Here is a 144,179-nt window from a genome sequence, read left to right as displayed (position 1 = left end):
ATCTAAAAAGATGCAATAATATGTAAATACAAATCTTCATTTTTAAACTCTTCAGTATCAAATTACCCACAGTTTTCATTGTAATAGCATACATTTTATTTCCCCCCACATTGTTGTTTTTAAACATCAGCAGTCTTAAGATAGAGATTCCATATTTATTTGCAAGGAATACATTACTGCAACAACTTCAAGTTTTCCCGATTCCAAATGAGTTAAGTATTCCTTTGTTGAAAGGTTTAAGATTACTCTCCACTTTGCAGACCTCACACATTTAGCAACTCTCCCTCCCCCATTATAGTCCCTGAACCTCCTTTGCAGCTACTCATCCTGCTGTCCAGGCCTTCTCATGCCTCTTTACAGAATCTTACTAACTCGTCTCAGTGATTGAATTTTCCAAGGTATTGTGAGGGCTCTTATGAGTGAATATACCTACCATCTCCATGTATTTTGAGTATGGTCACCATCACTTCAAATTTTAACTGAAATTGTACTGACCCACTTCTATTCTGCCATTAGGAATGGCATGGCAACATCTGAAATTCTACACACTTTTTTTAGGGATTGAATTATGTGACCTTTCTGTTTAACATTAGATGCTGTTGATGTTAAAAAAAAACAATCATATCAGAAGCATTCAACATTAAGTTAACAGCAAATAGCTGCAGAAAACCAATGTTACCCCTTGGGAATGAGACCTTTTTTGATAGAACTTATAATTTCTTCCCTGACTCCTGAGGCACAGTGTTACTGTCACTCCTCGAGTCCAAAAGAGCTGAGCTTAAGTCTCACCTGGAAATGTCAAATATTTCTGACCAGGTTGATTAAAAATAGTTATGATGTCTTCCTCCTGAACTCTTGTGATGTAATGGTAAGATCCCTATCTCTGGGCTAGATGGTCTGGGTTCAATTTCTATCTACCCTAGAGTTGTGTCATAACCTGTTTGAATATGTTGATTAAAATAATCTCAATTTCCTCCTGGCTGTGGGTGTGTTTTTAATATAAATTACTTATCCAGGGCTGAGCATAATTTGCTGTCCAGACTGTGATGCTGAAGTCTGATTTTGAATGGTAGGAAGTATTTTTTGTTCAATCTGTTAAAAGCATTCCAGCAGATGCTATGGTGAGATTAGAACCCCTGTCCTCTCAACACCAACCTCAGCCTATGGATTATGAGTTGAGTGACGTTACCACTCCACCAGCCCTTTCACATAAAATAGAATGCAATCAAAACAAATTGTTAAAGGTAAGCTATGTAATTGAGTCGATAATGATGCAAGATGTCTAGAGTAATGTTGATGTTACTTCAAATGTGCATTAAAGCTGTTATAGATTGTCAGAGAAAACAGTTTCAACATAATATTTGAAACTATGCTCTAACTTTTGTCAGGAATGCAAGTGAATATGGAACTAAAACAAAGCTGCTGGAAAAGCTCAGCAGATCTGGCAGCATCTGTGGAGGAGAAAACAGAGTTAACGTTTCAGGTCTGGCCTTCCTCAGAAGTTCTGCAAAGCCAATGAACATTTTCTCAAATTCTGACTGTGACATGTGACAAGTGTTCTGATGTTGTTGTAGGCTATTTTACGATGTCACACAGCACAGGAATTTGCTATCAACTAAAACTTTATCTGACTATCGACTTAGAATTTTCATATCACAGGAAGACTATTTGCACTGTTTGTGTGGTCGATGGCCATTTTTTTTTCTCAGAAGTCACACCATTCCAGGTTATAGTCCTAGAGGTTTATTTGAAATCACAAGCTTTTGGAGCACTGCTCCTTCATCAGGTGAACATCACTTGACATCACTTACAAAGGAGCAATGCTTCAAAAGCTTGTGATTTCAAATAAACCTGTTTGACCATAACCTTGTGTCATGTGACTTCTGACCGTGTCCACCCCAGTCCAACATCGGCACCTCCATATCATTTTTTTTCTCTCAAGTGATAGTACAAGGGAGAGGGTTTAAGATTCCTGTGTCATTGGAGCTAATTCTCAGAGTGGTGGGACCAATATAAACTGGGTCGATTACACCTGGGCAGGACAAGGACTGAAATCCTAGGGGGAGTCCGTGATTGTGCGATTGTAAGGGTTTAAACTAAAGTGGCAGGGAGAAGGCAGTTTTTATAGGGAGATAGAAGAGAGGGAAACAAGGACAAAAACAAAAGACAGAATAGGAAATATTGAAAGTGATAGGCAGAGGACTCAAAGGGCAGATATTAAACAGAGCCACAATGTAAAATAATGTGAATGGGATGAAGAAAAGTTAAAAGGAAAAGCCCAAAGGCCTTGTGTCTGAGTGCACAGAGTATGGTGTTCCTCAAATTACAAATTTCAACTTACGAAGGCAATGACACAGGTGGCGATAATTTTAAAGATGCAACATATGAAGATTTTTCCTCCTTATGAACAGCAACTCTCCATCGTCCTGCATTGTGTTCCGACTTGGATGTAATTCGACATGAGAACAGATTGCCAAATGGAACCCATTCACAACTCAGGAACTGCCTGCATTCAGGATAAAGGGGATGAATTAGTCAGGCATATAAATGGATATATTATTGTCGGGATCAGAGCGACATGGCTGAAAAGGTGACCAGGGAAAAGAACTGAACATCTAGGGTTGTTCCTGTTTTTTTGAATGCCTACAGTGTGGAAACAGGCCCTTCAGCCCAACAGGTCAACACCAACCCTCACAGCATCCTGCCCAGACCCATTCCCCCTATAACCCAGCTAATCTGCAAATCCCTGAACTCTACAGGAAACTGGCCAGTCCACCTAACTTGAAAATTTATGAACTGTGGGAGGAAACCAGAGCACCCGGAGGGAACCCATGCAGACACGGGGAGAATGTGCAAACTCCACACAAACAGTCGCCCGAAGCGGGGGTCAAATCCCGGTCCCTGGAGCTGTGAGGCAGCACTGCTAACCATCATTTTTAAGAGGGACAGATAAAGAGGAAAAGGAGGTGGGGTAATATTCCAGATTGAAGAGGAAATTATCATAGGGTTAGGGTAAACACAAGAAAAGCATTCCTGTTGATTGGGAAGTCCAGAAACTGGGATCACAAGATATGGTAGGCCTGAGATGAGGCTAAATTTGTTCAGCCAGAGAATGGTCAGCCTGTACAATTTTCTGCTTTGGAAAATGGTTGAGACAAAATCATTGACTGTTTTCTGGAAGGAGTTGGGTATGATTCTTTGGGCTGAAGGGATCAAAGGGCATCAGGAAAAAAGTGTGGAACAGGAATTGAGTGGATGGTCAGTCATGATCATATTGAATGGAGGAACAGGCTTAAAGGGCCAAATGACCTATTACCTGCAATGGCAACTCTCATGTTTTAAATCTAGATCCACACAGTTCTTCCCTCCCACATCCTCATCACCCAATCAGCTGTATACAACACATTGTTGCAATGAAGAGAATAATGGTGCAAGAGCATGATCAAAGAACAAGCAGTCAATTGGCTTAACCTTAACCAGGACGAACCATCACAATTCAAGATTTTTATATCAACGTATGGGTTCATGGGAAGATACTAATTTGTTGTGTCCAGCCTAGGCCATTTGATGAACTGAGCAATGGTCAAGTCCAGCGTAGAAATAGACAACATTTCTAAATTGAACATCAGCAACCATCATAGACATTGATGACTAAGAAACTGAAGGTCTTATGCAGGACAACAACTCGACATCCATGATAACTGATGCACATTCAACTGCAACGATAGATAGCATATTGTAGAGTGAAGTTACATTGCCAAGTCATCATACTGTCTAAGGACTATATCTGAATACTTTCTATTTCCACCAAGGCATTATCTGAATATATAGAAAACATTCCCATACAGGTTCTTGTAGATGATATCAGAAAAGTGGTCCCATTCTTTAAAGGGAAAAGAGGAAAACCAGGGATGTTGTATTATGACATAGATTCCAGATCAGACGAACCTGTTACATGATATCATGACATGACATTCTGTTCTCAAGGTATCATCTCATCTTCAGTGTCTCAGCAAAATGAAGTCAGTATAGTATGTTCATCCATTTAGCTGTCCATATGTAATGTACTGCGGCATCGTTAATCACAGAATTCAGATCGTATATGGTGAGCCTGTGACTTTGGAGCCATGTATATAGTGTAGTTTTGTTAATATACTTCAAGGCATCTGTTTCAAATAGAACATAAATTTCTGTGGTACTTATGATGAAAACTATCATATGGAAAAACAAAAACAAAATCAAATCTCAGCAAGAAAAGGATAATCGTTAACTGGCTATTTTACGCCTTCAATTGGTGGCAAGATGGCTCGATCGACCATAAGCACTCCTGCTCAGAACTGTATTCTCATGGAGGCAGGAAGGCAGCTGGCTTAATTATATGCCCTTCCCACCTCTAACCTATCACCAACAAAAGCAAAACATTCTGCTCTTTGTGCCAACCTGAATCTATGATATGTGATTACATTTCACTTTGCTTTTGCATGTTTTAAATGAAGAAACATACAGCAGAGATGTTCAGTATGGGTCACTACAAATAAGCTAAAATGAACGACACCAATGTTTTAAATCTTTAGAGATATGTCTGTTAGGAGTTTAAGCTGTCTTCAATATCCAGGACTCAAAATATTCAGATTCATTCCAAATTTCCAACCATTTCGTGAGGCTTATGATTAGATTCTAGCATTAGGGTCATGGACTGTCAGCCCCAGGAAACGTATTATGCTTACCAAGTCGCTTATTAACTCTCTTCAGAACAAGATAATCGGTAACTCAGACCAGTGCCTGTCTATTTGCTGATTCTCAGAAATGCAAAGAGGATTGTGTGGAGGGAGGGGATGGAAGCTGAAAGAAATCTCAAGCAGAGTCTTGTCATCCTGTAGGTATTGAAAACTTGCATAGACATCAGGACAAGTGTGAACACTGCCAAGCACATGAAAAATCATGGTTCACTAAAGACAGTCTGAGACATGGGCCAATAATATATTTAGGATAATGAGATTGCAAAGATCCAAAGGCCTAACAATCCAAGCTGACTCTTTATATAAAAATAAAGTAAAGCAAAGAATTTTCAAAGTATTTTTAAATTGATAAATATTTCCAAATAACATTTGTATACACAAGACACATACAGGCCACCTAGCATCTTCAATACTGAAGGTAGTGTGTTCCGTAAGGTTGTACGGGCAATATCAATTTGCATGAGTTTGTTAATTGGACACTATTCATCCTGCAGAAAATGATGAGTCCTGCTTCCAATCATTTGTGTATTAAAGGTTAATAGCCACTAGGTGGGGAAGTTCATAACAAAACCTTACACCAAAACACTGGCACACGGCCAGGTTTCTTTCTAATGGCAAATGCATGGCTTTCATACCTCAGTTCAGTAACATTGCAGAGTTATTCACACTGCCAGGGGAACACAAAGTAACAGGTGCCTAACTTTATAGGCTACAGAATGAAGGAGGATGTCTGACTGGTGCTGCCAGGAGTTACTGCTGACTGCACAAAGCTTTGCTGAGAAACACAAGACAATGAGTTAATCGATAATGAGTAAGCGTACAATTTCCATAGGAAATGCTGACTTCAGTGTGCTTCTTATGAATTCTGTTTCATTCAAAGGAACTAAAATGACATCAGCAGCAATGATTTTGATCTTTTGTGATAGTAATTCATGAATGATTTTCAGTAACGTCCATCTTTATTTATTTTTTAACTATGTTACAGTATGTTAGTGTTTTCACATCCTTTTTGACATGGAGAGAAATGCAGAATTGTAATTAGAATTTTGAGCCAGTTTCATTTCTCTTCACAAAGTAAAGTTTAAGCTTATTAATGCAATTATTTAAAGACTACCTCTACTGCCCAAAACAATTCAGTAACCCACATTATTTAAGTAAGCTAAATCCCGATTACAGATTGTCTGGTCATCGTCTCATTCTTTTTTTTAATAAAGCATTGTGTATTTAGTTTATTGCTATCTTCCATAAAGTATAAGACTGGCTTTGATAGCCACAGTAAAATCTATTTCAGATTTGCCATGCCATTGTTGGATAAGCATTGTTGTCAATTTCCACCACAAATTGGTTCCTGAGCTATCAACACCATCTCTCTCGTTTGGCTACTAACTGATGCTGGACCTCACCCTTGCCTTTGTATTCGACCCATGGCTGAGCTTTGTCTATACCCATACTTTTTTCAATGCCAAGACTGCCTATTGCTACTTCTGTAACAGCATCTGTCTTGATCCTTCTCGGCTAATTTGTTACGTCAAGACTTAACTATTTTAATATGCTAACACCAGAGCTAACGTGTTTAAGCTGACAAAGTGTGGAGCTGGATGAACACAGCAGGCCAAGCAGCATCTCAGGAGCACAAAAGCTGATGTTTCGGGCCTAGACCCTTCATCAGAGAGGGGGATGGGGAGAGGGTTCTGGAATAAATAGGGACAGAGGGGGAGGCGGACCGAAGATGGAGAGAAAAGAAGATAGGTGGAGAGGAGAGTATAGGTGGGGAGGTAGGGAGGGGATAGGTCAGTCCAGGGAAGATGGACAGGTCAAGGAGGTGGGATGAGGTTAGTAGGTAGGAAATGGAGGTGCAGCTTGGGGTGGGACGAAGGGATGGGTGAGAGGAAGAACAGGTTAGGGAGGCAGAGACAGGCTAACCTGGTTTTGGGATGCAGTGGGGGGAGGGGATGAGCTGGGCTGGTTGTGTGATGCCGTGGGGGGAGGGGCGAACTGGGCTGGTTGTGGGATGCAGTGGGGGAAGGGGAGATTTTGAAGCTTGTGAAGTGCACATTGATACCATTGGGCTGCAGGGTTCCCAAGCGGAATATGAGTTGCTGTTCCTGCAACCTTCGGGTGGCATCATTGTGGCACTGCAGGAGGCCCATGATGAACATGTTATCTAAAGAATGGGAGGGGGGAGTTAAAATGGTTCGCGACTGGGAGGTGCAGTTGTTTATTGCGAACCGAGCGGAAGTGTTCTTCAAAGCAGTCCCCAAGCATCCACTTGGTTTCCCCAAATAAGCTGATTTTTGCTTTGACTACACTATACAAAATATTTCTGATCAATCATTCAGACATCTAGTTAGTAGGGTGAATTTGAACCTGAACCTCAGGGTCAGAGGGAAGAAGATACCGCTGCTCCATAAGGGTTCTCAAAGTAAGGCTTAAATCCCAAACCTGAAATTAAGAGTTCCATGCTTGACTGACTGAGCTAGCCAAACATTTGAGTACACTGTATCATCCTTCCTGGGCATGAATATCTAAACATACAATCTTTAAAGTGGTCCCCTTTTGACTAGGCTGCCACTCTTCTTAGTCTCTGGCATCCCTAATTCACCCCTTATCCTAGAGTCAGGCTGTCTCACTCTTTTCAGTACTGTAACACAATTTACACTTGTTGATGAATGTATTGAATGTAGCTGTCTAGTGTAGTGTCTTAGTTCTGTTTTATTACAGTTTTCTCTCCGAGCTTTTCTTCTATTTACTGCTCTGCTGATACCAGTGTAAGGTCATCTGTAACATCATCCTAGTCCTAGTCATACCCCATTTTACTCCATCTCCTATTGGCACTCTCATAAAGTTGACTTTATTCGCAATTCTGCTGCCTGTATCCTTACTCACACCTGTCCCACTCAGTCCTGACAAAGCCCCAAATTAAAAGTGCTCATTTTAGTTTAACAAATCCCTCCATGATTCAGTTCTCCCCGTCTCTTTCACCTCTCTGAGATTCTGGCACCTCTCTGGCATTCAGCTCTCTGAGATCTCTGCACTGCTCCAATAATTTTCTTCATTCGATCAGTTGTGGCCATGTCTTCAACTGTTTAGGCTCTATGCTGTATAGTCCTCTTCCTAAAACACTCTGCCTCAGCACTTCTCTTTAAAGATGCCCCTTAAAACATACCCCAGAAATCCAAATATCTTTTTTAAGTGGATTAGTGTGAAATGTTGTTTGCCAATCACTCCTAAGGGTACCTTGGAATACCAAATGAAAATTGGGGAACAGACTCCTCTCTCCACTCCCCTCCCTTAACGGTTAAACAGAGGTTGAATTCAAAGGCAAAATGACATTGACAATTTATTAAATATATACTTAACTGGATATAGATTGTTGTAAAATATAAGCCAGCCAGGTTCCTGAAGATAACAAATAGAAACTTCTTTTTTTTCTAAGAAACATTCAGGTGATGATTTAAAAATCATTGATGAATAGTTACAAGTGCATAAAACTACTCACTAATGTAAAAATAAACACATATATTCCCCACAAGCATTACAAAAAAAGATAATGGGGAAATGAATAGGTGAAAACTGGTTGGCTGTCCTGAAAGCTGCCTTGTGATGACAGAGCCTGAGGTGTCATGGTGGGTATAAAGGACTTGGAAGAAGGTGCTCATGCCCTAAAATCATTGCACTCAATTTCGAGTCCTGAAGGGTGGAAGGGTCCCCAAGCAGAAAACAAGATGCTGATATTCCAGTATGCGCTAAGACTTACTAGAGAACTGCAACATGTCTGAGACAGAAAAATTAGCCATGAAACATGGGGGTGTGTTGAACTGACAGGAAACTGGAAGCTCATGGTCATTTTTGTGGATAGAACACAGGTATTCTGCAAAGTTCTTACCCAATCTGTACTTCATCTCCCCAGTGTTGAGAAGACCAAATAAATGTGTGTTGTTTCTTTTATAAAAGGATAGATAATATTCTGAGGTTTTGAAGGGATGACATGAATGCTGGTCTTTTTCACTCTTGGCAAATTGTGAAGTATTTGGTTGTACTTCTCTTTATCTCATTCCTGAGTCACCGATGTAATCTGACAAAAATGTCAACATCTCTCCTGCCCAATTTCATTGGCTGGTTTCTTTTAGTCTGCCCCTCTTCCTTCATCAGCATAAAGTACGCACAAGGTTGAGGGGTGACCTTATAGTGGTTTGTAAAATCATGAGGCATAGATAAGGTGAATGGCAAGGGTCTTGTCCAGGAGGTGGGTAAGTTCAAAACTATGGAGCGTATTTTTAAGGTGAAAGGAGAAAGATTTAAAAAGGATATGCGGGGCAATTTTTTTTTCACAGGGAGAGTGGTTCATGTGCAGAATGAACTGCCAAAGGAAGCGATGAATGCAGGTAGAGTTACAATGTTTAAAAGATATTTAGATAAGCACATGAATATGAAAAGTTTGGAGGGATATGGGCCAAATGCATGCAAGTGCGACTAGTTTGTTTTGAACATTGTCAGTACGGGCTGGTTGGACCGAAGGGTCTGTTTCCATGTTGTATGAGTCTATAAGGTCTTACAAACCTTTCTCTGAATCATCCTTGAGCCTTATTGCTTCCTCAAACATTAATTTAGGTTTCTTTTTTTCTCATTTTCAGCTCTCAACCTTTGAGCTCTTTCTTTTCCTGCTGCCTACAAAAAAAACTGACAAATCGAAATGCTTGAAATATATCTCAACGTTTTCCCTAAAAATATTATTTCTTCAAGACATTCAAGTTGCAGTTTTACATTGATGATTTGAACTTTTACAATGAATTTACATTGAAGCAACAAGCCAGAATTTATTTGACTGTCATGAAGACATTGTGATTTTTGTAAAAGCATGTTAATCAGTTCTAAGCAAGTGAATTGTTGATCGTTAAGATGGATGCAAGTTTCTGGAAATTTCTAAATGTGGATGACAACATACGTGTCAAGAGATCATTCTTGTGGAATTTCATACTTGCCATTGTCAGGATTTATTTGAAAACAAGGACAACAGGGCCCAAGCTTTCTGACTCCAGATCTCCCCAGTAACAGAAGGAAACTAACAAAATTGCTTATGTCCAAAAGAATTTCCTATCTGCCTCTACAGTGTCTCAATGGTTTTTGACCATGGGAGGTGGAAATTTCTGTTAACATGAATCAGCTATAAATTATTTTTTCATTGTGTGTCAATGGCCAACTATCACATGATCAAAACTCATTGATTTCTGATGTCACTGCTATAATATCCAATGTTTTATCCAGCCACAAGGCTTTATGATTAAAGTTTCCTTGAAAACTGTTTCTGAACAATCCTGAATTCACTTTGGAAAAAAACATTTGTCAGTTGACATCAGAATTTATCAAGCCTGTCTGTACTATTTACTGCACATCTCTAATTCGGAGGAAACTCCACAGAGTTCTGTCTTCATCCATCTGGCTATGATTGATTGTTTTTTAAAACTGATTTTTTGAGAAAGCTCACCACTCTCAATAGAATCTTACAATGATAAATGTTAAAATGTTAACTATTTATTCTGGTTTTAAAATTTTGAAGAAGTGAAGCTGCCTTTCTTTCCCTGTATCTTACTTTTGTGTATGTGTGGCTTGTTTCTGAAGTAGCAATAACCATTCTGGGAACAGTGGACATGAATAAATAATGTTCTTTGTTTAAAAATCCATGAGTGCGTGCCAATGAGATTTGGGAAAACAGGCAGCATTCTCAAAATTAAACAATCCTGGTTTTGGACTAAAAGGAGGAGGGAAGAGGCTTTCAATCTGAATTATACCTATCCACATCATTACATATAACCTTCTACCACCTTATTTATTCCAATCATACGAGCATATCCTTCTGAGATAACACAGTGTGAAGCTGGATGAACACCACGGGCCAAGCAGCATCAGAGGAGCAGGAAAGCTTGACATTTCTGTTCGGGGCCCTTCTTCAGAAATGGGGGAGGGGAAGGGGATTCTGAAATAAACAGGGAGACAGGGGGAGATGGATAGAAGATGGATAAAGGAGAAGATAGAGTGCAAGAAGACAGACAGGTCAAAGAGGCGGGGTTAGAGCCAGTGAAGGTGAATGTAGGTGGGGAGTTATGGGAGGTAGGTCAGTCCAGGGAGGATGGACACGTCAGGGGGGGTGGGATGAGGTTAGTGAGTAGGGGATGAGGGTGGGGCTTGAGGTGGGAGGAATGGTTAGGGAGGGGAGATTTTGAACCTTGTGAAGTCCACATTGATACCCTTGGGCTGCAGGGTTCCCAAGCAAATCTTTTGGGTGTCATCATTGTGGCAATGCAGGAGGCCCAGGATGGACATGTCATCCAAGGAGTGGGGGGTCGGCCAGGGGGTGGGGGGGGGTGGGGGGGAGTTGAAATGGTTCGCAACTGGGAGGTGTAGTTGTTTGTAGCGAACAGAGCATAGGTGTTCTGCAAAGCGGTCCCCAAGCCTCCGTTTGGTTTCCCCAGTGTAGCGGAGGCCACAACAGGAACAGCGGATACAGTATATAGCATTGACAGATGTGCAGGTGAACATCTGTTTGATGTGAAGTCTTCCTAGGGCCTGGGATGGGGGTGAGGGGGTATCGGGGCAGGTGTAGCACTTGCTTCAGTTGCAGGGAAAAGTGCCAGGGGTGGTGGGGCTGGAGGGGAGTGTGGAGTGGACAAGGGAGTCATGGAGAGAGTGGTCCCTCCGGAAAGCACGTAAGGGTGGGGAGGGAAAAATGCCTTTGGTGCAAGTATCAGATTGCAGATGGCAGAAACGTCGGAGGATGACGCGTCGGATTTGGAGGTTGGTCAGGTGGTACATGAGGACCGGGGGGGGGGGGGATTCTGTTTTGGTTATTATTGCGAATGGGGGTTTGAGGGATGAGCTGCGGGAAATGCGGGAGACACGGTCATGGGCATTTTTGATCACTGTGGAGTGGAATTTGCGGTTTTTGAAAAAAGAGGACATCTGGGATGTATGGGAGTGGAATGCCTCATCTCGGGAGCAGATGCGGCGAAGGCAAAGGAATTGGGAATACGGGATGGCATTTTTACAGAAGGTGGGTGACAGGAGGAATATTCCAGGTAGTTGTGGGAGTTGGTATGTTTAAAATGGATATCGGTTTCCAGGTGGATGCCAGAGATGGTGACAGAGAGGTCCAGAAAGGAGAGAGAGGTGTCAGAGATGGTCCAGGTAAACTTAAGGTTGGGGTGGAAGGTGTTAGCATATCCTTCTTTTCCTTTCTCCTTCAGTGTCATATCCAGTTTCCCATTAGGTCATCTATCCCATTCTCCCCAATTATATATTGACCACCTCAGACCCACAATACTGTGGTTCACCTCACTCTTCCAATTACCCACCAAACCCACTTCCTGTAAGTACCATGAGGTGAACTCAACTAAAGTTCAAACTAACGCCTGCAGGTCTGATGGATACATACCAGAGTAAGCTCATGTGTTGAATATTCATCTCGTATCTTCTTCCCAAGTCCACAGTTATACTCACTCCTCCCAACTTCCACTAACGCTTGCTGACAGCAGTCACCCTCCACTCTCCCAGCTTCGGAGCTACCATCCCTTTCCTGCCTACAATCTTGTTCTTATTCCCATCCACCACATTCTTGTTTTTCCCCACTCTCATAATGTGTCTCTTCCCACCTCCTTTGGATCTCTCAGAGATGGGGGAGGCAATGGAAAATGTGAGGGGAAGAACAGTGAGGGGGGGAAAATAGAGAGTGTGTGAACTAGGGAGCATAGAGAAGGCAGGAGAGCTGGGGAAAGGATTTTGAAATTATAATAACCTGTAACAATAAAAATACATTCTCACATTGCAGTGACTATTTATAGCAATTACATCAACCAAAATAATGAATGCCAATGACACTACAGTTGTCACTGTAGTAATTTATCCTTGTCAAAAAAAAGTCATAGCTTGCAGCTGGGACTCCTAAGAATTCAGATTTCTGAGGATTTCACACTCCTACTTCTAGGCTGATAAGCTTTTATTTCACCTTATTTTCTGTTCTGTTGATTTCCAGTCATTTCAGTTGATTACTTGAGTGCTTCAATGAAAAGTAACTGTACATGACATGCTTGGAACACCAGAGATTTCATTTCAGTCATGGACTCTCGTAAGTCATTAGAGGATGTCAAGCAATGAGTGAGCCAATGAATGCTTTGGAATCCTATAATCTCTAATGAGTGATTATTTTGTGCACAGAATTCTGTCAAACATTCTGGTAGGAGACTGTGCAAAAGTGGCAACTTCATGAAAATCATGGGGAGAGTATGCTTAAGATCATTTTTACGAAGTTAATGGCATTACTTTTCCAGCAAATTCTGGGATAACAAGTTTCTGTTAAAACATCTAAAGCAACTTTAATAGAAAAATTTATGTTTATATTCAGACAATCTTTGCAGGCCATGCAGCTCAATCAAATATATTAATTCGACAGATTCTGAGGCTCCGTTACAAATTCTGTTGCACTGTCATTGATTTGGAAGATAATTCTATTTTGTTGCAATGTTGACAAGGGCTACAAAAAGAAAATAATGAAAATGAGGAAAAATACATAGCAGACTAGTCTGCAATTGAAACAGAACGTTATTTTGTGCAAATTAAGCAGGTAATGCGTTCTGAAAAAAAAGGAAGCAATATGCTTTGTGATGCATTTCAACAGCCTTAATATGTGCAAGTTAAGCAACTCAATAAGTTCTTGTATTACAACAGGTACAGGAAGCAAGGTAGACAATTTCCTCCCTACCCTTTCCCGACAATATTATTCTTCAATCTGCAGTTGCTGATTGTTGTGCTCTGGGAATATTGTCCATTCTTTGAGCTTTAGTTTCAAATGACCAACATTTATATTTTTGTGCTTTATCACTGCTTACAAAATCTTTGTCACATCTCCAGTGTAAGTATAACTCAGCAGTATCTCAACGCAAAGTGTATGGAGAATGCTAGGAAATGGGCAACATTTTACAGGAAAGGTTAGAAAGTTTAATTGACTGGAGATGAACCCAAACAGGTTCTGGTCAGATCCTGATCTCTAAGCTACCATGGTAACTTCGTTCAATGAACACAAATTAATCACAGGTGATTCACGAAGTCAGGATAAGGCACTGGTCATTGAGAATGGTAGTTTGTCCTGGGGCGACATGTATTTCAAAGCCAAAAAATCCAAAGAGTCTGTTTCATTCCACCATAGTTTATGAGGAAGATAAGGGTATATACACAAACATCAATTACACTTTTGTAAGACTCTCATACATAGACAATGAGGGGATTACATGCTATATCGATGGAAGAACAGGACATCTTAATGATACAGGAGAAGGAGACAAAGTTGCTGCATATGGGGATAACAAGGTGTAGAGCTGGATGAACACAGCAGGCCAAGCAGCATCAGAGGAGCAGGAAAGCTGACGTTTTGGGTGCATATGGGGATAGATTGGTCTCTCCTCTGTGCAGTGACAAGCCATAAAGTATTATTGTTTCTGAGCACAAACTTCCACATCAGATGGAGGAACATCAAGTGGGTCTTACGTCTGGTCATTTGGATGCTCCTTCAAATGTGAGAAACATTTGTCAGAAGGATAAAAGCAACATACTGAGGATGCTAGAAATCTGAAAGAAACACAAAGAATGCTGGAAGAACTCAGCAGATCCGGCAGCACCTATGGACAGAGAAACTGAGTTAACCTTTTGAGTTCAATATAATCCTCTTGAGAACTTTATCAGAAGGGCGGGATCAGAGAGTAATGCCTCATGTAACACTGACTACAATGATTTGTTTGTGACCATAAAATTATGCAGACAAGTCCGGTAGGTAAAAGCTCAAACAGGGAATACACAATCATTCAGAAAAACAAATTTGTAACTCACTTTTTATTCATATTGAGCAGGAACACTTTATCCAGCCCAATTTGAGCCAAGGCAAATACCTAGCATTTTCACTTTCACTATTTTATTCAGAACTTTAAGTAAATTCAGACTGAAGAAAGAGCAGACGTCAGTGGCTGACCCATGAGCCTTCAACCCAATAAAATTTTCATAAGCAGATGTTGTGTAACATCTGTCAGTGCAATGACCTTTTGACTTGCAGTGGGAGCCTCCAGCATGGCCATACAGCATCATTAAGACAGGCAACAAACACAATGTCATTCTTTCAGCCTTCAAATGGGGTGCCAAATAGATAACAGACTTCACAGGCTTGTCAACAATAAGTAACCTCTGACTTGGTGTTCTACAGTTTCTTAATAAGGTTCGGCTTTGCAGCATTTGAAATATAACTATGATGCACAATGTAGGACGGCAGTATCCTGGTGTACACCAGATCACACACGAGCAAATTAATTTCTACCTGACCAGTCTCACTTGAAACCCCGCACTGCCTCTGATTCATCACACATCTTACCTTACATCCAATTTTAGATGAACAGAAAATGTTACTAATTAAATATTGGGAAGGCTGAAGCCTGCATGCCCCAACATGCCTTTGTTACTCAGACCATTGAGTATAGGATTTGGGATGTAGTGTTGCATTGGTGAGGTCACTTTTGGAGTGCTATGTACAGTTCTGGTTGCCCTGCCATATAAAGGACATTATTAAATTGGAGAGGATACAGAAAGATTTGAGGATGTTACCAGGACTGGAGAGTTTAGGATATCGGGACAGGCTGGAAACTTTTTCACTGGAACATAGGATGTTCATAAAATCACGAAGGGCACAGGTAAAATGAATAGCAAAGGTTTTTTTCCCCTGGATAGGGAAGCTCAAAACTAGAGACCATATTTTTTAAGGTGAGAGGACGAAGATTCAAAAGGGGCCTGAGGGGCAATATTTTCCACACAGAGGGTGGTTCATATTTGGAAAGAACTGCTGGCGGAAATGGCAGATGCAGGTACAGTTACAACATTTAAAAGATATTTGGACAGTCACACAAGTAGGAAAGGTTTAGAGAGATATGGGCCAAATGTATGTAAATGGGGTTAGTTTAGTTTGGGAAACCTGGTTGGCAAGGATGAGTTGAACCAAAAAGTCTGTTTCTATACCGTTAGACTCTATGACTCTATCAAGCTTATATCTTGATGAAAAACACATCCTGCATACTAGTCCAGATAGTTTACATCCATAATATCCTCATATATGCCTTTGTTACATCAGACTTTATTATTTCAATCCCATCTAGAGACCAACAATTCAAAGGCCCAATGCCTGGAAATCAAATAAGAATATTCCTTAAAGTAAGCATTTAATTTAAATCTGGTAATTCTCCTTCAGTTGCAGCTCTGCCTCTTCAGACAGGATAGGAAAGGAAAGAGGCCCAGTACAAGGTCACAACCAGCTTCTCGAGATGACATAATGTCCACATAGTGCTTTGCTAGGAGGTTAGGAATGAACTCTCATCCCATGAATACGCATATGTTGTGCCAAGGCCTTTTGCAACTCAACGTAACCTCTTTACCTATCCCCAGGAAGTGCAAAAAGACAGCCAGAGACCTGACAAAATGGATCTACAGGCTCTTGTATGATACTATGCCTCAGAAACAAGGGTTTCCACAGAGGTACAAAGTTAGGATGATTAGCCCTTACAGCACTAAATGACACTGAATCGCGCACACACACACACACACACACACACACACACACACACACACACACACACACACACACACACACAATCAGAAACAACAATAGCTATTGCTGGAAAAGCTTAGCAGGTATGACAGTATCTGTGGAAAGAAATTAGAGTTAATATTTCAGGTCTCAGAACATTCTCTTGAGGCTGTTTTTCCTCTTCAGCCTCAATCAATTAGATATAGCTGCCCAGAAAATTGTTGCCCTAAAGTAGCACTTCTGCTGTGGTTTATTTTTAATTCATTCATGAGGCATGCACATTGCTGGCTAGGCCAGCATTTAATGTCTATCTCTAAATACCCTGGAGAAGGTGGTGGTGAACTGCTTTCTTAAACTGCTGCAGCCTTTAGGATGTACGTATACCCACAGTGCTGTTGGGGAGTTCCAAGATGTTAACCTAGAGACAGTGAAGGAACATTAATTTATTTCCGAGTTGTGATGGCATGTAGCTTGGAGCAGAACTTGCTGGTGGCCATGTACCATAGTACCTGCTGCCATTGTCCTTCTGGAAAGCAGAATTTACAGATTTGGAAGGTGTTATTGAAGAGCATTGGTGAGGCAGTATATTCTATAGATGACATATGCTGTTGTCACTGTGCAGTGGTGGTGAAGGGAGTGAATGCTGAAGATGGTGAATGTGGTACCAAATTAGCGAGCTGTTTTGGCAGGGTCTACTGGGTATATAGGTGCACAAACCATTCACAGTGGCAGGACAGGTGAAAAGATCAGTTAATAAAGCATTCAGTACCATCAGTTTTTGTAGTAGAAGCATACAGCACAAAAAACAGATTCATAGAAACTAGGACCAGGAATAGCCTGCTCCATCATTCAATATGATCACACCTGATCCTTGATATCAATGCTTTATTCCTACTTTCTCCTCATACCCTCTTTCTTGAATATATTCAGTAACTTGGCAGCCAAAGCCTTCTATGGTAAAAAAAACAAAATGCACAGGTTCCTTATCCTTTCAGTGAAGAAATAGAGACATGGAGTCATATAGCATGGAAACAGACCCTTCAGTCTAACTCATCCACATCGACCAGACATCCCATTCTGGCCTGGTTCACTCCTTTGGTTAGGTGGAACTGTCTGCTTTTTCCCACTCAGGCCTCTGGCTACAAGTTCCAGTCAGGTTGCAACGACATTATTGGGACCTGACTCGAATGCGATTAAAAAAAAAAGTGACTCCACTAACTCTACCCGGATGTCCTTGATGCTTGCACAGAAGAGCAAGTTCATATAAAAACTCTAGGGTAGCTAAATCATTCAATTTAGACAGTCCTGTTTCCAGTGGACGCACAAGGTTAGAAACACCCCTCAACGAAACCTGTAAATTACAAAGCATGGATCAAGAAAAGAAAATATTGAACTTCTGAAACTTGTTCCAACCACAGAATGCAGACAATTTGGTCAGATGTCAGCCTTCACTCAGAGATAACACTCCTGCCTGTGAGTTGTAAGTTCCTGTATTCAAGAGTGTTGAACACACAATCCAGGTGGCATATCATTGCCATACTGTGTATATTCTTTAAGAGAAACTGCCTGTCAGATGGTATATTAAATCTGCCAACTGTCCTTTCCAATAAGATGAAACTATCCTACTGGTCTGCCCAATACTGTTCTGTAAGGTTTTCAGGACCCTAGAGAAACCTTTTGATTATGTCACAAAACTGAACATCACTGAGTCTAAATAACACAGTGTGAGTGGTGTCAGAATAATCCAGAATAAGGGAGACCATTGAGAGCACATGGACACGAAGAGATTGATTAGTCCTTAGTAAATGTGACGATACGTCAGAGCCTGATTTATTAATGATTACCAGAAAGCACTATTTATAAATTGTGTTTCTTTGAAATCTGAGACTGAACACAGTTCTTGACTTTGGCTTGAACCCAAACATACAGACTGGCGTAAAAGAAATCCTGGTCTCTCAACAAATACCTAAAACAAATGTAGGAGCAAATTACTGCAGATGCTGGAATCTGTGCTCAAAACAAAAAGTGCTAGAAATCACAGCAGATCAGGCAACATCCATGGAGTGAGAGCAAGCTAATGTTTCAGGTCTAGATGGCTCTGCTTCAGGAGCTGATGTGAAGTGTGGAGGGGATGGCATTTATGCAATGGAGGAGTGCTAGTGGGAGAAAGAGTCTGAATAGTTTATAGTAAAGTGATTGGAATGTGAGAATGGTATAACAATAGTGTGTCTAACTGCCAAAATGAAAAGAACAGTCCCACGGGAGTGTAGGGGTGGGGGAGGAGGGAGAGATGACATGGTAATTGAGAATGTAACAAGTAAAGCTGAAAGAAAGGAAGTGGGTTTACAATCTGAAGGCTGTAAAGTGTCTAGTTTGAAGTTGAGATGTTGCACCATGATTCTGTGGAGCATTGCAGCATGCCATGGACAGAAAAGTGGGCATGCGGGCAGGATGTTACATTAAAATGACTAGCTACAGGAAGGTCAGGGTCATGCTTATGCATGAACTGAAGGTGTTCTGCAAAGTGGTCACCCAGTCAGCCTTTGGTTTCTCCATGTGGAGTAGGTCACATTTGGTGCAGCAAATGCAATACACAAGATTGGAGGAAGTACAGGTGAAGTGCTGCTTTACCTAGAAACACTGTTTAGGCCCTTGATGGTGAGCAGGAGGGAGGTGAAGGAACAGCTAACTGCAGAAGGTGCAACACATGGGAAGGTGCTGGGGCTTCACCTAAAACTAATGATCTGGTTGTTTATTCCATCGCAAATCAACAATTGCATTCTATGAGAATGTTTGCACTTCCAAGTACTACACAATGTCCTGAAATTGTGAAAGGGCCATATAAATACAAATGCTTCAATGCTTTGTTCAAATGAACGTCATAAGGTTTACTTATCACCTACAGAAAGGTTCTGCAGTTTTCTCCTTGATCCATGCAGAAAAGTCATGGAAAACTGCAGAACATGATTGACTGCATGCCGTCCCTTTTTATCCTTTAACATTTCAGTGGCATCAAAACGTCAACAACAGGGAGATTCCCCTGTAGTTATCACAGTCTGACTTGTTTCCTCTTTTTTTGAAAATGCTCGCAACTGTGGCATCTCAGTGCTCTCACAGGATGCTCTCCTCCTTCTAGATAAGGCAGACAAGGGCATGTAGCTGCAGCAAGAATTGTAGTGTGGCTTTTGGCCATGGACGGGCACACAGTCAAAGTTTTCCACGTTTGAAAGCTGTGGCAGAAATACAAACAAAAGAACTTAGTCTTGTACATGGTGTTCTTTGACCTTACAAAGGCCTTTAAGGCCGCCAATCGGGAAGCATTATGGCGTGCCCTTCTCCACTTTGACTGTACCATGAAGTTTGTCACCACCCTTCGCCAGCTCCACAACAACATGAAAGTTGTGGTAATGACAAATGGCCCCGCCACCAATCCATTCACAGTTCAGACCAGAGTCAAACGGGGCTGCATCATCACCCCAACACTGTTCTCGATCTACCTTGTTGCAAAGCTTCACCTCACTGCCGACAAGCTCCCTGGGAGGAGTACGGCTAACTTACAGAACCAGGGGGAAACTATTCAAACTCCGCCCCCTTCAAGCTAAAAATTAGCCACCCCAATCAGTGTCAGCGAGCTGCATATGCAGATGATGCTTGTAGATGTGCAATCTCAGGGGACATACTCCAGAACATTGTCAACACCTTTATGGCGACATGAGCGCAGCGGTCTCACCTTGAACATCCAAAGGTCCTCCATCAACCACAACATGACCTGGTAATGTGGGTTGAACCCCAACCATCAAAAAGTCCATGTGGAGTCTTTCCAGAATGTAGACTGTTTCCAATACCTTGGGAATATCCTATCACTGAAAGCAGCTATTGATGACAAGATCCAGAACTGCCCCCACATGATAGTGCAGCATTTGGTTGCTTGAGGAAAAGGATGTTCAAGGATAACAACATCAGATCTAACACCAAGATGGTAGTTTACAGAGCTGTGGTGATTCCCACTCTCCTATATGGCTCTGAGGCATGGACTGTCCACAGCAGACACCTCAAGGCTCTGGAGCAGCATCACCAATTTCTGCCTGTGCAAGATCCTGTGAATCCACTGGAATGAAAGGCCCAGCAACACCAGCATCCTGGACCAGGCCAACATATCCAGCATTGAGTCACTGACCACCCTTAATCGGCTGTAATGGGCTGGGCACATCATCTGCATGACCTACACAAGACTCCCCAAGCAGATGCTCTACTTATAGCCACAGGTGGCCAGAGGAAACGCTTCAGTGAAACCTTCAAGGCCTCACTTGTGAAGTGCAGCATTCTCACAGACACCTGGGAATCACTGGCTCAAGGCTGTCCAAAGTGGAGGTGGATCATCAAGCACCTTGAGACTTGCCATTGGGAAAAAGCAAAACCCAAGCAAAAATAGCATAAGGCACTCACTGCCGCCCTAATACCCCCTACCACCCCAACCCATCACCAGCTTCTACCCCAAGTGCAATAAAGCCTGCGGAAGCTGCATCAGTCTGTACAGCCACCAATGGAATCACCCTGGGAGTGTAACAGAGTCATCCTCATTTAAGAGGGACTGCCAATGATGAGGAAGGCATTAAAAAGGTTCTCACAAACCACCTGGTAAAATGCTCTGAAACATCTCTTCTTGTATGAAAGTCATTAGCTCTGGTGGACTTGACTAAAACCAAGAATAGAGAATTTTGCAGTTAGTTCAAATTACAATACTCAGGTCACAAAGCACTTGGCAATAGCAGTTATATATAGCTTTGTAGGAAATGCTTTCTCCTGTGGGGTTTAAGTAACTAGGCAGGTCTCCAGTTCATTAGACAATGAGCAATGTAGTCCATAGTCTCCTAGGATAGAATGTTTTGCAAGAAGAGTTACATGCAGCTTGTAAGTAGCATATAAAAGAACAAACCATCACAATGCACAATGAGAATAATTTCTTAGCAAATGCTATGAACTCAATGCATCTAAGAGGAGACAGTGTCATGCTGGTAATTTCATTGGACAACTAATCCATAAACCCAAATTAATATTATGGAATCATGGGTTTGATTCTCACTGTGGCAGATGGTGAAATCTGAATTCAATAAAATCTGGAATTAATAAAGCTAGGCTAATGGCAACCAATTAATTTTCCGGGTTGTTAAATAAAACCCATCTGGTTCAATAATTTATTAACTAAATCAAAGTATAATCAAACAATTATTTCAAATTTTTGACATCAGTTTAACTGAGGGCATTAGCAGACACCTTGAAGGTAGAGCAGAAACCAGGAATTTGTATGGATGAGATATTAAAATTTAAAAGGGGCAATCCTGTATCTGATGAGTAATTGCCAGAAGGAGGCAAAATTGAGTTAAAAATGAAAAACCTTGTTTAGAAAGAAAAATGAAACAACTTGAATTGAAAGAGATAAAACAAAAATACAATTTAAAAAAGGTTGATCTTCAAAGTGAGACAGAGAATTCAGGCAATATAATCTAAAGTGAAAATGCTTAGAATAAAGGAAGAATTAAGAGGTAGCAGTTCAGAGATTTATTCCAATTATAGTAAAGGATTTGATTTAATTGGGAATCTATGTTCTGTGATTAAATTTACAGAGGATGGAGTCAAAGAAATGTTTCACTTCATTTTGAAAAGATATCTGGGAGGAAGAATTGATCAAAAGATCTTTGGGCACTAATATTACAATGTGTTGGACAGCTGCAGCTCCAAATGTATGACAGTTTATCAGAAAAACACATGTAGAGAATACAAATGTAAAAAGAACAACAGTTACAGCCTATGAGCTCATCATTGAAGTTTATGAATTAAAGTTTATAATTATAATAAAAAGATATCATTGGGTATTTGTCAATTTGCAAGAGAAAAAGAAATGTAATGGAGTCAGAGTTTCAATCCCTGAAATTACAGAAAAAAAAGCATACATCACAATAATGGTAGAGTTCTAAAATAGCATTCCAGTAAACTGAGATTTATATAGATGAGCATCAAGAATCAAATATTTGAGAAGCTGCAGTTCTGGCAAAATACTGTGATATCTCACAGAGATAGTTAAATGTGGGGAAATGGTCACATGGAAACCATCAAGGAAATTACAGGATCAGAAAATCTACTCTGTCAAGACCCCTCAACATTCAATGGTTCAACCAAGTCACCTCTTTTCCTTCTAAACATTAGTGGATACAAGCCTAGCCTATTTGACCATACTTCATAAGACAATCTGTCTCTTCCAACTATTAGTCTAATAAAGCTTCTCTGAACTGCCTCCAATGCATAGACATCCTTCCTTAAAAAAGCTGACCAATACCATGTACAGTACTCCAGAGGTGGCCTCATCTATGGTCTATATATAACTGAGGGATAAGCTCCTTTTTTTTTGTTCAATTCTGAACATGAAGAATGATAACATTCTATTTGCTTTCCTAAACAGCTGCTCCACCTGCACACTAACCTCCTGTGATTCATGCACGAGCTTATCTAGATCCATCTGCAGCTCAGAGTTCTGCAATTTCTCTCATTTAGCTTTCTTTGTTTATTCTTTCTGCTATAATGGGTCATTTCACTTTTTGCCACAGTTTATTTGCCATATGAATATATTTTTGTAAACTCTGTCTCTTCTTCACAACTAAGTTCTCTGCCTATTTTTGTGTCATCACCAAATTTAGCTAACATACCTTTCATCCTATCATTTAAATAATTTATATAATTGTAAATCATTGCAGTTACAGCATTCAGCCCCATGGCACACCACTCAATATGCTTTGCCAGCCCGAAAAGACACAGTTACTACCTGTTAACGAGCAAATTTTCTAACACTGGCAATATGCTACCTCTTATATTATTAGCAAAGGCAAAGGGAACACCTTAGAGGATCCGTTAGAACTGACAACAGCGGGGTTCGTTGTGGTATGCGTGAAAAACATCAAGGAGGAAGGCAGTCTAGTCCATTTAACAGAATGGGAGAAAGGAATCAGAGATAATGGGAACTGCAGATGCTGGAGAATTCCAAGATAATAAAATGTGAGGCTGGATGAACACAGCAGGCCAAGCAGCATCTCAGGAGCACAAATGCTGACATTTCGGGCCTAGACCCTTCATCAGAGAGGGGGATGGGGTGAGGGTTCTGGAATAAATAGGGAGAGAGGGGGAGGCGGACCGAAGATGGAGAGTAAAGAAGATAGGTGGAGAGAGTATAGGTGGGGAGGTAGGGAGGGGATAGGTCAGTCCAGGGAAGACGGACAGGTCAAGGAGGTGGGATGAGGTTAGTAGGTAGATGGGGGTGCGGCTTGGGGTGGGAGGAAGGGATGGGTGAGAGGAAGAACCGGTTAGGGAAGCAGAGACAGGTTGGACTGGTTTTGGGATGCAGTGGGTGGGGGGGAAGAGCTGGGCTGGTTGTGTGGTACAGTGGGGGGAGGGGACGAACTGGGCTGGTTTAGGGATGCAGTAGGGGAAGGGGAGATTTTGAAACTGGTGAAGTCCACATTGATACCAATAGGCTGCAGGGTTCCCAGGCGGAATATGAGTTGCTGTTCCTGCAACCTTCGGGTGGCATCATTGTGGCACTGCAGGAGGCCCATGATGGACATGTCATCTAGAGAATGGGAGGGGGAGTGGAAATGGTTTGCGACTGGGAGGTGCAGTTGTTTGTTGTGAACTGAGCGGAGGTGTTCTGCAAAGCAGTCTCCAAGCCTCCGCTTGGTTTCCCCAATGTAGAGGAAGCCACACCGGGTACAGTGGATGCAGTGTACCACATTGGCAGATGTGCAGGTGAACCTCTGCTTAATGTGGAATGTCATCTTGGGGCCTGGGATAGGGGTGAGGGAGGAGGTGTGGGGGCAAGTGTAGCATTTCCTGCGGTTGCAGGGGAAGGTGCCGGGTGTGGTGGGGTTGGAGGGCAGTGTGGAGCGAACAAGGGAGTCACGGAGAGAGTGGTTTCTCCGGAAAGCAGACAGGGGTGGGGATGGAAAAATGTCTTGGGTGGTGGGGTCGGATTGTAAATGGCGGAAGTGTCGGAGGATGATGCGTTGTATCCGGAGGTTGGTAGGGTGGTGTGAGAGAACGAGGGGGATCCTCTTTGGGCGGTTGTGGCGGGGGCGGGGTGTGAGGGATGTGTTGCGGGAAATACGGGAGATGCGGTCAAGGGCGTTCTCGATCACTGTGGGGGGAAAGTTGCGGTCCTTGAAGAACTTGGACATCTGGGATGTGCGGGAGTGGAAAGTCTTATCGTGGGAGCAGATGCGGCGGAGGCGGAGAAATTGGGAATAGGGGATGGAATTTTTGCAGGAGGGTGGGTGGGAGGTGGTGTATTCTAGGTAGCTGTGGGAGTCGGTGGGTTTGAAATGGACATCAATTACAAGCTGGTTGCCTGAGATGGAGACTGAGAGGTCAGGGTAGTGTGGTTAAAACTGGAGACAGTTAGTTACAGTAGTAGGCACAGGAAAGCCCAGAGCCCAGAGCTTGGACAGATAGCAAACATTACAAATGCCCAAGGAGTAAGTGTTGTCAGCACAAGGGAACGTTCTGAATGGACGTTTGTCGCAGCAATGCATCTCTGCTGATATTACATTAACTGATTGATATAGAGCACTTCTCCATTTTGACATGGACCCACAAACAAGCAGATCCATAGGCTTCTAGCAGTGAGGGATTAGGGGTGAACGCTAAAGCCTTCTTTCAATTTTTCATAAACTTAGACTTCAAAAACTGTGTGTAGCTTTGTACCTGCAATCTGAGTAGCAAATTACAAGGTCAGCATTTTTCAATGTGCAGGCCTCGTTAACTTGTCTTTTGATCTCCACTCGGTTAGCTGCACAGTGAAGACAAAAAAAACTGCAACTCACTTCTTTGTGATATTTTTGAGTTTATAGGGAAGCCTACAATCTGATCTAAAAATTACTTCCTAGGCCCCCTACAAAAACTCAAGAGCACAAGCAGATTTTATAAATTTTACATGATAACTTTGCGTACACATTTAGGGCCAGGAAATGTATTCACACTATTACTAAGGTCTCAGATTCAATCCCTACTCTGTGCTGAGCTAATTGCTGTTTACCAAGATAGGATAAGAGGTATTCCAACCACCCTCCATTCTCACAGAGTGGAGAGCTTGGGCAATGGGAAAAAAACTAGGCACCATTCTCACTTTACAACTATTCAGCAACTGCACATTCAAGTGGACTTGTGTATAATTTGGAACGAACACATGATTACATTTAAAAGAGAATTCTATAAATATTTGCAGGAAAGAAAGGTCTACAGAACCCTGTCAAATGAGCAGTGGAGTCGACTATAGTAACTTTATAGAACATGTGAAAGAGCAGGAGTAGGTCATTCAGACTTTCAAAACTGTTTCTTCATTCAACGAGATGTTGAACTCTACCAAAGAACTGGCACAGATGCAATGACATTGAATGAGGCTTTCTTCTGTGCACTGTTGTTCTACAATACATACATAATAATATATAGTAATACATAATAGTACAGTAATAATAAAATTGTCCCATCTGTATTTATCAATTATGAATACATAATGAAATCTCAATCATTTAGTGGCCTATTTACATTATGTGAAAGGTGGTAAAGCTAATGGAGTAGATACAGATCACAGAACATATGTTCAGAGATAATCTAACATTGTTACCTCCAAGAGTTACCTCAAAGAGTAACCTTTTTGCTTGACTCTTATTTCTTTACATCTAGCAACATGTGTAATCATTGCTGCAGCCAACTTTCCTGATTATATTCAATTTGTTTTATTATTAACACATGTACCAAGGCACAGTGAAAAGTACTGTTTTACATGTTAACCAGACAAATCATACCTTTACATAAATACATCAGGGTTATAGAACAGAACAGCAACCGAGAAGGTGCAGAGAACGATCAACTCCAATATATACAAGGTCCATTCACAAGTCTGACAACGGCCGGGAAAAAAACTGTTCTTAAATCAGTTGGTACATGTTTTCAAACTTTTCAAATTTCTGATCTAAAATAATCAAAACTAGAATAATTCAATAGGTAAATACTGTCCCGAGAACACATTAATAATATTAGCACATTGTTTTAAATGGTCCTGTTAAAAAACAGAAATAATGGAAATAAAATAAATTTCAAACTTATGCAGTGGTGGAGTCAAAAGTTTATAAAATTAAATTTATGCATCGCCAATTGGTAGACGAGAGATATTGTTTGGCTGTAGTATTTGGTTCTCTTTGATGAGGAGCTTGCTGGCAAGTAATGGCCAAAGGTTCTAACAGTCACTCGACCCAAAACATCAACTCTGCTTTCTCTCCACAAATGTTGTCAGACCTGCTGAGTTTTCCTTGGAATTTCTGTTTTTGATTCCAAAAGTTCTAAAGTTCAGTGCAATGAAGATGCAGGAGATGGGCGGCACGGTTGCTCAGCGGTTAGCACTGCTGCTTCACAGCACCAGGGACCCGGACTGGATTCCAGCCTTGGGCAACTGTCTCTGTGGAGTTTGCACATTCTCCCTATGTTTGTGTGGGTTTCCTCCGGGTGGTCTGTTTTCCTCACACAATCCAAAGAGGTGCAGGTTAGGTGGATTGGCCATGCTAAATTGCCCATAGTGTGCAGGGATGTGTAGATTAGATGGGTTATAGGAGGATGGGGTCTGCGTGGGATACTCTGAGGTTCGGAGTGGACTTGTTGGGCTGAAGTGCCTGTTTCCACACTGTAGGAGTTTTATGATCTATGATCGTAACTTGAGAGATTAGGGTTGGTCCCCTTAGAACAGTGCAAATTGAAGGGAGATTTAATGGAAGTATTTCACATATGCAAGGTTCACTTAAAGTAGATATAAACAGAAACTATTCCAAGTCACAAAAGGGCCAATAGCCAGAAGGTACAGACTTGAGACAATTGTCCAAAACTACTGAGGGGGTGTTCAAATTTTCTTTTAACTAATGAATTATTTTATCAAAATTGCACTACCTGAAAGGCTATTGGAAGCAGGTCTAAATTTCAAACCTTGAAAATGAGTTCGGAGCAGGGAAATGATCAGGTTGACAGGGATTAATTTGTTAGCTGTGTTAAAGAGCTGGCACAGGCACGACAGACCAAGCAGCCACCTTCTGTTCTATCTAACCTGATGATCAAATGGTCTCACAAGCACAATGGTTTGAAAGCAGCTGGGGCTACAAACAAATCTTGTCATAAAAAAACAAATTGTCCAAGGAGAATAATGTGGATAGTAAGATAATAATTTAAGAAAGGGGAGAAGCAAGTTGAAAGAGTGCAAGATTTTCTCAAAACAAAGTGAGATATATAAATTACACAGTCAGACTAATTACATGTGCTCTGCAGTAGACAAGAACGTGATGAGCTATTCTTCTCTCCTTCCATTTCTTTTTGTTTTGCATCAGAAATCCAGTTATAATACATTGGGCTGGATAATGAACATGCAGCTGTTGGCCTTGGAAGCTCAAGAGTTCAGATAATCACAGAAACAAAACCTGAAAGTAATAACAGCAAGCCAACTCTCAATTCTCTTGAGAGCTTCAAGAAAACACAAAAACAATTCTCTGCACCCCGCACCCTCGCACAGAGTTCCTTGACAGGCCACCAGCAGTTTTAACAGAAGTGACAACATGTTTTTCAATAAAAGTAGGGGTTGCCAGAGCAACAGAAGCAGAGGCGTAATGTGAGATTTAAACAGAAAGTGTACCACACAAAGTATTGCATTTGGTTTTGGTTAAGACATTATCATAGAAACACAGAAACCATGAACAGGAGTAGGTCATTCAGCTCTTTCAGCCTATTCTCCTAAGGCTCAAAGGCTACCAAAAGATATTAAGATGGTTGACCAAATGCAAAAAAAATTCCAGCAAATGTTAACAAAATTAAGGGGATATGACTAAATTCTATATGAAAAACATCGGCACACAATTCAGGCTAGTCAATCAATGCACTAATGTAATAACTAAGCTGCCAAGTTCAGTCACTGGCCTGTGCTGAGCTAGCTGCTGTTTACTTAAATAGTTTGACAGATATTCCATGGTGTCAGTTTCCAAGGACTGGAGAGTGTGGGCACTAGGTGTAAACTAGCCAGCATTCCAGCTTGATAACTATCCAGCACCTGGACTGTATATAATTCATAGTCAACTGTACACATGCAGGATACAAGGGTAAGTGGAAATTGGCTGGTGCAAGAGGCAGATACCAACTAAGTGTTTTACAAAAATGAACGTTAAGTGTCATGAAGTATATTGGAGAAAAGCAGGTGAGGTGAAGACGCTGGACAGGCAATTATCACCAAGAGGAAGAAGCACAATGAAGATCCTCAGAGAAGCAGTTAACATCAGAGAAGGAAGGCTGAGGGGTGATCTCATAGAGACTTATAAAATTCTAACAGAACTGGACAGGGTAAATGCAGGGAGGATGTTCCTGATGGGGAGTGCGTCCAGAATCAGGGGTCACAGTATGAGGATTCAGGGTAGACAACTTAGGATGGAGACAAGGAGACAATTTTTCACCCAAAGGGTGGTGAGCCTGTGGAATTCATTACCACAGGCAGTAGTTGTTGTCAAAAATCGAATATTTTCAAGAGGCGACTGGATATAACACTAGGGGTGAATGGGATCAAAATTCATGGAGAGAAAGCAGGATTAGGCTATTTTGAGTTGGATGATCAGCCATAATACTGAAGAATGGTGCAGCAGGCTCAAAGGGCTGAATGGCTCTGCCTGCTCCTATCTTCTATTTTTCTACGTTTAAGACACTGAGGTGAGCCAACAGAATCACTGAGGGGAATGGGTAAGGTGATGACTCCTGAGACAGACGGTCATGTCACTGAGACCAGCGAAGAAGTAAGGAACTCTAACAGATAGTGATCATCATCCATACAATTAAGTGAAGTGAAGACCCTGAGACAGGGGCAGCCAGCATCACTGAGAAGAGCAGACAAGAAAAGGGCTTTTGTGACAGGTAATGATCATCTCCCGAAGGAACAGGCAAGGTGGGAAGGCCTGAGACAGACAAACAGTCATCATTACAAAGAAACAGGCAACGAAAAAAATCACCAATACGGGAAGTCATCATTATCACCCAGAAATTTGCCCGACTCCAGAAGATATCATTCTTATGGCTCTATTTTGTTTTGCTGAAGTTCAAAATGAGAATCAATCTGAAAATTAAAACTGATCACATGAGCAAAATCTTGCTATGATATTGGGGTTGTGTCAGAGAGCAGCTGAGACATATGAGCTACCCTGTTTCTTAAAGGGCCACAAAATCATGTGGAACTCAGGCAGTGTCAAAGTGACCAGTAGCAATCCATCCACAGGAATCATAATTCATAGGACTAGAAGTCTCATTTCATGGGAGGTGCCAGCCTGAGGTCAGCAGCTGTTGTGTCCAGCAGATCCATCGGCAAGGCCACTGCTGCAGGCATTCACTCCCTCCACCTCTTGTGTGCCACAATAGCAGACTGTACCTTCTACAAGACATGTTGCAGCATCTACCAAAGCTCATTCAACAACCTTCCATATCCACTTCATCTATCGCCATGAAGTACATGAGTAGCATGGAAACACCACCACCAGCAAGTGCCCCGCTAAGCCACTCACCCTCCAGGCTTGGAAATCGCTACTCCTTCAGTGTCACTGGGTCAAAATCCCGGAGGTCTCTTGTAAATACTATACATTGTTGCTACTCAGCATAAGTGGTGGAGGGAGTGGTTGTTGTCGATATGGTGCTAATCAAGTGGGCTGCTTTGTCCTGGATGTACCAAGCTTCTTCAATGTTGTTGAAGCTGGGTACCGTTGGATACATCGGGGTGGGGAACCTGCGGCCTTTTGGGATACTGGTTGTGGCCATCTGCCCATTTGTCATCAAACACTGAATCCGCCTTTTCAAATCTGTGTACCATTTTTTAAAATATTTACTGGCAACCCAGTCATGTCAAAAACTAAGGAAAGAACATTAAACGAAGAGAATGGAGTATTCAATGAAGAATGGGAATTGCAGTATTATGGAGTCACTGTGAAAGATAAGATAATGAGTTCACTCTGCAACACCATAATTGCAGTGGGGAAGAAATACAATACATATCAACATCATGTAACTCATAAGGACCACAAATATGCTAAACTGGAAGGAGAACCCCAAAAGTCTGCACTTAAGAAAATGAAAGATCAAAGGCGGCAGCAGCCCCAACTATTTAAAAGGATGTCAGGACAAGGGTCTGACATCACTGAAGCAAATTACTTGGAAAAAGAGGTAAGCCGTTTAGCAATGTGGAAATCATAAAAGAATGTATTGTTAAGTTTGTAGGATGTTTAGATTCAGATAAGGTTAATAAGTACAAACAACTACCTCTTTCAAGAAGCACCATAACTGTTCGACAACATGAATTAGCCCTCAATGTAACAGAACAAATTCATACAATATGCCAAAGCAAAAACATTTATTATTCAATTGCTTTGGCTGAATCTATTGACATTACTGACACAGCACAGGTGTTATTTTTCAGTCATGTTTGAACTGCAGATTTTCATTGCCATGAGGAGTTACTGTCTTTGGGCACCCTAAAGGCGAGGACACGTGGAATTGACATCTTCCTTACCTTCAAAGAAAAATGCTTTGAAGCGAAACTGAATTTACGCAATTTAGTAAGTGTATGCACACTCGGTGCACATTCTATGAGAGGAAAATGAGAAGGATATTTTGCATTACTATAAAAGGAATTGCCAGATCCAGATACTTTGATTTCCTTTTACTGTCTTTTACATCAACAGAATCTCTGTGCCAAATCTACTGTTTTAAGTGACACATTAAATAAAGTTATAAGTATTGTAAATTACATTCCAGCAAATGCATCACGGCATTGCCAATTTCACAATATGCTTCAGCTCAATGATGAAACATTCCGTGTGGATCTGCCATATTATTCCAAAGTGCACTGGTTGTCACAAGGACTAATACTTATAAAACATTTATCTTTGTGAAAACAAACGACAAGATTTTAAGGATCTCAATGAACCACGTGAATTGTCAAAAGATGATTTCTGCAGACATGTTGCATTTTTGTGCTATATACTGTCAAAGCAAAATGATCTGAATACTTTTTTGCAAGGTAAAACTAAATCTATATAAGATGGGTAGCTAAAAATCCAGGCATTTTGGAAAAAGCTAACCTTCGTCAAAACTCTCCTCACCTGATCAAAACTTTCAGTTGAACATTTTCCTGAACTGGCATTGGTAATTAACAAACAGGATACAAGCAAATTGTTAAGGAAATGTGACATGAAAGAATACACTGCTGTTCTAGATTCCCTATTTGAAGAATATAATGAAAGGTTTCCAGATTTTGAGAAACACAATCTCACACTGTAACTGACCTTTCAACCACACCTAGGTGATGTCTCCAAAGCTCCTGATGACTTACAGATGGAATTGTTTGAGTTCTCAGAAGGCTAAGAAGGAGCCCATTGAAATATGGAAAAACACTGTTGAATTCCCATGTCTACATCAACATGCTCATCAAATGCTGTCTTGTTTGGGCATAACCTACTGTTGCAAATTGGCATTTCATATATGACACCAATGAAAATATGCTTGAGATCTCAAATGAAAAATATTCACCTGGGGGACCAATTAATTCTATGGTCAACGATGTTGGAACCAAATATCCGATTCCTATCTCATGATAAGCAATCACAAAAAGTCATTACATGATTTGTTGTCTAAAGTTTTTCAATTATTATTAGTTTGATTGTCAACTTTGCCAAACGAATAAATGTGTCTTTGCTAAATTTTAATTTTGTTGAAAGTCCTCATCTCATAGCGGGCTTTAATTAAAATTAGTAAATATGTCAACAAAAAGATGCGCATTAAATTCTCAGTATGCAGCCTAATAGGAACTCTGTTAAATAAAATTTGGCCTTCCAATGTAAAAACGTTCCCCACCCGTGGGCTAAGTATTTACTAAATATGAAACTCCATAGTTGTTTTCTGTTGGACTATGAATAATTGAAGGGGAACTTGCAAGTAATGGTATTCACATGTATTTACTTTACCTGTCCATTCAAAATGATATAGTTTGTGGGTTTAGAAGGCTATATTTAAGGAGACTTGGTGAATTTCTGCAGTGCATCTTGCAGATGAAACACACTGCCACTAATGAGGTCAGTGGTAGATGCAGTGAATGCTTCTGGATGTGGTGCTAATCAAACATACGGGTCTTGTCCTGGATGGTGTCAAGCTTCTTGACTGTTGTTGGAGCTGCATTCAGTACGGGGCATTCCATCATACTGCAGTCTTGTATCTAGTGTGCTGTAAATAGGTTTTCGGGATTCAAGAAGTCAGTTACTCACTCTAGAATTCCCAGTCTTGAAGGTGGCCTTTTGGTGTTGGTTGGCACAAATCATAATTGGCACTTTTCAACCCAGGTATGATAGTTGTGCAAATCTTGTTGAACATAGACAGTCTACTTCAGTGTGGGAGGGACTGTAAGTTGTATTGAAAACTGCCCAGTTAGCAGTGAATATTCCTACCATTACCTTCTATGGAAAGATGGAACAACCCTGGCCTCGGGCCATCTGTTTCTGTCATTACACTTGGTGTTCAAAAACTAGTGCCAATATTAATGGCGAAGTACAGTAAAACTAGTAACGTGGAGTGAGTGTATAGGAAACCTGAGTTCACTATCTTAACCTGCCTTGGGATCCAGTAGTGCTTTCTGTCACTGGATTAGCACCAGTTTTCCAACACCTAGTTCAGTCATAAAGCATGGAGCAAATTTTGCTGCAAAGCAGTGTTGGATTCTGCAAACTGTAACAGTTGTGTGTGAGTCAGAGGGGTGCCACATACTATAGGTGTGGTCACTCATTAATAAAACCGTCACTTGTTAGGAGAACAAACATAGCAACACATTTTGGAACCAGTACATGAGTGACAAATTTTGGAATCAGAGTGCGAGTGGAAGCATACCAAAGCTTTTTATAATACAGACCCAAGTAGGTGGATCTGAATGATGTTGTCAGTCTGTGATCATGTAAATCTTGTGAAGTGGAATATGACACAAGACTGTCTGCTAAAGAAGAAAATTAAACATCATTTGTCTCCATCTGGTCCTACACAAGCAACCTTATACTGAAGTAAGGAAACTGAATACTAATTCATTCTTGAAATCAAAGTAGCTAAAAAGAAAAACTAAGAAAATGCTAGATTCTTGGAGGCAATCACCACCATAGCAGGTTATTAAACATGAGCTAGCATTCCAGACCCACCAAGAGGAACCAGTGTATTGGTTGTCCAGCTCATCAATCTTGAAGAAGTTTCTGAAAGGTTATCAGTAAGTCCAGTCACATGATTAATGTAGCCATTGTTTTTGGGCTATGTTTTAAAATAATCACTTAATATGTATAAATAGATATGTTCTTTACTGTGTTTGGAAAATGCCCTTCAGAACTCAGCCACCTCAATCAGTAAGGTTGACTGACAAGTGGGGGAGGCTTTCAAAAGTGTGATAACAAGAGTTCAGAGAATTATGTTCCTGTTAGAATAAAAGGTAAGGAACAATGGATGAATAATAATATTGCAGTTCTAGTTAAAAATAAAAAAGAAACATATTCAAAACGGACACCTAGGAGACAAATGAATTTCTTGAAGTGTATGAAGAGTGTAGGACATTCTCAGGAGGGAAATCAGGAAGGCAGAGAGGGGATATAAAACAGCCAGGCTAGATAAGAATAAGATAATCCAAACAGATTGTGCAAGTACAATTAAGAGCAAAAGGCCAACTAGAGAGCGAGTAGGGCCCTTTAAAGGTCAACAAGGTTGTCTTTGTGTTGAACCTCAGGAGATGAGAAAGAATTAAATGAATATTTCAAGTAAGTTCTTGCTGTGAAGAAAGAAATAGAGGTTACAGAACTCAGGGAAACCAATACTGATGTTTTAAAAACAGTTCACATTACAGAAGAGAAAGTGCTGGAAGTCTGAGAAAATATAAAGCTGGGTAAATCTCTAGTACTTGATCTAGTGTATCCCAGGGCATTGTGGGAAGTTAGGTGGAAATTGCAGGGCCCCCAGCAGTAATATTTATATCATCTGTAATTATGGGTGAGGTGTCAAATGAGTGAAGAGTGGCTAATCGTGTGCCTTTATTTAATAAAGGTCGTAAGGAGAAGCCTGGGAACAATAGACCACTGAGTCTGATATCAGTGGTTGGTAGAGATCCTGAAATAGAGGATTTACATGCATTTGGAGAGGCGAGGAATGGTTAGGGATAGTCAGCATGGTTTTGTGTGAGGGAAATCATGTCTCACAAACTCTACTGAGATTTTTGAGGAAGTAACCAAAACAATTGATGAGGTCAAAGCGGTTGATGTTGTTTACTTGGACTTGAGTAAAGCTTTTGACAAGATTCAATGTGGTAGACTAATTAGTAAAGTGACAACACATGGGATTCAGGGTGAGTTTACCAATTGGATACAAAATTGGCTTAACAATAGGTGACAGAAGGTAGTGGCAGAATGTTGTTTTTTGGAAAGGAGCCTTTTGGCCTGCAGTGTTGCACAGGGATCATTAGTAGGTCCACTTCTGTTTGTTATTTAAATCAATGATTTGAATGAGAATATAGGAGGCATGGTTAGTTAGTTTGCACATGGCACAAAATTGGTGGTACAGTGGACAGTGAAGAAGGTTATCTACAAATACAAATGGATCTTGTTCAATTGGGTTCATGGGCTGAGGAGTGACAAATGAAGTTTGATTTGGATAATTATAAGGTAATGCATTTTGGTGAAACATACAAAGACAGGATTCATACAATTAATGGTAGGACCCTGAGTAGTGTTGTAGAACAGACAGACCTAGGGGTTGAGTACATAATTCTTTGAAATTTGCATCACAGGTAGACAGAGTGGTTAAGATGTTTAGCATGCTTGCCTTCATTGCTCAGACCTTTGAGAATAGGAGTTGAGTCATCATGTTGAGGTTGTACGTGACGTTGGTGAGTCATCTTCCGGTCACCCTATTACAGGAAGGATATAATTAAATTGTCGAGGGTTCAGAAAAGATTTGCCAGGACGTTGCTGGGAATGGAGTGTTTGAGATATAAAAATAGGGTGGGTAGCCTGGAATTTTTTCTGCAGGAATGGTCAAGGGACACCTTCTCGACATTTATAAAATCATGAACCCATCAGGATTCTGAGGAAGGGCCACCGAACCTGAAACGTTAACTCTGTTTTCTCCTTCACAGATGCTGCCAGACCTGCTGAGCTTTTCCAGCAACTTTATTTTTGTTCATGATTTACAGCATCTGCAGTTCTTTTGGTTTTTATTTATAAAAAAAAATGAGGGGCATGGATAAGGTGAATATCAATGGTCTTTTCCCTAGGGTGGGGGAGTTCAAAACTAGGGGGCATATTTTTAAAGTGATAGGAGAAAGATCTCAAAAAAAGGACAAGAGGGGCAACATTTTTACCCAGAGAGTGGTTAGCATGTGGAATGAATTGCCAAAAGAAGTGGTGGATGCAGGTACAGCTACAACGTTTAAAAGATATTTGCTTAAATACTTACATAGGAGAAGTTTGGAGGGATATGCGCCAAACGCAGGCACTTGGAATTCGTTTAGTTTGGGGATATGTTCGGTATTGACTAGATGGACTGAAGGATCTGTAGACATGCTGTATGACTCTGAGTCTCTGATTCTCTGGTGGCATGACAAAGGGACCATTGCTCCTTTAGAGTTTTTAAATTCAATGGACATGAAATTTCCCAACCAGATTGCATTTTGTGACCTTGTAGCCCTCAGTTGTTCTTCTAGGCAGTTCTCAACAGCTTCTCAGAGAGGGTGGTAGGTGCTTATCAACAGGTTTTCTTTCCCATAAGATTTCAAGAGTTTGAGATTTAATATTGAGGGCTTCCAAAGCTGCTCCCTCTAGATTGTACACCACTTTGCTTCTAGTTCTGGTGTCCCTGGTCTGCTAGTGGGACAGGACATATTTTGGGATAGTGATCTCTGGGGCAGAGTCTGAGACACTGTTTTCAAGGTATGGTTCAACGAATATGATTATGTCAAGCATTGCTTTACTCATCTGAGGGAATATGATGGCAGCAGACTAAGCCACTCCAGTTGGAGCTCCTCTGCTCCACCCATTCTTTTTCCTTTCTCTCCTTTTTATAAAATCAAACTTCTAACTTCAACTTGCCGGAAATGAACAGAGGAAGCTGAAGGTCATTGTAAGTTCCAAAGATGGTTCCCAGGCTTGGGAACGGAGAGCCCAGACAAGGCCTGGACTGGATCTGCAGGAGCAGCAAGTGTGGGTGAGGCCAGGAGGCGAGTCCAGCAAATGCAAGGTCAGTCTGGTTGGGGAGTGGAGAGTCCAGGCGAGTCTCAGAGGCATGATCCAGGCCAAACCAGTGTGGGGGAGGTGGGTGCAGGGGCAGGCCGATACAGAAGGTAAAGTCACATGGTGTCAGAGGTGAGCTTGCAAGATGGATTTAAAAAAAACTGGCTTGGTCATAGTAGACAGAGGAAAGCAGTGGAAGGGTGTGTTTCTGAATGGAGGGCTGTAACTAGACACATTCTTCAGGGATCAGTTTTGGGGCCTTTGATATTTGTTATATAGGCAGATATAGATGTAGATATAGTAACTGGTCTGATTAGTAAGTTTGCTGACGACACAAAGGATGGTGGAATTGCGGATAGCAATTAAAGGATTGGAGAGATGGTAGATGGAGTTTAATCTGGAGAAATTAGGTTATGCATTTTGCAAGGTCTAATCCAGATGGAAAATATACAGTAAATGGCAGAACCCTTAACAGTACTGACAGGCAGCAGGATCTGGGTGTACAGGTACACAGGTCACTGAAAGTGGCAACGCAGGTGGAAAAGGTAGTCAACAAGGCATACGACATGTTTGCCTTCATCAGCTGGGGCACTGAGCTTAAAAATTGGCAGGTAATGTTGCAGCTTTATAGAACCTTAGTTAAGCCGCATTTGGAATATTGTGTTCAATTCTGGTCGCCACACTACCAGAAGGATGTGGTGGCTTTGGAGGGTACAGAAAAGATTTACCAGGATATTGCATGGTATGGTGGGCATTAGCTATGAGGAGAGGTTGGAGAAATTTGGGTTGTTCTCAATGGAATGACGGAGGTTGAGGGGTGACCTGCTACAGGTCTACAAGATAATGAAGGGCAGAGACAGACTAGACAGTCAAACTTTTTCCCCAGGGTGGGGCAGTCAGTTACACCAGGGGCAATAGATTTAACGTATTAAGGGCAAGGTTTAAAGGTAACATACACAGCAAGTTTTTTTTAAATACAGAGGGTAGTAGGTGCCTGGAACTTGCTGCCGGGGGATGTCGTGGAAGCAGATACTATCGTGATTCTTAAAGGGCATCTCGACAAATACATGAATAGAGGGATACGGTCCACTAAGGTAGGGGGTTTTAGTTTTGATGGGCAGCATGTCGGTGCAGGCTTGGAGGGCCTGTTGCTGTAGTATAATTTTCTTTGTTCTTTACACAGTCCTCCCTTGAGGAAAACCCTACAGACTGTTCTGCACTGGCATTCAGACTCATCTGAGATCAAGGCAACTGGAGGCATGTCTGCACTGAATTCTCCAATTCACTGTTCAATTTCAGATTCAAAAGCCTGTAATTTTTTAATGGTCCACATCTAAACAAATTATTTATTTTAAAAGGTTATTCATATTGCAATTTAGATTGGTTTTGCAATGACAAAACTGATCATCAATGACAATAGAACCATTTGACTCCTCTTCAAACATTTGTAGAAATATACTTTTTCATTTTATGGCTACAACAAGATATTCAAGTTTAAAATGAGAAACAGCCTTTGGGTTGGTCCACATATCATTCCCAGTGTTATTACAAGTGGTTTGAAAATTCAATGCAACAAACTGACTAGGGACCAGATGACTCATTGCTTTTCTTGGATTAAGCAAATCTCGAATGCACACATCTGGCAGCCCACATCTTTGGACTGTACTGGTGAACTAATTTGTGAATGAAAGCTGTGACTACAACAGCAGATCCTCACTGCGGAAATGAATCCTTGCAGTCAATCTAGACTTTCAATGTTTTTTGGAAGGTTGCCAACAAACATTTTTCTTAATTTAGTCAAAACTATATGATACAAAGATATATTAAGTCCTGATGGTATCATATAAGGGAAGCTTTTGTCGCATCCTAAAAAAACTTTGTAGAACTTTGAACAACTGATTTTCTCTGATCTATATTTTAATCTGTTTCAGATTGGTTTTTCAAGGAACATCATCCTTCTGTTAATTTTATATCATTCTGCACTACTCATCTTTCCCACAAAAAAAATCTGAAACAGGTAACAAGACTAAAATTATTGTTAATGTAGCTCAATAATAGAGTCATAGAGTTATACAGCATGGAAATAGACCCTTTGGTCTATCTAGGCCACACTGACTATGTTCCCAAATTAAGCTACTCTCACCTGCCTGCATTTGGCCTATGTCCTTCCAAACCTTTCCCATTCATCTACTTCCAAATGTCTTTGAAACATTGTCACCATAAAAATATTGCCCCTCATGTCCTTTTTAAATCCTTTTCCTCTCCCCTTAAAATATGCCCCCTAGTTTTGAACTCCCCCACCTTAGCAAAAAGACTTTCACTACGCCCCTTACGATTTTATAAACCTCTATTCGGTCACCCCTCATCCTCCTACACACCAGTGAAAAATCCCAGCACATGCAGCCCAATTTTTTTATATAACTGAATCCCTCCATTCCTGGTAAATCTCTTCTGAACCAGCTACAGTTTAATAATATTATTCCTATAACTGGGCAACCAGAACTACACACAATACTCCAGAAGAGGACTTAATGCCCTGTACAACCTCAACATGATGTCCCAATTCGTATATTCAAAGGTCTGAGCAATGAAGGCAAGTGTGCTAAACACCTTCTCAGTTACCCTGTCTGTCTGTAATGCAAATTTCAACGCATTATATACTTGAAGCCTTATGTCTCTCTGTTTTACAACATTCCCCAGGTCCCCTATTATTAATTGTATAAATCCTGCCCTTGTTTGTTTTACCAAAATGCAATATATCACATTCATCCAAATTAAACTCTATCAGCCACACCTCAGCCCATTGACCCAATTGATCAAGATGTCTTTATAATCTTAGATAGTCGTCTTCACAGTCCATTATACCATCAATTTTGGTGTCCTCTACAAACTTACTAGCCATGCCTCCTATATTCTCATTTAAATCATTTATATAAATGACAAACAAAAGTGGACCCAGTACCCATTACCATGGAAGAGTCATCGAATTCCTTCTGCACTGAATTTATTCAGAGTGAAATTAGTCAGCAGGGGATTGTCAGTACAAACTTACACTACTCCTCGTGCCTGCTGCCTAATAAAATTAGGTCATGAACCTTTTTTTAAATTAGACTGGCAAGCTGCAAATGCCTGCTGTGGCTTCCTGGCAGCTCACTTTTTTTCGTGTGTTTAGTCACAGAGCCAAGCAATAGACTTATCAGTAGCTAGATGGAGCTCTTTAATTTCACCTTCAAGTACTGTTAGTGGACATGCCTTGAGAAATGGAGCTATTTGCAGCTGTGCTGCTGTCCAGTCTGGATAGTAGTGGTGTCTCCAGTTACTGTTGAAACAGATTTTACTGCTATAGCTCTAAGGTAATGGTGAGGGGGATTCGGATGAAATGGAATGGGGTGTGTTGAAAGATTGTTAAAGGCAAATTTGATAAGGAGAAGGCAACAAGCAGGAAAATGTCAAGTAGGACCTGGCATTGGTTTTCTTGATTGCTATGGAGACATTCAGGTCAATTACTTTTTTAAATCAATCATTTTGTTGGTAACCTCCTGCAGTATCTTTACAGACTATAGATGAGGTATCTGGTAAGCGCAGGTAGAGTTCAGGGCAGAATTTTGGCAAAATAAACGGCTGTCTTATGCATTGACTTCTGACACCAATTCTTTGGCTTTTGATATTGGGACAGACTGAAAAAAGGTCAATTACTGACCTAAATGTTGGGTGAATGTGTTTTGGGGTGAGGAGCCCCACATCCATTAAGGATCTCAGTTGATCCCAATTTCAGCAGGGATGGCAAAATAGTGACCAGGGATGCCAATCTAGTACAGGAAGGTTGATCCAAACCCTTAGTTTGTTTCAGCCTCATGAACCAATTGAACAATTTAACTTAGCAATGGCTAATCATTTCTCCTAATAGGCTATCCACCTCCCAGGCATGGGAGGCCCACACTCCTTTACTGCCCCCAGAATGAAAATAGGCCTCAAAGTGGAAACATTCCTGAAACACCACAGCCTGCTCTCCGAAGCCAATTGAACATTCCACCTCCAACAGGAATGCAAATTTTGCCTGATAACTCTACTTGTATCTCTACAGAGATGCTGCCAAAATGGCTGAGTACTCTCAGCATTCTCTGACTTTTTTTTCCTTTAATTTCAGATTTCCAGCTTTATTCCAAAGGCAGAATATTGCTAAACCTAAGCTAAATTTGTATGCAAGGAATGCCCGACAAAGTCAAATCTGGAAGAGTGTCAACTCTATCATCTCATACTTGATAAAAGCTCCCAGAACTTGGTGAAATGGAAAGAGGTTGAAAATTCAGAGGCAACAACAGGTGACGGAGAGAACAGAGACTGGCAGCCGATTGAAACAGTTTCACAACTGATGGTTCAAACATTACTAGAATGGGTATGGGATAAGGGAGGGAAGGAGGTGGAATAAGGAAGAAAGGAAGAGATAATTGGAAGGAGAAGGTGGCAGGAAAAAAAGGGAGAGGGTTGTGGAGAAAGGAGGTGGTGAGTGGGAGAAAGGAGAGAGATGACTAGGAGCAGGAGATGTGGAACAGAAGATTGGGGGAAGGAGTGTGCAGCACACATACAGACAACACTAATCAACTTATTTCAGCTGAAATCCCAAGAGCACTCAGTTAAACACTGCCTCAAACCACCAATTTTTCATTTTAACATTGGATGGAAAAGTGTTTGGTGGTCCCAATCTGTTCTGAGGAGGCAAAGCTTTTCAAAGAGGTCTCAAGTTTCCCAAGTTTCTTTTTGTTGTACATCAAACTTGGTAGGTTTCTGCTACCAAGTTACTGTGAAGAAGGTAAATGTATACACAGCATAGATCAATGTGCTACAGCAGCAGCACTAAAATAAAAGTTAAGTACTACAGATACTGAAGATTTGAAAAAAAGGTCTGGAGAAACTCAGCAGGTCTACTACTATCTACAGAGAGAGAAGCCGAGTTAATGTTTCAAGTCCAGTATGACTTTCCTCAAGGAGCTGGACTGTTTTCTCCAAACCCAGCAAGTTTCTGAATTTTGAGCTCCACGGTCACGGATTCCCAAATCCACCCCCATCAAATGTAATTTCACCTTCATATCATATTCTCCTCCAATCAAGACATATCACAAGTGACCCACTGACCCCAGCTCCAAGTCAGATTCTCTCAGTCACCAAAACTAACCCATAATGATCCCATCCCACTGCCCTCCACCTACTGCAAGATGATTGCCCCAATGCTATTCCTCAGCAAAATCGTTCACTCTGCATCCACTCCGACACAACCGGTGTCTCCTTCCCTGATCCTCTCTCTACTCCCACCAAATAGGCTGACTGTCAAAGCAGGAAACTTGCTAAACATGTCTTGCTGTTACTAACCACAAATGTCAGTCATGTCATGTCATTCTTCTTTTTTGGTCAAAAGTAAATTCTTTGATTTTTTTGTGTATAAAATTTGGATGACCTCATTGGGGCTTTAACCTGAAGAATGGCCCAATCATTAATTTGGAAGCTCACAGGCTCTCCACGGCATCCACTTCCCTAATTATTCCTTTTTCCAGTTTCATTTAAGTGTGCATGCACCCCATACAACAACCTCCTTCCACTCCTCTTTTTGGAGCCATTGTTTGTGTCTCAATTCCTCTAGTCAATGTTATTTCAGCATTTATTCTCCATGAGTCACCTCCATTCTAATTTCCTACTCCCACTCTAGATCCATATCCCTCTACTCCCTTTTCCTTCAACAGTACCTCAACCCTCCTGTTCAATACTATCTCCTTCAACCATTCTACACCACTTCAACTTTCTTATTCCCAGCACTGGCTTATGTAAAGAAATTTCTTTAATTCTTCCACAGAGAAAACCAAATTAAACACAGCTTTAATTTCAGACAGAAGTCAGTGTTCTTACTTAACAGCTGAACTCAAATGCAACTTTGAAACTTAAGGGCTGAAAGAAAAACATTGATGGGTGGATCATGGGGTTAACAATGGGTTCAATCATTTCTGCATTAACAGAGTGGTTTGTTTATCTTGGGCATGTTCTGCTTTTGTCTGATTCATGTCTTTCTTTTCATTCTCCTCAATTTTTGGTTTCTGCCACAGTACAAACATTCATCCCAAGAGAATCTGAAAACATGACCGATAAAAATTATTTACGTGTAACCCATTGATTCCTTAAAGTAATTATGTTTGCTGACAGTCAAAAGTAAGAGAGTGATAGTACGTACACTTTGTTTTCATAGAATTACAGAATCCTGACCATGTGGAAGCAAGCCATTCAGCCTGTCAAGTCCATGCTGACCTTCCAAAGACCATCCTACCTAGATCCAACTCCCAACTCAATCCCTGTAAGATAATAAAATGTGAGGCTGGAGGAACACAGCAAGCCAAGCAGCATCTCAGGAGCACAAAAGCTGACGTTTCGGGCCTAGACCCTTCATCAGAGAGGGGGATGGGGTGAGGGTTCTGGAATAAATAGGGAGCGAGGGGGAGTGGACCGAAGATGGAGAGTAAAGAAGATAGGTGGAGAGAGTATAGGTGGGGAGGTAGGGAGGGGATAGGTCAGTCCAGGGAAGACGGACAGGTCAAGGAGGTGGGGTGAGGTTAGTAGGTAGATGGGGGTGCGGCTTGGGGTGGGAGGAAGGGATGGGTGAGAGGAAGAACCGGTTAGGGAGGCAGAGACAGGTTGGACTGGTTTTGGGATGCAGTGGGTGGAGGGGAAGAGCTGGGCTGGTTGTGTGGTGCAGTCGGGGGAGGGGACGAACTGGGCTGGTTTAGGGATGCAGTTGGGGAAGGGGAGATTATGAAACTGGTGAAGTCCACATTGATACCATTAGGCTGCAGAGTTCCCAGGTGGAATATGAGTTGCTGTTCCTGCAACCTTCGGGTGGCATCATTGTGGCACTGCAGGAGGCCCATGATGGACATGTCATCTAAAGAATGGGAGGGGGAGTGGAAATGGTTTGCGACTGGGAGGTGCAGTTGTTTGTTGCGAACTGAGCGGAGGTGTCCTGCAAAGCGGTCTCCAAGCCTCCGCTTGGTTTCCCCAATGTAGAGGAAGCCACACCGGGTACAGTGGATGCAGTATACCACATTGGCAGATGTGCAGGTGAACCTCTGCTTAATGTGGAATGTCATCTTGGGGCCTGGGATAGGGGTGAGGGAGGAGGTGTGGGGGCAAGTGTAGCATTTCCTGCCGTTGCAGGGGAAGGTGCCGGGTATGGTGGGGTTGGAGGGCAGAGTGGAGCGAACAAGGGAGTCACGGAGAGAGTGGTCTCTCCGGAAAGCAGACAGGGGTGGGGATGGAAAAATGTCTTGGGTGGTGGGGTCGGATTGTAAATGGCGGAAGTGTCGGAGGATGATGCATTGTATCCGGAGGTTGGTAGTGTGGTGTGAGACAACGAGGGGGATCCTCTTTGGGCGGTTGTGGCGGGGGCGGGGTGTGAGGGATGTGTTGCGAGAAATGCAGGGGACACGGTCAAGGGCGTTCTCGATCACTGTGGGGGGAAAGTTGCGGTCCTTGAAGAACTTGGACATCTGGGATGTGCGGGAGTGGAAAGTCTTATCGTGGGAGCAGATGCGGCGGAGGCGGAGGAATTGGGAATAGGGGATGGAATTTTTGCAGGAGGGTGGGTGGGAGGAGGTGTATTCTAGGTAGCTTTGGGAGTCGGTGGGCTTGAAGTGGACATCAATCACAAGCTGGTTGCCTGAGATGGAGACTGAGAGGTCCAGGAAGGTGAGGGATGTGCTGGAGATGGCCCAGGTGAACTGAAGGTTGGGGTGGAAGGTGTTGGTGAAGTGTATGAACTGTTCGAGCTCCTCTGGGGAGCAAGAGGCGGCGCTGATACAGTCATCAATGTACCGGAGGAAGAGGTGGGGTTTGGGGCCTGTGTAGGTGCAGAAGAGGGGCTGTTCCACGCAACCTACAAAAGAGGCAGGCATAGCTGGGGCCCATGGCCACCCCCTTAGTCTGTAGGAAGTGGGAGGAGTCAAAAGAGAAGTTGTTGAGGGTGAGGACGAGTTCGGCTAGGCGGATGAGGGTGTCGGTGGAGGGGGACTGGTCGGGCCTGCGGGACAGGAAGAAGCGAAGGGCCGTGAGGCCATCTGCATGCGGAATGCAGGTGTATAGGGACTGGACGTCCATGGTGAAGATGAGGTGTTGGGGGCAAGGGAATTGGAAGTCCTGGAGGAGTTGGAGGGCATGGGTGGTGTCACGGACGTAGGTGGGGAGTTCCTGGACCAAAGGGGAGAAAATGGAGTCCAGATAGGTGGAGATGAGTTCGATGGGGCAGGAGCAGGCTGAGACGTTGGGTCGACCAGGGCACGCAGGTTAGTGCATTTTGGGAAGGAGATAGAAACGGGCCGTGCGGGGTTGGGGAACAATGAGGTTGGAGGCTGTGGGTGGGAGGACCCGTGAGGTGATGAGGTCATGAATGGTGTTGGAGATGATGGTTTGGTGCTCAGGTGTGGGGTCATGATCGAGGGGGCAGTAGGAGGTGGTGTCGGAGAGTTGGCGTCTGGCCTCGGCGATGTAGAGGTCAGTGCGCCATACTACCACTGTGCCACCCTTGTCTGCGGGTTTGATGGAGAGGTTGGGGATGGAGCGGAGGGAGTGGAGGGCTGCCCGTTCTGCGGGGGAGAGGTTGGAGTGGGTGAGAGGGGTGGAGAGGTTGAGAGGTTGAGGCAGTTAATGTCTCGACGGCAGTTGGAGATGAAGAGGTCGAGGGAGGGTAGGAGGCCTCGGGGTGGTGTCCAGGAGGAGGACTTGCGTTGGAAGCGGGTGAAGGGGTCAGTGGAGGGAGGGCTAGGCTCCCGGTTGAAGAAGTAGGCATGAAGGCGAAGACGGCGGAAAAACTGCTCTATGTCCAATCGTGACTGGTTTTCGTTGATGTGTGGTTGTAGGGGGACAAAGGTGAGCCCCTTGCTTAGGACTGACCGTCCTCAGTCAGTGGGAGGTCTGGGGGGATGGTGAAGATGCGGCCGGGTTCAGTGTGGCTGTCTTCTCTGGGGTTGCTGGCTGTGGAGGTTGTGGGTGGGGCGATGAGGTCGTCGGCCGTGGGCGGGATTCCGTCGGCATCGGCCGTGGGCGGGGTTCCGTCGGCGTCGGCCGTGGGCGGGGCTCCGTCGGTGGTTGGAGGATCGGGGTGGGCAGCAGCAGCTGCGGGGAGGGTGGTGTGTGAGGTGTTGTAACTGCTAGTGGAGGTGGTGACTGCAGCAGCGGTCCCGGAAGTGGTGTGGCCGGCGGAGGCGGATGTGACGTCGTCGGTGGGGTCTCCGGCCGTGTCCTCATGGTCAAAGGCAGCGGGTGCATGGTGGGGGAGGGGCAGGGACAGACTCGGGATTTGGGAGGTGCAGGAATCCTCTGGTGGGTGGCAGGGGCCAGTGAGTTTGTTGTACTTACGATTTTTGGGTGTCCAGTAAAGCTGAGTGGAACTGGGTGTTCAGTCTGTGGATCGTGCGGAGGATAAAAAACAGCAGGGGTCCTCTGCAAGTCTGGGAGAAGCAGGCTCTGAGCTGGGGCAGGTTGGATTGCAGTGCCTGCAATCCCTGTAACACTGCATTTCCGATGGCTAATCCACCTAGCCTGCACAATCCTGGACACTATGAGGCAACTTACCATGGCCAATCTACCTAACATGCACCTCTTTGGACCTTGGAAAGAAACTGCTGTGGACACGGGAAGAACATGTAAACTCGACACTAAGGTGGAATCGAATCTGGGTCCCTAGTATAACTGCTGAGTCATGATGCCATCCTAAGAAAAGGTTTTCAAAAAGTATAAAACAGATAAGAATCAGAACTCAAAAGCAGGATAAAGATAGAGTGAGACCTACAAGAATAGTCAGAGGATAGAAATCCTGCAGCAAGTAACTCCCCTCCCGACTCCCTGAAGCCTGCTATCATCTACAAGGCATAAGTCAGGAGTATCATGCAATATTCCCACTTGCCCAGTTGAGCATTGCTGCAACAACACTCAAGCAACTGGACACAATCCAGAATAAAGCAGACAATTTGATTGGCACCACACCCATAAAAATTCACTACCAATGCTCAGTCACAGCAGCAGGTACCATCCACAAGACATACTACAGAAATATACTAGGTTCCTTAGACAGGACTTTCCAAATCCACAGCAGCTACTATCTAAGACAAGAGCTGCAGATAAGTGAGCACCACCACCTGCAAGATCCCCTTCAAGACACTTACCATTCTGACATGGTAAGTATGTCATTTCACAGAAAAATATACCTCCAGAATGGCTGGATCAAAATCCTGGAACTTCCTAATGGCATTATAAGTGTACCAACATCAAATGGAATGCAGTGATTCAAGAACACAGCTCACCACCACCTTCTCAAGGGCAGCTAGAGATTGGCAATAAAAGCTGGTCCAGTCAGCAATGCCCATAACCCACAAATGGTTTTCTTTTAAAAATGAAACTTGAAACAGAAGTCAAGGAGAGCCTCTTTCCTCAGACATTGTGCAGAATCTTCTATTCTGGAGTCAGGCATCAGGCGTGGAAGTGGCTGTTACTTCCATTCTGGAGCAGGTCAGCTTTTCTTACACAATCTCACAGTTTTCAGTTCATTATGTGTGCATTTGTGAGGAAAATGATGAATCTAATGGAATTGGTAGGCAGGTCATTCTCATTCTGAATGGAACCTTCCACAGTCAATGTAATATTCAAAGTACACCCGAAGAACCATTCACTATCTACAAGTCAAGACTATTATTACAGCATCTGTTGCTCTTCTTCCTCTGCACCTCGTCCTCATCCCACCAGAGATGTCACAAGTAAGTTAGGAAGACATTATCATGGTACAGTGATGCCTCAATACAGGTTCTCCACCAGATTATTCATGGAAGGTGTGAGGTCCTATTACTCCAGAGACGACAGCAAGAGGACCTCCCACTAGACCAACATGGCTTGGACTGAGGTCAGAACATAGCTCACCAGCAGACGAGTGCAGAACAGACCTAGATGCAGAGCTGAAAGAGGACGAACAATCTATTCCAAAACCTTAGGATGAACAATCTGTTGTGCTGAGGAGCAACAATCTGTAGTCACAGCAAATTGACACACATAGGAGCATACTCAAACTAACAATGCAGTGCAGGAAGATTTCAACTAAGACAATTACATAGAGGACAATGTATCAAGTGGATTATATGCATCAAATACATGATAGTCACTTTGTTTTTTCAATATTTTATTAGTTGTAGGACACTGTCACTTTTAATCAATTTGGGAAGCTCAGTATCTTGCTTTGTTGCGTGCATCCTAATGCCACTCATTTGGATGACACTCCTTACTTTTCTCTGTATATCTGCAGGATAAGATCATCTATAACAGCAGGGACCACTCCCAACCTGGTGGGATCAAGGACTTTGTATTTACTGCATTTCTACATCCTGCCAAGGGGAGGCAGTCATGTGTAGCTTGGCTTGAAGAGAGCTCATCTTTAAAGTCTCCATGTGCTGTGTGTATACAGTGTTGCAGCTCTACCTGACTGTTGGTGTGCATTGTGTTTGCAATCCTTGATGAGCGATTATCATAACATCATCATCAACATTACATGGTGACCAACAAGGTTAAGCGGGATTGATAGAAAACAAGGGAAGGACAAGACCACATTGTCCGAATATTTACAAAATTGCCTGGTTTAAATTTGGACCCAACAAACCTGCTAAAACATTTAAAGACTTCAAAATGTTTAAACAGTATTCAGAGCTGTTGTTTCTAGATTCAGGTGTATGCAGAAAAGGCAGCCATTAAGATTTCCTTAACAATTGAGAATAAATCAGGAGATAATGAGTACATGTCTTAAAAAAAAGGGCAGCACATGAATCATGGGTGATTTTATTCTTAATCTAGATCAGAACAGCCAGATTGCAGACGTGGGGACAAGAAAGAATTCATAAAGTGTATTCGGGACTGTTACCGAGAACAATAGGCAGTAGGCTATTTTGAGTCTAGTTTTGTGCAATAAAGCAGACCTAATGAATAATTTCAGAGTAAAAACGGTGACCATAATATGTTTAGCATTCAGTAAAGAGGGAGGAACTTGAATCGGAATCAACATTGTTAAACTTAAATAAATGTAATTGCAAAGGAATGAGGGCAGAGCTTGCTGGAATGGACTGGAAAAGGGATTAGCAGCAATAACTGAAAAATGTCAGATGTTTAAGCAAATAATCTGCAGCTCACAGCAAAAATATATCCTAGTGCGAAAGAAGAATTCTAGGAAGGGGATAAAGCCAACCATGGTTAACCAGGTTGAAAGAAAAATCACAATGTGGCCAAAAGCAGTGGTAAACCAGAGGATTAAGAAAGCTTTAAAACCAATAAAAGATGACCAAAAAGAGGGAAAAGATAAACTTTAAGGGCAAACTTGCAACTATGATCTGGATGGACAGCAAGAATTTCTTTAAATATATAAAAAGGAATTGAGGGACTAAAGTAAACAGAGGCCACTTAGAAAACGAGACTAAGAAAATAATAGTGGGGAACCAGGCAATAACAGGAGTTGAATAAATACTTTGTATCAGTCTTCACAGTCAAAAACACAATAAAATTCTTAAATTACTAAATAATCAAGGAAATAAATAGGACAACAATAAGACAGAAAGTGCTAGGGAAACTAATGACTGATAAGTCCCCTGGGCCCAATGGGATGTATCCTAGGATATTAAAATAAATAGTGAATGTAATTAATCTTCTTGGAATCTAAAGATTCCCAGAAAATCCCAGATGACTGCAAAACTGCCAATGTAACATCTTTACTTGTAAAGGGAACCAAAAAAAAGATAACTATAGGCTAGTTAGCTTATGTCTGTTGTTAGGAAATTGCTATAATCTATTATACAGGATGGAATAGCAGGGCATTTAGGAAAATATAACCAGATCAAACAGAGGCAGCATGGTTTCACACAGGGAAAATCAAGACAAACAAATTTATTATAATTCTTAGAGAGGGTAACAAGCATGATAGATAAAGAAGAAGTAGTTCATGCACTACTTGGATTTTCAGAAGCCGTTTGATAAGATATCATGCTAGCCTACTTAATAAAATAAGCAGCCATGCTTTTGAAGGTGATATAGATAAAAGGATTGGCTAACCATTAGAAGGTAGAGTTGAGATAGGAGGAGCATTTTCAGAGTCAATCCTGTAGCTAGTGGAGTGCCACAGTAATCAGTGCTGAAGCCACAATTACTAATAATGCATATAATATTCATGACTTGAATATGGAAAGTGAAGATTTCAGATGACACAAAATAAATGGGAAGGGAAGAACTAAGGATGGCACAGAATCTGCAGAAGGATAAGGACTGGCTAAGCAAGTTGGCAAAAACATGGAAGATGGAGCATAATTTGGGAAAATGTGAGGTTATATACTTAAGAAGAAAGAATAGAGGCACTGAATATTATGTAACTGGAGAAAGATTGCAGAAAGCTACAGAATAGAGGGACATGGGGGCCCTCATCCATGAATCACAAAAAGCTAGCTTCCAAGTTCAGTGGGTGACAGGAAAGGCAAATAGAATATTAGGTTTTATTTCAAAATGATTGGAGTATGAAAATAGAATGGTTTTGCTAAAGCTATACAAATCACAAGTCAGACCATACCTGGAATTACCATTATCATCAATCAATAACTAACAAACATGATTGTCTGTGCCACTGATCATTTGTCCTGTGTCCTTATAGGCTGATGAGCTTGATTCTAGAGCCACATCTCCAACATCACATTTGCCAGGTATTTCTGGGAGGATGAATTGGTCCGTGGCCTTGAGTTCATTGGCATTCCTTTCTCCGGTTCACTTTCCATACTTTCCCTTGCTGCATGGGGTTCTCAGAGACCTGTCTCTTCATATAGTGGCTTCCTCAGTTTCTTCTGAACAAGGGTCTTCCATATGTTGGCATCTATGTCACATTCCTTGAGGAAAGCCTTCAGGGAGTCTTTTTGATGCTTCCTGGTCTTCCTTGAGCTGGCTGAAGATGTTTTGTTTTGGCTGTCAGAACTTGGGCATCCTAAGCACATGGATAGCTCAACAGAGTTGATTTTGGATGATCATGGTCTTGACATTGAAGCATCAAGAATGCTGATACTAGTATGCCTGTCCTCCCAGATTATGTGAATAATCCATCTTAAATAGCATTGGTGGTACTTCTCAAGGGTCCTGAGGTAGCATCTATATGTAGTCCCAGTGTCAAAGCCATTTAGAAGATTTGGAAAGATAACTGCATAATACACATGGACTTTGCTATCAACATGGATGTCATGGTTGTCAAAGACTTACATCCTTAGGCATTAGAAGATTGTGCTTGCAGATTGGATGCAATGTTGAATTGTCACATCAATGTCAGTCTCAGATGTGAGGTAGTTTCCCAGGGAAAGAATTCTCCATTGATTTTAATGGAACGATGAACCAGAACTTATCCTGGCAAAAGTGGGTATAGGATTCAAGTCTTGCAGTTGGGACTGATGCCATTTTTTGGCATGCTTCCATTAAAACAGAGTGAGGCTTGAAGATTCTCTTCCGAAGCAGCGATGACATTGTCATCCACATACTGAAATTCCACAAGCCATTCTGATGTCATATTTTTCTTGGTTTCAGCCATCACCAATATACTGTTTCACCAAAAAGACAAGTTTAAGACTTCTTGGAGGCATCCAAGATCAAAGCCACTGGCACATGATCAACCATGTTATCATTTAATCCTGAGACCTAAAGGACATCTTCATTATGAAAGCAATGACCAGTGCAGAGGACTGTTGGACAGAGCACTAGCTCATCTGCTCCTCAATTTTCATCTAATGTCACCAAGGCAGCTGAAGACAAAACAGTTCAGAAAAGCATTCAACATTCAACAGCTTCAAGAGCCATGTGGACTAGTGGATCTCCAAAATTGTCTTTATGAAATCTCCAAACACTTAATTTTAAGGGAGTGGAGGAATTCTGGAAAGAGCTGAAGACAGCCATTAGTTCATGCCGTGCAAAATCCATAGGCTACAAGACCAGGAAACACCAAGGTTGGTTTGACAAGAATGACCACATCATCCAGACCTCATTGACAAAAACAGCAAAACTCTCCATGCCTGGCAAAACAAAATCACCAGACAGCTAAACAGGAGATCATGTCAAACAGCGAAGGTGGAGGTAAAAAGAACAACTAGGGAAATCAAGAAAGAATGTTGGACCAAGAGAGCTAAGGAGCTGCAACTCCTTGTAAACAAGCACAATAATCTGGGGTTTCTTCACTGCCATCAAGGCAGGATATGGACCAACACTCTTGGCCTTAAACTGGTGCAAAGTAAGGATGGAACTCTTGAGAGACAGAAGAATCATAAACCTCCAATGGAAAGAACACTTCAAAGGACTCCTAAACCATAATACAACCGATGAGGCCATGTTTGAGAAAATCCTCCACTTCCCATCAAGGATGTTTTTGAACTATCACCTAGTGTGGCAGAAGTTGGCGTTGTCATTAGACACCTGAAGAATGGGAAAATTGTAGAAGAGATTCTAGCAGAGATTTTCAAACTTAGAGCAGAGCTTACCTGTCATGTTCCTGAAAATCTAGAAAAAGAAATAATCAGACAAAGAAAATACGTCAATCACAGGGATGCTGCAATCACCATCCTCCTCAAGAAAGGAGACAAAGTGAACTATGAAATCTACATATTCTCCACCACTGGGAAGATCATCACTCAACTTCTTGCTAGGCATATTCTTGAAAGAAAATGTGACTTCCAATCAAACCACATAGCTGTGAGCATGATTTTAACTACTACTAGATCCCAAGAAAAATGCTAGGAACAACATCAACCACTCGAAGTGATCTTCACGAATCTGAGCAAGCTGGCTGTCCAGAGAAATTCATCCACACCCTCCATCTCCTCCAAGACATCGGCAGTAGTCCTCACTGACAGTATGATAACAAAATCCTGAATTCAAGACAGAAGTGTCCTTGCACCACGCTTTTCTCCATCTCCATCTTCACCAGTCTACATATTGTCACAAACAAGCTTTCCAGTGATGTAGACATTGTTTACAAGATGAGCAGCTAGAATACTGTGAATAGCTTTGGGTTCTTTCTCTAAGGAAAGATATAATGGTACTGAAGTCAGTCCAGAGAAAATAGTTGAGATTGATTCTTCAGGATGTCGTCTATTCTTTGGGCACTTTGACCAATTAATGTATTAAAACACTCTACTCAAGCACTCTTGATGTAAGGTGGACGAAGGGATGCAGAATTTGGTTTGTGGTTCAACTCTATTTTATTAACAAAATGTTCCTTCTTAAAACATTGTATTTCCCAAATTCCCATATTTGCTTTCTTGCCAGCTGTATCTGTCTGAGAAAGGATATTACCAACAACGATCCACATGTTTGAGCTGGACCGTTGGGATCTCCTTCCTCACTGATATAGGGCTGGTTATCTTCTATGAAGGTGGTCTCGCAGGAGAGGGCACATCTTCTCCTGGGTCTTCTTGGGTTGCCACACAGCCCTTCTGCCATAAGTCATGCTGCGAATCTTCACTTTGTATTCACTGCGTGGGTGGCGTCCAAGTGTTTGCCTAGCCCAGACATTCCAGAATGTTCCATGGCCATTGGACAATGGGGTTATGAGCTGATTTCAGATCATCCAATGGAATAGTGCTAACACCCATCACTGTTGCCATGCCAGGAGATGTAAACTGCATATACTCAGACTATCAAAATTCTGGAATGTCTGATTGACACTTCTATAATACACAAGCCCTTGGGCTGGTTGTAACTAGTTCTTCTTGAACCTTTGGGACTCTTTAAACTTGAATTTCAATGTTCTGTGCTGATAACTGCTCGGTGCTATTGATTTAGTTTTGCAAATTATCTGTCGGTCCTGATTCTTCAGTTATGGGTCAATTCAAAAATGTCCAATTTTGGGTTCCATGGTCACTATAACCACAGGTTAGATGTGATAAAGTTGGTTCCCCTTGTCAAAGGGTCTCTGATGTTCAAAGATCCACCACTATACAATAACCACCCATTACCTTGCCAATCACACTTGATCAGTGGTAACATCCGCAACCCCCTCTCCCTGTGACTATTTCCCCTGCATCCCATTATTTTCACTTCAAACTGAAGATCCAGACTGGATGTCAGTGACTTTGCTCTTTAGATCTCAACCCCATGACATCACTATTCTCCAGATCCTTCCCCTCTCCAAAAGAGGGGTCCACTATGACTGACAGGATTACTCTTCCTTTATTAGTCCCTGGATACCCTCTCTCCTGTGTGACACCAAAGCAATGCAACCAAGAACATAACTGTAAAAACACTGCTTAAAAAGGACAGAGCAGCAAATACTTGCTGAAAAGTCCAGGAACAAATACAGGAAGTGTCACTCAACCTAAAACGGTAAGTCTGATTTCTCTCCACAGATGCTGTTAGAGTTTTTCCAGTAATTTCTGTTTTAATCCTTTCTGATTTACAGCATCCTCAGTTCTTTCATTTTTTAATAAAATGACAAGATTTAATTATAATCAAATGCCCCATTTCATCCAAGTAACAAATGCAATGAAGAAACTTAAATAACTGTAACTTTAAACTTTGATAACAGCCAGCCTAATCTGACAATCAGTACGCTATCTATTCTATCACTTTTTGTATTTACACGAATTAGTTCAAGTAAACATACCTCAGTTCATCCATTGACTGTGATGAAAATAGATTTTTGAATAAACAATCTTTGATGATTGATGGTCATGGACAAGCCTTGACTCTAAGAAGAAATGGATGATAAGAAAAAAAAATCATACTAGTTTAATGCATGGGGATGCTACCTTCTTTAATTCTACCTCCCCTCTACCATCTCCTTATTCTCTCTCTAACTCGCCAACACCTCAATCAAAGCTAAGGTCAACAAAGGTCTACTTGGGCATTAAGACCTTGTCCTCAATTCCAACTCAGAGTCAGGAGATCTGATCCATAAACATTTCCATAACCACCACTGGTAGAAAAATCCAGGATGTTCTATTATGGCAAGGACAGATAAACATGAATAATAGGCGTCATGCATGAACATCTGATCGTCTGACACTTTATTATTAATGGGCTCTCCGAGGACTTAAAATGCAAATTTGAACAAATCAAAAACTTTAATTTAGTTAGCAGTAGGAACAAATCCCTGGACTCTAGAATCATTGGATAGTAGCCAGTCTCATTTTCAAAGTTTCAGACATTCAACTGTGACAGTGTAAGAAATGAGTACCAGAAACTAACTAATGTTTTAAACAAAACACTGCACACAACAACAAAAAGACATGGCTGCAGTAAAGCTTTTTTTTGTATTTTCCATTCCTAGCAACATCTATGTGTTTCCAGCCAAGAGGTTGGCAACCAGGAGCCCACAGCTTGTGGACTCAATATTCACCTCAGCTGTTTGAGCTCAAAACTAAATCTTGATACTAGAGTGCTGCATTATCAGAGGTAACAACTTTTGAGAGAGATATTAAACCAAGAGTTTGGGTGGCTTCCATGAGCATAACTATTTGCAGAAGAGCTGGGGAAATGTTCCTACTTCTCAAGTTAATACCAATTCTTCAATCAAATCATGAGAAGCAAGTCATCTTGTATTTTATCTCACCTCATCTTCCAGGGAGGACTCATTGTGGGGGCAGCATAGGTGACTCTGTGGTTAGCACTGCTACCTTACTACACCAGGGGCCCGTATTCAATTCTATCCTTGGGCAACTGTCTGTGTGGAGTTTGCACATTCTCCTGTGTCTACATGGGTTTCTTCCAGCTGCGCTGGTTTTCTCCCACAGTCACAAAGATGTGCAGATTGGGTGGATTGGCTATGCTGAATTGTCCATAGTGTGTAGGCTAGTTGGGATAGCCATGGTAAATGCAGGGTTACAAGAGACCTGGTCTGGGTGGGATGCTCTGTGGAAGGCCTTGATAGTGTGGATTCAAAGGGCCAAATGGCATGCCTCCACATTGTGGGGATTCTGTGAACTAACACTAAATGGCTTTGCTGTTTCCCCATTACAACAATGAGTGAGCTAAAGTACTTTGTGATGTAGAGGTCTTGGAAGGATTAATATAAACCCAAGTTTTTTTTTAAATTTTCATACACTTGTGAAATGGAGCATCATTTCTTCTCCTTGTCTTTAACTCATGGCTGAGTAATCGATCCTTTTGTAGGTGAAAACAGAACCTGTTCTGAGGAAGGGTCACCGGTCCCAAAATGTTAACTGATTCTCTCCCCCGCCCCCACAGATGCTGTCAGACTGCCGAGTGTTTCCAGCAACTTTTGTTCTTGTTTCTGATTTACAAGATCTGCAGTTCTTTTGATTTTTCTTTTGTAGATGAACTTTGGGTGCAAATTAATTCGTCCACAATGATCATCTGTGCAGGTGTCTTTGTGAATTCCCTTGCAACAAGGGAGTTCTTCAGAATGCTGCATCAGATCCTTGGAAATGTGAACAAGTGAGTACACAGTTTTCTGACTGATCAGCATCAGGCACCATGTTCCCGACACTGATCAGAAGATATGGGCTAAAACAGTTTAGGAGACACAAAAACTTCTAGAAATATTTCAGTGACCAAATTGACTCCTCATGGCTAATTGGTCACCCGTCCCTCACCCTCCAAACCTTTCATTTGGAATCAGGCAGTAGTATGTGTCTTTTAGTTTAAATATAGATACTCCCTTTCGCTTCCACCGAGGTGGAGTTATGTAAATTTAAGTCAGCAGGTCTGGTAGTATCTGTCGAGAGAGAAATGACTGAAAACGTTAACTGTTTTTCTCTCTCCACCGGCTACCAGACCCGTTGTGTACCTCCAGCATTTTCTGCATTTGTTTCAGATTTCCAGCATCTGCAGCATTTGATTTTTATTTAAATTTGGCTCTCAGATTTCACACTTGAATGACAACACCTTCAGCTGAATTGGACTCTTCCCAGGCACTATACTTGCAGTGTACTCAGCTAATAACTTGAGCTACAGAACCATTGCCAAGGATCATTCCTAATGCAGGTCATAGCCTGTTGTGCCCACTAGAGGCTCAGGCCCCCAGCAATGGCTCTTCACAATGATATAAACAGTAACATCAGCTATACTTGTACTAGAAGTCTAAAGCTATTCTTTATTATCACTCCCGTAACTGTTGTGCTGTGCATTCATAATCCTGAATGAACACTTCATTGCATCTCTACTGCTGTAAAGGTGGTTACTTCATAACTTTTAACAAGATGTTCACCCGAATTTTATGACTTTAAGATTATCAAACATCCACGTTTTTTTAAAAAATGGTAGTCCCAGAATTCTGTTTTTCTCTCTTGTTGAGTAAATCTTCATCACATAGCTTCAAAATTACCAGTTATTGTTTCCAGCTAATCGAAATTGCTTTCTTTCTCCAAAAATATATCCTAAACATCTTTTTACAGTATGCTGTAAAATATTAGTCATACAATCAAAAACAAAGAGAATCCAATGTGAATGGATGAATGGGACTTGGGGCAGAATTTCTATCCCCAACTGGGAGAAGAACTTGAAGCTGGGCCAATGATTAAATTACAGGGAGTTAATAGCTTATTAAGGACTACTTTCCAAAGCAGACCAGAATTTTCCAGCAACCTATATAGGCTCCTCCACCTAAGCATCAGGAGTATACCCAGCTACCTGGAGGTGGCCATTCAGCAGCAGAGCAGGGATCATGGCCCAAGGTAGACTGAGAGGCCCTTCCCACCTCCCTGACCAAAGAAGCAGCCAAAAATGCAATTTGTTTAGTTGTGGAGAAGGCCATCTCAAGGTGGAGGTTGCCATTCACTCACGTGAACTATAGACTGCTGCTCTTTCCGAGCTGGCGTGTCTGCTTTTGGCGCTCCTGCCTTGAGTGCCTGACCACCTTCTTTAGGGAGACCACTAAATGGTTAATTCAGGGGGAACCACTCCCAGTTGACTGTTCACTGACTCAATGAAATGTTATGGCTCCCTTTTGCCCTCAAGTGAAGATCCTAAAACTAAACCCTGTCCACGTTGCGAGTTAACGTATGGACAGCAGGGTTTTGGATATCCTTGAGTTTATTACAGGGTGAAAGATAGAAGACCAGCCAAGAGAACAATGAAATTGTCAAGAGGTGACAAAAGTCAGAGGTGAGGTTTTCACCAGCAAGTGATTTGAGACAACGTGATTAGCTCCTGCAATGAGTGCTTCATGAGTTGGGGAGTCACTTGATGGGCCGAATCATGAGAATCTCAAGTGTGAAATCAGCTTCTGCTTTCACGGGAGTCACACTGTCTTTGGATTAGTGTGAATGTGCTAAAGTACCTGGAAATAAAGAGGAAAAAAAGAGAGACAAACACAACATGGAGACAGGTTGAAAGAGAAAGAGACAGGGAATAATAAAGAGAAAGAACATCTTCGATACAGTAAGTAAAGTGTTCGGAATGACAGATTGAAAGGTAATTCTGATAAGACAAGGTCTTCTAGTAGTTTCGGATAAGCAAGAATGTCGGAAGCACACAAATCAAAATATTGCAGGCACAGCTTTTTCCACATTATTTATTTATTGGACTGAAACCACTGTTTAGAGTTTTCAAAGACTGAACGGCAGCATTTTAGTAAAACAGCAGCTAAGATGGCTGAAAACTTGCAATGGCCATACCTTAATAAATTCCAAACTCAGTAAAAATCAGGGCAGGCTATCTGGAATACCTTCACCTGAGAGAGCAATGTGAATAATCACAGCTCCTGCTCCCTTTACAAAACATCCAGGCAATTCCCTGTGAATGGAACAAGCATTAGCTGCAACTTTTTGCACAATCACAATGCATGGTGGCTAGGAAAGGAGCTCATCTAACTCATAACTTAATTATATCAAAACTACACACCTGGATTTTTGAGATCACGTTGCAGCTGTACAAAACTCTGGTGCAGCCACACTTGGAGTATTGTGTACAGTTCTGGTCGCCGCATTATAGGAAGGATGTGGAAGCATTGGAAAGGGTGCAGAGGAGATTTACCAGGATGTTGCCTGGTATGGAGGGAAGGTCTTATGAGGAAAGGCTGAGGGACTTGAGGCTGTTTTCATTCGAGAAGGTTAAGAGGTGACTTAATAGAGACATACAAGATGATCAGACGATTAGATAGGGTGGACAGTGAGAGCCTTTTTCCTCAGATGGTGACGGCTAGTATGAGGGGACATAGCTTTAAATTGAGGGGGTGATAGATATAGGACAGATATCAGAGGTAGGTTCTTTACTCAAAGTAGTAAGGGTGTGGAATGCCTGCCTGCAACACTAGTAGACTCACCGACTTTAAGGGCACTTAAACGGTCATTGGATAAACATATGGATGATAATGGAATAGTGTAGCTAGATGGGCTTCAGATTGTTGCACCAACCTGTGAAACCATCGAGGGCTGTAACATTCTATGTTCTGTGTTGTGACTGGTCTGAGTAACTGGTTAATTGGCCAGACAAAATCAGGGGTAAGCCAACTAACGCTCCTTTGGGTTTCTGAGAAACTGCTATCCCCAGGTCACAACAGGAGTATTAACCAGAAGGTGGCATTAAAGTAGACATACTTACTCTCTTTGTCTCCATCCATCCTGAACATTACTTGATCACCCACATTAAGAATCAACTCAGCAGTTACAGTCTCCAGAAAAGATAAATAATACATCATATTTAAACTGCCTTGATACAAATCCAGATCAGCCTGAAGCCATCTAGGAACAGAAACAAGTATCTGATGCTCTCTGACAATGGCAGGACATGAAGAATTTATCCGTCTCTTTTAAAATTCATTAATTTTGTGGGATATGGGTGTTGCTGGCTGGCCAACATTTCTTGCCCATTCCTAGCTGCCCTCGAGAACCTGCTGGTGAGCTGCCTTCTTGAACTGCTGCAGTCCATCCGCTGTGGGTTAACCCAAAACGCCATTGGGAAGGAAATTCCAGGATTTTGATCCAGTGACAGTGAAGGAATGGCAATGTATTTCCAAGTCAGGATGGCAAGTGTCTTGGAGAGGAAATTGAAGGTGGTGGTGTTTCCACATATCTGCTAACCCCTATTCTTCTGGGTGGAAGTGGTCATGGGTTCAGAAGATGCTGTCCGAGGATCTTAAGTGAATTTCTGCATTGCATCTTGTATATTGTACACACTTGCTTCTGAGCATCGGTGGTGCAGGGAGTAAATGCTTGTGGATGTAGTGCTAATCAAGCAGGCTACTTTGACCTGGATGGTATCAAGCTTCTTAACTGTTGTTGGAGCTGCACTCATCTAGGCAAGTGGGGAGTATTCCATCACACTCTTGACTTGTGCCTTGTAGATGCTAGACAGGCTTTGGGGAGTCAAGAGGTGAGTTACCTGTTGCTGTATTTCTAGCCTCTAACCTGCTCTTGTAGCCATTGCATTTATGTGGCGAGTTCAGTTGAGTTTCTGATCAATGATAACTCCCAGGATGTTGAAAGTAGGGGACTCAGTGATCATACCACCTTTGAATTTCAAACACCTCTTGTTGGTGATAGTCATAAGGCTGGCATTTGTGGGGCACGCATGTTACTTGCCACTTGTCAGCCCAAGCCTGGATGTTGTCCAGATCGTGCTGCATTTGGATACGGACAGCTTCAGGTCTATGGAGTTGCAAATGGTCCTGAACATTATGCAATCATCACTGAACATCCCCTGACCTTGAGGGAGGGAAGGTCACTGATGAAGCAGCTGAAGATAGCTGGGCCTAGGACACTACCCTGAAGGACTCTTGCAGAGATGGCCTGGAACAGAAATGACTGACATCAAACAATCACAGCCATCTTTCTGTCAGCTATGACTCTAACCACCAGACAGTTTTCCCCCAACATAAATCGATTTCAGTTTTGCTAGGGTTCCTCGACGCCACACTCGGTCGAATGCAGCCTTGATGTCAAGGGCTATCACTCTCACCTCATCTCTGGAATTAACCCTTTCTTCCATGTTTGAGGCAATGCTGTAATGAGATCAGGAGCTGAGTGGCCCCAGCAGAGCCTAAACTGGGCATCACTGAACACGTTATTGCTGAGCAGGTACTGCTTGATAGCACTGTTAATGACACCTCCCATCACAGGAGAATGATGGGATGGTAATTGGCCGGGTTGGATTTGTCCAGCTTTTTACATTTAGGACACACTTGGGCTATTTTCTACATCATTGGGCAGATGCCAGTGTTGTAACTATAGTGGAAGAGCTTGACTAGTGGAACGCCAAGTTCTGGAGCACAGCTTCACTATTATTGCTAGAATTTTGTCAGGGCCTGTAGCCTTTGTAGAATTCAATGCCTCCAACCTTTTCTTGATATAAATTGGAATTCATTGAATTTGCTAATTTGGTATCTGTAATGCTGAGAACCACTGGAGGAGGCCGAGAGAGATGATCCACTCTGCACTTCTCGTGAAAGATTGCAGTGAATGCTTCAGCCTTATCTTTTGCACTAATGTCCTGGGCTCTTCCATCTTTGATGAGGGGATATTTGTGGAGCCTCCGCCTCCAGTGAATTGTTTCACTATCCAGCAACTAGTCATAACTTAAGAGGGTTAAAAGGGGACATGAGATATCTTTAGCAAAAACGGTTCAGGAAAATCCCAAAGCCTTTTATTCATATTTAACAGCAAGAGGGTAACAAGAGAAAGGATTGGCTCACTTAAGGACAAAGAAGGAAAGTTGTGTGTTGAGTCAGAGAAAATGGGTGACATTCTTAACGAGTGCTTTGCATCGGTATTCACCAAGGAGAGGGACATGATGGATGTTGGAGTTAGGGATTGATGTTTGATTACTCTAGGTCAAGTCGGCATAAGGAGGGAGGAAGTGTTGGGTATCCTAAAAGGCAATAAAGGTGGACAAGGCCCTAGGTCCAGATAGGATCTATCCCAGGTTCTTGAGGGAAGCGAGAGGGCAAATAGCTGGGGCATTAACAGATAACTTTGCAGCATCCTTAAACACGGGTGAGGTCCCAGAGGACTGGAGAATTGCTCATGTTGTCCACTTGTTTAAGAAGGGTAACAGGGATAATCCAGGTAATTATCGACTGGTGAGCCTGACGTCAGTGGTAGGGAAGCTGCTGGAGAAGATGCCGAGGGATAGAATTTATTCCCATTTGGAAGAAAATGAGCTTATCAGTGATAGACAACATGGTTTTGTGCAGGGAATGTCATGTCTTACCAACTTAATAGAATTCTTTGAGGACGTGACAAAGTTGATTGATGAGGGAAAGGCTGTAGATGTCATTGACATGGACCTCTGATGAAGGGTCTAGGCCCGAAACATCTGCTTTTGTGCTCTTGAGATGCTGCTTGGCCTGCTGTGTTCATCCAGCTTCACACTTTATTATCTTGGATTCTCCAGCATCTGCAGTTCCCATTATCTCTGACCTCAGGAAGGCGTTTGATAAGGGTCTCCATAGCAGGCTGATGGAGAAAGTGAAGTTGCATGGGGTCCAGAAAGTGTGCTAGCTAGATGGATAAAAAACTTGCTGGGCAAAAGGAGACAGAGAGCAGTAGTGGAAGGGGGTTTCTCAAATTGGAGACCTGTGACTAGTGGTGTTCCACAGGGATCTCTGCTGGGACCACTGTTGTTTGTGATATATGTAAATGATTTGGAGGAAGGTATAGGTAGTCTGATTATAAAGTTTGTAGATGACACAAAGGTTGTTGGAGTAGCAGATAGTGAAGGGGACTGTCAGGGATTACAGCAGAATGTAGACAGATTGGGGAGTTGGGCAGATGAATGGCAGATGGAGTTCAATCCGGGCAAATGCAAGGTGATGCATTTTGGAAGATCTAATTCACAAGCAAACTATACAGTAAATGGAAAAGTCCTGGGGAAAATTGATGTTCAGAGAGATCTGCGTGTTCAGGTCCATTGTTCCCTGAAGGTGGCCACGCAGGTCAATAGAGTGGTCAAGGCGGCATATGGCATGCTTTCCTTCATTGGATGGGGTATTGAGTACAAGAGCTGGCAGGCCACGTTACACTTGTATAAGACTTTAGTTTGGCCACATTTAGAGTACTGCGTACAGTTCTGGTCGCGGCATTACCAAAAGGATGTGGATGCTTTGGAGCGTGCAGAGGTTCACCAGGATGTTGCCTGGTATGGAGGGTGGTAGCTATGAAGGAAGGTTTAGTAGATTAGGATTATTTTCATTAGAAACATGGACATTGAGGGGGGGAACCTGATTGAGGTCTACAAATCATGAGGGGTGTAGACAAGGTGGATAGCAAGAAGCTTTTCTCCCTCCCTCCCCCCCCCCCTGCCAGAGTGTGGGACTCAATTACTAGGGATGATGAGTTCAAAGTGGGAGGAGGAAAGTTTAAGGGAGATAAGCGTGGAAAGTTCTTTACGCAGAGGGTGGTGGGTGCCTGGAATGCGTTGCCAGCAGATGTGGTAGACGCAGACACGATAGTGTCTTTTAAGATGCATCTGGACAGGTACGTGGATGGGTAGGGAGCAAAGGGATACAGAAAATAGATGACAGCTTTAGACAGAGGATCTCAATCAGCACAGGCTTTGAGGGCCGAAGGGCCTGTTCCTGTGCTGCAATTTTCTTTGTTCTTTGACTGGATGCGGCAGGAATGCAGAGCTTAGATCTGATCCATTGGTTTTGGGCTATCACTTGCTGCTTTCGCTGATTGGTGTGCAAGTAGTCCTGTTTGGTGACTTCACCAGTTTGACACCTCATCTTCAGGTATGCCTGGCGCTGCTCCTGACATGCCCTCCTACACTTTGTTTAACCATGGTTAATCCTCTGGCTTAATGGTGATGGCTGAATTGGGGATATGCCAGGACATGAGGTTACAGATTGTGCTGGAGTACAATTCTGCTGCTGTTGATGGCCTATAGTGCCTCATGGATGCCCAGTCTTGAGTTGGTAGATCTGTGCGAAGTCTGTCCTGTTTAGCACGGTGATAGTACCACACAACACGACGGAAGTGGTTCTCTACGTGAAGGCAGGATTACATTTCCACAATGACTGTGCGAAGGTCACTTTTACCGATACTGTCACGGATGGATGCATCTGCAGATTAGTAAGGATGAGGCCAAATATGTTTTTCCCCTTTTGTCGGTTCCTTCAGCACCTGCCACAGACCCAGTCTAGCAGCTTTCAGACTCAAACAGCTCGATCAGCAGTGCTGCTGCCGAGCCACACTTCGCGGTGGACATTGAAATCCACCACCCAGAGTATTTTTTGTGCCCTTGCCATCCTCAGTGCTTCCTCCAAGCAATGTTCAACGTGGAGTAGTACCGATTCATCAGCTGATGGAGGACAATATGTGGCAATCAGCAGGCGGTTTCCTTGCCGATATCTAACCTGAAGCCACGAGACTTCATGGAGTCTAAGTCAATGTTGAGGACTCCCAGAGGAACTTCCTCATGACTGTATACTACTGGTGTTACCACCTCTGCTGGGTCTGTCCTGCCGGTGAGACAGAACATATCCAGGGATAGTGACGGTGGCATCTCCAACATTGTCTGTAAGGTATGATTCAGTGAGTATGACTAGGTCAGGCTGTTCCTTGACTAGTCCGTCAGATAGCCCTCCCAATTTTGGCATGACCCCCAGACGTCAGTGAGGAAGACTTTGCAGGATTGATAGGGCTGTTTCTGTCTTTGGCTTTTCTGGTGCCTTAATTCAATGCCATTTGGTCTGTCTGCTTTCCTTTGTTTGAGACTGTATAGCGATTGTTAGAACTGAAGAGTTTATTAGGCATTTCAGAGAAGAGTTGAGAGCCAACCACATTGCTGTGGGTCTGGAGTCACATGTAGGCCAGACAAGTGAGGATGACAGATTTCCGTCCCTGAAGGCCCTTAGTGAAGCAGATCAGCTTTACCATCGATTGACGATGGTTTCATTGTTATCATGAGATTCTGAATTCCCAATTTTAAAAAAAAATTGAATTCAAATTCCACCATCGGATGTGGCGAGACTCGAACCTGGGTCTCCGGATTAGTAATTGCCTTCTGCTCAATCTCTGAAGTTTTGGATTCCCCTCAGAAGCGTATTAATAATAATCGTTCAAGGACAATCCCACAACCTGCACAAGGAAGTAACTGCAGTCCCATCACTTTTAAGCCATCAAGACCCATCCTTAAATTATTTACATTTTAAACTTTTCATGGTCAGGACTGCAACTTGAATGGGTCATGTATCATTTAGTTAACGTTACATAAACGTTCACACAATAAGGATATTACTCTGTGATGTCAACACAACTATTAGAGGCAACCAACCAGATACTTAAATCATTGACTTGTATTGGATTTTTGAAAATTTCCATATTCTCCCACTTTGTAAGGACACATGCACAATTACCACATGCACGTCTGTACGAGAGTTAGACTTTTTTTTCCCCACACTAACTGTCTAGTACATTACTATTCTAGTTTCTTTCAGAAACTTAAGGAAACATGTATATGTGGGGCCCCTTCGTCACAACTTTAAACAGTTAAATACTCTCACTATTGGCAAGCATTTCCTGTTGAAGAAACAAAATCTGTTGCATCCAAATTTAGTGGAAGAGGTGGGCCATTTTAAATTTCCTCTACCGACCACAATTATGTGTTAACAGGAGCCTTAGAACAACATCAACACAGTTATGAGCCAATGAAATAGGAAAATCAAATACACATAATATGATTTTCTTAACACAAATTTTAATTAGGGCTCAGGGTTATGCTCTCTGGATTACTGTTTCAAACTATTTAAGTGTTTGCAAATGCATGAGTGCTTCAACATTGCAGCCACCCCTATGCTCATTATAGTACACTAATATCCTCATTAAAAAAAAAGACATACACAAAATACTTTTCTGAACTTGCAGAGTTCAAGAAATGGCAGCTTAATAGTTCTAACACTGAATGAACAAGCTAGAAATGAACTTCCATCCTGTCACGGCAGATTAAGAAATTGAATTCAATAAATCTGCTAAATGGAAAGATACCATGACAGTTGTAAAAGATCTGGGGAAGAGAACTGCTTCCTCAGTCCATCCAGCTTCTCGATAGCTCCAGTATCTCAATATGCAATACACTCGTTCACTAATGTCTTCAAAGGAAAGCAGCTGCTGCAGCAGAACACAAAAAAGAAATATCAAACAGGTCTTTCAGCAACAATCTTGGTGTTAGATCTTGGGTAATGCACATTACAAATTGTCCTTACCAACCCACCAAAGTTGGAACAGCAGTTGCTAGTTCAATACAATTATACTTATGGAATCATGGTGGCCTACCGACTTCAGATTTCTCCATTCCCGGATGTGTTCTTTCCCCAGAGATACAGGCACACAGGAGTCGTCAGTCCTCATTTCAAGCTGCCTCAATGTAAACTATCTTGTTAGAATGTTATCTTCATTTCTACAGCCTGTTTCCACAAGGTATGTTGTTATTCCCAGTTTTATGTTGTATGTTTCATATTATCACTTCAGAATTATCTGAAGTGGGAATTCAACTGCCAGCATGAGAACTTGGAGATTTTTGCAAGGAAAAGCAGGAATAAAGAGAGAGAGACCAACTCTAACATATGAATCTATAAATGTGTATTCTCTCAACATTTCAGTTACCTTCATTTATTTGAGCTAGGGTGTGCAGCACAGCACATACTTAGCACAATATTTCAACTGGTATATTGCTCCTTCTGGGCAAGATAATGTCTAAATGAATCAAATTCTGGTTTTAATGTGTTCCTAAATGAATCAATGTATCAATTAAAGATGTTTCATTTCAGGTAGCAACTTATGGTAACACAATCACAATTTTAAGTAAGGACTGCCTAGCATCTCTACAGTTGGGTGAGCATAGGCCAGTGACTCCAATTGACTGCAACCCCATAAAGTATAATGACTTGAGTTGAAACAATGCCAAGGAATCTTTCAGTTGTTACCATCTACTGCCTCCTCATGTGGAGGATCAGCATCCCTTCACAATGAACTCCCCTTAAACTTCAATGCCCAAAGGCAACCACAGTGGCTTGACAGTACCATCACCAGCTGAATGCCGAATGACAACTGAACAACCCAGGTCTGTAACAAGCAGAAAAGGTAAATGAATAATCAATCTGTTTGGCCTCATCCTCAGCTAGATCACATAGGCAAACTTAGAACAGATCTAACAATCCAGACGGATTCTTAGGCTATTTGCCGTAACATCATTGTAAAGCAACAAAATCTGTTAACATAATCATCTGGCACATTCCTTGGGTCTCAAGTAAGCCAAGGAAACAATGATAATTCAAAGCAGAATGTAACAGGATATACCAGAAGCAAAGGCAGGCCTAATCACCAACCTAGTGAAGCTACAAAACTGGGTCACTTACAGGGCTAAGCTATCTTGCAACCAACAGTTGGTGACCGAGTGGTAAATGCAAAGTGAGAAGAAATAATCAACCAGCAACCATAAGCTGTATAAAGTGAGGAGTTCCCCACACACTCATTATGTGTTTAGATCTGTGAACTTTTGCCTCTCATTCCATTCACAACTTAATTTATTTTGGAGCAAGGTCATTTGGTGAAAAGATCTTTTCCACAAATTGCATTGTCACTTAGCTCATTGCTCAGGGCTGTATTATCACCCTCCTGTATTTTGATCAAGCCTGTTCTTGTTAGACTTAAACTTCTTGCTAAGACTATTCATTTATTGTTGATTTTTGTCTTATTTTCCATGCCAATATGGTTTGGACGGACAAATTTTCTTTTCATATTTGTTCATGTGTATGTGCCACTGGTTGGGCCAATATTTATCAGAATCAACCACCTTGCTGTGGATCTAGAGTCACTTGTAGTCCAGACAGACCAGGTAAGAATGGCAGATTTCCTTCCCTGAAGAACATTGCTGAACCAGCTAGGTATTTACAATTAATGGCAGTCAATTTAATCAGCTTTAAACTCTACATTTTTTCCGAATTTGAATTATACTAACTGGCATGGTGAGATTCGAACCAACACTGGAACATGAGCCTGGGACTCTGGATTACAAGCCCTGTCACATTTCCATGACACAACCACATCTTCAGGCAAAATTTTGTTTAACTTTTAGTACAGAAATAATTTCAGATCCTCTACTCAGATTAGATAGTTTAACATAGACTGAGAACAAACTTGTTCTTCATGGCTTATTTGTTCATTGCCAAGGCTTCAGTGATGTCTTTAGAGTTTACATGTTGCTTTTGCAAAAGTGGTTACAGTTCAACCTTAGTAAATGGTTTAAAGTCTGTCCCTCTTGACAATCAGAAACGTCAATGCCACTATTTCCTCAAGATTAACAGCTGTATTTATTACAGATGCATTTTACTGAAATAAGAAAAGGCATACTTATTCAATAAATCCCCCAATAAGAACATTGTCTTTAAAAAAAAATCTCAGTTCGGAGAATGCAACAACAAAAATTATGAATGACTCTTTGAAACAGCACTGATTTTAATATTTTTTTTTGACAATTAATTCCCTCTTTACTAGAATAGCGTACTGTAAAGGCGAATGGTTGGGCCAAATATTTTGTTTACCAAAAAGGATAAAATGCAGAACATCCTTTTTCTGCAATGGAAGAATATAAATAGCGGTTTTCATAAGTAACACTTAATTTTCATAAATTAAACAACTGAATTGGTGTGAAAAAGCATGTTCCTAGTGGTAGGATGCTAATTAACTTTGTAAAGTTAAAAATGCCATGGCATTTAGAACAGAGTAGAAGCAATGCTATATGGCAGGCTGATTATCATTTTTTTTCCCCTGAACATCAGCAAAGAAAATGAGAGCTATTCATTTCATTCCACTGCAGTCTTGAACTCTAACTTTATGCAAGAGTTCAATGATGTTTTTTTCCCCCCACATTGAGGGGAAATTCATCAGCCTCACTGTGCTTCAGGATTTATACCTTACACAGAATCACAACCACACATCAATCCATTACATTAACTGGTCTCTTAGAAGTTCAGTAGAGGGATTTTGAATAATCTGCTCATGACATTTCTATTTCCTTTGCCAGTGTGACTTAATTCCCGTGTTAAGTGTTGTACTGCTTCTCCTACCCACGGGCATTAACCAGCTGAATAAGCTTTTCTCCTTGCATCAGCATTTCCTTATTTCCATCAACTGTAAAAATATTTTAGGTAACTTCTACCTGACGTACATACTATGTACACCAAGTCTGTTTCTGTAAGACTACAAAGAAAAACCTGCAGTTAATCATAGCAACATTTCTGACAGTACTTTCTGCCAATGTTACTATGAAACTTTGGTAAATGGAAAATGTGTGACCCTCGATTATACTGTGCTATGAATCCTCCTTTCTTTGCCACAAATTGCCCATCATCCCTAAACGCTGTACAAAACCCGGTAACCCTGTAATAGCCGTTTTCCCAGCCCTGCACATGCAAAGTTTGTTTGAAAGACAGCATCTGCACTACATTCATTAACATGGAGTACAGACTGTGCCAGACTGGTTTCTGTGAAGCTATTAGCATGGATTCTAGTAACATACAACAGAAATATCCAGAGCAGTCAAATCACTAACTCTAGCAATGCAATTCTCAACTTCAAATGTTTCAACATCCTCATTAAGTCTCACACCATATAACATAGACCCTTTACCAGAGTTATTTAAAAGAACTGTGAAAAATGTTCATGTTAGTTACTGATTTAATTCTACCAGTTATTGCTGATTTAGAAGTACACATGGAGGTTTGCACTTAGAAATAGGTGAAACTAATGGGAGTAGGATAACAAGTGGTGGAGATTTTTGTTCTCACGAGAAGGGCTCTTCTCTAACCTCTTGCTCTCCATCATGGGTTTTGAAGTTACTGTCATCCCCCTCCTGGGGTGGGCAGAAGGGAACTGATCTCAGCAGCAGGTCACATACACACAGGATCGACAGGGAACAAATTTCCTCAGTACAACCTCGATGAGGAATGAAGTGCTTGTTATCTCCATTTTAGCATGTGGTGCTCACCGAAGTGTCTCACCTTTAGTTGGCAGGCCTACAGACTCAACAGCAGTGCAAGAATGGCACTGCCAGTTTCTGTGACATTGGCCATGACAGACATCTCTACATGTCAGTCTCCATCTGTGCTGGAGCAAGCCGAACTCTGAAATCATTCTGTTTGCCACCCAGTGCTGCATGAGTAAGGTGACTGAGTCAATATGCCTGGGAAAAAGGGAGATTTTATTTTCTGGTCAGAAAAGCAGACAGAATGACCACAGGTCTCTGCTAATATCACAGGATTCCCAACAGTGCAGGGTGCCATTGGCTGTGTGTGCATAACATTGCTTTGCAGGTACGACATTTGCAAAGGTGTGCGGCAAATGAACACCCTGTAAGTTTACAATAGCTTTATTTTTCATCAGTTGTGTATTATTTGAGCTACAATGAAAAACCCAAATAAGATCTTATGGCTTATCTGCAAACGATTTGACTCATGGATTCAGTGTGCAACTCATGAAATATGTGGCAATATGCTGCCAAACAAAACATCATTAAGCAGACTGCAGGGGTAATTAATAACTTTTGGCACCCTGCCCTGCAGCTTTCTCAACAGCATGTGTCACGCCAGAGCAGAGGATATAGGAGTAGCACTAAGCCAATCCTCAAACAGATCATGGCTAATCATCTACATTAAGACTAGTAATACCCAAATTCTGTCCTTACTAAAATAAGGTGGAGACAAGAATTGAGGCCAAACTGGTGTCTTAGAGATTTATTATACTTCCTCATTTTCATACACTATGCTTTAAAGTCCAGAGTCCTATGTTTCATTGACTGTGCTGCTATCTTCAATGATTATATATATATAACTCCACAGGTCTCTCTGCTCCTACACTCTCTTTAGATTTGAATCCTTTATTTTACAACTGCCCTGTTCACCAAAATGTATTTGTCCACACCTTTCTTTATTGAATTGCATTGAGCCCACATCGACCCTATTCACTAATCTGTTTATAATCTTTCAAAGTTTATCACAATCCTTCTCAGTTCAACTTTAAAACTTTGTGATTGAGTATTTCTCTTGCGAAGTCAATAACTATGTTAATACCAGACTTTCTTTGTCTAAAACATTCTGCATGTTGTTACCTACCTCGTCAAAATTGCAAGCTACTTTACATTTGTAAAGACCTACAAGTGATGCCCATCTCAACATCCTCGGGAAATACTCAAATTTTATGAATGGTGGGGGGAGTGAAAGCGAGAGCGAAAGCGCGTGAGAGAGCGCAAGAGAGAGGAGTACAGAGACAAAAAATTCATGTATTTGGGAAGTATGATGGCCACAGATAAAAAGATAAAAAAAGTGAAATAAGATCAAGAATAGCATTAGGAAATTTTCTGAAGGAGGGTCTAGGCCCGAAATGTCAGCCTTCCTTCTCCTCTGATGCTGCTTTGCCTGCTGTGTTCATCCAGCTCTACACCTTGTTGTTATGTCAAATTCTCCAGTTCCAACTATCTTAGGAAAAAGTCATATTTATTAAGAGAAGATTGCTGCTTACTAGAAAGCAGAATAAACAACTCAAAAACTGAATAATTTTGAGGCATTGTTTTGAAATGATGAGACTTGGGCCTTATGGAAGACGACCAATTTTCTGGAGAAAAAAAAACTAACACAATCAAATTTTGTGGAAAGTCAATGAACAAGGAACATTGTTGAATGCACTGGGAAATGCAGAGAATCATTTAAGAGGAACATTGCATGAGGAAATTGAATTTAAAGAGACAGAGGGTAAATTTCAACAAAAAAACAGAAGAGAATATCAATGCTGGATAGTTCGATAAATTGAAGAAAATTAAATCGAAAATAAAAAGTATGGCATTAGGGTAGAGGAATGTGAAAAGACTGTTTGGAACCATAAACCTGATTTAATCGTAAGTCTGTAGCAACATACAGATAACTGCAAAAACTCAGTCCAGCTGTACACTATACTTCACAAACATTTCTGGACCACAATAGAGATGAACAGCAGCTTTATCTTTGTATTTAGTGTGGGAGATATAAAAAGTTCCAATGGATGAAAACTTCAATTTTTGCACTAGAATAAATGAGAAATCATAAAGAAATAAAGTTGTTCTTCACCAGAACTCCAAGTCAACATTGCATATTTTAAAAAAGCAATTGGGGAGGTTTGGGCTGAAGAACTGATACAAGTATTCATTTGGACAGATGCCAGTGCACATGTTCTCATTTCGTAATGACTCAGCAATGCAAGCTTCTGGGAAACTAGCCAGATTTGGGAAGTTGGATTAACAACTTTAGGAATGAGGTAAAAGGTTTGAATTTCTATCAAAGGACAGATAATGCTTCACTTGATTTACCCATTCATCTCCGTAGCTTTCTCATCTTTTCTACCTCCTATTTCTTTGCACATCAAGTGAGGCAATTACAAACATCAAAAAATTATTGTTTTGCTAATGACTTGGATTGCCACCTGACATGCTGCTTTCCCATTCATCAACCAGACTCCTAATCTCTGTACAAAGCTAGGCTCAGTAACCAAGACAAATACTCATAATTTGGTTTGTTCTCTTTTGAGATAAGGAAGGAGAAGGAAGAAGTTAGGATGTTAGGGGGAAAGCAATTACAAAAGGTTGCAATGAATTTGTTCTGCTTGCTAAAAAAAACCATGCAAACACATCTACCCATGGTGTGTAGACAGACTGTACACCAAATGTAATATTTAGGTCAAGCAATGTTTGGAGTTTGCGGATAACTTGACTCACACAGGGGAGAAGGGAAGGAGGCATCTGGTGGTGGACAAAAAGGGCTAGAATATTTCAGCATAGAAGAGGAGACAAGGGCAAGGGCAAATAGATGTAGGGAAAGATAAGGATGACGGCCACCAAAAAGCAGAAAGAAAACCAAAAATGAATATGGTCACAACAAGTTTCATGAGAAGGGGGCAAGTGGGAGTGATAGGGACAGTTTAACATGTTCCAGCACGGTCTAAAGTTTTGGGACAGGGTGTCCCAACTGCGGAAGGTACTGATTAAAGGATACAGATTTTAATGAGACAGGAGAGGGAAGAGAGAGAACACGGGGTAGGCTGTGGCCTGGCTACACTGACATTAGACTGCTAATCCATAGGTTCAGGTTAATTGCTCTGGGGTTACAGGTTCAAATCTGAAGACAATTGGTGGAATTTCATTTTTTTAAGTTAAAAACTGGATATGAATGGTGATCTCAGCAATGGTAACCCTGAAACTATTGATTGGTTGTCATAACATATCTGGTTCACTAATAGACACGAAGGAAATTGGCCATCCTTAGCTAGTCTAGCATGTGAGATCCTAGACGCAAGGTCCTGCTCAGCAATGCTCCCTGGTCCAAAACCACAAATCCATACAAATTTGCATTTTAATTAGCTGCATACAGGTGCAACTGCTGTTGTTTTAGCAGCTAAATTTACATGACTTTTAACATTGAAAACCCCAAACTCTGTCAATTAAGAATGTAACTACTACTGAAGATAAATGTTAAGTAATTTTCAGTTTTCTTTTCCATTTACAGAACCAGATAGAGAACTTTGCGAATCATTGTTATTGCTGCTATGCACTGTATGGTTTTATTATGAAGAGGGGTTTTGCAGTAACATTCAATAGCAAAGACACCCAAGTCCATACTGCAGAGCATACAGGTTTCCTCCACATTACTGAGGTTGTCTATCTACGTCCAAAAATGGATTTCATACCCGATAGAATGTGGGCTCTATTTTCACAAAAACTATTTTAAAATAGGCCCTACAGTGAAATGAGTGAAAAGTCTCTTAGAACCACCTTATATTTTGTTTATTTTAATAGGAGTAACTATACAACGACTTAATCACAACACCAACTATATGTCTCAATGTGCTGAAATTAAAGGCCTGCCTTTTTGCCTCAACAAGCTCCTCCAATCTCATATCCCAGTCCATATCTTTCAGCCCTCAAGGTATGGCTTCATCTGCAACTCCACTTCCTGTCATTACAACATGGGTGGCAGAGTCTACATCTGCACTGATGATCTGTGGAATTACCTTAAACCACCATGTCTCATTATTTCTTCCTCCCCTTAAAAACCTGAAACCTTAACTTTTTCAGCTCTCCCAAGCTTGATTGTGCACTGTTTTTGCCTCGAATAAGCACCTAGTAATAGTATTTATTATTTGTATTTTTAGTCACTTTTGTAAGTGAATATTAAGATGTATTTCCACTACAATTAAAAGACTGTGTAAGTTAGATAATTAAACCAGTTCCTAACAGCAAGAGTATAAAGATTATTCCAGCTATAGAATCTTTCAACATCTGGAAAATGTATCACTTCACAGGATCCTCAGCTACAGGACACCAGACCTTTGTGTTTCCCAAACCACATATAGATAGATGTTTAAGGTAATTACAAACTAAGAAGTCTGCTATAATGAATGTTAACATCCACAAACAAAAACAGAAATTGCTGGAAAAGCTCTGCAGGTCTGGGAGCATCCGTGGAGAGAAATCAGAGTTAACATTTCCGGTCCAGTGACTTTTCCCTCAGAACTAATGATCGCTAGGAAAAGGTTTTATTTAAAATGCAGAAGATACAGTGGGGGGAGATAAGTAAAACAAATATTTACATCTTAACATATACTTCTGTGAAACATTTACAACAAAATATCAGTTGGCATGGCATTTTAAAAAAAAATCAAAGTAATTGCTTCAGAGACTTGGAAACTGCACTAAAACAGTTCCAATAATCCAACTTCTAAACAAGACTGGAAACGTACATTCATGTCCAAGTCTAAAGGTTGGAGATAAAGGGCAGTAATTTTCACAAAAGTTAAAGAACAAGACAGTAACATGAACGTGAAGTCCGGCCAGTTGTTAGCTATTGTTTGTGAATTCACTCTTTCTGTGCACATTATTTACTGAGATCATCAGAATAGATACAATGAAAACATTTGCAAGAAATGTGCTGGGTCAAAAGTAGGCTAATAATAAAAAAAAGTGTAGTGGATATCAACGGGAAATTTTCTGCAATGGACTATCATTGCTGTTTGCGTGCAATGGCAATGTTGATAGGTCATTTTGTAACAGAACACAACGGATCATTTATACATGATATAAATAACTAAGATATAGGCTGAAATTTAATAATACAATGGAATACACAATCCATGTTTAATAAAAGGTCCTTTCCCACACTTTAAAGTTATTTTCCTTTGCAGCAGGGTTTCAAATACTTAGTGTATATTAATTACAGACTTCACATCAAGTAGGGTTTGGAGCATACTGACAAAGGAATACTTCTGAGATATTCAGTCATGCTTGAGACAGACACAACCATATACCCCCATGCCCCACAGGCCTTTCCAGTAATTCCTCAATTCTCTGGCTCTCTAGATTTTGGCTGTTGTAATGTAGCACCCACCAAAGAAAATCCATCTCTTTTTAAAATTACAGTAAACTGCAACTATGAAGCTCAAGTCAGGATAATGCTATCTTTCCCCATCTTGGGCATTGTGCCATGAGCATTGCATTTTCACCATTCTGCAAACAAATCTAGTAGGTCTACTATCAAATTTGTCACTGTACCAGGATGTCGGAGAGCTCGGGAGGTTGTTCAACTTCAAGGTTTTCCAACTCAACACTGAATAAAAATACACTTCAAATGTAAAACATTATTAATACTTAATTTAGAACTGTATATGTCATTCAATACTAAACACTTGTAAACCGTGTAACAGAGTTTACGGTAGACACATGCTTTTCAATTTACAACTAAAGGAACCATATTCGTATGATTTCATATGTATAAAACATAAAATACTTATTAGCCAGAAAATACTGCATGTATTTTAGTGTAAATAGAGGTTTGTTCAAATGAAGGCAGTTCCAGAAAAAAAACAGAAGATTGTAAATCACTAGTTTGAAAGTTATCAGCTTCAATCTTATACTTTCAAACTTGCTGGTGCCTAAATATAGTAAAAAGTCAAAGTTTAACATTTGTGTGACTTACTGTGCACAAGCAAACAAAAATAATGTGTTGTGTCGACTACGAATGAAAACGCACACTAATAATTGGCATACTACAAATGATTTTATAGGAACAATTTTGCCTGTACACTTACAGAAGATTTCTATATGGCAATACAGGAAAATGTGAAACTGAACAAAACCTAAAAGTGCACAAAATACTTCAACTGAAGGAGGAAAAGAAATTATTGCTAAATTTCAGTCAGTTGGTCTATTGAAATACAAGTGAACTAGAGTAATAATATGCCAACTGATAAAAATCACAAAACCTTCCAATTTATCTCACTGGTGCGATTAACCAATTTTTAACCTGGTGGTTACAAGGATACACAGACATTGAGTAATTGTTCGAAGTCCTCAACCATGATATCCAAATTACAATTCATATTACTCCATTGAAAACAAACAAATCCATAAAAAGTCATTCATATTATCTCAGAAATTAACATTGACATCTTACAACCATTTAAAAAAAATCCAAAGTTGGCAAATAAAGGCCGTTAGTTCCCTTTAAAACTAGGGACAATACTCTTCAATATTTATTGTGTTCAATGTGGTCTCCCACTGGATTTCAAATCATTACTCAAAAATACTGGCATGCTGGCCCTTTGCAAAATTGGTCCTGGGGTAGACAAGCACAAACTGGTAATAAAGAACCCTATGTGCAAACCAGATGTGTGAAAATGAATTTATGTTGTGCTCTACATTAAAAAGATATTTGGAAACTCTCTTTCAAATCAAAGTGAAAATTCTGAACTAAGGAGTATAAAAAAAAGGCAAAGATCTCCCTTTAAAAGAAGAATGTTAAGAAAAGCAATTCCAATTGATAAAAAGCAGAACTTTTGGACTCGTGCACAAGTCTGTTAAGGACGTCTGTCATAATTGCAGTAAATTTTATGGAGGAAAATTGACACATGATATAACACTCCAGGTTGCCAGCTGCTGATAATGCCAGCACAAGACCAATTAAACAGAAAATTGTACACAGCTTGCCCTGTGTACCATCTAATGCACTGAAAACATTGTCTTATTTTACTCCAGTGTTTTTTTTCTTTCAATTAGAAACAAATCATGGCTTGGCTTTAAAGAAAAATTGCCCAGGTGTTATCTCATTTGGTACACACTGCTACCAGAAGGTCACTTGATCCTCAACAAAGCCAGCCTGCACAGAAATACTGCATACAACATGGTTATTATCAAGGGACTAGATCTTTAGTGTAGCTTCAGAGGACAGTTTTGGAAACCTGCAGTCTAAAAATTTGTAAAAACCAGATATGGGTTCGGTGTGGCAGTCTTTTGTGGGTAATTGAGAAAAGTGTTGCAGCTCAACGTGAAAAATGGCACGACTTTATTTGGCAAGCAGATCATGCTCAACATGTGTTGGGCGCATGGAGGAGAGGGGAGGGGAGGACAAATGAGAGAATGAGAACAAAGGCCTGTGATTACAAAAATGAAGGAGCACATAAACAAGAAATTTTTAATCTAATTTTTGATAAATTATATTTTTAAAAAATTTCCAATGCATTCCAGTTCCAAAAGTGCAATCAATCTGCAAGACTTCAAAACTTCTCAGTAGTGTTTCTCCTGCAAATAATCCTTCATTTTGTTTGGCAGAGGCAATTTTTGAATTAAGTCTATTCGAGTGTATTGACGAATAACAAAACGACACAAATACTGCAGTGAGCGCACTTGCATGAACCGGGAGACTGGGTTTGTTAGTCTTACAGGATAAGTTGCGGAGCCAGGTAGGCGGGACCTAGAATAGCAAAATGCTCCACTTTCAGAGTCCTTAATTGAATGCTCAATTAACTCTACAATAGACGTATGCCCCTCCACATCTGGTTGTTCGTAAAAACTAAACCTTCCATTTGAGTGTTCTATTCTAGTGTGAAGAGTTTTGCCTTGTGAACGAAAACTCAGGCTTAAAAGGTAACGGTCATCAGAGCTATCACGGACGAGAAAAGAGCCATCAGGCACATTGGCAAGCTTCTCTTCTGCCTCCCATCGTGTTATGGGACCCCAGTACCATCCTTGTTTTGCAAGTTTCTTCAGCTCTTCAGTGAGACTGGTGACCACCATTGGACCATTATTTTGTACGGAGTCATAAACTCTCCCTACACCAGGAGCAGAATTTGGATCAAAGTTCAAATGATGACGAACTCTTTCTGCTACATGCGCTGCTGTATCACCAAACCCAGAAAATGTCAATTGCATTTGATTTGGAATTGGAGGTAGGAGTGGAGATAGTGGAGGAAGATCAACATGATTAGAATTTGAATTCTGCAAGATGACACCAGTTGTACCAATTAAAAGACCATTTACAGGTGGGTCCAAGAATATATCAGAAGCAACCATTAAATCTGGGATCAGATGGCCTCCATCTGTCTGTAGCGGGCTGCTACATAGATGGGATGGCACTGACGAAACTTCCATTGGCAATGGATTGTCAAGACAACAGGTACGGGACCCTTCCATTGGAAACATTCCCTCTTCTAAAGGCATTGTGTACTGAATGTAATTCTGAGGCATCAATCCAATAACCACAGGAACATGACAAGATTCATCAGTACTCAAATTAGAATTGTCATTTTGGGGCTCAATTTCTTCAATGGTGTTGTTCTGCTCCTGAAAGACACGATCTGTTTGCATATCATGGAATTCCTTACGAACACCATTTAATGCCTGGTTTGGGCTATTGTTGTGGACTAATGCTTTGACCTTAACTTCCATCTTAATGCAGGTCTCTTCAGAGCTGGCTGATCGTAAAGGCCAAGGTGTAGGACTATAATGATGGTCCCGAAGTGAGGTGGATCTTAAGGGTCTTTGAGCTTTTAAATCATTAATGCTTGCTGGAGTTGAAGAGGAGGAAAATCGATCATCTTCCAAGTTAAGAGACGGTGAATTCCCCTTTCCTTTTTGTTTCTGCTTTGCAGATAGTCTCCTTTTTAGTGTGCCCATCAAACCTTCACCTTTTGCTTTATTTTTGGGTCCTTTATCATCTTCGTCTGCTTTATTCAGATCATTAACAGCCAAATCTTTCCCATAACAACTAAAGACAGAATCTTCTTTCCCAAAATCGTTCACAAGTGACGGGTGCTGTACGACCACAAATTCATTTTCATCTTTGCCTTTGTTTAAGTTAAAAGATTTTTTGATTGTTTTGAGGCTAATTTTCTTCATCCTGAAAACGATGTACAAGTCTTTTCGCACAGCAATCACTCCAATGATGCTCTTTGCACCAATCTAATTAGCGTGCTTTTCTTTGTCCAGAACACAGCTAAACACCAGGACGTCCATCTCCTGCAAAGGCAGAAAAAGGGTTAAACTTTTCAATGTTTAAATACATATACTTTGATACACAAAGCACAAACTATGTACAATCTAGAATGTTAAAACTGAATTTCTAATGTTAAAATGCAAGCGTGTGCAAATGTAACTGATATCCCTTTGAATGGCGTAAGCCACTTCGAATATACAAAAGGGGAAAAAAATTCGCGAAACGTGGGCTAACAATGACTTCAATTCTATGGTATTGGAAAAGCTTGGCCAGGAACTAATGTGATTGTTAATCATGGCTCGTCAGCTCTGAATGACTTAAAATTGATCTGGATCACAGGTAATTTTAATAAGAAAGTAAGCTCTTTCTCCTTCAACCTAAAAGTGTTATTCATAATTTCATACTCTTCTAGAGTAACTTCATTCACAGCTATAAAACACAGCCAAATAAAGCAAGAGCATATTTACAACCAGAAGGATGAGTGTGTCCGTAATTTCTTCCATGCCGAGTCTTCAGCAGTCAGATAACAGATACCACAAGAGAAATCAGTCAAGAGGAAGTTAATAGTTTCCCAGTATGATAAAGCTCAACCAGCCCGAGATCACTTCACACTGCGTTTGATGCAGATAGAGGCAACAAAACTTGTAAATCCAGAAAAAAAATGTTGTTATTTGCCAGATTAAGCATAGTAGTCATGTAAAGAAACCAAACTATGGCTTCATTAAGGAAGTATCTCTATTAAAGCCGATTTACCTTCTCTGTCCTTACAAAGCTCATTCAACAATGGGAAATAAAGGGTTCAAAAGATAGTCTATCAAGATGAAAAACATAGTGGTGGGTTTTTAAGTTGCACAATAATACTTATTTTGACTTTTACAAAGCTTTTGAAGAGTAGGGTTTTTCTTAGCTATCCACTTTCAGTTATCCAAGTTTTGCTTGCAGAGGCTTCAAAGTGAATCTGGCAGCTGCTTGCCAGTCATTTTTCAGACAAGTGAGTGGGAAGTGCTGCATTAGCTAAAGCTGCTATTTGCTAGGAAACATACTGCTTTGACCTTGATCGCAGAAGTACAGAAGTACACTTTTTGTTGCACTGAGAAACACAAGAACTATGAAATTTTGGATATTTTGCGACTACTGGGCCACAGTGGTTCGCCAACATTACTAGATGTCCTGAGGCCATGCTTAAATTAACATTCCAAACACCAAAAACTGTTCCTCAGTTCTAACAAAATATAGTTTTAGGGGTGACAGAAAATTAAATCTGCACAGGAATCCATTTTTTTTTTGGCCGGTGAATCAAGAAATACGAGGATACAGAACAGTTTCAGTAGGCAACAAGAAAGCACTGCACACAGAAATCAAACCCCATTTTCTGAAATAATAAAGTGTGGAGCTGGATGAACACAGCAGGCCAAGCAGCATCTCAGGAGCACAAAAGCTGACGTTTCGGGCCTGTACCCTTCATCAGAGATGGGGATGGGGAGAGGGTTCTGGAATAAATAGGGAGAGGGGCTTGGGGACGGCTTTGCAGAACACCTCCGCTCAGTTTGCAATAAACAACTGCACCTCCCAGTCATGAACCATTTTAACTTCCCCTCCCATTCTTCAGACGACATGTCCATCATGGGCCTCCTGCAGTGCCACAATGATGCCACCCGAAGGTTGCAGGAACAGCAACTCATATTCTGCTAGGGAACCCTGCAGCCCAATGGTATTAATGTGCATTTCACAAGCTTCGAAATCTCCCCTTCCCCCACCGCATCCCAAACCCAGCCCAGTTCATCCCCTCCCCCCACTGCATCACACAACCAGCCCAACTTGTCCCCTCCCCCTAACTGCATCCCAAAACCAGCCCAGCCTGTCTCTGCCTCCCTAACCTGTTCTTCCTCTCACCCATCCCTTCCTCCCAGCCCAAGCTGCACCTCCATTTCCTACCTACTAACCTCATCCCCCCTCCTTGACCTGTCTGTCTTCCCTGGACTGACCTATCCCCTCCCTACATATACTCTCCTCTCCACATATCTTCTTTTCTCTGCATCTTCGGTCCGCCTCCCACTCTCTCTCTATTTATTCCAGAACCCTCTCCCCATCCCCCTCTCTGATGAAGGGTCTAGGCCCAAAATGTCAGCTTTTGTGCTCCTGAGATGCTGCTTGGCCTGCTGTGTTCATCCAGCTCCTCACTTTGTTATCTTGGATTCTCCAGCATCTGCAGTTCCCATTATTACCCATTTTCTGAAGGTGGGTTTAGGCCTGAAACGTCAGCTTTCCTGATCCTCTGATGCTGCTTGACTTGCTGTGTTCACCCAGCCCTACACCTTGTTACCTCACTATCCTGGCTCAGTGCAGACAGGTTGGGTAGAACTGCCTAATCTGTCCTGGTATGTCTGATATTGATGTTCTACGGGAACCATCATCATCCTTCAGGGCCTCGGCCACAAGTTCAGTCTCACTTAATTCAGCTGACTCCCAGCTGTGATCCTAGATTGGGCAAACCCAACATTCAACTGACTCTAAAATGCAATAAATCAAGGTTTAGAAAAACGAACTAGACTTTTATTTTTCTCCCCCAGATCCTTAAAATAGCTTCATTTTGTATACTTATAGCTATTACATAGAATGAACCAAAGCCAAACATTCACTAGCTTGTTCTTTGGGAAATGGTGTTCATAAAAAAAATCTAATACATTTCAGTATACTCCTACATTTGTGGTTACTGGCAGGGCATAGCATGTGGCTTAGTCACGTGAGCTTTCCATCTCCCAGTTTCTGCAAGAATTGTTTGAAAAAAATACTCATTGCAACTTGGCCTGAATCAGTAAACACTAAAACTGACTGTTGGCTGAAAAACAGCCTCACAGAAATCTGTAATCACTCATTAATTCCTGTAATTAATTCTTATCTTACATTTACAAATTTAATCAAGCCTTTCAAGGCAGAAAACAAGTGAAAATGATAACTTGCTAATAGAAAAAAGGTTAAAACCTCAATAAGTCTGGCAACGTCTATGGAGAAAGAGTTACTGCTTTAAAGTAGATATTACTCTTATCCAAAAGTGTTTTCCTTCAGAAAAGGGTGAGGGAAGAGCAGGTAGCATAGAAGGTTGAGACAAGAGAAGGTCAGAGAGTGAGGATGATTTGACATCATTGGGGGGGGCGGGAAGAGAAAAAATTGAATAAGGGAGTGGCAATGATTATCAGAAGTGAGACAGGTCCAGTGTGTGTGTTAATTGTACAATATAGGTTAGCTCAAATCCAAGAAAACAAGACATGGGCTTTTAAAAATCCACCTGGACCAAAGTTTCACTCTCTTTGATATCCTTTTGTTGATTCAGTGCATACTTTAAAAAAAATCTACATGCATTTACCTCATTGCTCATAGTGTCATCCAATTTCATATATACCTGTTCAAGCTCTCTGGTAAATACTAATGTAATGTAACAAAATAATTATTTAATATTTCTGCCATCTTTATCAAATTGTTCATGATTCTAATCCTTGGCTAAAGACAATGTGACCAATCACTCTTCCCCCACCAATTACAGAGTTCCCTATTACTGCTAGTCTTCATCTTACCATCTCAGAAAGCCTTAAGGATCAAGTCTACCCTACCTTCAGTCTTTCTCCTAGGCTTCCGGTCTAATGGTAACCAGTACTAGATAGAACCAGTGCCTGCAGGATGTCTCCTCTGCCTAGAAGTTTATGCGTCAAAGAAACTGTTACAGAATCTAACAAGTGTCCCTGTACAGCAGGGATCTAAAGCATCAGAGTGAAATTGTCTGTTGCAAACTAAATAAACATACAGAGCCTTATTTCCAGAGAAAATATGGAGGTGTGATTCCTTTACATATGTGCCCTTACCCTTGTGACATCAAGCCAGCTCCTGTTTTCTGCCAATGTTAGCTTTCAACTCAGGCGATTCAATTCATTAAATTACACTTAGTGAGAAAACACCATCTATCTACAGATTAACTGTCAGAAAAACACAGATGATGTAGCCATTAACAAAAACTAGAAAATGTTGCCCGTGCACAAAAAGCAAAAACTTTATTCACAAATAATCACTCATAAGATCATTGTTCCTTGCTTTGTATGCTCTTTTTCCTGATTTTACAATGGAAATCAGGAATTTCACTGTTTCCTTGCACAAAAAGCAACAATTTGAGATAGCACTTTTAACACTGAAAACAATGCTTGATAGAAGAGTGAGTGAACATGGAGCTACTGTACATGGTTGGCTCCAAATAGTGGGAATCTTTGGACACAAACACAGCCATTAAGGTATCTTCGCAGAAAAGATTTGCGAGGGTTGGAAAATTTGAGCTCTAGGGAGAGGCTGAATAGGCTGGGGCTATTTTCCTGGAGGGTTGGAGGTTGAGGGGTTGACCTTTAAGAGAGTTATAAAATCATGAGATGTACAGAAAGAGTGAACAGATGAGGTCTTTTTCCCCCCCTGGGTAAGGGAATCCAAAACCAGAGGGCATAGTTTAAGGTGAGAGGGGAAAGATTTAAGAGAGACCTAAGAGGTAACATTTTCATGCAGTGGGTGCTGCATGCGTGGAATGAGCTGCCAGAGGTGGTGGTGGAGGCTGTATTCTAACATTTCAAAGCATTTGGATAGGTACATGAATGGGATGGGTTTGGAGGGATATGGACCAAATGCTGGCAAATGCAACCAGGTTAATTTAGGATATCTGGTCCACATGGATGAGTAGGACCGAAGGGTTGGTTTCCATGTTGTACTACTGTATGGCTCTCTCTCATCCATATTTGGATACCCAGTTACCAGTGAGCAAGTCTCAGTGAGGGTGGGGATTGATACAGGGCTGTGGCTTCATAAATCATGGACTAACAAAGAGCAACAAGAAATCCAGTTTATGCTCCTCATGACTACCCAAAGATCTTTACTGGAAAATACAGGTGGAGATCAAATTGAGGGACAGATCACAAGTATCACCTCGATGAGGAATCAATAAATATAGACTTGGAAGGGCAGACCAGCAGGAGTTACCATATATACTGGTTAAAAAAAATTGATCTCATGTAAAAGTTGACACCTTGTAATTTTTTGTGTACCTCATGTGTTAACCTGTACTGAATTTTTTTTTTAAGTGAATCAAAGCCCTAGGATTTCACAATCAAAGAATAATCTTAGAGATGTCAATAGCTCAATTTAATTATGAATTTAGAAACAAGAAAATAATTATCAGTAAATACACAAATGAGAATTAGATAATGAACAAGGAAAAAGTATAGTTTGTAATGTTATAAAATAAATATGACTAATATGAATTCTCGTGTAGTATCTTTTATTTTAATTTATTGAAGCAGTATTTTTAATTTTCAACTGGGGCCCAAATCAAGCACACCTGGAAGACACGACCTGTGTAAAAGTGACTTCTGGCAGAAAGATTAATCTCCAAAGTTGATATTTATACAAGTATACACAGTAATACATAACAATGGTGAGAGGCACAAGTAAAGAAAGTAGTTTATCCACTTTCTATCTAAACTGTTCTGAAATACAAATTGGATAATTCCAAATTACTCCCGAAAGCAGAATGCACCATGTGTGGGTAGCAAGTGGATGAACAATTAGGTAAGTTGGACAATCAGAACAACATTTCTTTTTCTCTGTCCCACTCCTCTAAAGTGACAGACTAGAGAAACCGATTTTAAATTAAATAAGTAGATTTTACGAAATCAAAACTGGGGCTGGCTGATGTTTTATGCCCTTATGACAGAGCAATCTATTTGATTAGCACTCTCACACCCATCATTAAATCCCTTGACCTCTTCAACAGTGGTAACCTGTAGCCCGAATAGGTATCAGTTATCAGAAGAATATCAGCACCCTGCTGAGCCCACTTCAACATCAATGCTCAAACCAGGGGCCTACGATCAGACTACACAAAAATTCCATACTGGCAAAATCCTATTTATTTTCAGCAAAATCTCTAATTCTCTAACTATTTCGCGATAAAAGGCTTATGTATCATCTGTTTTCCTAACTGCTTGTTGTACCTGCATGTTAATGTTGTAATTTTTATACAAAGTAGCATGAATCACTACGCATATTTACATTTATAGTTTTTTTTTTAAATCTGTTTTCCTACCAAAGTGGAAAATGTCACATTTCGCCACATTATGCTGGCATCTGGCACCTTCTGGCACTATTGAATAGTTCTGAGCTGCCAGTCAATTTTCTAACACTCCCCTGGTTTTTGTCATGTAGTTGGAGTAGAGATTGTGGAGGCATGAGATCAATTACTAATTGCAGAATATCCAGCATTTCACCTTCTTATATAATCCAAGTGTTGGTGTGGCAGAATTAGTTGTGGTAACAAATGTGTGGAGATTTCATAATGTGCGTAATGTTACATTAGATTCGCTACAGTGTGGAAACAAGTCCACACCGCCTCCTGGAGCATCCCACCCAGACCCATCCCCCTATAACCCACACACCCCTGTACACTACGGACAATTTAGCATGGCCGATCCACCTAGCCTGCACATCTTTGGACTGTGGGAGGAAACCGGAGCACCCGGAGGAAACCCACACAGACACGGGGTGAATGTGCAAACTCCACACAGACAGTCGCCCGAGGCTGGAATCGAACCCGGGTCCCTAGCGTGCCACGTTACTGTTATGATGTTTCTGCTTTCATTTCCCCCAGGTGTTCACTATCATCATCTGGCCTTGCAAGCTGCTGCATTCCGATCTGTTAGACTGCAGGATAACGTAACCCGTATGTGTTTCATAAAGACCCAGTCCTTCATGGACCAAACTTACACATACTGGCTGAAGCAGCAGGAAGGACGGACTCTTGTGGTTCTGGTCTATTCTTTTTTCAACACGAAGCGTGGGGAGAATACTGTTGCTGATGATTTTAGTCTTTCTCGAGAATAAATGTTAGTAGTGATGCCTTTCCAAAGATGAATTCAGTGCTACCTTCTTTAAAAAGTAAGGAATGAGTATTTTGTTCACAAAGAAAAAATGCAGATCTCCTTCACAGCTTTAACTTTTTATAATTCCCCAAACATCACCCAATAAAAACATAAAACCCAGGAAATAAATTGTAATACAATGTTTCCAGCATTAGCTAAGTTTCAATTTGATATAATAAAGTTTGAGAGTTCATTCTAAAATCCATAACCTCTCTGTCCTAAGGCTATCATAAGAAGAGAGTCCAGACAATAATAAACCAGTTTCTGGTAGAGTTAATATACACAGAGCCAAAGAAAAGGAGGGGCCTCACTTTATCTTGTAGCTGAATTCAAACAGGTCATCCAACACACATTTGAACTTTGCAAACCCCTCCCTCACCTGCCCAGTATCTGCTAAAAATAGCACTAAAATATGAATTCTCTTCAGATCTGCAGTTAACATGTGACCCGTATACTCAAATTATAAAACTTTTTCCATTCTTCAGACAAACAAATGTACGTCAACATGATGAAAAATATTCACAGAAGTATTTTTGTTACTCAGAATGCCTCAGCTTATAAAGTAAAAGGATACCACAACACACATGCCAGGAAAGACTTCAGAACTATATCCTCCTTCAAAACTTAGAGCATCTGTCAAAAACAGGAAATCACTGTGAATGTATTCACTTACTTATTTGTTCTCGTAACATGATTTATCATAACTTTACTGATGGTGCGAGGGTTTTCTCCCCCATGCGCATTAACTATACATCGAGCAATTAAATTTTAGTGTGCAAAACGCAGAAACATTTGTTGAAGTATTGTTCATTCTTAGAAAGCTCCATTTTCACCATTAAGTTGTGAAAGATTAATAACATCTATCTTCACACATTCTAGTTTCCAAATTTGAAATTAAATCAATAGCTTTTTTGTTTCTTGTTGCATATACCTTTAGAAAAAATGGTGTATTTTATCATTTAAAACAAAAATACACAAATTTTTAACTTGCAACAGTTTTCATCAAGCTATTCTATCCATTTTGCCTTGATCGAAAATGAGTTTCTTAAACGGACTTTATTTACCAATTATACATACTGCCATATTCTTTTGAATATACTTGAATTTCCTTATAGAAATGAGCTGGTACGCTGTACAGTACCAATAGGATTCAAGAAGGTCAAGTCGCTCTTCCACAAACGTTCACCCTGATGCTTTACCTAAACTGTTGTTGTGTCAGCGTGTGAAAGTGAATTGATACAAAGTGATACCCAGAAAAGTTTGTTTGAAACAGATCAGACAGCAAACTTTGCAACAAAAAAGAATGACCTGTGGCTGACACAAATACAGTTCATTCAGTAACACTTCCACCCAAGTCAGAAGACAGCAAATTCAAATGTAGCTTAGAGACAAAAAGGGCTGCAGATGCTGGAAGCCAGAGCTTATAAGAGTTCATACTTGACAAAGGGTTTCAGCCTGAAATGGTGACTTTCCTGCTCCTCTGATATTGTCTGACCTGCTGTGCTTTTCTAGCAACACAGTTATCGACTCGCATTGCTTAAGCTACTTCTGCACAAATTCGAGATGGAAGATCCAATGCAATACTGAGAGTGCATTGAAGCAACTTTGGTGCTGATTCACGATGAAATGTTGAACTGCTCCATCAGGTGAAAGCGAAAGATCCATGATATAATAAGTCCATATTTACCTCTCTCATAGCAACAAACAAGTGTGATAATCTTCCTGTGGTCACATACAAAATGAACATTAATGGGATCACTTCTGATTGATGAAGACTGCTTTGTCAGGTTGGGGCACCTTGTCTGCCATGGAAATCTATTCATTCATGAGATGAGGGTGCCACTGGCTTGGCCAGAACTTATTGCCCAGTGGGCAATTAAGCGTCAACCACATTGCTATGGGATTGGAGTCACATGTAAACCAGATGAGGTAAAAGGTAGCAGTTTCCTTCTTTAAAAGGACATTCATGAACCAGATGGGTTTCTTCCAAACAACTGGAAATGGATTCATGGTAATCACTGGACTCTTAATTCAGGTTTTTATTGAATTCAAATTCCATTATCTGCCATGGCAGGATTTGAACCCAGTTCCCCAGAACAGTACTTGGCTCTGGCTTAACAGTCCAATGATAATATCACTAGGCCATCACCACCCGATCCATGTGGAAATTCAGCAACTGACATAGATGTGATAGCTCTATGTATCTCTCACCTCAGGAAGTACAGAAGTCAACACAAGTAGCTGCCCTGATAAAGAGGACATTAGTAACCTGGGAGATGCACTATTGCACAGTAGATTACTGCAAAAGCCAGAGACAAAAACATTCAAACTGCAGTCCACGATGGACACAGGCAATGCATGCTCACCTGGCACTCAGGCTGCAAGGTGTTAGCAAGGATCTGCTGTGAAAGGGTGAACCTACAGCGGATCGTCTGTGTACCCCATTATGGAGGTATCACCTGCTTTAAACTGCAACTCTCTGTCCACCACCTTTTATCATGGAATGGCATGAATGAAAGACAACTGCTGCTGGTGATGCTATTCCTGTTGCTCAACGATCCATCCTACAGTGAAAGCTGACAGCAGTGATGTCCAGATTAAGGTAAGCTAAATGCACAATAGGCAAAACAACTTCCAAAATATTGGAGACCAACTGTAAAGCAGTGCAAATTCTTTCAATCTCAGAACAAGTGTTCGGAGCAATAGTCTTTCACACCGTTAGAGAGCAATTGTGCAGTTTCTCTTTGGAGGTTTTCTATATGCTAGTTGGAGATTGGAAGTGAGTGCAAGGATGTTGGGTTTCCAAGCAGGCAAGCTTTATAGTTTAAACATCCTAATTGCACTTTCTATACTTGGATTTGACATTAAATACAGCTACTCCAATCTAGCTTAGACTTCCCTCCCAATTCTTTTTCTCTCACTTCCCACTCACCCAAAAAATGTTCCATCACCATATCACCCATGTAACTTTTCAACTTTACCTTCCACCACTAAATCAGCCATACTTCCAATTAAATATCAATTAAATGCAATATCCATCAGAGGCAACCCTCTCAGTTGTTGTGCAGTTGATTTCATATTCAAATCTGACTCAGAAAGGAAACACACAATTGCTTGACCACTCAGGTTTATGACGATTTGTTTCCTTTCCTTATTGACACAGCTAATTGCCGCATATTTTGAGTACCTGCATCTGCATTTACGGTTTATACAACACAAGCATTAACAGTCTGACTTAAGAAATTAGGATCATCTTTTCCAGTGTTGATATGATTCATGTGATATTATCTTGTGACTGTTTCGGTTTTCTCAGTTAATAAATTTCTGGTTTTATACTTAGTTTATGTAAATTAACGTTAAGTCTCATGCTTTAGTATGTTCCCAAGAATGTAATCTGAAAAGGATTTAAGGTGGTATTCCCAACATTTTCCCAATTTCCTGGTGACAGAGATCTATGCAATCCACAAAGTATGAGTTTGAATTTCTGCAGTGCATCCTACGATTAGCACATCCTGCAGCTTCAGTGTGCATGGTAGGGTGGACATGGAGTTCTGTGACATGTTAGCCATCATCTCAACTTCTCTGGATGGGCACGTCAAAGCTTTATTAAATGGTAGATGGCAGTAGCTGAGAATTTCATAATCTTAAACTGCGATGAGCCTTATAGACATTGAATAAATATGTCAGCATCTGATATGGAGTCATTCTTTGGTGAATATATAATCCGTTTTGTCCCTGTAACCAGTTCTGATATGGCTGGCGTATTTAATCTTTTTACTCAATGGTGGCTCTCACATGGCAATGAGATAATTGTATTATCAAAGATCAAGGAAATCTGTCTGGTGTTTTACTGCCTGAGATGGTCATTTTGGCTACAGTGGTATCACAAGAAATGATGAGGGGGCTATTTAGTTCTGAAATGTAATGATGCTGTGCCACAGAAAGGTTCAAATCTGAATTACAACAGGTACTGACTAAGCATTCTAATACAAAACAATACAGGATTATTAAAGCAACACTTTCAAATTTGAGTGACCTTTAAAATTACGTCTTACTTTTGTAAATCAGAATTTAGAGTCAGCTTTCCCAAGCTGCTTATGACATTTGAGCTTCTGGGTTTCCTTTAAAAACTGAAACAATACAAATTCTTGTAATCAGAACATGAATTTTGTGTCGAGGAATGTGTGCTGACATTATAAAAGGACAGTAGCATGCTTAACAGACTGAGTATAGAGATGTAGAGAGGCAAAAACTGTAAATTGCTGTACAGAACTCTGCCAGTCATGAAGCTCTTAATCCTCCCTATATTACTCAAGAGAAACATCCAAGTTGAGAAGGGTATTCCCGTCTGGTCCCAGAAGAGATGAGAAAGTTGGAGTCACTGGCAAAGAAATGAGCCAATGAATTGCTCCATCATTTAAAGCTACATTGTATTGGAACAATAACAACAAACAATTAAATGTATCTGCCCACTGCCCAAGGCACCAGATGCCCAACATTTACAAAGCATTACTAAATGCAAATTGCAAGAGCTCTTGTGGCATGGTTGTATAGTGTCCCTACCTCTAAGCCATAGGCCCTGAGTTAGTTTTAATCAACCTGTGCAGATGTCTTCTATCTAAATGCATATAGCATGAAAAATGTTGATATGTTTACAGCAAGAATTTTCTTACAAGTACTAGCAAAGCCAACAATTTAGAAGAAAGAGAGATAACAAAGTGTGAGGCTGGATGAACACAGCAGGCCAAGCAGCATCTTAGGAGCACAAAAGCTGATGTTTCAGGCCTAGACCCTTCATAGGCCCGAAACGTCAGCTTTTGTGCACCTGAGATGCTGCTTGGTCTGTTGTGTTCATCCACCCCGATACTTTGTTATCTTGGATTCTACAGCGTCTGCAGTTCCCAATATCACTGATACAACTTAGAAGAAATATTTAGTTTTCTATGGATAAACTGCAGTGTAGAACCATATTGCCAAAATTGAACAAAATACCCACGAAACAAAAGCTGAATTAATTTATACAGAGGTTACGTTGTGTTCAAGAGCAAAATCAGAAATTATTTCTGAAACAAAATTGCTTCTTAATCACTGACTGAATAAAACTAGAGAGGGAATCCAGTGGTGTAAGAAATAGTCATATTTTGTTTGACACCAGCATAACATCTGCTTTTGACTCGCTCAAACTTCTTTCGAAGGAAGCTGGATGAATAATTATGCGCACCGTTCTAAAATATTTCTCCTCAATCCAAGTTATACATTATATGTCTGTAGCCAGTTGGTAGCATTTGATGTATTATAATAGGCTCCTTGCAACAAACAGATTTGGGACAGAGAAGCCATTTGTGCCCCATAAACCTTTCAGTTTGTATTCTGTTAATCTACATAAGCAATGTAAATAGAATTACTGTAAATCCTTATAGTGCATGTCAGCTAAAGTCCATTATATTTAATTTAAACTTGCAAGGAAGAAACACACCAATCTAATGTCATTTAACATCATCACACAAACTGTATATAATATGCCAGTCATTTCCAATTTTTGCCGTCCTAGATTCAAATCTGTTACTATTGCGTTGTCAGCACAGATACCCCTACAAAAGCAATTTTGCTCAAAACAATTCAAACGTTGATGCTTCAAGAACAGTTCAATGTCACAACTTTTTTTATAACCACTGATTCAGATTAATTTGCCCACATACATTAAAATCTTCAACAATACAAGAAAATCATAAGAAAATTTGACACCATAAATTACAGAACATATGAAATCATTTTAGTTATTTTCACAAAGTACTTTCAATAGTAATGGAAGTATTCAGTTAGTACATCTATCTACAAATGACCGATTTAACCTTTCATAGAAACTTGTCAACTTCAGAAGATGAAAGATTAAAAAATAATTCAAACAACATAGACCACAGACTCTTAGGTGAATCAAGGTCCAATAGTAGGTGCAACTTACTTTTCTCTGTCAACCCTTCCTACCGAACATTGAAATATGCACAAGAAAGACAGCCTTATTGTGACAGAAGTGAGCGGCCAATTCTGCTGCTTTTTCACTCCACCGCAACCAGATAAATGGGAATGTTATGCTGCAACTTTAACTCTACCATTAATGTTGCTGGTTTACTTGCCTACTTGGGTCAGGTTTCCACAATGTACCACAGCTGCAAGATAAATGCATCCTAACTGTGGTTGGAGAGTCATTCATTTCAGTTCCCATATAAGCTGATTCATGCTGCAGTCATGAGATTTTCCAGAACTCAGTGATTTTAGAAGGTTTAAATGCTACATACTGTAATTTGTAGTCAAACAATATCTCCTTCACACTATTTAAAAGTACTCATTATATTTATGATGAACATTTTGACTGGGATGTGGCCTATGAAAGAGGGTACACAACGGTAAAGTACCGAAGAAAAGCAGATCTGTAAAGAAACATATTGAGTTGCTGGCTAGTATTCAAGCTATAACTTACCATTTAGAAACAAATCATTTTAAGCACCTACTCCACCTTACACAGTGAAATCGGCCTGAGACCTGGTCAAACTAAGCCTTACATTTCAAAAATATACCAAGAGAACTCATGCATATGTTTTAGACACATGAAATACAAAAGGGAAAAGAAATTTTGCTGATAGGCAGCAATTCCCACCAAGTCACTTCATTGAGACCATAACAAAATACAGATGCAAACTGCACACATACCCAACCTATTAAAGATGACAAAGCACACATAACACCAACACAAAAGTGAACTAGAAGGCAGCAACCATCAAGCCATTGTATATGATCCTTAATTCCATACATGTTTTCTATTTTAAAAAGACCATATGTAAGCAGTCATATTTCAAAGTTTTCTTCCAATGTAGCACTTGAAATTTATTGAAAATCAGTGACTCCACTGTTCCTTGATAATAAAATGTGAGGCTGGATGAACACAGAAGGCCAAGCAGCATCTCAGGAGCACAAAAGCTGACGTTTCGGGCCTAGACCCTTCATCAGAGAGGGGGATGGGGGGAGGGAACTGGAATAAATAGGGAGAGAGGGGGAGGCGGACCGAAGATGGAGAGTAAAGAAGATAGGTGGAGAGAGTGTAGGTGGGGAGGTAGGGAGGGGATAGGTCAGTCCAGGGAAGACGGACAGGTCAAGGAGGTGGGATGAGGTTAGTAGGTAGCTGGGGGTGCGGCTTGGGGTGGGAGGAAGGGATGGGTGAGAGGAAGAACCGGTTAGGGAGGCAGAGACAGGTTGGACTGGTTTTGGGATGCAGTGGGTGGGGGGGAAGAGCTGGGCTGGTTGTGTGGTGCAGTGGGGGGAGGGGATGAACTGGGCTGGTTTAGGGATGCAGTAGGGGGAAGGGGAGATTTTGAAACTGGTGAAGTCCACATTGATACCATATGGCTGCAGGGTTCCCAGCAACTCATATTCCGCCTGGGAACCCTGCAGCCATATGGTATCAATGTGGACTTCACCAGTTTCAAAATCTCCCCTTCCCCTACTGCATCCCTAAACCAGCCCAGTTCATCCCCTCCCCCCAATGCACCACACAACCAGCCCAGCTCTTCCCCCCCCACCCACTGCATCCCAAAACCAGTCCAACCTGTCTCTGCCTCTCTAACCGGTTCTTCCTCTCACCCATCCCTTCCTCCCACCCCAAGCCGCACCCCCAGCTACCTACTAACCTCATCCCACCTCCTTGACCTGTCCGTCTTCCCCCTCATCCCACCTCCTTGACCTGTCCGTCTTCCCTGGACTGACCTATCCCCTCCCTACCTCCCCACCTACACTCTCTCCACCTATCTTCTTTACTCTCCATCTTCGGTCCGCCTCCCCCTCTCTCCCTATTTATTCCAGTTCCTTCTCCCCATCTCCCTCTCTGATGAAGGGTCTAGGCCCGAAATGTCAGCTTTTGTGCTCCTGAGATGCTGCTTGGCCTTCTGTGTTCATCCAGCCTCACATTTTATTATCTTGGAATCTCCAGCATCTGCAGTTCCCATTATCTCTCACTCCACTGTTCCTTGCTTCCTGCGGTAACTTTAATCAGAAAATTACAATTCCCTTCATTCATTTGAAACAGCACACAAATCTACCAAAGATAATTCACACAGAATAATTTGACATGGGGCTAATCAGTCCATCTTTTTAATTGTCCATCAAAAGATAAGCTAACATTAATTCTACTACCATATCCAATTAGTTCCTAAATGATATTCAGTGAGATATTAATGTGGATGACTAATCTGGGCATGATTTTCTATCATCCTGATGTCAGTCCTAAAACTAACTTGAAGAAGTTTGAAGCTACAATCCTAGTTCTACTCCCGAAGTTATTTTGATTCCGTCTCTTTCAGTTTCAATATTAGTTAGTTCAACACTTCTTTTAAATATTTTCATTTTAGACTTAGTCTTTTTTCCTCATGGGCAACAAGCAGAATGATCTACATTGAATTTAACTTGCAACTGATCGATTTGCATGTTTTGTCCAATAGTGACTTCACTTTAAAAGGTACGTCATTAGCTATAAACTGTTTTGAGGTGTTTGATGGTGGTGAAAGGTATGGTATAAATGCAAGTCTCTATTTCCAACTCATTCTGCGACTTCTGAGCAGTGACTTGATTCAAGCAACTGTGGCATTTTGGTACAATCTGCAACACTGCCACTTTACACACAGTTTCTGAATCAACATTAGTTCAGGAAATTCAAAACAACATTCAATGGTTCCCACTATCATGCCCTCAAGGCATCTGTATCTTTAATTGCTGGAGGCACATATTCCTGAAGGTTTTATCACATGAAATCCAACTTTCAACCACATCCCACTCAATCTTCTGTCACTGGTCACATTCACATCTATCCACTGTTTTCTTTAACTGTAATACCAACAATTGTTTTTTAAAAAAGCAATTTTATAATTTATCACCAAACATACAATTATGCTATAGATGACGGGTACAGCATCACACACATCCTATTTGGTTTACCACCAGAAGTTATTGTATTGTTCTTTGTCTTGTAAATACAAAGTACACCTCTTGCCCAGGTAAAATTGTGCTTTGTTGTGGCAACCCTCAATCTTCAGGAGGGCAGAGGGCTCTCTCTCTAGTTTCAAAAGCCTTGTTTATAGCCGCTCAACAGCTATGCACCACAATCTTCCAGGCATGGCAAAAATGGTCACAGGTGCTGGATTGCCTTCCCTGATACATAGATGAAGACTGCCCAGTTGGATGACTCCTGAGAATCAGTGAGCAAATTTTGTTTCATTTATTATAAAATATTAATATCTGAAAAGTATGCAAAGGCAAAGACTGATTCCGATGCTCTCTTTTACCATAATTTCCCTCTTTGATTATAGGATACTTAGATGAATATCAGGAGCTTAATCTTAAATTCCTTGATTTTTACAGACTCCACAAATAATTACGCAATGTAAAATTTTCAAACTTCGACAACATCTGAATTAAAGCACTTTATCAATGTTATATTCCTAAAGAGGTTAAAATTGTTATAAGCCTTTCTCTGACATTGTAATTCTAATTAAAAACTTTACTTGTGCTGTGATTTTAGACTCTCAAGCAGACTACAAAAATCTTTAGTTCATTGTTTTCACTCATGGCCACGTTTTTTCAGGGTTAACATGCCTTTTCCATGTGGTTCAGTGTGGTTTTTCTGCTTAGCTCAACAAAAGATTTTACAGCCATCTGAAGAGATTTCCTGGTAATAATGAGGCAAGCTATGTTACCACACCAAAATGTTGTGAAATTCTCACAGAACAATTCAGAATCTGCATTACAAGAATTGCCAAAACTTGGTTAAGAGCTACCATACTCAGAATAAAAAAAAGTACTCAAATTTTCAACACTTTCACAGATTAGCATGATATGGAGTATGAATTCTTTAGGAGCAATACATTTTCCTTTATTAGCACAAGTAATTATGAAACAACATATTCAATCATTAAGCTTTTCCACGAGTGGACTAACATTGTTACATTGGTTCTCACTTATGTTCCAGAGGGAAGGAACCGTGAAATGTTTATACCACATGAACTCATTAACAATTTAAAGAATGTAAACCTCAACAAGGTGACGCTCAGGAAAGAGTAAATATCCTACTTTTCTAGATTGTGGAAATATTCTTATTGCATTAAAGGTAAAACTGAAATGTAGCAAACAGTGACAAAGATGGTAACAGACATCAACAGGATATAGAAGCTCAGGTGGATAGACACTTTTCATTTGCAACTTAATGCAGAACAGTGGAATGTAATGCACTCTGAACAGGTAATATAAATGTAATAAAACAGTTGTAAAAGGGTGTACAGGAAAAAAGATCTAGAAAATTATGCACACAAGTCTTTGTTGGTGACGGAATAAATTGTTGAAATTGTTGAGTATGCAGGATCCTGGGATTTATACGGTGTAAAGCACAAAAGTCTCACTAAACATTTATGAAATCATTTGCAGAGTAGCACATTCAGTTCTGGATACGACAATTAGGGGAAGATAATGCTGTAGTAGTACTGTCACTAGTAATTCAAATGCTTAGGCTAATTCTCTGGGAACAAAGGTTCAAACTCCACCATGACAGCTCGTGGAGTTTGCATTCAATAAAAAGCTCTTCTCCATTGTAGTTACCTTGAAACTATTATCAATTGTCGTAAAAATACATCCAACTCACGAAATACCTTTTCTCACTTGTTTCTTTGGGAAAACAAATCAGCCATTCTTCGCTGAGATAATGGGCACTGCAGATGCTGGAGAATCCAAGATAACAAAGTGTGAAGCTGGACGAACACACCAGGCCAAGCAGCATCTCAGGAGCACAAAAGCTGACGTTTCGGGCCTAGACCCTTCATCACAGAGGGGGATGGGGAGAGGGTTCTGGAATAAATAGGGAGAGAGCGGGAGGCGGACCGAAGATGGAGAGAAAAGAAGATAGATGGAGAGAAAAGAAGATAGGTGGAGAGGAGAGTATACGTGGGGAGGTAGGGAGGGGATAGGTCAGTCCAGGGAAGACGGACAGGTCAAGGAGGTGGGATGAGGTTAGTAGGTAGGAAATGGAGGTGCCGCTTGAGGTGGGAGGAAAGGATGGGTGAGAGGAAGAACAGGTTAGGGAGGTGGAGACAGGCTGGGCTGGTTTTGGGATGCAGTGGGGGGAGGGGATGAACTGGGCTGGTTTTGGGATGCGGTGGGGGAAGGGGAGATTTCGAAGCTTGTGAAGTCCACATTGATACCATTGGGCTGCAGGGTTCCCAAGCGGAATATGAGTTGCTGGGTGAGGGAGATGGTGAGGGGCAAGTGTAGCACTTCCTGCGGTTGCAGGGGAAGGTGCCGGGTGTGGTGGGGTTGGAGGGGAGTGTGGAGCAAACAAGGGAGTCACGGAGAGAGTGGTCTCTCCGGAAGGCAGACAAGGGTGCGGATGGAAAAATGTCTTGGGTGGTGGGGTCGGAGGATGATGCATTGTATCCGGAGGTTGGTGGGGTGGTGTGTGAGAACGAGGGGGATCCTCTTGGGGCAGTTGTGGCGGGGCGGGGTGTGTTGCGGGAAATGCGGGAGATGCGGTCAAGCGCGTTCTCGACCACTGCGGGGGGGGGGGGGGAATGTTGCAGTTCTTGAAGAACTTGGACATCTGGGATGTGCGGGAGTGGAATGCCTCATCCTGGGAGCAGATGCAACAGAGGCAGATGAAATGGGAACAGGGGATGGAATTTTTGCAGAAGGGTGGGTGGGAGGAGGTGTATTCTTGGTAGCTGTGGGAGTCAGTGGGCTTGAAATGGACATCAGTTTCTAGCTGGTTACCTGAGATGGAGACTGAGCGGTCCAGGAAGGTGAGGGATGTGTTGGAGATGGCCCAGGTGAACTTGAGGTTGGGGTGGAAGGTATTGGTGAAGTGGATTAACTATTTGAGCTCCTCCGGGGAGCAAGTGCTACACTTGCCACCACACCTCCTGCCTCACCCCTATCCCAGGCCCCAAGATGACTTTCCATATTAAGCAGATGTTCACCTGCACATCTGCCAACGTGGGATACTGTATCCACTGTACCCAGTGTGGCTTCCTTTACATTGGGGAAACCAAGCGGAGGCTTGGGGACCACTTTGCAGAACACCTCCGCTCGGTTCGCAATAAACAACTGCACCTCCCAGTCGCAAACCATTTTCACTCCCCCTCCCATTCTTTAGACATGTTCATCATGGGCCTCCTGCAGTGCCACAATGATGTCACCCGACGGTACAGGAACAGCAACTCATATTCCGCTTCGGAACCCTGCAGCCCAAAGGTATCAATGTGGACTTCACCAGCTTCAAAATCTCTCCTTCCCCCACCGCATCCCAAAAGCAGCCCAGTTCGTCCCTCCACCCACTGCATCACACAACCAGCCCAGCTAGTCTCCTCCCCCCACTGCATCCCAAAACCAGCCCAGCCTGTCTCCACCTCCCTAACCTGTTCTTCCTCTCACCCATCCCTTCGTCCCACCTCAAGGTGCACCTCCACCTCCTACCTACTAACCTCATCCCACCTCCTTGACCTTCCCATCTTCCCTGGACTGACCTATCCCCTCCCTACCTCCCACCTATACTCTCCTCTCCACCTATCTTCTTTTCTCTCCATCTTCGGTCCGCCTCCCCCTCTCTCCCTATTTATTCCAGAACCCTCTCCCCATCCCCCTCTCTGATGAAGGGTCTAGGCCCGAAACGTCAGCTTTTGTGCTCCTGAGATGCTGCTTGGCCTGCTGTGTTCATCCAGCTTCACACTTTGTTATCTTAGCCATTCTTCCCTGGTCTGGCTTACGTCACTCTAGGCTGACTACAATGTGGTTGACTCTTAACTGAAATGGCAGAGCAGCCATTCAGTTCAAAGTAAATTAGGAATGGGCAACAAACACTGGACATGTGGGCAACATCCAGATCCCAAAGGAAAAAAATAAATATTCTAGCACCAACATTTCTGGGTAATCCAAGATGGAGAATCGGAAAAAACAGAGTATAAAAGCTGCTCCTTTTTTTGAGGTATTTTCAGTGTTGGAGCGTATTTCTTTGAATTCCAGGAGCAGTAATTACTGTTTTATAAGCTGCTGCACTGTTTTGGATCTTTGGGGAAAAAATAATCAAAACAATGGCACTTTAAAAAGGAGAAAGACAGACAAAGGCAGTGTCAATTACAACATTTAAAAGGCATCTGGGTGGGTATACAAATAGAAAGGGTTCAGAGGGCCAAATGCTGGCAAATAGGACTATATTTAATTAGGATATCTGGTTGGCATGGACGAGTTGGACCGAAAGGTCTGTGTCCGTGCTGTACATCTTTATGATCTATAACTACTGAGTGCAGGGGCAATCAAGGGTAACAAACATGCCTTACCAGTAATATCCACCCACATCCCAATGAAAGAAAGAATTAAGGTCTTCAGTTAAGTGGAAAGGCTAGAGAATCTGCAGATGCTATCATTAGAACAAAGACGGTTAAGGTGAGATTGGACAGAGGTGCACAATACTACAGTGGGTTTGACAGAAAAAGTTACAACGATAAGCAATGTAATTAAAGAACACAGCCAATAAGACACTGATACTAATATAAGCAAAGGTTCTATTTTAGTTTTATTTTACTACCTGCTCACTGCCAGCACTTCCTTCCCCAATTGCTCACTGCCCCTCTACTCACAGATTAATTCTCTCTCCCATTCACTGATGAGGATCCCGAGTGATTCTATCAGCATAAAATCCTGTAGAGAAACAAATCTGCAAATTAAAAACTGCTCCTCTGGCTGTTTATCACAGACTTACCCCAGTCTACATACAGGGGCAACCTCAGCTTAGTCACTTGAGCGTGACCTTTCAGAGACAATTTAGGGGTTTCAAAACTGAATTTTCCCATCTCCTTCATGTGAGCCTTGGTATGTGGAATCTGTCATTGTTTTCAAGAATGATTGAAAAGGATTTTTAATGATTTACATTAATTGAAATATAAAATTCTAATTTTATCTGATCAGTCGGAAAATGAATCCGTGCGCCTTGGCAACCCTTAAATCGGGAAGCAGTACTGACATGAATTACTTTACAAATATGACCTGTATCTGCAGCTTTCCTCTATGTCTTCCAGACATAAAGGAGAGGTACAAACAGATGGCTGAAAGGTTTCAGCAAGTTCAGAAGCAGACACAAGAAGAAAGACATTGTGAGAAGCTTCAGCAAATCACTCACTAAGAAGCCAATTTATCTATTTGGTAGAAATGGAGACAGGGGTCATGGAAGAACTGTGCAAGCTGGTGAAAACCTGAAAAGCTTGGTAAATAGCTCAGAGATGCTGAAGTGCAGGGTGATTTGGGAGTAGTGGCCAAAAAAAATGACAGGGGTCTTATTCTTTAGTCACTCGGAATAGAACTCTAGAAAGATGCACAATAAGGCTATTATAATCCAAGAGAAAGATGCATGTCTTGTTAATATTAACTGTATCTATGAAAATGGAATGTGAAATGTTGTCAAATAGGACCTCCAACCCACACTGTGGGAATAAAGAACAACAGGTGTGTAGCACGTCATGAAGGTGCAAGTAGTGAAGTAAATATCTACAGTTATGTAAAATTTTATCTTCATTGTTTTGGGTATTTTCGGTGAAATTTATCGTTCATTTTGATACATCATTTTCTTATTAATTCATACATAATTTGCTTTGGTTCTGATATGGATGAAAGTAGAAACTAAAATAAGTGGAATGCTGTTCATAATTTCATCTCAGATTTATTCAGTAGATTTTGTCATTTTGATTCATGTTTTGCCCATAATCAGAAGTTCATGTTTTATCAGGATGCATGATTTTCAGTCCAAGCAATTCTCACAATTTGCAGTCAAATCCCTAACAAGTTTCAACAATCAGAACTTTAAAAATATTAATTTATGCAGCACTTCAGTCATGGGCTCTGTTTTCATTACAAGTCTCCAAACATGAACTGCTACTGTACTCAGAGATAATGGGAACTGCAGATGCTGGAGAATCGAAGATTACAAAGTGTGGGGCTGGATGAACACAGCAGGCCAAGCAGCTCCTAAGATGCGGCTTGGCCTACTGTGTTCATCCAGCCCCACACTTTGTTATCATGAACTGCTACTGTTACTGTTTTTCTACCTAAACACAATGATAACCTAGTTTCCAAGGAAATATGCAGCAGAGGTTTGGTTAATATGTCACCGCAATTGGCTTATACAAAAGAATTATTCAAAATAGTTTCATTCAAAGACTAGAGGGTTTTTTTTAATGCTTTGTAAACATTATGAATTATTTACAGGAATTCTGCTTGCCGAACAAAATTTCGGCCCAAGGCTTCACTGGAACACATAACAGAAGTGAATTTCACTTTAAAAGCCCGTTTACAAAAAAACTGCATCAGAGCATCATAACAATATTACAGTTGCATTGATTATTCCCCTCTGTCCCTATCCTACCAAACTGAAGCAAGAAACGTACCGCATCCTGAGAACAAACAGTTCATCTGTAGCACTTCAAAAAATCCTAATGTATAAAGCAGCATTCCGATAATATAAACAGCTGAGGATAAAGTAACATTGTTCCATACCAGATCAATGAAAGGTTCGTAAACATTTTAGGGAAAAAGTATGGTGTTTGAAGTTGTGTACTTTGAGTGTGGCACTCTCCCTATCAGTACACAAACTTTTCGTCAGCAGGTCCTCTGGTTATGCCTCAAGATGGCCCCAGGCTAAGAGATCAGAGGAGGAGGGCTGTCCGCCAGACATGCAACATGCAGGCACACCAACATACACTGACACTCATGCATCAAACTCTCAGCAATGGCTGGATTGATCTACTGTCCGGAAACTAAGACAGTAAACCCTGATAAAATGGGGAGTGGAGCTCAAAAGCACAGATGTCAAAATGTGTCACTCTTTCAGCAATGCCTGTAACCAAAGCACTGGCAGTTCTTCAGAGTCAACTGGTGAGGGGTGTGTGTGTGTATGTGTGCCTGGGAAAAAGTGTGATCCTGACAGTTGGGCATCCTAGGGCCTCCATTTGTTTTGTCAGGCTTGTATCCTGGAAGAAGCATTCCAGTTTCACTGCAGAGAGTGAATACATGTAGATGGCACACTTAGCAATGGAGGCCACTGCCACTGTGCAAACTATCTTTTAAGGTGGAAGAATATCACGTGCTTGTCAGGAGCTTTGAGGAAGAGGCTAGAAGTGAAAAGGGAAAAATCTCTTTTGCTAATTTTTTAAAATAACAATTTCAAGTCAAGACTTAATTCAATAAAGATTCAATAATCAGATTCAATAAAGCCAGTTCCAAACTAATTATTAGCATTTTGAATAGTCAACTGTGAGGTACTCCTTGAACTATCACTAGCGTCCCTCCTAACTTCAGCAGATTTTAATCAACAAATCAGAGAAACAACCATTCTCAGTCTCTTTTACCAATCTCCTTCAATATTACATAAATTAATGGGAGATCATTCTAGAAATTTCTGGAGCAGGATATAGGTTATTAATTTTATCCATCATTTTCAGACTATTAAAAGCATAGCTTTGCCATCTGTAGCACATCAACAGATTGTCAAAAAAGGGAAATAACAGATCAACCAATAATAATGATGATAGAAATCAGCAATTAAGTTAAATAAAATAAAAATCAGAATTGGACAAAAAGTAGTCACTAGAATTAGACAGCATAGAGTGTGGTAGATCAAAACATGCAGATTTTTTGAAAATTCTTTTTGAGTAACCCTCATGAGAAGCCACTATTAGAAACAACATTATAATCCAACGAAAGCAAAAAGGTTTACACATCCAACCACAAAGGCTCAATCTCTACCTCGTGCAAATCTCTACTTTGTCAAATATCAAAAAACAACCATGAGGCACCAAATTAAGTATCAGTTATTTTCTATTTTTGTCAATTGTTAAGTTGTACAGGCCACAGAGATGGGATTTATTGCAGAGGCTTTTCTTTTAAACTTGCTGCTGCAGCCTAAATTTATCTCCAAAGACTTCCAAGTAACATATCTTTCACCACAGAAAACCTGGGCTCCTTTATCTCATTCATGGTGATTCATGTTTATGATAAACTTATATTGCATACCACTTCTATTCAAAATATATGTAGATCGAACTTAAGTTTTCACGTCCAGGTATGAGCCATACTGTTATCACCTCCTGGAAATACAGTTGAAATTTACTCTTACACAATTCCTTGGACAGGATTTAAAGCCCAGCTTTCAGCTAAGGTAAATTCTCAATTTCAACATACACTGAGTCACCTTTGATTAAGCAAAAGGGCATTTGCACAAAAATAAACTGAGCAGGAATTTCCTGTCAAAAAATGGGAGCTGGGTGTAATAGCTACAGGACTATTGTTTATACTTGAGGAGGAAAGAAACTTTGATACACCAGAATATGTGTGGGTTAAAGTGAACAGATTGGCCCCAGAGACTCCACTGGTATTCCCTTCAATGCAGAAGACTAAGGACTCAACAAATTGAAATTTAAGACATTTAAGGGGCACTACCAGATGTCATAGGATGGTTTGGAGAAAAAGAAGTGCTTTCCTCTGGTGGAAAAGTCCAGAACAATAGAGTATAGCCTTAAAATTAAATGTATAGTAATCGGGATGTACAGCATGGAAACAGACTGTTCAGACCAACTCATCCATGCCAACCAAATATCATAGTCCCATTTGCCATCATTTGGCTCATATCCCTCTGAACCCTTCCTATTCATATACTTATCCAGAAGACAGTAGGAAGTGCCGATGCTGGAGTCTGAGATGCCCAACACATTGGAACCTACAGTGTACAAAAGGCTACATAGTAAGAGCCATGGTCTTGAGGGTAGTATATTAGCATGGATAGAGGATTGACTAATTAATGGAAGGCGGAGTTAAGATAAAGAGTACATTTTCAGGATGACAAACTGGAACCAATGGAGTGCCACAGGGATGAGTTCTCGGACCACAATTACGTACAATCTATATTAATGACTTGGATGACAGAGTTATGCAGTATTGTCAAGTTTACAGATGACACAAAGAGAGGTCCGAAGGCAAGTGGTGAGAATGGCAACCTCAGGATTTAGACAGGTTAAAGGAAAGGGCAAAAACTTGGCAAATTGAGAATGTCAGAAAACATGAGCTTACATAATTTTCAGGAACAACAGAAGAGGTTAATGTTATTTGCATTCAAAAAAAGACTGCAGAAAGCTGTAGCATAGAGAGATTTTGGGGTCATTGTCCATGAGCCACAAAAGCTAGCAACCAAGTTCAGGGGGTACGAGGAAAATAAATGGAATATTGGCTTTAAGAGTATAAAGATAGAGGTCTTACTAAAACAATATTTATAAGAACTTTATAAAAAGACTAATCAGACCACATCTAGAATACTGCAAACAGTTTTTGTCCCTTTATCTACGGGGAGATTTAAACATAGTTCAGGGAAAGTTCACAAGGTCGGTTCCGGGTATGGAAAGAGTTTCTAATGAAGGAAAGATTAAGTAGGTTGGGCCTGTACTTATTGGAATTTAAAGGAATTAGAGAAGACCTTATTGAAACAGGATTTTTAGTGAGGCACTGGATGGGATAGATGCAGGGAGGTTATTTCTTCTTTGGTGGGGGTGGGGCAAGGGAAAAGTTGAGAATCAGAGGGCATCATCTCAAAGTTCGAGGTAGCTCATTTAGGACAGACATAAAAAGGACTTATTTCTCTTTCAGAGGGTCCTAAATCTATGGAATTCTTTACTGCAGAGGGCTGTCAAAGCTGAGTCATTAAGTATACTCAAGGCTAAGATAAACAGGTTTCTAATCAATAAGAGAATCAAGGGTAACAGAGCATAGACATAAAGTGGAGTTGATGATTATCAGATCAGCCATGGCCTCATCGAATAATGGAGCAGAAACAATGGACCAGGTGGCCTATTTCTGTTCCTAACACTTTTAAGGGCAGGCAATCATTTACCATTAGCTCTCCATGGTAACAGTTTTTTGAAGAAAGTATCATTTGTGTGAATTAGTTCATGCCATGTTATTGTGAAGGCCTATCTACACAGACCTGCGCAGACCCACCCCTTGATCATGGCCCTAAAGCTAATTTAGTCCTAAAACAAGAGAAATACGTTGACAGCTGTTTGCCCAGAAGCCTCACAATTCACCACCTTCCCAGTCAAACTGTATTTATTCTGTTATTCCATTTGTACAGATAAACCAAACCTCAAATTTATTCAAATAGACACCTTCTCTCTCTCAGTACCAGTCCTGTCCCTTGCAAACTGTGATCTTGACTGGGAGCTAGACATCCTGCCCAGTTCGAAGACCCAATCTTTAGCAGACCCACACCAGTTTATACCACCCACGGTGGGTTGCCTGCCTGCCTGTCTGTCAGGGTTCACACGAATATCCAAGCACAGTACATGCAGGCACCTCTGGGCTATCCCACCTGCCTGTTTCCTGTCCTCATGTTCCACTTCTTCACTCTCCTGACCATGGAGGAGTTAAGGAAATCTCTCCACGCCACCCGCTCAGCAAGGGTGCAACGTCGGTTCTTCCTGTGTCGGAAAGGTCTGGCATGTTCAGAGGTGACACTTAATCATACAAAGATTAGTGAAAATCTGAATGGTCTCCACAAAAAGCTGATGATACTAAATCAGCTGAAAGTCTTGGAACTGACAATGATATAATTGCCTTGTCTACAAAAGCCTATCATAATCAAGACAGCGAGGTAGATGGAATTAAAATACAGATCAGCCACAATCGAACCAAGTATCAAAACACAGACTGGACTGAAGCTTCAGTTTTGAGGACATATACCAAGAAGTCTGGCAGATCTCCTTGGGCAGAAGATTAAGAGGAAATTTGATAAAGAGGTTTTCATAATCATCTATGGTCTATTCAAAATACATAGGGAGATGTTGGTCTGGCTCATAAAAGAAAATAAAACACAAAAACAACCATACATTTAAAGGTGGTGTGCAAACAAAACAAGGTGAGGAAAAAAAAAGTTTTTCCACAGTGAATTGTCAATGCACAGAAAATACTGCCTGGAAAGGTGTTGGACACAGGGTCAATTGAGGCATTCAAAGAAGAATTGGATGACTGTGCGTATACAATTAGTATGCAGGGGTATAGGGAAAAGGCAGGCAATTGACATGTAATAACACCAATGCAGGCACAATAAGCCATAATGCCTCCTTCTGTGATTTCAGAATTCTATGATTCTGCAAACGGCCAATTTGTATTCCTATGTGAACATGAAGGTGAAATAAAGTAAAAAGACTGGGTCAAATAAATTTTTATTTTTCCATGTTAAACGTTCAAATTTAACTTGTTGAAAAGGATGTAGCAAGCAACCCCTAAGGCTGGGTTATGTTAGTTACTTACATCTTGGGAACCTCTTATGTACTTGTAGAGAGGCGCAAACAAAGCTGCACATTACCGTGGTATGCAGTCCTGACTAAGTGGTGGACTAATCATCTAAAACTCAGCAAACAAGGCTTTGTTTGCTTGACTTTAGAGATTACATTCAGTAAATAATAAATGAGAGCAATAATCCCTTGTGGTCATAGAGAAAAGTGCATATAAAATGGTTGTAAATTCTCAGCTTGCAGATATCTGGATGGATACAATGTTTCTACCATATAGGGCAAAATATTAGATGCAGGGACCAGTTTCATATTGTTCAAGCAAGAAAAATCACCAATGTGCTTCTCTTTCTTAAGGCTACAAAACAGGTTTGTCAAATTCATGCTGCATAGAAGCACAAACTCAGTACACACATCCCATAGTATCAACCAGTTCTCATTTTTATTGCCTATCAAAAATGTGAATCCATATTGTGCTTTTTGGATACATCATAGGAGAGCAATCAAAAAAAATGTGACATTCACTTTAGGTGGACTATAAGTTTGCACAGGGGAGAAGGTTTCGAAAGAACCCCTTAGAAGTAAGACAGTTTTAGAGAGGGGAGAAGTTTGGGCAGAGAATTCCAAAACAAAAGACTTGGGCATCTAACAGGCACAGATGATAACAATGGAACAATGAAAGTCATAAATGCACAAGAGGTCAGAATTGAAGGCAGAAATTTTGGAGGACTTTAGGACTGAAGGAATTCCAAATAAAGTGATGGATGAAGCCATGAAGAATATGGAAAAACATTGATAAAAATTTTAAAACCAAACTGTTACGAGACGATATGTCAGCAAGCACAAGAACAATAGGTGAACAGGGCTTGTTGCAAGCAGGCAATCAACAAATATGGTCCAAGAATGGTGTTTGCAACTGGAGAAAAGACTGGTACATAGTGGCGAGACTGAACCCAAACCTTCTAGCCCATAGGCAGGGACACTCTCCTGCACTGTAAAGGCCTCAAACAGACTGCTAAAATTCAATCACAACAAAGCATAATTGTAATGTGGCTTCCCACTTCAGACACAGTTGCCTAAGATACACATCAACAGTCATGCTGTATCGTACTTTTGATACAAAATCATTTGATAATAAAAATGTATATAGCTGAGAACAGAACTGCCAGCCAGTCAAATGTAAGATTACAATGCAACAGTGCTTCAAACAAATGCATTGTAATACCATTGTGCAAATAAAGAGGTACTCTGTCAAAGATATAACCCATGGCAACATGATGACCGGAGATGACTTGCCTGGATTGAATTCAAGCATAAGCTTGGTGTCAGCTGATTCCTGAACATTTTTTCCAGGAAGACTGTCTCTACCAACCAATCAATACTCTCTTTTCTTATAATACAAATTACCATTCCTACTGAGATTTGGTATTCTTGCAAGTCTGTTCTGATAATTATAAAACAAAATGCTTTGACAGCATCCTTATTTATCAACAATACTAAAATCTTATACGACCGAGCAATTTATTAAATGTTAACCTAATGGTTGCCAAAGACAAACAGCACTGAAAAATGTGTAATACATGTCAAATACAGATTTGAAAGGAAAGCAGTTTGAAGAAATATGTTTTATACGTACATTACAACCTCTGTCATCGGGGAAAGAAAGGAAAAAGGAGACTGCTATTGACTGCTACATTCCGAGGGCAACATGCTGACTAATCACAGTCTATCGACGTGGTCTGAGAAACAACGTTGACACTTAACTGGTCCTGCTGCATCCCAACCAATTAGCAGTTTATTTCTCATGCTGTATAAATTAGTGTCCCTATTCCTATGATAACAAAATGTGAGGCTGGATGAACACAGCAGGCCAAGCAGCATCTCAGGAGCACAAAAGCTGACGTTTCGGGCCTAGACTCTTCCCTCCTCCCTATTCCTATGTCTGGTCTCTTGCAGCCTAATTGCAATGCAAATTGAAAAAATTTGATTTCCTGTTTCCTTTTGGCAATGTTTAAGTTCTTTACTACGAAGAAATTCTTCACATAAATAATGATTAAACATGGTCTGAGGTCACTCCTAAATTCACCTATTATTTATCATCAATGGTTTATCAGAATTTAAAAACTTTGCAATGGAATTTAAAAAAAAATCGTTAACTACTTGCAGAAAGGTATGACATCCAAAATAAAGATAAATGAGGGTACATTCAAGTGGAACAGATTGTGAAGGTACGCAATGCAAAAGACAAAGACAGTGTTAAAGGTGGTAAAGGAAATACAGACATATAAAACAGATGTATATTATTGGTATCAAGAAAATACACCCACCCTGCCAAGACCAAAAAATAAAATCAAACAAAACATAATGGGGGTGTTTGCAATCAAAAAAGGATGGAGGTCATGCTCTGGGGTTAGTGAACTCAATTGAGTCCAACAAGTGTCTAAATGAAAAGGTAGGTATTATTCCCTCAGCTTGCGTTGAGTTTTATTGTAATAGGCCCAAGGTTGGAAATGTTAGCGTGGATGCTAAATGGTTTCTTGAAATAGAAAACAAATGCAGGAGAAAGCCAAGACATTTTTTAAATTCATTCGTAGGATGTAGGCATTGTTGGCTAGAATAGCTTTATTGCTCATTCCTAGATGCAGTCAAAAACATGGAGATGAGTTGCCTTTTTGAACTTCTCAGACGATTTTATGGAGATATTCTCACAATGCTGTTGAGGAGTTACAGGTTGATGACCCTGCGACATTAAAGAAACAGCACTACATTCACAGAATTACAGAAATGATATGGTGCAGGAGATCATACAATCTATTGTGCCTGCAACAGCTCGTAAAATGAGCATCATTACCTCAATCTCCTGTTTGTCTCCCATATCCCCAAATTCTGACTTCTATCCAAATAATCATCTAATGCCCTGTTGAATGCTTCAATTGAACATTCCTCAACCACACTTTCACAATACCCTAAGTAATTACCCAATGAAAACATTTTTCCTCACTTCACTTGCAGATCACTAAGTCTACATTTTGTTCCTCGGCCTTTTGCATGCAAGAACAGTTTTTTCCCCTGTCAACTCTATATCCAGCCTGCTCAAGATTTTGAAAACAATCACATCTCCTCAAAGTTGTCTTCACTCCAAGGAGAACAGTTGCAATTTCTTCAATCTATCCTGATAACTGAAGTCTCTCATTCTGGAAAGCTTCTTGTAGACCACATCTACTGTCTCTACATGCATTCACTGTGCTGCTCAGAACTCTACACAATACTCCAGTTGAGATCTAATAACTGCAATATCACCTCCTTGGTTTCATACTCCTTGGACATATACTTTATGCACCTATAAATAAAGCCAATGATACTATACACTTTACCCATCTATCCTGCGACTTTCAATGATCTGTGCACATACTTCCAGTCCCTCTGTTCCAGAACCCCAACCTCCCCACCTTAAGATTGTGCCTTCTATTTTAATTTGTCTTTCAACGTCCTTCCTATCAAAAAGCATCAGCTAAAATGTATACTTCCAAATCAGGATAGTGAATGACCTGGAAGGCAACTTGTAAATGGTGGTGTTCCCATGAATCTGCTACTCTTTTCCTTCTAGATGGTAATCGTCATGGGCTGGGGAAGGTCTAAGCAGTCTCGGTGAATTTATGCATTGCATCTTGTAGATGGTACACACTGATGCTGCAGAGCATTCAATGTGGAGAGTTACAAAACTTTGTGGATGTGCCATTCAACAAGGTTGCTTGATGGTATTAAGCTTCTTGAATGATGTGACAACTGCACTCATCCAGGCAAGTGGGGATTATTATATTACAGGGAGTCAGGATGAGAGTCTCTCACAACAGGATTCCTAACCTCTGACCCGGTCCCGTAGCAACAGTATTTATATGGCTAGTCCAGTTGAGTTTCTGCTCAATAGTTACCCCAGGATGTCGGTTTGCAAAAGATGATACTGTGTCTATTATTTCCAAATGTTAGTAACCTAAAGCTTGCACCATGGATGGTTAAAAGACATGTCTCACGTCTCTTACTTATATGGAGGGCAGAAGTTCCAGTCTCTAGAAAAGACAGGCTAAAGTGTGATCAAAATGATGTTTTTAAAATGCTGAAAGGGTAAAAATTGAGAATTTGTTTCCCCACTTCTCAGGGAGACCAACATAATCAGACATGAATGCAAAATAATAAATCTAACAGGGAACACAGGAAACATTTCTTCATCTAAAGTCATAAAAATATGGAATGTATGGCCATAAAGAGTTGTTGAAGCAAATGGCATGGATACATTTAAGGAGATAACAATATGCACATGGAGAAGAAAGGAATTTAAGGTTATTCTAAGTGCGAGGAATCACGAGGGACAAGAGTAAGCTGATTATGGACAGTAAATGCTGATATAAACAGGGTAGCTCAAAAGTGTCTGCCTCTGTGATGAAAACACATCAAATCAAACAGTTCAATTTGCAAGAGGCAGCTTCAATACTTCCCATTTCCGCGCAGAAGCATCAAATTGATACAATGGAGCAAATCCAAATATGGAAATAATTCAATGTAATAATTACCACGCTGTTGTAAGGGGAACTTGCCGATTCCCTTCATTTAATATTTTGTACATGGGCAGGCTGAATAAAATATTTGACTTGATTAGATTAAAACTCAACTTGTTAAAAAGTTTAGTGAGGCATGATTCCTGACTTCCAGCTACAAGTAGCCAATAATGACAAGCAAGTGCATAAGCCAAATGGATTGTGTGGATTGCAGATTTAATTAATCTAGCAATTATCACAGTATGATGCCTATAAAGTCTGACATTACTACAGTTTAGTCTGTATTTGATAAATCAAATGTAACATGTCATGTGTTATCCAGCACTGTCAATGGGAAAAACAGCAATGCTGAAAGAGTGCCCTGTTTGTATTACTCAAATGTATGTTGTGAAACAAACTTCCAAATTTCATTACTGAACAGTCAAGTATGGATTTCTGCAATTTAAAAACAAAAATCACATTTTTTAAATGAGTCAAAGCATATCAGTTTTGACCCACAGCAATATCAACAAATGACAAGACACTAACGTATGATGGAAAGACTCACTTTCAGATGTCATAGCTGACACTAAGTACAAGATTAAGTGGCAAAGCAACACAGTAATGTCATAAATAAGAAGTGCAGATGCTGGAGAATTCGAGACAACAAGGTGTGCAGCTGGATGAACTCAGCAGGCCAAGCAGCATCTTAGGAGCTGAAAGTTGACGTTTCCGGTCTAGGCCCGAAATGTCAGCTTTCCTGCTCCTAAGATGCTGCTTGGCCTGCTGTGTTCATCCAGTTCCACAACTTGTTCTCACAGTTATGTCATAGGCAGGCGAACACAATCTACCCAATATAATGTTTTCTTTTTGTGGTTCAGGAGCTGAAAGCACTCAATCCCCTCTACCAACAGGAATTCCAATATGTAATTTGAGTCTGGCTGAAGCTTTCTGCTCAATTACTTGGGCCGACAATCTGTTCCACAATTGCATCACCTACTAAAGAAATGTGTAATTTCAGTTTTTTTTCAAAAGTTACAGAAATAGTGTGAGCCTTAAGTGGTGCCCCTCTGCACATCAATAAAATAAATGAAGACTTCCAAAACAGTGGAGGCGGCCAAGGATGGACATGTCACCAGGAAAGTGAGAAGGGGAGTTAAAGTGGATTGCAACAAGAACGTCCGGTTGGTTGGCGCATGACCCTGATCTGAATCTGCGTTTGGTCTCTCTGTTATAGAGGAGACCACATCAGGAGCAATAGCTTCAGTAAATGAGCTTAGATGAAGTACAGGTGAATTTCTACCAGATTTGGAAGGATTATTTGGGGCCTTGGGCAGAGATGAGAAGGGAGATGGAGGAGCAGGTGTTGCTCTGTCTGCCTCTTTGTAGGATTCATGGAATAGTCCCTCTTTAAAACTACACTGGCACCATCACCCCACCTCTTTCTTCACTGTATTGATGACTATCAGTGTCACCTTGTGCTCCTACAAGGAGCTTGAACAGTTCATCAACACCTTCCCCTGCACCCTCAAACTCATCTGGACCATTTCTGACACCTCCCTCTGCTTTCTGGAACTCTGTTTCCATCTCCAGTAATTGACTCAGCACTAACATCCACTTCAAACTCATCAATTCCCACAATTACCTTGACTACACTGCCTCTCACCTACCACCCTACAAAAATCCCACTGCATTCGCACAATTCCTCCACCTCCAATGCATCTGCTCCAAGAATGAGGCTCTAGGATGCTCCCAGGAGGAGGCATTCCACTCTAGGACTTCCCAGATATCCTTCTACTTTAGAGACCATAGTTTCCCCTTCTCTGTTATTAAAGGATGCTCTCAACTGCATCTCCCCGATTTCTCACACCTCTGCCCTCAAACCCTCTCCCCCAACAAAGATAGAGTCCCCTTAGTCCTCACATACCAACCCACCAACTTCCATGTACAACACATCTTCTGCCATTTCTGCCACCTACAATCAGATCCCACGAATAAGGTGATACTTCTCTCCTCACCCCTGACTGCTTCCAGCAGGGACTGTTCTCTCTGCAACTCCCTTCAGCTTCGTGCACTCCACCAACCCATCCATCACACTTGGTACTTTTCCCTGCAACTGCAGGAGATTGCACTCCTGCCCCTACATCCTTCCTCTCACCTCCATCCAAGGCCTCAAGCAATCCTTCCAAATCTGGCAGAGATTCACCCTGTACTTCATCTTAGCTCATCTACTAAATTCGTTGCTCCCAATGTGGTCTCCTCTTTATCAGGGAGACCAAACATAGACTCGGGGACCGGTTTAAGGAGCATCTATGTTCTGCATGCACCAACCAACCCGATCTTCCAGCCGCTATCCACTTTCACTCTCACCTGGCAACATGACCATCCATGACCTCCTTCACTGTCAGAATGAGGCAAGACATCAACTGGAGGAACACCACCTCATATTTCACTTTGTGGGCTTACAGCCCAATGGCCTGAGCATTGAATTCACCGGCTTCAAAAATTCCTCCTCCCCAACATGTGCATCTTTTGACTGATTTATCTATTCCATCCTTCCTTCTGACCAACCACAACAGCCCCTACCTGCATCCACCTATCTCCATCTCACGTACAATCCCCCTCAGCCACACACCTTTCCCTCTATTTACTTCTGAGCTCACTTCCCCATACCCAGTCCTGACAAAGGGTTTCAGCCCGAAAGGCTGGCGCTCCTACTACTGGAATGCTGCCTGACCTGCTGTGCTTTATATGTGCCTTTCCAGCTCCACACTTATTGACTCTTGGCTTTCAGCACCCACAGTCCTTACTGTCTTTAAGTGACCGTAAATGTCAGTGGACGTGGAGGTTTTTAGTTAGATTCCTTGAAAGCTAATGGATTGAATTAAACTGAACAACTTTTCACAAAAGTGCCCAGAAACCCAAATACGTATTGGCATTACAAGCCTGAAGTTGGATTCAAGTCCCGGATCACCCACACAAAGACTCCTAGTCTCAGCTGACAGCAGTGACTTGCCCTCAGAGAACAAAAAACACTGGATACGAAAAACATGTCAAGTTCTCTGGCACAAACACTGCAGTCCAAATAAGAATGCACGCTCAGGAATATAAGGCGATCCAAGCGGAGGCAAGTGGGGCAGCACAATGGTTAGCACTGCTGCCTCACAGCGCCAGGGACCAAGGTTCAATTCCACCCTTGGCTGGTTGTGCGGAGTTTACACATTCTCCCAGTGTCTCCGTGGGTTTCCTCTGGGGGCTCCGGTTTCCTCCCACAGTCCAAAGATGCGCAGGCTAGGTGAACTGGGCAAACTAAATTCCCCAAAGTGTTCAAGGATGTGTAGTTTAGGTGGGTTTATATGGGAATGGGACTGGTTGGGATGTTTTGTGGATCAGTGTGGATTTTTTGGGCCATAAGGCCTGTATACATACTGTAGGGGTTCTATGATCTAAAGGTAATTTCCCATCTGGTGGAGAAGGCTGTTCAATCATGACGGGATCTATTTTGGAATGCAACAGCATGGAGCCCAGGTTGGATTGTCTACCAGGGAGTATACATAAAAAAGGAGGCAGAAAGGAAAAACACAAACCAATATTTATAAAAATGCAGGAGAAGTATCTCAAAAAAAAACATGATTTCCAGTACTGAGTTCCTGCAACACGTTGACAACGGAAGTAATACAAATATTAGAAATTCACAATCACTGCAACAAGAGATAGCAAAAGAATCATAGAATCCCAACAGTGTGGAAACAGGCCATTCAGCCCAACAAGTCCACACCGCCCCTCCGAATAGCATCCCACCCAGATTTCCCATATCTAACCCATGTGACCTAAACATCCCTGGGAACTATGGGCAATTTAGCATAGCCAATCCACCACCCCTGAACATCTTTGGACAGTGGGAGGAAACCAGAACACCTGGTGGAAACCCACGCAGATACAGGGAGAACGTGCAAGCTCCACACAGACAGCTCCCAGAGGCTGGAATCGAACGTGGAGCACTGCTGCCTCACAGCACCAGGGACAAGTACTGAGCCACCATGGCACCCCTCAAAAGTGAACTTATATTCCCTGATCAGGACACCGAAAGGAACCCAAAAACATATCAATCGTGATATTTGCTTACAGCTCCTCCATGCAATTACTACAATTTATTCTTCCTCCCTGTGACTTTGGCTTTACACTTCTTTGAGATTATCCTGTATTCTGTGTCCAAAAGGATCGAGGAATAGGTGGAGACATCTCCAGGATCTCTATAAACTTGTTTCTTTTTCGAAGATTTGAGGCAACCACAAGTCAAAGGTTATCTTTCTATTCATCTTCTTTGGATTTCTGTGAGAACATTACCTCTCTCAACTGAGATGAGGTAATCAGTACATGCGCAATCTTGGATACAAATCTAATTTCATGCTTGTAGTAGAAAGGGAGTGTAAGATAAATCAGGTTGTTCACAAATGTGTACCTCCATAGTATAGGCCTTGAAAGTCAGAAGAGCTGCTACATTCTCATCATATTGTACTTCATGTAATATTTTCTCACAGTAAGCAATCAGGGACTAAAATCAAGGATGTTTACAGTTAAACCAGAAGCCAATTTCTTCAATACAGGTATGTTTGACTAGGTTCATTGACAGTCACTCATTTAGCATGATCACCCCAAAATGCATATTCAAATAACATGATGGACAGCTCTGCACAATCATTATTCAGCATACAAACATGAGGAATTTGTCAATTACACTACAATCTCACATTCAAGAGCAGGTAGCTCAAAAACAGATATTCCGTATCTTGTTTCTGGAAAGATCTTACAGCAGTTTAGAGGTTTGTTTGAAAGCCATTCCAGTTCCCAGTACCTGAAAAAATGGATTAATTGGCTTATGGTAATCTTGCAGGTTAAGTACACACCTGTGAAAATTTGTCTTCTCCCTGGCCATGGACAATCTAATAGCCTGGAAAAAAGTCCTCAAGATTAATCTCGGTGTCCATGTACACAGATCCTTGAAAGTTGCCACCCAGGTTGACAGGGCTGTTAAGAAGGCATACAGTGTTTTAGCTTTTATTAATAGAGGCATCGAGTTCCGGAACCAAGAGGTTATGGTGAAGCTGCACAAAACTCTGGTGCGGCCGCACTTAGAGCATTGCGTACAGTTCTGGTCACTGCATTATAACAAGGATGTGGAAGTTTTGGAAAGGGTGCAGAGGAGATTTACTAGGATGTTGCCTGGTATGGAGGGAAGGTCTTACGAGGAAAGGCTGAGGGACTTGACGCTGTTTTCATTAGAGAGAAGAAGGTTGAGAGGTGACTTAATTGAAACATATAAAATAATCAGAGGGTTAGATAGGGTGGTGATGGCGAGCATGAGAGGGCATAGCTTTAAATTGAGGGGTGAAAGATATAGGACAGATGTCAGAGGTAGTTTCTTTACTTGGAGAGTCGTAAGGGAATGGAGCTTTGCCTGCAACGGTAGTAGATTCGCCAACTTTAGGTACATTTAAGTCATCATTGGATAAGCATATGGACGTACATGGAATAGTGTAGGTTAGATGGGCTTCAGATCGGTATGACAGGTCGGCACAACATCGAGGGCCGAAGGGCCTGTACTGTGCTGTAATGTTCTATGTTCTATTGAACAATTTTGCGTAATTATGCTGAACTACTTGTTGATTTGGAATTGCTCAAATTTGATGGCTCAACAATGTTCTGCGACAGAAGCTTTGTCAGCACTGCAGTCAAGGTACACAAATGCTAAAGAGAGAATGGATGTTTTAGAAAGGGAATGAAGTGCTAATCAACCAGACTGTTTTTGTGTAGACAACAGTCAACAAAAATATCCCAATACATGCCCAGCACATGTCTTGTTGGGGAGCTACTTGCTTCAGAGTAGCCAACTTTAACTTGGTCTAGTGACTGCAGCATTTTGACATGGTTGGCCAGGTGAGTTTTTGACTCATGGTGATCTCTGAATATTTTTGCTTAGAGATGGCCATTAGTTCGTGTATGTGCAGCATCACCATTACTTGCCGCTTCTCAGCTCTAGATTGAATGTTGTCCACGTCTTGCTGTAAACCAGTATCAACTGCTTCATGTGCTGAAGAAATGTGAATGGAGTTCATCGTTACAGTCATAAGTGAAGAGACGCACTTCTGACTTCACAACAGAAGGTGAATAATTGAAGCAGCAGCTGATGGTATTTGAGATTAAGATGCTGCTCCATGGAAGTTCTGCAGTGATATACGTGGATTGGCATAACTGACATTTCGCCTTAAGAAATAGGAACAGGATTAGGCCTTTTGGCATTTTGAAGCCTGCCCTTCCATTCAATAGGCTCATAGCTGATCTGACATTCCTACATCCATTTTCCTACATTTCCCCCCCTTACCCTTGATTTTCCCTACTGATCAAGAATCTCTCAGCCTTAAATACACACAAGTTTCTTTGACTACACTTCCTCAAATAATTCTTCCATGCAACGTTCCATTCTCTTCACCCAATTTCTCTGTCTCTACTACACCTGTTCTAATGATGCCACCATCTACCAGGGTGCTTCTAAATTTCCCACGTTGGTTGACTACTTTAACTATTTCTTCAAAATCATTCCTTATTAAGGAATGTTGACTGTGAACAGTTTGTGGATATGCAATGCAATGGAAAACGACAACACTACATTGAGCCATAGGTCAATAACAGCAAGATTCTGAAACAGTAACTAACATACAGTTGTTAGCCTGCAGTCTATTTCAATAGTGCTTCTTCATATAAAGTTCCTTAATTTGGAAATCCTTGCCTTTAGCCTCACAGCAAATCCTTGACTTTTCACTAACCTCTCCCAATCTTTAAAGCCTTTTTTCCCCCCTAATTATGACGTCTCATTGGAAGAAAGCATCTTGGTTAACCCAGTCTCCTGAACAACAGACATTTCAAGAAGTGGAGTAGCTCCACAGAATCATTGTCTGAAGCAAAGGCTTCCATTCAAAGGCTCCAAGTTGACGGAGTCAAGCAGCACCACACAAACTAATCGAAACATTCTCTATGTTAGTCAGGAGGGATTTTCCCAGTATTGAAAAGGCTGTTATAACCAGTCTCACCCAAAAGCGCCACATTAGCAATTTCTCAGATGACAAAGTAACTTCAGGACACGCAATGATGTCAAAAATGGTCCCAGCTGTCTATTTGTAAATTTCAAACTGCACAACAACATTACTATCAATTCCAGTACTACACTCAAAGAACTGGCCATATTCTGCCAAATTCCGTAAACTGGTCCCCACACCCCAACAGAGTAGTTCATCCAGAATACTTCACAATGCACTTCATAGCATCAGAGAACATGAATGCACAATGAATTTCGAGAGGATTCCTACATGGAAACACAGTAGTATTGGAGGACAGATACTGGATTACATGACCTCAAACATCAGCAGAGTAAGTGAGTCACTTCACGTACAACATGCAGGGTGTACAAACATCAAACATTTCACCAACTCAGAAATGCTGCAAAGACTGACGGTGGTAAAGACTACTGCTCATGGTGGCACAGTGTGACTTCCAGGTCTCCTGGGCAGATATTCCTTGACAAAGTCAAAGCCTCACCACTCACTGATCTGAATTTCATATTAATTTTTCCTACCAAAGATTAGACAGGAATCTCAGAATGATTCAGGTGCAGGAGGCAGCCATTCACCTCCTTGAATCTACACCTGCATTTGAAAAAAGCACTCTGACTTTGGGCCATTCTCCAGCCTTTTCCTCTAACTCAGCAAATTCTTTCAATGAAAACAAAAAGTTAATGTCCTTTTGAATTTCTTGGTTGAACCTGCTTCACCACATAGGTACTGTATTCAGAACCTAACTATTCATGGTGTAAACAAATTTAAAAAATCCTCATATTGTATTTGCTTTCTATGCAAATCTATTCCGACCCATTCCCTTATATTTATGAGTGCTGACAGTTTCTAGCTATCAACTCTGCCCATATACTTCAGGACTTTGAAAATTTTATCAACTTTCCTCTCAGCCTTGTCTCCAAAGCAAGTAGTCCTAACTTCTCCAATCTATCTTCATAATGAAGTTTGTTACCACCCCCCCCAACCCCAAACCATTCTCCGATGCATCTGCTGCATACTTGAAGTGTGGCACCCAGAACTGTACACGATATTGCTCAAGTACTCATGAGCTCCAATGATGTCTATACATCAAATTAAAATTAGAAACAGACACTAGATCAATAGAAATGTTGCAAATTCAACACAGTCTCCTTTAGCTTGTGCTTCAAATCGCATTTATAAAATCTAAGATACTGTGTGTTTTAGCTGCTCTCTCCTTCGGTCCTGTCACCTTAAAAAAAACCTATGAAAACATACATTCAGGTTTCTTTGCTCCATGCTTCACAGTAGCACCCTGAATTTTATCCAGCCCCTCCACGCTCTTTCGACCAAAATGTAACTGCCCTTTTAAAAGTCTCTTAGGCTGGAGCAGTCATTCTTTAACCAGTGTATCTGTTGAAAACTGCTCTCAGGCTAATATCCCTTTCAATAAAGGTGATTCCAGCATTTGACACACACTGAACAAATGAAACTCATGACGCATAACCAGCAAAAGAAAAATCCCACAATTCTGGAAATTGGAAATAAAAGAAGACGCTGAAATACTCAGCATGCTATGCAGCGTTTGTCGAAAGATCAACAACCTAAAATGTTAACTCAGAGTTTCTCTCTTCAATGACTGTGCCAGCTCTGTCAAGTATGTCAGAATTTCTGTTTTTAATTGATGTTGAGATATAGTTGGAGCTCATGAATACTCAAGATGAATAAACATTAGTTCATTTTCCTTCTCCACCTCATCAGAACAATGTCAACCCTCCAAAATTCTGCAGGACTATAAATTCAAGGCCATTCATGAACAATAGACTTCCAAAACCTCACTAGTTTCCTCAACTCTAATGAAGGCCATCTGATGTACTAACCAAATTCAAACCCTCTGAATCAGGGATTTTGAAGTTCAAAACCAACAGTAGAACCTGAAAACTTATTCTATGCTGACACTGCATAAACACTCCATTGGCACTGTGTATATTTATATTTCATCTTGGATGTGGGACACTTGGCTGCTTTCGCTGATCATCCCTCATTGCTTTAGCAAATCTGCCTAGTGATTTTGTACATCAGAGACCACTTTAGATTCAATCACAGAAGTTGAACCAGTTACACATAAACAACACAAGCTAATTTCACTTCCCTGAAAAACATTAGCAACCAGCTGGGTCAATGCGAAAATCAAAATTTATGAATTCAATTTTGCAGCCTGCCAGTGATATAGCATGAACTCATGACTGCCTAATACTGTAACAACTACATTATTATACCATTGCATTGTTGGTGCGGTCATCTTTTAAATGAGATATTGAGCTGACTTCTCAAGTGAACTAAAATATTTACACGCCTGCATTAAAATGCAGGAAATTTCCTCAGTGTTCTGGTTTATATTCTCTCTCAAACAGCAGAAATAAATATAGATCATGGGCATTCACATATTGCACTGGATGCAAACCACACATCAAAAAGCACTTTCTATAGTAATGAACTGTGAAGCACTTTGAGCTATCCTGAAATAATGAAAAGCATCTCATTTAGGTATATCCCTTCTCCACCCGCCAATCAAGCTGTTCACAATGGGACTTTCCTGTAGGCAAACCTGTATCTAAATGTATCTGCATAACAGATTTGCAATTTTAATGAAATGCTATTAAAAACTCTCAGAATTTTGTTTAATGCTGAAACTAATGTTCAGAACTGACAACTTTTTGATTAATACAAGTCCATATAGAGTCATACAGCATAGAAACAGACCCTTCAGTCCAACTAATCCACACCAACCATGTTCCCAAACTAAGCTAGTCCCATTTGATTAATTGATTGTCACATGTACCAAAATACAGTGAAAAGCTTTGTTTACGAGCAGTATAGGCAGACCACAACAAGCAAAGGATGTTCATATCAAAGACTTACAAAGATACAGGTTACATAGCAGGTTACATTATTTGAGGATCGTCCATTCAATAGTCTAATAATGGCTGGAAAGAAGCTGCTCCTGCAACTGCTTGTGTGTTCAGGATTCTGTATCTTCTGCCTAATGGAAGAGGTTCTAGGAGGTCATTACCAGGGTGTAGTGGGTCTTTGATGATGTTGGCATCTTTCCGCAGCAGGGAGCCATGTAAATAGAGTCTGCAGATGGAAGGTCTGGGCTGTGCACATCTAGTGGGCAGAGCAGTTGCCATACCAGGCCACGATGCACCCAGACAGTATGCTTTCTGCAACACATCTTTAGAAGTTGGTGAGGGTCCTTATGGATATGCCAAATTTCCCAAGCTGCCTGGGGAAAAGGTGTTGTCCTACCTTCTTGACTTCTATACTTACGTGGGAGTCAAGGACAGGTCAGTTATCGTCACTCCAAGGAGCTTAATGCTCTTCACTTTCTCGACCTCAGTTCCCTTGATGTTTATAGGGGCATTGCCTGCATTTGGCTGATATCCCTCCAATTCCTATTGGTGTATTTCTCCAAATGTCTTTTAAATTTTGTAACTGTTCCTGGATCCGCCACTTCCTCTGACAGTTCATTCAAAACAAGAACACACTCTTGTAGAAGAAAAGTTTCCCTTTATGTCCTTTTTAAAACTTTCTCCTCTCACCTTAAAAATATGGCCCCTAGTTCTTTCCTCTCCCACTCTAGGGAAAAGACTCTTGCCATTCACCTTATCTCTGCTCATGATTTTATAAACCGCTACAAAATCACCCATCAACCTCCTATGCTCCAGAGAAAAAACGTCCACACCAATTGAATCTATTTTTATAACTCAGACCCACCATTCCCAGCAACACCCTGGTAATTTTTTTTTCGATTTAATAATACCCTTCCTATAGCAGGGTGACCAAAACTGTTCACAGTACTCCAAAAGAGACTTCGCCAAAGGTCCTGTACAACCTCAACATCACTTCACAACTTTATTACTCAAAGATCTGAACAATGAAGTCGTGTGGCAAATCCCTTCTTAACTACTATCTATCTGTGATGCAAATTTCAGAAGAATTATGTACCTGAATCACTGGGTCTCTGTTCGACAACACTACTAAAGGGCCCTACTATTAACTGCATAAGATCTGCCTTGTTCACATCACTAAAAATGTAATACGTCACATTTACCTAAACTCCATCTGCCACTCCTCAACTCATTGATCTAACTGATGAAGATCTAACCTTCTTCACTATCCAACCAAACTTACTAACCATGCTTGCTATATTCTCATCTAAATTGTTTATATAAATGACAAAAGTAGACCCAGTACTGATCCCCGTGGAATATCACTGGTCACAGGGTCCGGTCCAAAACAACCCTCCATCGCCACCCTCTGTCTCGTACCATCAAGTCAACTTTGTATTCAATTGGCAAGCTCACCCTGAGTCATGCAGAACTTTGCCAAAGGCTTTAGTAAAGTCCATTTAAAGTATGTCTACCACTCTGCCCGCAAACCTTTTGATGACTTCCTCAAAAAACTCAATCCAGTTTGGGAGACGCAATTTCCATCACACAAAACCATGCTTACTATCCCTAATGCAAGTAAATCCAATCTTTCAGAATCATCTCTAACAATTCACCCACCACTGATGACTACTGCCTTTCTTAAATAAAAAGGTACAACATTAAGGAACCCCCAGTTCTCCAGCACCCCACTGGTTATAGATAATACAAACACTTTTGCTGGGGACCCCGCAATTTCTTCCTTAACTTCCCACAATGTCCGAGGATATACTTGTCCAGGTGCTGGAGATTTATCCAGCTTTATGTTTTTTTCTAAGAACTCCAGCACTTCCTCTTCTGTTTTGTGAACCTGTTTTCAGAACATCAATATTTATTTCCCAGAGTCCTCTAACCTCCATTTCTTTCTCCACAGTAAAAACTGGCGCAAAATACTCATTTAGTCTCTCTCCCATCTCCTGAGGTTTAACACCGACTACCTCATTGATCTTTAAATGGCCCCATTCTCTACATTAAGAGCAAAAAAGTAACTAAAGAGAATCACTTTGGGTTATCCTCAAGCTTATCTGCCAAGGCTTTCTCATACACTTTGCCCTCCTGACTTCTCTCTTAAGAATGCCGCTACACTCATTATATTCTTCAAGAGATTAATTTGATTCAGTTTTCTATATCTAATCCATGATTCTTTCTTATTCTTGACTAGAGCCTCAATATCGTCATTCATCCATTATTCCCTACTCTTACCAGCCTTGCCCTTCACTCTAACAGGAATATATTGCCTCAGATAAAGCTTACACTGTATCAAAATGTTAGCATGGCAAAATATTCACAGGAGCTAAAAATAGGCAAAAGCTGACAGGAGATAGAGCATAAGTGACCACAAGCTTGGTGAAAGCAGGTGTTACAGAACATCCTAAAGGAAAATGAAATGCACGGACATTTAGGGGGGGAATTCCAAAGTTCAAAGGCTGGCTAATAATGATGAAACAATTAAATTCAGGAATTTAAGAGGTCAGCCTTGGAGGAATGCGGGGGCCTCAGTGCAGCGTAGATCTGGAGGAGGTTACAGCAAGTGGGAGAGTAGCAAAGCATAAAAGGATTTGAAAACAAAAATATGAATTTTAAAATTGATGTATTCTTCAGCTAGGAGACAACGTAGGTCATCAAGCCCAGGATGATGAGGTACACTATGGTGCAAGTTAGGATACAGCCAGAGATTTAGATGAGCTCCAGGTTATGTAACATGAATGGAGTGCACTAAAAATAGCTAAATCTAGAGGGAACAAAGCAATGAATGGAAGCTTCAGCAAATAACCTAAGGCAAAGAAGAGTAAGGCACTAATACGTAGATGAAACTAGGTGTCTCAAAGATGATGTAGGTACCAGCCAGGACTCTGGGAAATAAATATTGATGTTCTGAAAACAGTTCACAAATACGGCTTCAAGGTTTGGAACTGTCATTGTATCACTGGCTAAGATATTTTAAAGTAATAGAGACCATTATTCACAGCAGCAAAATAAATCATGTAAGGTGCAACAGTACTGTTATTTTGGAATTGTTGTTGCATTTTGAAACTATGCAAAGATATTATAACTCTAGTCAAGTTTCAATAGGAGTCCAAAGTAAAAACATCATCTCAGGCTGTTTGGATTATATCCTGGACCACACCTTTAGCATTGCATCACATTTTTTATGTACTAATGCTACACGCATTCCTCAGATCACTGCATATTAAATAATGTGAGAGTTGTTCTGCATGTAGGTATTTCCTTTCTCAGGCTACTAAATGAAGTATAAACTTAGACTAAAATAGAAGGCTCACTAGAATTTACACCTGTTTTACAACTGCACTAGATAATTATTACACAATAATGTACTATACAGACCTCAGAGTTCAGGTAGTTGATACAAACGCAATAAGACACTGACAGAATGAGAATTTCAGAGAAATTTTTCCAAACCTGAGTTACTTTTATGCAAGTGCTAATTTACTTACAGATTTTAGAAAACTAGCATGTTATCAGGCTCCTTACTTTTATGGCATTAAATCTGCTTCCTCAATACAGCAAAATTAGACAGCCCAAGAAATATGGATTTATGACTCGACAGCCAGGATAAGGGAGTGGAATTTCATTGTTAAATGACAAGAGTGGATCCAGCAAATAAAAATGAAAACTGTATCAATATGAAAAAGTGACTATAGATGCTAAACTACAAATTAACCCTTTGGTCATGTGCTAAAACTAAAGCTATTAGCCACATGCAAACTGCAAAAGCCAAAATGATTTACGATGTATTCAGTTTCTATTTGCATGCATATCTCAATCTGGGGCAATTAGCTCTGGGAGCAGAAATTTGTTTTAAAAGTTTTCCTTTAAGTACTTATACAGTTTATATGCATTGAGACTAAAGAATTGCAGAATCTCCTGTAGCCATCGACGATTAAGAGAAGCTGCAAACCAAAAATGATCAGGATTTCTCCTACATATTACACTAATTTGCTTTTAATCTAATTAGGCCAATCACAAGTTTATTAAGCATTCAGTATTTTAAAAAGACGCACCCATTTATCTGTTTTAAAAGACTATAATCTTGAGCAAAACTGAGTCCAGATGTACACCCTAAACTGTACGGTCTAAATAAACATCAATAAACATTATTTCACTGAACACCAGCGGACTTTTATAAACTACATAATAATTGTTGTAAATACAATAGTTTTCAGAGACCCAATTTCTAAATTGCGAAAAAGCAATTCTGAAAGCACTATGTCCAGACACATTACTAGGTGTCTATCTGAATTCCTCTCTTCTATCAAAACATATTTCACTCTTAGTTCAGCAATTATTCCATCATGAACCTAAGAATGGCCCAAAATGCATTACAATAATTTCAAAAGAAAGCTATTAACAAAAATAAACTTGCATTGCTAAAGTTGAATTTGCTTAAAAATGATATGTAGATAGAAAATAAAATTCACCAAAACTTTCTCCAACTAATAAGGTCTCACTATTTGCTCATTATTAGAGCAGAAACAAGCAGAGACAACTCTGACTGTAAAACTTCGTCAGGCCCAGTTTGGCAGGTACATTGCAACAGATTTATGATCTGAGTCACAGCACCTGGGCGGGCGATAGGGTGGAGGGAGACACAATATTTAAAGAAGAATAATTGCAACAATTTTCAAAAGCTTTTTTGTTAAACAGTGCTCTGGAAAGTGCCTCCAAACATAAACGAAGCACAAAAACTGGTGGATGAAACAGATACCGAATCAGACAGATAGCTTTCAGGAATACAGGAGGACAGTCTAAATTGGATTTTGTTCAACTGTTCAAGTTCCATTTCATAAAGGGAGAGAGTAAAGAACCAGACATTGGAGGGGTAGTAGGAACTGCAGATGCTGGAAAATCTGAGATAACAAGGTGTAGAGCTGGATGAACACAGCAGGCCAAGCAGCATCAGAGGGGCAGGAAGACTGATGTTTCAGGCCTAGACCCTTCTTCATCGGAGGGTTTGAGCTATAGGAAGAGGCCAAATAGACTGGGGCATTCCCCACCTCCCACCCCCGAGGCTGACAGGTGACCTTTTAAAAGTTTATGAAATCATAAGAGGCATGGATAGGGCAAATAGCCAAGGTCTTTTTTCCAGGGTAGGGGAGTCCAAAACTAGAGGGCACAGGCTTAAGTTGAGAGGGGAAAGATTTAAAAGAACCCGAAGGGCAATTCTTCATTCAGATGGTGATGCGTGTATCAAACAAGCTGCCACAGAAATGGTATCACAGCCAGTAGGAACTGCAGATGTTGGAGAATCCGAGATAACAAGGCATTGAACTGGATGAACACAGCAGGCCAAGCAGCATTATATCAGCAGGAAGGCTGACCGTCAGCCTTCCTGCTCATATGCTGCTGCTTGGCCTGTGGTTTTCATCCAGCTGTACACTTTGTTATGCCAGAGAAACGGTGAAAGTAAATACAATTCCAAAATTTAAGGCATCTCAATGGGTATATGAATACGAGGGATATGGGGCAAATGCTGGCAATGGGACTACATCAGTTTAGAATATCTGGTTGGTGCAGGCGAGTTGGACCAAAGGGTCTGTTTCCATACTGCACAACTCTATGATGCTTTCAGTTTAAAGATATCTTCAGAAAGACTTTCTTGCTATAGAAAAGCAGTTGTACTATATCACTGAACCCCAAATTACCTTTTAAAGGGAATAAAAGTCAATGGGAATGGAAAGCCCTAAGCCAAATGTAGTTCAGACTGAATGGGGTTGGAATACACATTCCTGTTTATCACAGAGATATTAAAAGGGGGAATCTGTCTTACCACGTTTGTCCAACATTTTGGGGGAGATTTGTGGAGGATGGAATGGTGAGTACTGAAATACTAGGAATAAAAGAGTTTTATGGAAGGTTTGGAGGTTGCAGAAAATTTGAGGAGTGGGGATAAGGTTTATGGAAGATGGGAGTTGGGTGAAGGTTATAGAAGATTGGTGGGGGGCATTACGAGGAAGACGATGGGGGCGGAATAAACACGAAAAATTGCGGGGGGAGGGGGCAGAAGAGGAAGCTCCGATTTGACGAGACTCCGCATTTCATAATCGAAGGTATTTAGAGAGGAAAGAGTTTCCACAAGTTCTCGCCCATACAAAGAGGGAGGTGAAGGTGGGGGTAGAAGGGCCAGCCTGACTCAGGGAGACTCCACCCGGGGGAGGAGACGCTTTCACAACTTGTATCCCCGGGCCTTGTGTCGGGCCTTGGGTTGGGTTTTGTCCCGAGGTGGAGGAGAGTCGTGAACCCCAGGCCTGCCAGCGGGAGCGACCGTGCGCCTGCCCTCCCGGAAGTTTCTGGAACCACCCAGAACCTTCCAAGGCCCTGCGGTTGGAGTGACCGCCGGCTCTCCGCGGAAGCTCAGGTCAGGCCACGCCGCAACGACTGTAGGCCCCACCACCAGCCTCGTCCTTTCCTGTTACCTCCACGCCGCCACGGCTACCTTACCTCTAGTTGCAGTCCGCCGAGGCTCCACCGCAACCTTCATGCCATCAGCGCCTGCCGGCCGGCCCGAGCCCCGAGGGGCGGGAGGGAGGGAGAGAAAGAGCGGGCGGGGGGAGGGACTCACACTCCAGCCGCCTGCTCCCCGCCCCGGTCACTGAGGGAGGATCCTCCCGCCTCCACTCAGAGATCGACCGCTCACTGAGATCCCAAATGATTGCCCAACCACTGATCACTCAGTGATCACTTTCCGAATCTTGCCATACACTCTCCAACTGATCTCTCTCATCAATTGATCTCCTTCTTACTGATCTCTCACGGATCTCCCTCACCTTAAACTGTTCTGTCTTATTGATCTGTCTTACTGATCTCCCCTTATGATCGCTACCTCTGTATAACTGACTCTTCCTGATCTCTCTCACCAACTGATTCCTTTCTTACTGATCTCTCTGTAACTGATCTCTCCACTGTAACTGATCTTGTCTTGTTGATTTCTCTTACTAGTCTTTATTTCTCTAACTGATCTCTTTTTAGCAGTGTCCCTCTGAATGAACTCTCCCTTTCCAACTGATGTCTTTCTCTTCACTGATCTCAACCGACAAATAGTGATCCTGCCACACAAAGCAGTTGAGACCATAACATTTAATGTTTTCAAGGAGTTAGATATAGTTCTTCTGGCTATAGGGATCAAAGATAAGGAAAGAAATCAATATCAGAGTTCAGTGTTCGATGATCAGCTGTGAACAGTTGAATGGCAGAACAGGCACACGGGGCTGATTGGCCTACTCTTACTCCTATCTTGTATGTTTCTGTCTCTTTCTGATGTCTTTTTAACTGAACCCTATATTCCACTATTTGATTTTTCTGCACTAACTACAGATTTCTCCAATTATCTTACTGATCTATGTGATTTTGATATCTCTCTCTCCCTCTCTTATCCTTGCTACTGAACTCTTCTTAAACGTGAACTCTGTTCCTAGTGATGACATTCTTACTCGTCACTTCCTCCCTCCCTTTGACTGATCTTCCCCCGCCTTTACCTTTAAATGAACCCTCTCTCTCCTGGTCTCTCTCACTGACCTCACTGATTTCTCTCTCAGTTTCTTAATCCCTCACTGATCTCTTGTGTATCTCCTCCATTTTACTCATCTCCATCTCCCGCTGATTGCTGTCCCGTCTCTACCGTACTCGTTTCTCCTCTCTCTTATTCACCCTCCCCCTCCCCCTCCCTCTTACTGATCCCTCTCTCCGTGTCACTATCCCACTTTCCCTTTAATAAATCTCTCTCTTTCTCACACCATGCTGATGTGTTTTCCCTCTCTCACAACCCCCTTTCACTGATCTCGCACTGTCTCCATTTCAGTGAGTTCTCTCTTCCTCCTATTGATCTCATTCTGCCCGTCACTAAACTGTCCAACCCCACCACTAACCCTTAACCTATCTCCCTCCCTCTACTGACCACTTTCTCTGTGACTGCTTTTGTGCTACCTCTAACTGGTCAATCTCTGTCACTGATCTCTCTATCCCTCTCTTTGTTGCTGATCAATTTCATTCCCTCTTCCCTGATCTCTATCCTATTCACTGATTTCTCTTACTGATTCTCTGTTCCTGATCTGTCTCCCTCTTTTCTGTATCAGTCCCTTTTTACCACTGTTTATGATCCATCCCTCTCTTACCTTGTTTCCCATCTATCCCTCCCTTGCCTTCTTCCTGATCCATCCTTCTGACATTTTGTTCCTGATCTATCCATGTCTCCCCATATTTCTGATCCCTCTGTCATCAAGTTTATTGTCCCTCAGTTACTAATGTGAAATTTTTCTCACACAGGGCCACAAATCTTCAACACTCTGTTGGTGATAAATTAGTGGAAACAGAGTGTTTGAATATTGAACCAAACGCTTACCTTATAGCCAACTGAGCCACCAGCATTCCCCTTTAACAGTAGCAACTGAACTTTAAAACTCATTTGGTTAATACATCTGTTGAATGTGTAACATCGTGAAATATATTGTGCAAGTACAGGTTTTTCTTCTCTGTTGCTAATTTATTTTTCAATCTCACTGGTGTTCCTGGCCCATCCTGCTCTTTCTTATTGATCTTACTGTGCAGGCTTTGCTTAAATTCCAAGCATAAAAAGAACTTGCACAGGATGGCCAAATGAAAAAGGCTGAGGTCTTGTTTAAATGTGAGTGCAAATCAGAATCTGAAAGAAGATTCAATGATGGGTGGCACGATGGCTCAGTGGTTTAGCAATACTGCTCATAACACCAGGGACCTGGATTCAAATTCACCTGCAGGTGAGTGTCTGTGTGGAGTTTGCACATTTCTCCCCAAGTCTGCTGTATTCCCTCTGGGTGCTCCGGTTTCCTCCCAAAGTTCAAAGATGTGCAGTTTAGGTGGATGGGCTGTCTTAAATTACTCATGTTGTTCAGGGATTCTTAGGTTAGGTGGAATTACAGGTCTAGAGTAGAGCTGTGGGTCTGGGTGTGGTGCTGTTGGAGAGTCGGTGTGGACTTTTTGGGCTGAATGGCTGGTTTCCACTGTAAGGATTGTATGATTAATGGAAAATCCTGAATCAGCAGATGGTCCGACACACAATTGTTTGTGTGATCCTATGCATTTGCTGGAGTAGATTGAGTGCAGATGAGCCTTGTTAGTCACCTGCATACCCAATGGAGCCCTACAAGCTCCCAGATGGTGAGCTTCACCTTCTTTGCTTCGAGAGATGAATAACTGATATTGCTAATACGTCAGTTTATTTCTCACTACACTTGTAATCCATTTTGAAATATCATGACACCTAGACTGATGATCAAAGATTGTCTCTTCCTGCATATTTTGAGTTTGTGCAGCAGTACAACACAATAGATCGTCCCTATCTTTGTCAGTAACAGGAGATTAACGATGAATATGACAAAAGCAGTGTTAGCCACGTCCGATGCACAATGATTAAGCTTTACACTATCAGGCATATAATTATTTTTGTAGAAAAATGAATTGCATTTTTGAATAAAATTGCATTTATTTGAAAACCTCATTTCAAAAGGGTTTCAAAGACAAAATTTGTAGAAATATCATTTTTTATTTTATGAAATGGTGATAATTTATTTATGTTATTTTACCTACTATTTATCAAGAACAGACTGAATCCCACGTAAGATAACAAAGTGTGAAGCTGGATGAATACAGCAGGCCAAGCAGCATCTCAGGAGCACAAAAGCTGACATTTCGGGCCTAGACCCTTCATCAGAGAGGGGGATGGGGAGAGGGTTCTGGAATAAATAGGGAGAGCGGGAGGCGGACTGAAGATGGAGAGGAAAGAAGATAGGTGGAGAGGAAAGTATAGGTGGGAAGGTAAGGAGGGGAGCGGTCAGTCCAGGGACGACAGACAGATCAAGGAGGTGGGATGAGGTTAGTAGGTAGGAAATGGAGGTGTGGCTTGAGGTGGGAGGAAGGGATGGGTGAGAGGAAGAACAGGTTAGGGAGGCAGAGACAGGCTGGGCTGGTTTTGGGATGCAGTGGGGGGAGGGGACGAACTGGGCTGGTTTTGGGATGCGGTGGGGGAAGGGGAGATTTTGAAGCTTGTGAAGTCCACATTGATACCGTTGGGCTGCAGAGTTTCAAGCACAATATGAGTTGCTGTTCCTGCAATCTTCAGGTGGCATCATTGTGGCACTGCAGGAGGCCCTTGATGGACATGTCGTCGAAAGAATGGGAGGGGGAGTTAAAATGGTCGTGACTGGGAGGTGCAGTTGTTTATTGTGAACCGAATGGAGGTGTTCTGCGAAGCGGTCCTCAAGCCTCCGCTTGGTTTCCCCAATGTCGAGGAAGCCACAATGGGTATCGTGGATACAATATACCACATTGGCAGATGTGCAGGTGAACCTCTGCTTAATATGGAAAATCATCTTGGGGCTTGGGATGGGGGTGAGGGAGGAGGTGTGGGCACAAGTGTAGCACTTCCTGCGGTTGCAGGGGAAGGTGCCATGTGTGCTGGGGTTGGAGGGTAGTGTGGAGCGAACAAGGGAGTCACGGAGAGAGTAGTCTCTCCGGAAGGCAGGCAAGGGTGGGGATGGAAAAATGTCTTGGGTGGTGGAGTCGGATAGTAGATTCTCCAGCATCTGCAGTTCCCATTATCTCTGAATCCCATGTAATCTAACTCTACTGATCAGTCTACTATGTGGAACTTTGTCAAAGGCAAATCTCTGTAAACAACATCTAATGCTCTTCAGTCATCAATCTTTTAGGTTAAGTCCTCAAAAAACTCAATCAAATTTGTGAGAAACATTTCCCTAGCATGAAGCCTTGCTGACTATCCCTAATCAGTCCCTACCTTTCCAAATGCATGTAAATCCTAACTTTCAGAATGCCCCCCAACAACCCACGACTGAGGTCAGACTCACCAGTCTATGGACCCTCGGACTGTCCTTACAGCCTTTCTTAAATAAAGGCACAACGTTAACCACCCTCCAATCCTCCCGCACTTCGTCCGTGCGGAGGATGCAGATAGCTCTGTGAGGGACCACACAGCCTCTTCCCCAACTTCCTACAGCAACCTGGAATACACATGATCAAGCCTCAGAGATTTGTCCACCTTTATGTTTTTAAGACCTCCAGTGTCTCCTCTTATGTAATATGGGCTGTTTTCCAGACATCAATATTTATTTCCCCGAGTTCTCTAGCTGCCGTGTCTTTCTCCACAGGAAAAACTGACACAGCATATTTGTTTCGTATCTCTCCCATTTCCTGTGGTGCCACACATAGATGAACTTGTGGGTCTTTATGACGCCTGTTCTGTCCTTAGTTGCTGTTTTACACTTTTTTCTCTTTTCCACCAAGTCTGTCTCTTGCTCTGGTCTTGCTGCATATGGACATGGACTGCATCAGGATCTGATGAATCATGAATGGTGCTGAGCATTGTGCAGTTGTCAGCAATCATCCCCACATCTAATATTATGATGGAGGGAAGGCCGTTAATGAAGCAACTGAGGATGATTAAGCTAAGAACGCTACTTTGAGGAACTATGTCTGAGATAACTGACCTCCATCAACCACAACAATCTTCTTTTGTGCCAGGTGTGACTCTAACTGGAGAGTTTTCCCTTGATTCCAGTTTTGATACGGCTCCTTAATGTCACACTTGTCAAAATCAACCTTAATGTCATTCTTGTCTCACATCTGGAATTCAGTTCTTTTGTCCATGTTTGTATCATGGCTGTAGGAGATCTGGAGCTGAATGGCCCTGACAAAATCTAAACTGACCATCAAGTACTACTAGATAGAACTGATGACACCGTCTTTTACTGATTTTACTGATGATCAACAGTAGACTAGTTGGGCAGCAATTGGTTGGGTTGCATTTGTTCGACTTCTTATGTACAGAACACACCAGGATTCCAGACTTTTAATGAATTTAAATTCCACCATCTGGCAGGTCCCCAGATCATCATTTTGGTTTCTTTGTTACTAGTTACATAATAGTGTTATGTCCCCTCCCAATTAACATACTTTTATCAACAACTTTAGTATTTTCCACTAAATTCTATTAAACTGTCATCAAAAAGCAAAGAACTTGTAACTGATTAGCTGCTTATTAACATAGCAATTACAATAAACTGACTATAAGCAAAGACACAATGACTTTTTGAGTATCACATGCCTGTTGCTGCCCATGTTCACTGTTTGACCATTTCTTTTAATTCTTTTTTGATTCTGTACTGTCAGATTACTTGTTTAAACCTATGTTACATGTAACATGATCAATTATCTATCCATGGGGCATGACGTGCTTGACCAATTTGCTAATTCATGCTATAACATTGATACCTTTTTGATGGATAATGGTAATCATTTGCCAATATCAAAACAATCAATTTGGAAAGCTCCTCTTAGAAGACATTAAGCAATGTAGCTCTCAATGGAAGAAACCAAATTATTTACTCAATGTGTTAATCTTCTGTGTTTATGAATTTCACATCTCCATTAATTTCAAACCACATCAGGTTGACAAGAAACTTTATTCAGTTTGTGCCTCATCAAAATTTGATCATGAAATTGTTAGTTCTTGTACTTTTTTCATGTACATTCAGATATGGGCATCACTGGAAAAGTGTTTTATGCCAATCCCCACTCTCAAAACATTAGTAATGAGTTTTCTTCCTCAGCTCTTCATTATTTGCGGTGAAGATATTCCAACCTTGCTGTTAAGTGGTGATTTGATGGTAATAGCGCATTATCCCTCTCTGCATTGTAATTCTTTTTTGATCAGTTCTGCCACCCATTCTTTTCACTTCCTTGCCTATCTTTCTTGAAAAAACTTGCAGATGGGAAGATTAAATTCCTAATCATCCCCTTCTTAGAGGTGGATTTGTCTTCAACATTGGAAGCTGACTGAATACTTTTTAGCCTGGATGAAATTGAGCATGTGTCTGCTAAGACACTACATGTAACCACAGATCACAGCAGGAGCAAGACTGCCTTGTAAATGCGATGGGAAGTTGAGTATTTGATGATTGTGGGACATTGATAAATTGAAATGTAGCCTTAATATTCATAATTTAATTGAGGACTTTAAGACTTCCAAAGCTATTAACAGTTAAGCAGTAAGCAGAGGTATTTTTCTGTGATAATGGGAACTGCAGATGCTGGAGAATCCAAGATAATGAAATGTGAGGCTGGATGAACACAGCAGGCCCAGCAGCATCTCAGGAGCACAAAAGCTGACGTTTCGGGCCTAGACCCTTCATCAGAGAGGGGGATGGGGTGAGGGTTCTGGAATAAATAGGGAGAGAGGGGGAGGCGGACCGAAGATGGAGAGAAAAGAAGATAGGTGGAGAGGAGAGTATAGGTGGGGAGGTAGGGAGGGGAGAGGTCAGTCCAGGGAAGACGGACAGGTCAAGGAGGTGGGATGAGGTTAGTAGGTAGGAGATGGAGGTGCGGCTTGGGGTGGGAGGAAGGGATGGGTGAGACGAAGAACAGGTTAGGGAGGCAGAGACGGGTTGGACTGGTTTTGGGATGCAGTGGGTGGAGGGGAAGAGCTGGGCTGGTTGTGTGGTGCAGTGGGGGGAGGGGACGAACTGGGCTGTTTGGGTTGCGGTGGGGGAAGGGGAGATTTTAAAGCTGGTGAAGTCCACATTGATACCATTGGGCTGCAGGGTTCCCAAGCGGAATATGAGTTGCTGTTCCTGCAATTTTCGGGTGGCATCATTGTGGCACTGCAGGAGGCCCATGATGGACATGTCATCTAAAGAATGGGAGGGGGAGTGGAAATGGTTTGCGACTGGGAGGTGCAGTTGTTTATTGCAAACCGAGCGGAGGTGTTTTGCGAAGCGGTCCCCAAGCCTCCGCTTGGTTTCCCCAATGTAGAGGAAGCCACACCGGGTACAGTGGATGCAGTATACCACATTGGCAGATGTGCAGGTGAACCTCTGCTTAATGTGGAAAGTTATCTTGGGGCCTGGGATAGGGGTGAGGGAAGAGGCGTGGGGGCAAGTGTAGCATTTCCTGCGGTTGCAGGGGAAGGTGCCGGGTGTGATGGGTTGGAGGGTAGTGTGGAGCGAACAAGGGAGTCACGGAGAGAGTGGTCTCTCCGGAAAGCAGACAGGGGTGGGGATGGAAAAATGTCTTGGGTGGTGGGGTCAGATTGTAGATGGCGGAAGTGTCGGAGGATGATGCGTTGTATCCGGAGGTTGGTGGGGTGGTGTGTGAGAACGAGGGGGATCCTCTTTGGGCGGTTGTGGCAGGGGCGGGGTGTGAGAGATGTGTTGCGGGAAATGCGGAAGACGCGGTCAAGGGCGTTCTTGACCACTGTGGGGGGCAAGTTGCGGTCCTTGAAGAACTTGGACATCTGGGATGTGCGGGAGTGGAATGTCTCATTGTGGGAGCAGATGCGGTGGAGGCGGAGGAATTGGGAATAGGGGATGGAATTTTTGCAGGAGGGTGGGTGGGAGGAGGTGTATTCTAGGTAGTTGTGGGAGTCGGTGGGCTTGAAATGGACATCAGTTACAAGCTGGTTGCCTGTTTTTCTCTTAACCATCATAGGTGATAGCTATAGATGATTTATTGCTTAAGGAGAAAGCGGATGAATTGAAGCTGTTGCTTTATAACTTGGGTGTGGATGAGAAGATGCATTATGAATAATTGAAACACAGCACAATCACAGATTATAGTATGAATGGAGTGCAATGTAAACAGAGTTAAAAATTGAGAATTTTATGAAATGAAAAATCAGTATTTTAACTCTTACACTGATTTGTATAACCTTGAAGCAACAAGTGAATTAAAACCAGAAAACAATAACTGATACTGTATTATTATAATAATTTTAAATTATTGGAACAACTAAGTTTTCGAAAACTAAGGTAAACCAAGCTATTAAATCATATTAAGCTTTAATTAAATGTAGTGCAAAAACCTGTGTTTATATAACACATTACACAACCATCAGAAGCCTGTTTGCTTTCAAGGCAATGAAGTGTTTTTGTGTGTGTTGTAGTGTAGGAAATGAGGTAGTCAATTTGTACACAGCAAGCCTGCACAAACAGCAACATGATAATGATCAGATATGTTTTTACAATGTTGAATGAGGTTATATCTTAGTTAGGACACAAGTGAATAAGCCTGTTGCACTTATTTGGAGTAGTGATGTGGAATATTTCATATGACTTTTCAGAGAAGAGACATAGGGCCTTAGCTAAATGTCTCATCTGAAAATATAAGAGACAAGTTTACAAAGACATAGCAGGTGGAGTGCCAGATCTGTAGGATCTGGTGGCTCCATTGTGGAGAGCAGTATAATTACAGACAATCTTGTCTGCAAAAAAATGTTGCAACTCAGGGAATTTTGATCCAAAGTGTTGAGCTGGAGTCTGAAATGCAGATGCTGAAATATGTATGGGAGCTGAGGGAAAGGTCCAGGATTGACTGAGGATACCTCCTTTAGGTTGGGTAGAGTCTTAAGTGCAGTGAACTGGTCTGTAAAATTCAGTTAAAAGGAATAGTGGGATCTGACTGTGATTCCGCTGTCATAGTCTAACAGGTATGAGAAATATGCTATTGATGTGGATGAGAATAAGGGGTGCAAGAAGACGTTTCATTTGTATTCCATAAACTAAAGGTTTAATTTACATTTGACAATTTATGCCATGAATTATGATTATTTATTTTGTTTGAATGCATGCATAATTCATAATAACAAGAGAGGCTTATATTTATATAGTGCCTCTAACTTAACAAAACATCCCAACACACTTTAAAGGAGCGTAATAACACAAAGTACAACAATGATCAATTAAGAGATAAAGCAAGGTAGATAGATGGAGAGGTGGAGCAATTAAAATTGACAAGTAACAAAATAGTAGAAGTAGGAACAAGATTCTGCTGATAGAGGTTGAGGAGATGCAATATAAATTAGATTACAGAACCTCAAATGGATGCACACACAAATTAACTCAGGACAAATAGATTAAATGTTTAAATGTCCCAAAATTGGTTTTGGAAGTTAGGGTCTCAACTTATGTGGCACTGACAGAGTACTGGGGAAAGTTGCATTATCCCACTTCAAGTGGACTGGGACCAATATCCTAAAAAATCACATAGAAAGGACTTTAAACCAAGAAGGGGTGGGGAGGGTAAATTTAAGGGAAATAATGTCACAGCTGCAGAGCTGAGTAATGATTTGGGTTAAGACAAGTTAATAAAGGGAAAGAGCTGTTTGCTTACTTTTCATTTTTGCAGGTAGCCAGTAATAAACATGCTGTCAATTGAGCAATGCAGCAGGGGAGGTGATGGGCTAGTGGTATTATCGCTAGACTGTTAATCCGGAGACCTAGATATCATTCTGGGGCCTGGGTTCAAATCCCGCCGTGGCAGATGGTGGAATTTCAATTCAATAAAATATCTGGAATTAAAAACCCATTTAGTTCACTTATGTCCTTTAGGGAAGGGAAAGTGCCATCCACCAGGCGGCACGGGGGGTCAGTGGTTAGCACTGTAGCCTCACAGCGCCAGGGACCCGGGTTCGATTCCCACCTCAGGCTGTGTGGAGTTTGCACATTCTCCCCGTGTCTGTGTGGGTTTCCTCCGGGTGCTCCAGTTTCCTCCCGCAGTCCAAAGATGTGCAGGATAGGTGGATTGGCCATGCTAAATTGCTGGTAGTGTTCAGGGGTGTGTAGATTATAGGGGGATGGGTCTGGGTGGGATGGTCCAAAGGGCGGTGTGGACTTGTTGGACCGAAGGGCCTGTTTCCACACTGTAGGGAATCTAATCTAATCTAACATCTAGGATGCTCGGGAGTGGAACACCCCATTGTGGGAGTGGATGTGGTGAAGGCAGAGGAATTGGGAGTATGGGATCACATCCTTGCAGTAAGGTGGGTGAGAGGAGGTGTCATCTAGGTAACTATTGGAGACAATGGGCTTGAAATAGATGTCACCTTTGAGGCAGTTACCAGAAATGGAGACAAGAGAGGTCCAGAAAGGAGAGAGAGTTATCAGAGATGGTCCAGATGAACTTGAGGTTGGGGTAGGAGGTGTTAGTAAAGTTGATTTCAAGTTCTGCTCCCAAGATGGGGCGTTCTCGTCCCGAATATCCCAGGTGTCCTCTTTTTTCAAGTACCACAACTTCCCCCGTCGATGGTCGAAAGCTCTCGACCTCATCTTTTGCATTTCCCATACCTCTGCCCTCACGTCCCTTGCCCCCAACAAAAACAAAGATAGAATCCTCCTTGTCCTCATATGTCACCCCACTAACCTCCATATCCAATGTATCATTCTCAACCACCTACAATCCAACCCCTCAACCAAAGATATATTTCCCTCCCCACCACTCTCTGGCTTTCATGTCTCCATGACTTCCTCATCTGCTCCACACTCCCCACTAGCCTCACCAGCTCTAGCATCTTTCCTTGCAACCGCAGGAAGTGCTACACCTCCCCCCTCACTTCCATTCAAGGAACCAAGCAAACCTTTCACATCAGACAGAGGTTCATTTTCACATCCGTCAATATGGTCTATTGCATCCACTGCTCCCGATGTGGCTTCCCCTACATTGCTGAGACCAAGCAGAGGCTTGGAGACTACTTTATAGAGAACGTACACTCTGTTCGCGAGAAACAACAACACCTTCTGGTCGTGAACCATTTCAATTCGCCCTCCCACTCCCTGGCCGACATGTCCATCGTGGGCCTCCTCCAGTGTCACAATGACAACACACAGAAACTGGAGGAGCAACATCTCATATTCCTCCTTGGGAGCCTAACAGCCCAACGGCCAAACTGTGGACTTTACCAGCCTCAACATCTCCCCATCCTTGGCCTCATCCCATGATCAATCATCCCTGTCATCCCCGCATCCTTGACCTGACACAACCTGCCCATCTTCCCTCCCACCTCACAGACCAATCCCCACCACTGCCTGCCTGCACTTACCTATCACCATCCCACATACTCTCCCCAGCCCCACTCCTCTCTATTTATTTTGCAGCTCCCTTCTCCCTCCCCATTTCTGAAGAAGGGTCCTAACCTGAAAGATTAACTTTCCTACTCCTCTGATGCTGCCTGTCTTGCTGTGTTCCTCCAGCTTCCAATTTTGGAAGTGTTCTTTAAAATTTAACTTGCCAATCATTAGGTTTAGCAATGCTGAATTTCCATTCTGTGGCTCCAAACAGTTTTTATTTCAAGTATATCTTTTCTTTTTAAAAAACAACTTTTCAGCTAACAATGGTTGTTGATTCCTGACTTTGCAACCTGATTCGTGTTTCTCTCAGCTTAGGAGTTTGTCCATTTGCCTCCTCAGTAACTGCTCAACTTCCTCCTCCTGCTTTACAGGAGAAACTGTCTAGATTGGAGAAAAGTGTAGAAAGTAAGATAAGGAGACCCCTGACACAATTGAATTTCAATGCAGGAGACAGCATGAGTTAACAGTGAGGGATGGAGAGAAAATTGGCTTCTCTGATTAGAGTTACTGTTTGCCACACGTACCTCCCCTTCTTGCACACCACAAGCAACTGCATGTTCTGTTAACTTCTAAATTTCCACCAATATTTCTCACATTTCACATACAGCACAGTGTCTCATTCTTTTTGTATATAGGCTTTGTTCCTTTTGACAAATTCCTTCTCAGCAGGGAAGATCACTTGCAAACGACAACTTAAATAAGGATGTTAGAGAGGAAACATTTTCACACTAGCCCATCTCAAGCACCAGGACTGAGATGGGCGCTTGGGTAGAATAGGCCAAGTGTTAAAAAGACTGCTCTTGACAAAAAACACAACAAAAATAAACACATCTGGTGCAGGAATTGAACCTACAGTGTTGACATCAGTCTGTATTGCAAATCAACTATCCAGCTAACTGAAACAATAATGATCTGAAATATAAAACTGGTTCCTCAATTCAAAGGCATAATCTACAAATAAAGTGAGGCTATGTTTGCACAGGTATCTTTAGAACACAGTGTTATTTTTCGTGAAAATAATCATTTGACACCTTAAAGAACAGTATAATATCTAGCCTTTCACACCGTAAGATAAACACAGCGCTCACTTTTCCCGATTATTTTTATAGGTTTTTATCATGACAATGACATCCCAACAATAAAAGAAAGGAACCACAAATGAAATGTTATCAAGTCACACATGGCTGTAAAACAGATTGCTGCTGACTCTTGTGTTTGGGAGAACAGAGAGCCATTGAATTAGACGATAAATAGCCTGGTTGTGAAACGAAGAGGATTCAGGTATGGGGTTACAGATTCTGCAGTTGACACCATGTGAGGAAGGAGACATTAACAGAAAGATTATAGGCTGCAAGGAGCAGCAGAAAGTGTGCTAGCAATAACAGATAGCATACTAAGCTCTTGTGATTAGTTGTGAAAGAGTTGTTTCAGATTTTTTAGTTTATTATTCATAAGGTTGGTGAGGGATTGTGACAGCTGTCATGGAAAAGACAGAGAAAGGAGGAGCTGCACTTTTTTGATCTTATAATAGCATAGGTCTAATTGTCAGAAGAAAGACTTTCTTTAGTTCTCATTAACAAGTTAGCTCGCCCATCAAATCTTCCAGTTCTTCTCAAGCTCAACAGGTTAACTTTATGCCCTATTTTCTGAAATTTCCGACCATATCTAAGATGTTTCTGGAATACTTCAGCCAATTTGAATTTGTAATATCACCCTTTTTGCTTCCTTTCAAAGCTCTCTCAAAATTTCATCAGAGCCTTCAGTCAACTGTCCTCCACCCATGTCTCTTGTGCTGTCTTTCTTGCTGGCTTATTATTTCTTTTTGTCTCTAATTTCTTCAAATTTCTACTCTCTCTTTTCTTCTAATTATTGTCTTTGTTTTAGTTTTTCTTCATTGTAGAAGTACTTTATTTCCTTATTTATTTCTTTTTTATTATTTCATAATGACTTCCTTCCTCAACATTGGATTCCCTTGTTCCATTCTATCCTGCTGTCCATCAGCTGTGTTTCTTTATCTTTGACTCCTGCTGCATTTGGACATGGACTGCTTCAGTATGTGAGGTGTTTTCGATTGTGCTGAACAATGTGCAACCATCAGCGAATAACTCCATTTCTGATGTTATGACAGATGGAAGGTCATTGATGAGCAGCTGAAGATCTTTGGGCCTAGGACACTGACATGAAAAACTCCCATAGACATCTTCTGGACTGATAATTAGGGGAAGCCAATGCAGCTTATACACCCAGCTTATATACCATTTGAGGTTGGCAAGACCAACATGTATTGCCCAGCTTCAACTACCCTTATGATCTGTGGTGTGGAAGACTGTTTCAGAGGACAGTTAGCAGTCAACCACATTGTCATAGGCCCGGAGTCATGGAAAGGCCAGTCTAGGTAAAGATGGCAGATTTCGTTCCTTACAGAACATTAGTCAATCTGATGTGTTTTTACAACAGTCATAGTTTCATGGCCACCAGTTCGGAGACTAGCTCTCAACTCCAAATTAATTATGTAATCGAGATTAAAGTCCACCAGTTGCCATAATGGGATTTGAACCCATGTTCCTTTAGTGAAAGGAACAGGGTGGTCATTATGGGAGACTTTAACTTCCCTAACATTGACTGGAAATGCTATAACTCTAGTATGTTGGATGGATCAGTTTTTGTCCAATGTGCGCAGGAGGGTTTCCTGACTCAGTATGTCGAAGGGCCGACAAGAGGTGAGGCCACATTGGATCTGGTACTTGGCAATGAACCAGGCCAGTTGTTTGATTTAGTGGTAGGTGAGCACTTTGGAGAGCATGACCATAATTCGGTTATGTTTACTTTAGCAATGGAAAGGGATAGGAACATGCCACAGGGCAAGAGTTATAGATAGGGGAAGGGCAATTATAATGCGATTAGACAAGACTTAGGAGGCATAGAATGGGTTAGCAAAATGCAGGAGATGGGGACAATCGAAATGTGGAGCTGGTTTAAGGAACAGATATTGCATGTCCTTGATAGGTATGTCCCTGTTAGGCAGGGAGGAAGCGATAAGGTAAGGGAACCGTGGATTACTAAAGAAATTGTATCTCTTGTTAAGCAGAAGATGGAGGCTTATGTGACGATAGGACGAGATGGTTCAGATGAGGTGATGGAGAGTTACAGATTAGCTACGAAGGATTTAAAGAGAGAGTTAAGAAGAGCAAGGAGGGGACATAAGCAGACATTAGCAGGTAGAATAAAGGAGAATCCTAAAGCTTTCTATAGGTATGTGAGGAATAAGAGGATGACTAGGGTAGGAATAGGGCCAGTCAAAGACAGAAGTGGGAAGTTGTGTGTGGACACTGTGGAGATTGGAGAGGTGCTAAATGATTATTTCTCATCAGTTTTCGCTGAGGAACAGGACAACATTGTAGAGGAGATGACTGAGTTACGGGCTACTAGAATTGAAGGGACTGACGTTAGTAAGGAAGGAGGTGTTATCAATTCTAGAAGGTGTGAAGACAGAAAAATCCCCTGGGCCAGATGGGATTTTACCGAGGATTGTCTGAGAAGCTAGGGAGGAGGTGGCAGAGCCTTTGGCCTGGATCTTTGAGTCCTCATTGTCTACAGGTTTAGTACTAGAGGACTGGAGGATTGCAAATGTTGTGCCCTTGTTCAAGAAGGGCAGTAGGGATGACCCAGGTAATTATAGACCTGTGAGCTTTACGTCTGTTGTAGGAAAACTTTGGAAAGGAATGTAAGAGATAGGATTTATAATCATCTAGCAAGCAACAATTTGATTGGAGACGGTCAGCATGGATTCGTCAAGGGCAGGTCATGTCTCACAAACCTCATTGAGTTTGTTGAGAAGATGACCAAGCATGTGGATGAGGGAAGGGTAGTTGACGTGGTGTACATGGACTTCAGTAAAGCCTTTGATAAGATTCCACATGGTAGGCAACTGGAGAAAATACAGAGGCACGGGATTGAGGGAGATTTAGCAGTTTGGATTGGAAACTGGCTTTCTGTAAGAAGGCAACGAGTGGTGGTTGATGGAAAATATTCAGCCTGTTCAGGTCACTAGTGGTGTGCCTCAAGGATCTGTTTTGGGACCACTGCTGTTTGTCATTTTTATAAATGACTTGGACGGAGGCATAGGTGGATGGGTTAGTAAGTTTGCAGATGACACTAAAGTCGAAGTGATGGACAGTATGGAAGAATGTTGCAGGTTGCAGGGAGACTTGGATAAACTGCAGAATTGGGCTGAAAGGTGGCAAATGGAGTTTAATACGGATAAATGCGAGGTGATTTACTTTGGAGAAATAATAGGAAGGCAGAATACCGGGTCAATGGAAAGATTCTTGGTAATGTGAATGTGCAGAGGGATCTTGGTGTCCATGTACATAGATCCCTGAAAGTTGCCACCCAGGTTGATAGTGCTGTTAAGAAGGCTTACGTGTGTTAGGTTTTATTGGTAGAGGGATTGAGTTCCAGAGCCGTGATGTCATGCTGCAACTGTACAAAACGCTAGTGCAACCTCCTTTGGAATATTGCGTGCAGTTTTGTTCGCCCCATTACAGGAAGGATGTGGAAGCATTGGAAAAGGTGCAGAGGAGATTTACCAGGATGTTGCCTGGTCTGGAGTGCAGGCCCTATGAAGAAAGGCTGAGGGACTTGGGTCTGTTCTCATTGGAGAGAAGGAGGCCAAGAGGGAATTTAATAGAGACAGACAAGATGATCAGAGGATTAGATAGGGTGGACAGTGAGAGTCTTTTTCTGAGGATGATGACTTCAGCTTGTACAAGGGGCATAGCTACAAATTGAGGGGTGATAGATTTAAGACAGATGTCAGAAGCAGGTTCTTTACTCAGAGAGTGGTAAGAACGTGGAACGCCCTGCCTGCCAATGTAGTTAACTCAGCCACATTAGGGGCATTTAAACAGTCCTTGGATAAGCACATGGATAATGATGGGATTATGTAGGGAGAGGGGCTTTGATTAGTTCATAGGTCGGCGCAACATCGAGGGCCGAAGGGCCTGTTCTGCGCTGTATTGTTCTTTGTTTCAAAAGCATTAGCTTGGATCTTGGGATTTCTAGTCCAATGGCATTAAGACTACATCACTGTTTCCTCCTTTGTTGTGCCAGATAGTCAGTCCTTAAGCAATAGATGTAATGTAATTTGATAGAAAACACAAATTATCCTTTAAAACTTTGCATTCCCTTTGTGTTGTCTCAGCTCACAGTGTTTCAAATGCTGAATATTTTGGATTGGATTAACCTTGCAGCAATAAGTCCATTCCTTTTGCTTTCTTGAGTTCAAGATAATTAGTGTTTATTTCAGCATCATAAATGAGTTGATAATGGTCATCTCTGGGTTTTTGAAAATCCTGGGGTTGCTGGTGCTGTTTGGATTATCCAACTATATAGATCATACAAGGGCAGTACATCTCTTTCAA

At 41.4% G+C, this 144,179-nt stretch overlaps 1 protein-coding gene across 4 annotated transcripts; it reads right to left on the bottom strand.

Moving 5' to 3' along the window:
- Window positions 1-75,716: 75,716 nt before the first annotated feature.
- Window positions 75,717-127,395, bottom strand: LOC125451962 (suppressor of cytokine signaling 6). 4 transcript variants are annotated; one of them, XM_048529780.2, is made up of 4 exons: window positions 127,310-127,371; window positions 86,477-86,525; window positions 85,738-85,899; window positions 75,717-78,971 (listed from the first exon to the last, which is right to left on the bottom strand). In XM_048529780.2, exon 4 carries the CDS (start codon window positions 78,849-78,851, stop codon window positions 77,241-77,243), a length of 1,611 nt encoding a protein of 536 aa, XP_048385737.1. In that variant the 5' UTR covers window positions 78,852-78,971; window positions 85,738-85,899; window positions 86,477-86,525; window positions 127,310-127,371; the 3' UTR covers window positions 75,717-77,240. The 4 variants fall into 4 exon arrangements, with proteins under 4 accessions (XP_048385737.1, XP_048385738.1, XP_048385739.1 ...); XM_048529781.2 differs by having other exon boundaries at window positions 85,738-85,896; XM_048529782.2 differs by lacking the exons at window positions 85,738-85,899; window positions 86,477-86,525 and adding an exon at window positions 99,554-99,614 and having other exon boundaries at window positions 127,310-127,389.
- Between the last annotated feature and the right edge of the window lie 16,784 nt (window positions 127,396-144,179).

Source organism: Stegostoma tigrinum, chromosome 5 (assembly GCF_030684315.1).
Source record: "Stegostoma tigrinum isolate sSteTig4 chromosome 5, sSteTig4.hap1, whole genome shotgun sequence".
Lineage (NCBI taxonomy): Eukaryota > Metazoa > Chordata > Chondrichthyes > Orectolobiformes > Stegostomatidae > Stegostoma > Stegostoma tigrinum.
The sequence above is the reverse complement of the archived record's forward strand: the minus strand, read 5'-3'. Positions and strand labels throughout refer to the sequence as shown.

What these genes read in the sequence shown, in the direction of transcription:
- LOC125451962 (XM_048529779.2), bottom strand. Translation starts at nt 78,851, where the DNA reads ATGAAGAAAATTAGCCTCAAAACAATCAAAAAATCTTTTAACTTAAAC.